At 36.4% G+C, this 144179-nt stretch overlaps 1 protein-coding gene across 1 annotated transcript; it reads left to right on the top strand.

The window, feature by feature from the left end:
* The first annotated feature begins 77392 nt into the window (after positions 1 to 77392).
* On the top strand, positions 77393 to 143873 carry Itga4 (integrin subunit alpha 4). Its single transcript, XM_048345142.1, has 28 exons — positions 77393 to 77686; positions 78003 to 78124; positions 96133 to 96239; positions 96354 to 96483; positions 99279 to 99346; positions 100498 to 100627; positions 101067 to 101152; positions 102694 to 102756; positions 102847 to 102984; positions 105844 to 105955; positions 106962 to 107056; positions 109338 to 109428; positions 110010 to 110055; positions 110994 to 111148; positions 113534 to 113688; positions 118285 to 118434; positions 119799 to 119875; positions 129210 to 129360; positions 130476 to 130571; positions 131214 to 131293; positions 131669 to 131755; positions 134247 to 134337; positions 136565 to 136672; positions 138240 to 138365; positions 139003 to 139122; positions 142394 to 142492; positions 142880 to 142999; positions 143369 to 143873. The coding sequence occupies exons 1-28, from the start codon at positions 77490 to 77492 to the stop codon at positions 143465 to 143467; spliced, it is 3099 nt and encodes a 1032-aa protein (XP_048201099.1). The 5' UTR covers positions 77393 to 77489; the 3' UTR covers positions 143468 to 143873.
* The last annotated feature ends 306 nt before the right edge of the window (positions 143874 to 144179 follow it).

Raw genomic sequence — 144179 nt, 5'->3', positions numbered from 1 at the left:
ACCCAGGGAAGAAGCCATATGCTTTCTCAAAGCCAGTGAAAAAACCCATCTTTAAGTATGGCTCACCAGGTTAAACAACATTATTGCATGAGAGGGGTCCTGAGTTAAAACTTCAAGACAAAGGGAAGAAAGAAAGGGAGGGAGGGAAGAATGGAGGAAAGAAAGAAGGAAAGAAAGAAAGAGAAAAAAAGAAAGAGAAGAAGGAAAGGAAGGGAGGGAGGAAGGAAGGGAGGAAGGAAGGGAGGAAGGGAGGTAGGGAGAAGGGGAGGCAGGGGTAGGGAGGAGGAAAGGCAGGGGAAGGAAGGAAGGAAAGAAGGGAAAGAAAAAAGGAACAAAAGAAGTAAAGAGAGAAATAAAAAAGAGAGAGGGAGGTGAAAACTTTAGGAAGTAAAGAAATAAGGGGGAGGGAAGGAGGAAGAAAGAAAGAAGAAGGAAGTGAGAAGGAAGGAAAAAGAGAAAGTGAGAAGAGAAAAGGAGGCAGAGGAAGAAGGGAGGGAAAGAGAAAAGAAGGGAGGGAAGAAAGAAGGGAGGGAACAGTCTAAAATATCAATGGTAATATACAACAAAAGCAATGACTTCTTATCTTGTATCCCTGAAAGCAGAAGATGAACGTCCTTTCAAAACTGGGAAAATGCTGAGTTTCTGAATTATTTATTCTTGCTCACCATACCAACTTAGTGCTACACACACCTTCAAGAGGCTTAGGAAACAAACCTACATATTGGGTCATTTAAAAGTAGGACTGGATAACTCAGAAAGACAGTGAAGAATCCTAATGTTTACAATAGATATACCCCATATTAGGTACAAGACCTTGAACATCAGGGCCACCATATCTTCCCAGAGCAACTTGCTGTTTAAAAATAGTTTCCAGCTGTCTCTAATGTGCACCAGATTTAAAAGTGTAGAAAGCACTGAAAATAATGTTTAAAATTGTTTCTATGTAGTTGCATTGGCTATGATGATTGCAATTATGTTTGTTTGTATTTGATCCTGACAGGAACTGTTTGACTCTATATATAATAGATTATGGAATGAAAACTTTCACCAAACTCCTGGATATTTTGAAGTATTTAGATATTAGGAAGTGTTATGAAATAGCATACAAAGCATTGTTGTTGAGACAAAAAGCAGTTAGATATTTTTGAGCAAAACATTGAGAGCAAAAGCTGTCCTTATACATTAAATTAAATTAAATTGTATGTGTGGAAGATGGAAGGAAACACCATACCATGCATATGTTTCTCCAATACCTTCGCTCAAGCTGTATTCCAGGCCTTGATGGTCTTCATTCTGTACATACATCTCCCAAATTCTCAAAAAGCATCTACCATCTTAGAAAAAGTTGACTAACAGACACTGCCCAGTTACTTTCATCAATATTTTTTTTATATCTAGCTGAACATATATACTACTGGGGAATATTTTAGAAATGCCAATGTTTCATCCCCTCATCAGGATAGAATCAGGACATTAGTACTTTTGTAAAGTCTCTCAGGTAACTCTGATGTGGAATTATGGTACACAAACACAGATTGGGTTACAAAGATATCAAATCACTGCTGAGAGCATAGAGTTCTCTATCTCATCTGACATTTTCAGTTCTAGTTACCTGTCAACAAGTTAAACATCTGCCTGAAAGTACCAACTTTCTGCCATTTCCCTTTGATCTCTCCTTGGCTTTACTCATCTTCAAAATGTGTTAATTATGTAGAAATCTGCATTTGTTATGGTATTTACAAGTTCTGGTGCAAATATGTGTATGTGCTTATGAATATATAGATATATATATATATATACATACATCTATCTTAAGTGATTTTGCAGCTTAATAAAAATAAATGAACACTTTTAGCTATTTAATCAAAAATATGCTTTTATAATAACAGAGAAGAGATAGCTTTAAATGAAAAAGAGAGAAATTTAATAACTATCATGTATAAGGATAAGAATCTAGGAATATTATTTTTTAGTTAAAATCACCGATTTCTTGCATGAAACAAGTCTCAAATATCCCAAAGTGGCCAATCACATCTCCAAATCTTAACAGTGATTCTGCCCTCTCCTCAGGTCACTGTAGTGAGAGGACAACTGGCACTGCCAGCAACTGAAGTCTCACCTAGTCTACTAGCACAGTTAGCAAAGAGTTCTCAGTCTTTACTTCTTCATATAACATGCTTACAACATAACAGTAGTTGGTTATGTGAAGCTGCCAGGACAATGTTTGCTTATCAACTGATTTCTATGTGCCTGGTTTTGTATTGGTGAACTAAATAAACTGCTTGCCTTCCAGAAACTTCCCTTTAAGAGAATAGTTTTTTTTTTAAGTTTAAGACTTATTTGTAGAGTTGTAAACATGTAAAAACTGGAAATTATAGAAATCATAAGATTGGAAAGATAAAGCAGGCCTTCCAAGAAATTATGCTCTCTCTTCTGAGGCAGGGGGTTATATGCAGTTATACTAGCTCTGTGAAGAAAAGGGCACAATGCTACCAGGAAGAGGAATTAATCTCACTCAAAAGTGAGAAAATTTGAATGCTTGGTCAGTTGGACAAACTAGAAATCCAACAGTATGGGTGTAGTAGCTGCATATTTGCCACACTCAGACAGATTACTATATTTGCTGTCAAAATATTCAAAGCCCTCCTTTTAGTGATGCCTGAGTGGAGGTACTTCCCACATTTTGGACTATATTTGTTTGGGCCATGTGTCCTGCTTTGCCTAAAGAAAAGTAAGCAGAATTGAAAGTGTGTCAGTGACTCACTATGATTTACTTCCTACTACTATGAGAACAGCTACGTGCCAGAAGAAGGATTTCTTAATCTGCTTTGTGCTACAGTGAATATGATAGGACCCAAACTGTTTGCTGACCATAATTAATAGAAAATAAGAATAAAAATATATAGCATTTAATGTTATAGACCTCTGAAAATTAGTACAGCTTTTCACATAATATCCTGACTGATACTTGGGATTCATCCAATTTAATAGTTCATGTTACATATAGATAAATATCTATATTCATGCATATAAATATATATACATATATGCATGTGTGTATATACATGTATATATGTATATACATAAACACATATCTATACATATATACACAAACACATACATGCATACATTTTTACTTCTATTTTTATTTTATTTATTTGCTAGTACCAGGGTTTGAATTCAGGGATTTATATTCAGTCTCTATTTCCTCATGGATGGTTTTTTTTTTGTTTTGTTTTGTTTTTTTTGGCCAGTCCTGGGCCTTGGACTCAGGGCCTGAGCACTGTCCCTGGCTTCTCTTTTTGCTCAAGGCTAGCACTCTGCCACTTGAGCCACAGCGCCGCTTCTGGCCGTTTTCTGTATATGTGGTGCTGGGGAATCGAACCTAGGGCCTCGTGTATCCGAGGCAGGCACTCTTGCCACTAGGCTATATCCCCAGCCCTCATGGATGGTTTTTTGCTCTTTCACTTAAGCCATGATTCTTATCAAACTTTTTGCTGGTTAATTAAAGATAGAGTCTTGTAGGATTTTTTTAAAGTTTTTATTATAAAACTGATGTACAGAGAGGTTACAGTTTCACACGTTAGGCATTGGATACATTTCTTGTACCGTTTGTTACCTTGTCCCTCATACCCCCCTCCCCGCTCCCCCGTCCCCCCCCCCAGGTGTTTGTTCAGTTCACTACTCTGGCTGGCTTTGTGTATATGATGATAATGGACTAAACTAACAACAGCAAAAATTATGGAGGAGAAGCTCTCAGCTTTCATGGGATTATAAATTATTCAATATTAATCAAAATAGTAAAAGTGGGCCCTTTGAAAAGATTTAATAGTTCAAGGATTTCAGAGACTTCCAGGGTTACTCTTTGTCAGTCTTCAATCTTATCATCTCACTTAAGTAGACTCTGAGTTAAAGTCTAAGAGACAAAGGCTACTTATTGGTTGATGTCCCATGGTGCTGTGACACTGAGTTTGTTGCTAGGTGTTGCTCATTTGGCTTGCATTCTTTCCTCACCTTGGACCCAATGAGCCATCTTTCTTGCTGGCCATTCGCTCTGTGATTCAATCTGTTCAGACAGGATGGGGATTCACTACATACACATTCTACTCAGGGAAAGATCTACCTTTTGTAATAAAAAGATGAAAAGAAACAATTCTAATGAGATAAAATGCTTATGAGATGAATACATCCTCCACTCAGAAGTAATTAGCCCTAAGATTTGGTTCATAATCTTTGACTGTAGTTTCATTCCCAGTTCTGCCACTTCAAAGTAGCCTTCTGTTTGTTGCTATATTCATGGAACCGATCTAATAAAGGTACATCTATTTATACATATACACATACAAAAGTGCACTATAAGGAATATAATTAAATAAAGAGAAACCTATTAAAGAATGTTGGACCCTGAATTCATTTTCACTAAAAAGACAATTTTCACTAAAAAGATCATTTTTATCATCGTGTCCTATCACGTGTCATTTAAGCTGACCAAATTCCAGTACTCATACAAAGAGAAGCATTAAGGATAAAGGGCAAAACAACTGAACAGCAATATTTGCATGACAATATGTTGGAAATTAACTGTACAACTTCGGTGGTGTGGGGTAGGGGAAGGAAGGTGGGAGAAAAATGAGGTAGCTGGTAACAAGTATGACAAGAAATGTACTCACTCCAATGCCTAACGTATGAAACTGTAACCTCTCTGTACATCAGTTTGATAATAAAAATTAAAAAATAAAAGAAATGTACTCACTATCACCACCTTACATATGTAATTGTAACCCTCTGTGCATCACCTTAACAACAAAGTTAAATTAAAAAAATTAATAAACTTCAGGAAAAAGGCATATTGCTCTTCCTGTATTAGCAAGACTGAAATAAAATTCCTCTTTCTACCACATTGGATCACATGCCTGTAATAGGCAACCTCTCATAGTAGAAATCTGGAGTTCTTAGACAGTCAGTGGGAATCCATACGGGGCTTTCCCTTTTTTGGTTCTTGTTCCTTCTTTAAGTTTACTTCAGCTGGCAACAAGAGCTCCCTTCATCATATCTGCTGCCCGAACACCATGAATAAAAATAACAAAAAAAATGAATACCTGCTAAATTAGTTGACCTTCAGTAGACTATAGAGATGTTGGCTGCATTTTGCCATACCTAACTCCAAAGGACAAACTAAACTGATGTTTTGAGGTTGTTTGCATTTTACCCCAAATAGAAATCTGTTCATGATGATGAAAGTGATAAATACTTTTAGTATTTATATACTTTAGTATTTAGACTTCTGTCGTCTCTGGCTCATCTTCATACCTGGTACTAATCCTGGTTCCAGAACTGTGCCTCTCCCTAGTCTATCGTGGTAGCCATTTTACTGGGTTAATTAATCCAAATATAAAAAGGTTGTAGAGGAATGCTCATAAAATAAAGGAAGAAGCTGAAGATTGCATGTTTTCTAAATCAATGACCCCTTTGTACCCTTTAGCTATTCTGTAATGAGGAATTGCTTTTTTCTTTTGCTGGGGCCATTTGGCCTTGTTGACCCTCAACAACTTATGAAGTAGCTCATTCATCTTTATGAAAAAAAATGGTATCCATTCTCATAGAATATATTCCATGTATTTTCATTTTAAATGAAATACTTTTCCAAAAGAATGTATGCACTAATATAGTATGTCTGTTTATTAAGTTTTATTGTTTATTAAGTTTCAAATTAAGTTTGAATATTAACTGATGTAGTATTTTACTTGGTATTTTTCCTAGATATTTATGAGGGCTTAAAGTTGAGCTCAGTTCTTCTCACTAAATGGACATATGCAAAATGTTTTTTTTATTTTGATTCAACAATATAATCTGAAAACAGAATCCATCTCTACTTTTCCTAGAGGATGTTTGGAATTTAGAATCAATATACACTTACATCCCTTTTAACTGATAATGACTTTTAGCTTTTTATTATTTTTTACTTGGCCTATGAAAAATCTGCAAACTACTGTTTGAGAAAGATTGGATTGATTTTGTTTAGATCTGTTATTTTGCATGCACATATGCACACAAAGAGGCAGTTCTTGGGGCTTGAAATCAAGGGCTGGTCATTGTCACTGAGTTTTTTGTTTCTTTGTGGGTTTTCTTGCTCAAGACTAGCACTCTAACCATTAAGTCATAGCTCCACTTCTGTGTAGTTTATTGGAGATTAGAGGGCTGGGAATATGGCTTAGTAGTAGAGTGCTTGCCTAGCATGCATGAATTCCTGGGTTTGGTTCCTCAGCACCACATACACAGAAAAAGCTGGAAGTGGGCACTGTGGCTCAAGTGGTAGAGTGCTAGCCTTGAGCAAAAAGAAGACAGGGACAGTGCTCAGGCCCTGAGTCCAAGCCCTAGGACTGGCAAAAGAGAGACTTAGAGAAGACTGCTGGTGGTGGCTCACACCTGTAATCCTAGCTACTGGGGAGGCTGAGATCTGAGGATCAAGCTTCAAAGCCAGCCTTGCAGGAAAGTCTGTGAGACTATTATCTCCAATTAACCACCAGAAAATCAGAAGTGGTGCTGTGGCTCAAGTGACAGTGCACTAGCTAGCCTTGAGCTAAAGAGCTCAGGGACAGTGCCAGGTCCAGAGATCAAGCTGCATGACCCACAGAAAAAAATGAAAAAGAGTCTTGGAGACTTTCCTGAATGAACTGGCTTGGAACTATGATCTTCAATCTCAGTTTTCTGAGAGCTGGGATTACAGGCATGCGTCACTGGTAACTAGCTAAATTTGTTATTTTTAATGATCTCTAATGAGAAAATTTAAGAACCACAAGTAAATCCATGAGATATGTTGTAAAGCATGTGTATAAGATGAATGATAATATTATTTCTTTTTTTTTATAAAAATGCAGTAACATACCATATTCATTTCATATCAGTCCAATTAGATAAGAATGCTATTTCCTCAATAAACACGGAAGAAACATTATGAGTAACTGCACCTAATGATCCAATGATAGCTAAACACAAAACAACATCCTGAAACTGGAATTTGGGTATACTTAACTCTTTTCCCTCTAAAAACTCCATAGAACCAATAAAATTCAATTGAAACAAAAATATTGGAGCTGATATTTTATATGAATTTAACTCAGGACCATTCTGATGTTGGCTGGGCTAAATTAAGGAAAGCTTTCCTAATGAGGGAAACCATATCCTTCATGTAACAAAGGCTGTTTTTCAAAAGCCAGAACACTAACACTGTTAAATAGACCATCTAGGACAGCTGTTCAAGTTCAACAGTGAAGTAATTAGACATTCCACACTGCTGCCATTTGATACGAGGTGCCCAGACAAGGCCTCCAAGGCAGGGAAATAAAGGTCGGTAACAGAAGACACAGGGCTGGAATGGGGGAGGGAGGGAGAAAAAAAATAGTATGAGTGGAATGAGTAATACGAAATGCAATTAAGATTCTGCACTTGCATCGCCCAAGATTTATATTCGTGAAAATCCCAAATCTAAATAAAGTAAGGCATAGAAAGTTGGAAGGCTTTTGAGATGGCAACATGTGTGTGGCTGCCAAATGGGTCATTGTTTCTAAAAATGACGTGTCCCAAGATGACAGCAAACTTTTTTTTTTCTTTCAGACAACTGAAAGTCATTTTTCTGTTCAGAGTGACTACACTAGCACTTCCTTCTTTCTTGTTTGGTACTGACAAGGCTGGAAAGCAACACATGTGCTGAAGATGGGGGATTTTGTGTGTGTATGATGAATATCATTTTCTTTTGATGCAAGTCAGTATAATATTTAGGGAAGGAAAAAGAAATTCAACAGACAGCATTTCATTCAGCAATCAGTTCAGCACTCCCGGAACACGAAGGCCATAAGACATAAGTAACACCCTCCTTTTGGTTTAAAGTTCACTTGAGTAATAAGTTATTTGTATATTCCAGCTATTTCCCCCCATGATTATTCCTTAAAAGGAAATCTTTCCCATTGCACTTGCCTTTGATAAGAATGGGTTAGATTTTGCTTTGCTTTTGATTTTGTTTGGGAGCATCTGATAGTTAACAGTTTGGTATAGTACTTATGACACCCTAAGGACTGACCTCAGGGAAACATGATGTTATTGACCCTTCCATCCTTTCAGTCCTTTCACTCCTGCTCTTCCATGTCAGCTACTTTACAGCATCCCTGTAAAGCTATAGGTCATCCCCTCATTTATCTATTTTACCCCCAAGGGCAATCAATCACTAAATCATGACAGTTCTGGCTTCAGGGATGTCTTTAAGTCAAGGGCTGCTTTTCCTTTCGCCTTATCTTTGGATGAGGTTATTGAAATAACTTCCTCACTGGCTGCCCTATCAAGATTCTGCCCTGCTGGAGGCCTCCTCCCTCACAAAAGGCCATCCATCCTCCTCAATAGCAGCAGTTATGGCTCAGCTTGAAGTCTTACATGTCGTTTTAGCTGCCTGAAGAATGAAGTCCGCCATCACTGCTATGGTTCAGTAGGACAACTCATCATATCTACACTCACCTTTCTAGCCCCACAGCCTCTCCCATCCTCTTCTGGCCCCTGCTTCTAGCCACTAACCAGTCACCTCACTGAGTTATACATCAGTGGAATATGAGAAAACCTGACACATGGGCAATGATTTTCAGGAACATTCTGTAATGTGAAACTAGACTAAAAATAGAGCTGTGCCCTGCTAACAACATTCATTTATTAATCCACACCTCCATTCACACACAAATAGTTATTTAAATATCCACTCAGTGTCAGGCTGTATGTTACATGTATTAGCCCTAACAACTGTGGGAAAGAAAGTAGGCATATCTGGAAACTCAGATAACCCTACTGGCAATATATTTTGGGGGAAGTGTGTGTGTGCATGTGTGGTATACTATGTACAAGAATGTTATTCAAAATGCTTTAACCACCAATGTTATCCAGGTACTTACTAATTAAGTTAAATTATTTATTTGACTTTGAAGCCCTTATCCCCAGGACTAGGGTGGAAAGGGTAGAAAAACAAAAGACAATATAATAATTTACCTGTAAGACTGGGTCTTAGTGTACAATTTTGAAGAGAGATTTTTAAGACTATCATTCTTTCTTTCCAATTCCATAAAAGAAAAACATCAGAAATGAATTTGAGACTGACATATCTTATTTTGTATTATTTGGATAGCCACGTGCCATTGGTACTCATTTTCAAAAGACTACCAATTTCCATACCCCAAAATGTGTCATTCCTTCAGACAGTGCCTTTTGTGGAGAGTAGTGGTCAATCAAGGGAGAGGGTAAGCCCAACCCTTCCAGGCAGGGCTGATAATGATCAGTCAGTTACTTGCTATTTCACAGCTGATACCTCATCCAACCAGCATCTATCCCCACCTCACAAAAAAAAAGGGGAAAAATATATTAATTGCAAAAGTTTCACAGATGTCTGCAGCAGTTGACCAGAGCTCCTGGGTTATTGCTTGTCAGACTATTAATGGGTTTGGCTAACCATGACAGTCATTACTTTTCCCCCTCCTGTGAGCTACTTTCTGTGTAATTTATGCATAGGTTTTGCCAAGATTTGACAACTTTCAGGATATTAACATAAAATTAGACTGCAAAGCTGAACAATGGGTGGCTTTAAATTAGCCATGGTGAAAACCAATCAAACAGAATTGGCTTTTCCTTTGCATTGCTTCTTCTGAGTTTGTTATTCTTGTTTTACTTTTCCACATGGAAGAATGTGTCCACAAATGTGCACACAGATTAGAGGGAGGAAAGAGGGTATGACGACCTTGGAGAGGGGCTCTTCCACTCAGGCAAGCTCCCATCAGGTAAATGCCCATAGATGGGGTAAAGGAACCTATGCACCAACCATTTTTGAAATTGATCAAAACACACCCACATTTTGGATTCCATCTGAGGGAAGTTTTCCTCTGCCATCTCTTAGTTCCACAGCTTGCTCAGTGAATGCCATTACAGAATGCGATGTGCGTGTTAATAAGCCAGGACATCTGGTAACCAGCTTTTTTCTGATTCATTAACTGACTGTGCTTCTGTGGCCAGCGGGGAAGAGAGGAGAAATTGGAAGGTTTTGCTGTTAGCAAACGGGTGCTTGATGTATGTCTCATTTCTTTCGTCTCGCCTCTACTTTTAAACTTTATTCCAAGCAGTGTCTTTTTTTGCATAGAAAACAAACAATATTTAAATCATTCGGTAGAATCTGAGAATGCAGGTAAAATGAAAGAGATCTTAGAAGTCTTATTGCATAACTCTTGATTTAAAGCAGAAGGAAGGAAGCTAATGGCTGACTTCAGATCACACCGGTAAAGCTAAGACAAAGCAAAGGCCACATTCCAGATTTCTTTACCTTCTATCCAGTTGGCTTCAACAAACATTTATGTTTCTTTTTCTTATTGTTTTCTTTAGGTAAGCAAGCTGTGGCTGCTTGATTTTCTTTTCTACTTCTTCTTCAATTGCATTTAGAACATTTGAGCAGACTATGGTGCTGAGTCAATCATCCTGCCTTCCCTAATAAGTGAGTAGAAGCCCATTGGAGCATTTATTAAGAAGGGGTACTTAGGGCTAGGAATATGGCCTAGTGGCAAGAGTGCTTGCCTCCTACACATGAAGATCTCTGTTCGATTCCCCAGCACCACATAAATGGAAAACGGCCAGAAGGGGCGCCGTGGCTCAGGTGGCAGAGTGCTAGCCTTGAGCGGGAAGAAGCCAGGGAGGGTGCTCAGGCCCTGAGTCCAAGGCCCAGGACTGGCCAAAAAAAAAAAAAAAAAAGAAGGGGTACTTAGGGAAGGTTACTATAAACTTCTGAAGAACAAACAATTTCAATCCAGGTTGTGAAAACCCCTAGGGAATACAATTAACTGTCTAGTGTATTATGAGAACTCTCAAAAGGAATATAGAGCAAGGTTGTGAAAACTTCCAGATGATCAATAAGTTTTTAATTTGATTTTTTGGGTGCAAGTACTGGGGCTTGAACTCAAGGGTTCAGTACTGAGAGCTGCCGGTTGGCTCTTTCACTCAGGCTTCTTCTGTTCTACTACTTGAGTCACACCTCCACTTTTGGATTTTTTGCTGGTTAACTGTAATCTCAAGGACTATCCTGTCATGACTAGCTATGAACCATGAGCCTCAAATCTCAGCCTTCTGAGTAGCTAGGTTTATAGGTATAATCCATGGGCTCCAGCAAAGAGTTCAAATTTTTTGAAAAGAAAAAAAAATTATCCCAATCACAAGGTTAAAACAAAACTCTATCACATGAAGTAAATCAAGTTCAAATGCTCCAGAGAGTGATTGAGTAAAAGAAGTCTGACTTGATGTTACATATTGAGGGATGAAATGGACAATGAAGTTTCCATATGTTGTTTTTATGCAGTAATTAGAAATTGTCACACACCGTTTCATTTTTTCATTTCCTTGGGCTTATTTACGTGTTGGAACTTCCTTTGGAGCAGGATGGAAAACATCGTCCTGGCATCAGGTTGAAAGGAGGAGCTGTGGCTTAGGGGCTGCTCCAGGCCCCCCAGGCAGGAAGCACGCCAGAGGCCAGGCCTGTCAAGGCGCAGTGTGCATCCAAGCGCGAGCACTGCAGCTGCCCTGGACTTGGTTCACATGGCGCCGCATCCTGCCCGGGTGCAAATGCTGACCGTGTCCTCCAATTGGTCATTATGGAGCACTTTGGCTGCTGAAGCTAGTCTCCCTTTAAAACACTTTCATTCCATCCCAATTATCTTCCCTTTACCATTTGTGAATCAGATTTGAATTTAGAACCATATTATCCCCATGACCAGGCACAAAAAGTAGCTCCCACTCCCTTGAGCCTTTTATGTCTGAACCTAATAAAAGATGTTCTTTTTCTAGAATCCTTCGTTGTTATTTAAAAGAAAAAAAAAAAGCATGAGAAGGGAAACCAGTTGCTATAGTGTAGGGATTGTGCCTAGGTGAAAAAATTTTGTGTTAATGTTTTGGCCTTAACTTTGGTCCGCTTTCTGTTGCTCAGGTTTGTTGTTGTTATTATTAGTTTATATTTTCATTCTAAGATGGCACTCTACCACTTTACCTATACCTCCACTTCTGGTGTTTGAGCAGGTTAATTTGAGACAAGTGTCTCACAGACCTTTCTGCCCTAATTGGCTTCAAACCATAATCCTCAGTTCTCAGCCTCCTGAGTTGATAAGATGACAAATATGAGCCTCAAGTGAAGAGCTAAGGTGAAAAGTTTTAAATTTCCATATTCTAAAGCCAGAGTTCTATCACCACATTTTTATTTCCTACTAATACTAGTTAACTGACAAATCCCGGTTGACAGGAAGTGGAAAAAAAAAAACCATTTCATCTATCCAGACAGATATCCAATTGAATATTTAAATGACCTTGGAAAAAAATGTAAGAACTGAATTACAAGGCATTAAATAGTTTGAATTGCACCACAGTAAAGATTTTCTAGTAATTATTTCTGATTGAAAGAAATTCCTTCAGAAGTTTAAAATGACATCTGTATTAAATTGTAGAAATAATTAAAAAATACAAACAAGCAAATGGATAACCTGTAGGATAAAATAATCACATGTTCAGAGGCAAACATTATTAATCTTTTGATATTTACTCTTTGCCTTTTTATATTAATATGGGCGTAAGGTTTATATTTGAAAACATTTCACAAAAATGACAATGAATCTAATATCATTTTCTAGAACAAAGGCATCATGTTTTCAGGACAAATTTTTGTACTTTCTATCATTTCAAATGTCTAGTATTCCAGAATGTAGATGTTCCAGATATTTTTAGAAATATTTTTTGTTAGATGACTTGCTTGCTAAATTTTTTTGCTGCTATAATGAGTGTGATAGCCATCATTAATTATCTACTTTGCATACAACAATATTACTTTGGAATATATTTTCAGAAGGGAAAGTGCTTATAAAGGCTATGCCATTTTCTAGGCCTTTGATAAATAATGCCAACTGTCTTCTAGAACAGTTGTGTTACTTTAGAATCCCACCCACAGAGCATGAGGCCTTGGATTCCTCCATCCCTTGCCAACATTCCGTATTGTGGTTCTTTCTAATCTTTGCTAATCTGAGGAGTAAAAATAGTGTCTCTCTGTTAAATAATTTATTCTCACAACCATCATGTTTGGTATCTACTTTCTTCTTTACATGATTGCAATTGGAAGTAACTACCCTTAAAATTCATTATCACCTGTGTTTTATAGTTCGGCTGTTATTTGACCATACATAAAACCAATCTCTTAAACCACAAGCCATTTTATCTTCTGGGAAAATGCTATAGTATAATAATAAAGTGCAGAGACTATCTTAGTTCTTGTATCTGGGAAAATACCTATAAAAGCAGATTTTGATTGGAGCTAGAGGAGTAGGTAGGAAGATGACTGAGAGAAAACTCCATTGGTCAGCAAGTGGAAGGCATGCATTGGCAAGAATACCAGTGCTGGAGGTGACTGTGTTGGTATCTGTAACATGTTGATGTGTGAAGTGAAAAAATGAATCCTGTTCCTCAGGAGAGTCTTGCATATGTCAAATATATTGTCTCATTAAGCCAATCCATTTATCAACCCACTGAATGCCAATTAAATTGCACAGGATGGTGCAGGTATATGGTGGGCTGTTGGTGCCAAACTTTATTACAGCTGAGCTTTTCTGGCGCAGTGTGTTCAATGCAGCAAAATGGCAGGCATATCAAAGCCAAATTAAATGTTCTTGAAATAATGCCTTTAAAGAGGATGAAATGCCACAGCCTGGCAGAAAAGAATGTAAAACGTAATGTCAGTTCTTAGTGTACTTTTAGTTCCAATGAAGATGTCAACGCTCCGATCCAGTCAGTGCCAAATGTCTTCACAGCGTGCAAATTAGATCAGTGTAATTTCATCAGGAGAATGATCAGACTCTGCTGTAGTTATGGCTGAATTCACTGCTTCTGCCCAGGGCTGGGCTGAGAACCTGGGGCCCAGCTGAGCTCATGCTGCCTTCCTCAGAATGAGAAAGGACTAGATTTAAAGTATTGCACCTCTGATGCTACTGCTAGAAGCCAACTCACCTCTCAGAGATATGTCTAGGTGAGCATCTAACAAACATTACGGTAAATTTGTTAGGAATTTGAAAGATCTGGTTAGTGGAAATTAAACCCTGAAAAAGTGAAAAACTAAGCCAGCTTCCAAATGGCATTCTAAACTCTATATATGCACATATGTTGGTATGAAATATTTAAATCATCCAATTTCAAGTATATTATGTAGCATATATTAGACATTGTAATGCATTAAAAGCCAATATGATACTCTTAAAAGGTAATAAATAGAAATAAATTTTAAATACCAAATAAATTATACTGAAAATCTCTAACTATAAAACAGAAGTCCAATAAGAATGCCATGACCACTTTTTAGCATTCGGTGGAGGAGAAAAGGGACACAGTGCAGCTCTTGGAAAATAAATTGTAAGTGATGTAACTTAAGGCTACTATGTAGGGTGAATTAATAAGCCTGTTTGGGAGTGAGAGAAGTCAGTGTCATCATGAACTTGCTGCTCATTTTTTAAATCATTTCTGTAATACTAGTAAAAATTATCCTAAGCAAGTATCTGAGTTTCAATGCAGACTTTCTAACATGGTTCATTTTTTTGTTACATTTGACAGTAGTATCAGGATTCCTCCTTGAATTTATCTCAGAATTAGTAAAAGCAAAGCAGCATCTCTAAGAGCTGGATGACAGTCCTAACAACAGCTAGAGAATTTTCACTGTTTCTGTTTCAAAAAAATTGTAGATGGTTTCAACCTTTTCAAAACATTTACATTCTGCTGATACTATTAAAAAGTGCTTTGTTTTCATTTATATTTGCATAGTATTTTATAATTTTTATTACATGATCCTTAGAAAATATATTTAAAATGCTAAGAAAGATAGAGAAAAATTAGGATTTTCCCAAATCCATCCACCAGATAATGCTTGTTAGTGTACTTATTTTTTCTAGTTCTGAGGGGTTAGCTGACTTTTACTTTTTCAAATTTTGCTCCTATTGTTTATAAAAGCTTATCAGTGCTTAAATAGTATGCACCTTTTCCATGCCATTACGTGATCTTCAAATTATTTTCATGCTACATAATTTTGTATGTATCGTCCCACTATTGGAACACTATGTCAACATTTGACCACTAAATACCCTTCACAATAACATTTGTTATTATCAACTTTGGTTGATAACTAGTTAATTTCTTTTGATAGAGTCTTACGATGTAGTATTATGGTGCTCAGAGTATGGATTTTCAAGGTTCTAGCTGCTGAACTGTTTTTCATATTTATAGTAGCATAAATCTGCAACTTGTAGCTCTAGGAAGAATGATTTGTTTATAAATTAAGTCCCTAAAATTTTTTATATTTATATTCCAACACTCCAATATGAATTTCACATTTTAAGTCTTAATTTCATAGAAAATGGGATAAGAGAGGTTCAAAAAAGTCTGCATCAGTGAAACTCGAGATCAGGCTGGCAGTTCCTTGCCCTCTGTGGTTAGTACTGTCTGTTACCCAGAAATAGCTCAGTTGATAATCTGTTTAGGATGTGCTTAAAATCAATGAAAATTATTATCTCAAGCCACACAACTACATTTGACATTAACTATGCATTTAACTGATATGGGTTGCTAATAATTTACCAAAAGTTGGTACTACTTTGAACTTGTTTTTCTCTTAATTCTTATCTATCTCTTCAGAATCATTTAGACCCTCTGCTGTGAACCTTGCTTGTAATTCCTATGTTAGCAATTGGCACAAGACCCAAAGCTATCTTCTGGGTTTGCCAAGACCCCAGATGCCAGACCTTGGAACCTTCTAGCTGCAACATCTGGCCTTTTGGTGAGCTCCACAGGCAGTTGTGCACTCAACTCAGAACTGCCTGTGGGGATGTCAAATCTTTACTGAAAGGTGAGCTGCCATCTTTCTGCTCACTTTGAATACAAAACAAATTAAATTAGATCTATTATTTGTAAAAATATAATTTTCTACGCAAATTAATTTTCTTAAAAATGTTACCTTGTTAACTGGAAGAGTTACACCACAACACTACAGATAACTTTATAAATGTATTTTGTAAACCAACCAAGAAAGAAACCATTCCAGATCAGGATAAATATTGTATACTATACCAAATTGATAAATGATGATAGTTTGCTTTGGAAACTGACTTAATTTTATTGGTAATAATCATGAGAAAAGGATTAGTACTTCCCAGACCCTTCCTCAGAAATAGCTGTTCTAATTTATTTTGCCAAGAATATTCCAAGAGCCTGTACATTCTCTGAACCAATATGATACTTGATTTTATGAGTTACTTGACTGCTTAATATCTGTTTTATGTCTTTTTTTTTTTGGCCAGTCCTGGGCCTCGGACTCAGGGCCTGAGCACTGTCCCTGGCTTCTTCCCGCTCAAGGCTAGCACTCTGCCACCTGAGCCACAGCGCCCCTTCTGGCCGTTTTCTGTATATGTGGTGCTGGGGAATCGAACCTAGGGCCTCATGTATCCGAGGCAGGCACTCTTGCCACTAGGCTATATCCCCAGCCCTGTTTTATGTCTTTTTAAATAACAGATTAAAATTATATTCAAATAGTGCTGGTAATTTCTTTAAAGTTATTATCAATGTAGCATAAAAATTAATCCCAAATGTTTCCTTTTTTGAGCATGCAAGATTAGTGAGACACAAGATAAAATGCAATCCAATGAACATATTGCCTCTAACAATTTTCTATTTTTCAAGGAAGAGGAAAAATCCATTATGAATATCTTTTATGGTATATAGAAAATAAGATCCAATAGTGAGTTCTAGTACATGGATTTCTAAGTGGATTTTTTTATTAAACTGTTATTAAACTGTTTATTAAACTGTTCTTTTTCATTGGTTATGAAGTATTAAAATTTTACACTTCCATAAATGTATATTTTGTTAAAATTTAAAATTACAAATTTATTTTGACTTATTTTGGTTTTTTGGCTTTTAAGTAATATTTTTAAGTAAATATTATTCTTATCATCTTCCACTAAATGAGACACATAGATTTAAATAGTATATCTATTATTGTCTAATTTCCACAATGAAATCAGAGGAATTTCTTACTAGGTATCAAATAAATGTTTACTTATCTTTGTTAAAACTCAGGAAAACACCCTACCACAAGAACTATTTAGTTCTTTCAATGAGTAAGTCTGAGAAGCAAAGGCTGGTTACAGTGACTCACATCTATATTCCCAAGGGACAGAAGTCTTGCAGGACGCAGAGGTAATAGGATCTTGGTCCAAGGCCAGCCCTAAGAATTGGATAAGGCCCTATATGAAAAATATAACTAAAAAAGAATGAGGGCATGGGTCAAGAGTAGAATGCCTGCTTAGCAAGTGGAGGGCTCTGAGTGCAAACCTGAGTAACACAAGAAAAATAAAATGAAGATCAGTCAGTTGGTTCCCAATCTGATACAGCAGAAATTAATGGACTGACAGATAAAATTGTAGGAAACAGTGAGTTGAAAATATTCAGGCTTGAGCATTTCTCCTTTTTTTTTTTTTTTTTTTTTTTTTGCCAGTCCTGGGCCTTGGACTCAGGGCCTGAGCACTGTCCCTGGCTTCTTTTTGCTCAAGGCTAGCACTCTACCCCTTGAGCCACAGTGCCACTTATGGCCGTTTTCTATATATGTGGTGCTGGGGAACTGAACCCCGGGCTTCATGTATACGAGGCAAGCACTCTTGCCACTAGGCCATATCCCCAGCCCCAACATTTCTCCTTTTTCAATAGGAAAGGAGAACATTTCTTTTTTAATTCAATATTTTGGAAACAAATAACAGTGTCAAAATGACATGAGAGATCTTACCCTGTCTTGAATATTACCAGCTGTGCAAAACTTTATTATATGAATCAGATAATATGAGGGAACGTTCTGATTTGTACTTGGCAATGATCAGATTCAACAATTAAACAAAAATCACTGAATCATCTATAACTTTGCACCATTTATAACTATCATAATGAACACTCTGGTTTCTATGTAGACTAAACAAACTGAGAACAATTTTTTGTCTCTATAAGAAAAATCAATATGCATGAGGAAAGATTTCTTCTAATTGACTGGACTGAGGTTGCAAACCATGGTTAACTGGCCTATTGCTATGAACCTGTGGTGAATCTGGACATCATGGCAGAGAACATGTGATAGAGCAAGGCTGATCATCTTATAGTTTTCAGAAAGAAGAGGAGGAAGGAAAGAGCCAGATTCTCAGTATCCTCATGAGGCCCTGTTCCTATTGACCTCACTTCTTTCCACTGGGCCCCTTCTCTTAAAGGTTGCACTGCCTCCTAATAATGCTACAAGCTGATGACCAAGCCTTTAGCACATAACCTTTAGGGCATATTACGTCGGAGCCATAACAATGTGGCGGAATACAATTGGAACGCCTTCAAAATTCCATTCGCAGAAAAATATCACTACTTAACCTGGCAGCTGAATTTTGAGTTATTTCTCATAAGATTTTTTGTAATCTTCGTCATAAACTCTCTCATTGAGAAAAATATATCCTCTTGCCTTTCACAGAAAATGGTAAATATTTTAGCTGCCTGGATCATAGTTCACAGTTGGAGCCAATAATCCGAGCAAACAATAAACAAAAAAGCTGGAAAATATTGATGAAATGTCTGTAAAGGCTTTGGCAATGCAACATATCCCTGATGTTTTTCAAAAGTTCTGCTCACACATTCTCAGGAGACAACAAAAGCTTTCAAAAGGTCATCATCAAGCTGATCTCAAGGCTCTCTGTACAAGCAGGAAGTAATGATGGAGTTGCAACTCTGTTTCCAGGCTCAGTGGTGGAAATGTTTTCCAGCATTCACACCTTGGCATAGATTAGGAGGCTCACAGATTCAAGTCCTTGGAAGAAATCTCTGTCCAATTATCAACTCATCAGGAGCCTAACTGAGCAGGTATTTTAGTGACCACACATTGAAAAGAATACAGAGTTACAGAACTGTAAGAAATGACAAAGTACTGAAGGAGGGAAGAGGCTTTGAATTTCAGAGTTCTCACATTATATATGTAAAATGTTAATTTTTAATAAAATTGAGACACTTAAAGAAATGAGAAATTTAGCATATCCACATAAAAAGTATAGATAATGCCCCTTAGAAAGCCCAGATATTTGAAATAACTACATACAAAGACTTTAAAACAACTATTTTAAATATTTTCTCTATAAAGATATAAAATGTTAAACCTGGTTTAAACATTGCACATTGTAAATGTCTCAAAATACCATATAATACTCAGTATATATGTATATATACATACATGCATATATATGATACTGTATATGTTAATTAAAATAAATTTTAATTCACAAAATATGTAAAGAACTGAAAGAAATCATGTTGAAAGAACTAAAAGGCAATATGAGAATGATGTCTCATCTTGCTGAATATATAATGCTTTATTGACTGTTTTCGTTTAGCAGTCTGAATATACAATTCTGTGCCTTCTGATTTCCATAATATCTGATGAGAAATTGGTAGCTGGGATAAGAGCCATATGCCTCTTTCCTCAGCTTCAGCTACTCATCTTGCAGAGGTTTCATTGAATCTCACCTCATTTACTGCTTTGAAAAATTCCTCTTCATCTTCAGCCTTTAGAAGTTAGATTATGAGGTGTTGAGGTATAGACCATTTTGAGTTTATCCTACTTGGAGTTTCTTGAGCTTCTTGGATGTGTATTTTACTGTTGTTCATTACATTTGGGTACGTTTGAATAATATTTTCTTTTTATTTTTTTCTGTATCTTTTTTCCTTATGCCTAGAAGCTCACTGGTGTCTTGTTAGTATGCTTGATATTCTTGAACAGGTCTCTGAGCTAATGTCAATATTTATTCATTCTTTTTTAAGTTCTGTCCTTCAGACAAGCTGGATGTTGTCAACTGACCACTCAGATTCACTGATTCTCCCTCTGCCTATTCTGATTTACTGTTGAGCTCTTGTGATAAATTTTTTACCTCAGTTATTACACTTTCAGATTATTTATTTGGTTCTTTAAAATAATCACTTTGGGGCTGGGAATATGGCCTAGTGGTAGACTGCTTGCCTTGCATACATGAAGCCCTGGGTTTGGTTCCTCAGTACCATTTATACAGAAAAAGCCAGAAGTGGAGCTGTGGCTCAAGTACTAGAATGCTAGACTTGAGCAAAAAGAAGCCAGGGACAGTGCTTAGGCCCTGAGTTCAAGTCTCAGGACTGGCAAAAAAAAATTGTTTTCATTTTACTTACTTTGTATATTTGGATTAAAAATGGTAGGAGAAGTGCACAGATCTATAGTACGCAAGAAAATTAAGTAATTTAAAATACCTCAAAGAAAAATCCAGTTCCAAATAGCTTTACTGGTGAAAACTACAAAGCCATTAAAAATTAACACTAATCTTTGCAAATTCTTCCAAAACATAGAAAGGAAATACTTCCAAACATACTGTCAGGCCCAGTTTTTACCTGATATCAAGACAAAGCTATCATGAAGAAAACAGTTACAAGCTAATATTCCTTCTAAATATTAAAAAAATTCAAAAAATACTATCAAATCAAATCTAGAACTATGAAACACCTATTATACATTGTGACCAAATAAGATTTATTATAGACTATATGATCTGTTTAATATCTGAAAATCAACTAGCATAATACATTATATTAATAGACACAGAGAAAACATTAGTAAGAAACCTAACATCCTTTTTGACCAAAACACTTAACAAGAAAAGTAAGTTTCTACAAGCTAATAAAGCCTATTTATTTTATGAACTCAAACTTATATCATACTTAAATGTGAAAAACTAAAAAAAAAAACCTTTTCATCCTAAGATGAGAAATAAGATAAGGATATTTATCCTTTCTTCTATTCAACATTGTAATGGAGTTTCATAACCAAAGCCATTGGGTAAGGATAAGAATTAAAATTTGTCTAGGTTGGAAAAAGAAGAGAAACAAATCTTTCTTTGATGTTGACATTATCTTATACATATATATATAACTCTAAACACTCCACTAAAAAACATTCAGGCTAATAAATAAGTTCAGAGACATGTTTGTACCATATGAGATCAATATTTGATCATCAAATATCACTCTACACTAGCAGCAAACAAGTTGAAAGTGAAATGCAAAACAACTTTCATTTATATTAATGTCAAGAGTCAAACACTTGGTGATGAATTTAAACATAAGATGTGTGCACAGGGTACTACCAAACATCATTAAGTGATATTAAACAAGACTTTAAAAAGAAAATTCCTATTTCTGTGGATTAGAAGACTTACATTGTTATAATGCTAATATGACACAAACTGATGTACAGGTTTAGTACAAGCCTTCTCTGCTTTTTTGTTTTTTCAAGAACTTGGCAAGCTGATGCTAAAACTCAGAGAAAAATCCAAGGCAACAATAACAAGCAAAACACTTAAAAAAGAAGGTCTTACAGGTCCCAATTTCAACATTTATTATACCACAACAGTCTTATTCCATGAGACTGCTATACAAGTATACACATATTTCAATAAAATAAAATAGACTAGCTAGCATGCATTTGTGTTTGAAGAAGTATCCAATAACTTAATTCAGATGAAGACTTTCCAACAATCTTCTAGGACAGCTGGATATTCAGGGTGAAAGATAAAATGTTGGAACTTTGTCTCATGTCATTAAAAATCTTAAATCATGAATGTGAATATAAATACTAAAATTGTAAGACTAGAGTCAATGCAAGTATGTATCTTCATAATAATAGATTAGCTAAAAATCCTACGCATGACAACATAAATATCAGTAAGCAAAGGATAAATAAGCTGGATTTTTATCAACACTGGACTTTTGTGTTTCAAAGGAAACTCTCAGGCAAAATTAATTTCTTTGTAGAAAATTAATTGATAGTTCCCAGAGGCTTGGATAGATAGAAAATAAACTTTAGACTTATAGATGACATGTTCACAGTCTTATACACATGAATGGAATACTACAATGATGAATTTTAGCACACATGAATTGTATCTTACATAAGGTATTATCTCACCAACTCAATTACTACTCTTTTGGTTGTAATCATACTTAATAGTGAGCAATACTTGTTTACATTTAGAGAAGGAACATTATTTTTCACCCAGATCAAGTGGTTAGGTATCCCATATGAAGAAGGAAAATCCTACCACACCTTGTCCCAGCCTCATCACCAACACTGAATCATGCTATCAACACCATGAATAATGTAGAAGAGAATGTATTTAGTGGCAATGAAATATAAAATATGTTGTATGTAAATAGAGCTAAGGATCTTCTAAGTGGCTAATGATGCCATTTCTGTTTGAAACCCTTGTGGACTCTCCCTTCTTCTGGGAAGAAGTCACATTCTCCAAATGAACCATGAGACCTCTGCAATTCCAGGCTTATTTCCCAAAGGCGTACTACATGTACTCTACTGGAATGTGATACTAGCATTGTACTGAGTAGATTAAAATTTCTTCTCACAATTCTGTACTTTACATTTACTTCTACCTCTAACTAGAACAGTATGTCTACCCCCAATTTGCATAAGAGCAGTGTTGTAGATTTCTGTAAAGCACACAAAATCACACACACACACACACACACACACAATCACACACACATTAGTGGTTCATGGATTTCCCTACTTAACCAATGAATTTTAAATTTCCTTTGACAAACATGATCATTACAGATTCTGCCAGATGTACAATGTCATCTTTCTACACATTAAATTTGTCTTAAGAAAAACATTTAGATCTAAAGCAAAAGGAATTCAACTCAAGATATTCTAGTTTGGCTTATGATCTTTGATAGAATAACTATAGAATTACTCTTGAGTTTGTATTTAAGTTTAAATACTGTGTCAGATGAATTGTCTAGATTTTCAACTTTACATTTTTTATTTATCTAAAACATGATATCCTATCCTTACATCTTTCAATAGTAAAGTTTGCTCATTTAAAGTATAAAGATCTGAATTAAATAAGTAGCCCCTAAAATGGGAATTTGAAGTTCTTTGTGCAGATGCTACTTTTATAAAAATAAAAATGAGTCAATGAACATTTCTAAGTTATTTTGCCTCCCTTTGATATCTTATTGAGAAATTGATCCTTACTTTCAGCTTTAATTCACATAAGAAGTAACAGATTATACCTATGTATATAATATTTTTCAATATGGTTAATTACTACAGTTGAAGCTTCTTGTGTTCCTTTAATGAATTCTTGGCCTATTGTGAAGAAATGACTCTCTCAAAGGCCAATAATTTATTATACCTTCCTGGTCCCAGCCTTCCTGGTCCCAACTATACCACATACTGTTTAATAATTTGCAATGATTTAGAAAGATTGTCACAATCACTCAATTACTTAAATACAGTCTCTGGATGTAATCTATATAGCATGAAGCATACCCTCAGCTCACAATTAGAACTGTCTTGGTAATTAAATGGAATCTAGAAACAACTGTGTTATGAGCAACTTATACACAGTAGACAGTGCTGGAAGACAGAAAGTAGTCACCTTTCTTTCACTCACCAGGTAGTTGTGTCATTTGCCATATATTGGAATGCAGCAGTGGAAAGAAGGACCCTTAACTTGAGAAATCTGATTCTTCATTCAGGTTCTCTTGCTTTTTAGCTTCTGATCTTTATATATTACCTGAGTTTTATGTTCTTCCTCCTGATGAAAAGGAAACTACTACTGATAATTTCCTAGGCTCCAATCAGTGGCAGATATTTATGTAACCTGTAGTAAAGGTAGAAAACATGTTTTCTGAAATATTGCCAGAATATTTATTTAAAATGTCAATGACTTATTTCCTTGAAGCCTCTTGAAGCAATATAATAACAAAATCGGTCAAATTACCTAAGAGAGGAAAACTCATTTAAAATTTAATTGTCAAAAACATTTAATTACTTCTGTGCTAGTGACACAGAATTGGGAGGTAATGTACTTTAACTACCATACTTATAGCCAAAATCAAATTATCTCTAGGGAAAAGAGACACTTGGCCATATGTCTTCATAACAGTATATGAAGGACAAATAATGTGAGTTCTAAAGACAGATTCTATTGACCTCACAGTTATATCTTGGACTAGACCTATATCACTAGGAAATGGAAAGTGTTCTTTATGAATAATATTTTAGAATATTGAAAGTAAGCAGAATATGTAGAACAATATAAATACTTTATAGACACATATATGACAAAATATTTAAAACAACCAGATTTAAATAAATATTAACTTTTAGATTTTTGCTTCATATCTTCAGTAATAATCTACTTGTGAAATTCAATGTGTTATATATTTACCAACTTCTATTTAATTAGATGAACACTAATTTACAGACATTATGAGATCTAGAACAATGTGACTGTTTGATATTTTACTAGTACCTAGTTTAGTACAACAGAAAATTTCTATGCTCTTTTCTACGTCCAGTTGACGTTCACATATTCTGAAGTTGGCAAGTCTAAATTTATTCTCAAATTATTTTTGACTGATATGGACAAATATTCAACGCTTCTGAGATGGGTTTTGAAATGTTTGAAAACTTGTATAGCTTAGCTACTTTTGCTTAAGCCTGGTGCTCTACCACTTGAGCCACACCTCTACTATCTGAATTAGGGAAGGGAAGGAGAACATCAAAATCGTGAGGAAAAGGATAAGAGGTGCAACAGTGACACTTAAAAGACAATATGTTGAAAATTAACTATACAACTTGGGGTGGGAGGGGTTGGAGATGAGGAAAAGTGGGAAAAAATGAGGGAGGAGGTAACAAGTTTGACAAGAAATGTATTTACTACCTTACTTATGTAACTGTAACCCCTCTGTACATAACCTTGGCAAATAAATTAAATTAATCCAAATACCCTTGATACTGTTTATACAGGTATTAGAACTAGGGAAAGGAAAGGGAATATCAAAAGTGAGAGATAAAGGACAAAAAGACAAACCATTCCAAAAGCAATGCTTACAAACCCATTTGGTGTAAATCAACTGCACAACTCTTGGGGGGAGAGGAGAAGGGGAGGGGGTGGGGGGAATGAGGGAGGAAGTAACAAGCTGAACAAGAAATGTACTCACTGCCTTACATATGAATCTGTAACCCCTCTGTACCACACTTTGACAATAAAGAAAAAGATTAAAAATAATATAAAAAATTAAATTAAAAAAAGAAACATGTATAACAATATGACCCAGGAACTTTTCAATGTGTAACAAGGTGAATCACTTACTTCATTGTGGTATCTGTGATAATTCAATCTAATGAATCAGTATTCCAATGTCTTTACGCATTCCTCACCAACTAGGAAGTAATTTTCCATTTGACCAGGAAAGGGAAAGGGGTAGAAAAAAAGGGCAGGGGGGGGGGGGGGAGAACACTGCTATGTAACTTTTCAAAATATGAAAAGCATGTATCCTCATTTCAAAAGCAAAACCACTACTTGAATAAAATAACATTGGTAATTTGGGCTATTTCTTTATAATTTACAAAATAGAAAAGCTTATTTTACTTGAGCATGACTGATATTCACTATTGCAGTTGGATGCATACTTTTCTAGTCTCTTCTGTGCCTAAAAAGAGAACATATTTCCACTAACAAAAGGAATTCTGCATGTAAAAAAATTACCATCTGGTGTTTTACCCAGTTAAACGAATCTAAGAACTCTTTGTGACAACTAAAAGTGCATTGCATATTTTAATGTTTAAATAGTACCAGATTATATACAGATATAATAGTAAAATTTTTATAATTCTCTTTATGAAAGTGGAAAAAATGAAAATAGTAATTGTGTCCCCTCTTCATAAATACTTTGCATCTGTCTGGTTGTTTCCTCAAGATAAATTTATCAAGGTACGTCCTTGTAATTAGGCTTTTGATATATGGTACCAAAAAGCCAGTATTTTACTTCCCTGTTGCTGCTCCTTTAAAAAATAACCCCAAACTTAGTGACTTGAAATAAGAGTAATCATTTCTTAACACTTACAGTTTCTCTAGGTGAGAGAACTACACACAGAGTGATTACTACTTTACCTTATCCTAACTGAATCTCATCTAGAAAAGTAGAAATCATGGTGGTGGAATCACCTTGGGATCGCAGGATGCTGTTAGCAGCCATCCACTAAGAGACAACCTTCTGTAGGCATTGACAACAATATCCAGCCCAGGCACCAGTGGCTCCATTCATAATTCCAGCTATTTAAGAGATTGAAATTGGGAGAATTGTAGTTTGAGGCCACTGTGGGCAAACACATTTGAGAGACCCTTTATTTAACCCATGGCTGGATGCAGTAATATGCACCTGTCCTCCTACACTACTAGTATAGGAGGCTGGGGTTAAGAGGAGGAATCATAGCACCAGGCCAGCCTTGTTAGAAAGGCCTAGAGACTACATTTGAAAGGAGAGCAGCATGGTGGTGTGTACCTATGATCCTAGGGATGATAAGAAGGCAGAAGTAAGGCATATCATGACTGAAGGATTCCGTCAGACAAGAAGCAACACTTTATCCTAAAAATAACCAGTGAAAAACCATCTTGGCAAGTATGAGGTACTCAATTCAAACACCAACATCAACATAAATAAATAAATGAATAAAATAATAAATAAATACCACACAATCTGTACCTTCTATCTAGTGGCAATTGCTATGGTCATATACCTAACTTCAACTTGAAGCCTTTTCTGAGCTTTTTCTTAGTGAATAAACCTGCCAAAGAGCAAAATGTCTACTCTAACATTTCTACATTTCTTACAGAAGAGAACATTTTTCTTGAAAATGTTTGGTGTATTTATTCCAAATAGTTTCATTATAATATAATGAGGCTTGTAAAGCTATTAGACCAAAATAGTCCTGTAGAAGATACTGTGTAAGTATAAATAAATAGACTTCACTAAGAAGTAAAGATGAATACTATCCAGAAAATAATATACTGTTTATCTGATTTATGTAACCGTAACACCCCTGTACATGACCTTTATAATAAAAATACTTTAAAAAATATTAACAATAATCATTCATAAAACAAAAGATCCTTTCCTCACTTTTTTTTGGCTAGTCTTGGGACTTGAACTTGGGGCCTGGGCACTGTCCTTGAACATCTTTGTGCTCAAGCACTTAAGCCAGAGTTCCACTTCCAGTCTTTTCTGAGTAGGTCATGGGTGATGCAAGTCTCACAGACATTCCTGTCTTGGATGGCTGTGAATGAGATCCTTAGATCTTAGCTTCCTGAATAGCTAGAATTAGAGGCATGAAACACTGGCACACAGTTCTTTTCTCACTATTGTTAAATTCAGTTTCACATATTTTTCTGACTTATTTATTAAATGGCTTCTCTTTTAACCTTCTGATTACATTACCCAAATACATATTTGGACTCAAGTAGAATTCTTTTGCATGAGATTAAACAAATGCTGAGTCATTTTTCCCTTCCTCCTCCCTCCCTCCCTCCCTCCCTCCCTCCCTCCCTTCCTCCCTCCCTCCCTCCCTTCTTTCTTACCTTTCCCTTCCTTTCCTTCTTTCTTCCATTCTTTCTTTCCTTCTTTTTTTCTTTATTGGTCCTAGGGCTTGAGCTCAGGGCCTGGGAGCTGTCCTAAATTTTTATGCTCTAGACTAATACTTGAGGTAAGAGGCTCACAGACTTTCCTGTATTCAATCTGCTATCCTTAGATCTCAGCCTACTGAGTAGGTAGAATGACAGGCATGAGTTATCAGAGCCTGTATGTTTACTAATGTTTGGAATTTATGGCCACAAATTTGACTTTTATAATTAGAAATTTTAAGTATTTTTTCAAAGCAAACACAGATATATATGTATATATATATATATATATGATTATAATGATGTCTTTAAAAAAAATACAGCAACAAGCTCAGTGCCTGTGGCTCATGATTATAATCTTAGCAACTAAGGAGGCTGAGATGTGAGGCGAGCAGTTTGAAGCCAGCCCAAGCAGAAAAGTCTGTGAGACTCTTATCTCCTCTTGATCATTAAATAGCCAGAAGTAGAGCTGTAGCTCAAGTGGTAGGGTGCTAGCCTTGAGAAAATATGTTGAAGGATAGCAATTAGGCCCTGAGTTCAAGTCCAAGGATTAGTACACAAAACACAGAGGGAAGGGGAGGGAGGGAGGGAGAGAAAAGGAGAAAGGGAGAGAGGAGAGGAGAGAGAAGAAAAGAGAAAAATGTAGCAACTAGGGAAGTAACTCAAGTGATAAAATATCAGGCAAATAAGCAAGCTTGAGGCCTTTAGTTTAAGCCTTAACACTGCAGAAAAGCTAAAATAAAAAATCAAAGTCATCTGGTTAAAAGTGTAACATCAGAACGAATATTATAAATGAAAGTTTAGCATTGGTTTTTCTCCATGTACTGTCACTAGGGATTTTAATTCCTTTTGTTTTTGTGTTGCATTCATTGGTAGCATTTCCTAGCCTCAGGTCCTCAGCTCCTCCCACTAGCCCCCAGATCCACCCATACCTAATGGGCCACTCCTACTCACTACCTAACTACTTCCCCTTTACCCCCAGAGAGAGAAGCTGCCGCCTGGATAAGGTGCAGATGCCATGTAGCTCCCTCTCCCGTAGGAGCTAAGGCCCACTAATAAACCTCCTTATGAACCTTTTTCTCCTGTCTGTGATTATCTCTGCATGGTCCCCTGGGATGGCCGGGACATATCCTTTCATTCATAATTTTGTATGATGAGTGGATCTTTAGAATTTTAATTTTATTTCATTTTTTATTTCATTTTATTTCATTTTTAAATGAAATATTTGTGGTAAATGAACTAGGTATGGGTCACAGAGATTTATAGTTGTCTTCTGTATTCTAAGTATCCTGCCTCTGTTTGCTCGTGACTTTCGTTTACATTGATTACAAGAAGCTTTAAAAGTGATATTCCTGAACTTCTGTTTGCAAGGCTTTCCAAGCAAAAAGTTTAGTAAAAATAAAAACATTAAGTCAAATGACTTAGAACTTCAGATCATCAAGTAGCAATCATTAAAAATAATCTCATGTTGACATATAATTTCATGAATAAGTACTTTGAACAAGAGTACAGAACAATAAAACATTGAAACAATTTTTCAGTGAGTCACACTTAGAAATTTTTATGCGTACATAAAATGAGTACAAATAATTGAGCCTTTCTCATTCTGCTTTCTATTTTTTTTTAAAGCAAATGGAGCACCTTTATTTTAAAGTGAAAAGAAAACTTCAAAGGAAAGTAGGAAGAATCTATCCAGAGAGGGGCCTCAAAGAAGAGCCCAATGGAGTCCTCCTGTAGGGAGATTTTGAAGTCCTGGGTTCCTCCATATCTCCTCCCTTGGGCTTGGCACTGATTACTTGATGGCCTGCACATGCACGACTCTGACTTTTCTCATTGGTAGAGTGGACACTAGGACATGTTGGGAAAAAGCATTTGAGCAGGATCCTGAGTCATTATGGGAACAAAAAGTGCCATGATGGGCCATGTGTTACAGCTTCCATGAGTATTTCCACACCACTCATCCCTATATATCTAACAGTTCTTTATTCTTTACTTCATGCTTCCTTTTCAGATGAAAAGTCTAACTGCCATCAGGTAACAGCAGCAGACTGCTCTGGGCTAGTTCCTGCCGAGATAGGGCAGATTCAGGAAGACAATCTAGGGTCCTCTAGGTAGGGCCTTTTATGTGGACAGGAAATGGTCTATGTACTGTGTTTGTAGAAGGCAGTATCTTCATAGGATGATTTATATGAGGCTCATTATTGATGGCCTTTTATAGCATGATGGACTCCAATTTAGAAGAAACAAACAACAAACAAGTTGAGAATGGAGGGATCCCAGAATCAATTCTTTTAATCTTACAAATTTTTATTCCCTCACATTAAGGCATGGAGAGACTTTTCAATCAATATGATGTAATATACTTTCAAAATATGACTTGAATACAGAAACCTAAGTTAATGACCAAAACAAAAAATATTTCATTCTTTTCTTTAAATTGAAAAATATAACTGGACTTTAATATATGAATATTAATCTATTAAATTTTTATTTGTATTTTTTTCTTTTAATATTTATTCTCAGAAACAGTACTTCCTTAAGAAATAAAAATAAGATTTATATACATGAACTATATATTGATGGATTTCAAATAAATAATGAGCTTCTACAATTTCAGATGGCATGGTCATTACAAATAGAGTCTTTAAATTTTTTTCTACTTTATGTCTGACCACAGAAAGGGATGTAAAGTTCAATTATAGCCAGAAGAATTCTCCAGCCCCAATTTACTAGCTACGTTTGTTTTTCCAGCCATACCACATGCCACACAGCTGTGAATTACTTAGAGGTTTACTGGACACTCTTGTTTAGGAAGATTTTCTTTCTTTCTGATTTTCTGCCTCACATCACATTAGGAAGAAGTTAATGTGGTTTTTCCGAGCCATTGCTATTTCTAAGTAGTTCAGATGTCTTTGAGGCATGCTTCCTTCAAAGTTGTTTTTTCTTGAGACTTTGGTTTGATTCACTTAATATAATACACATTTACATAAATACAAACGATCCAAATTATTACTTTATCCAACAAAGGCCTAGGTGAATATTGGGGCTAAAGCAAGGATTGAGGCACACATATGGCTGTTTTAATGGATTCTAGTACATTCTAGTGGATGACAACTAAAAATAATAAGTACTCAAATAATTGAGAGAATATTCCTGAAAGAAATGATGTGCAATAAGGAATCTCTGTGTGTCTTGTTATTTTAACAGACATTTTAGGTCTTTTTCCCAAGGATGGTAGAGGAGCATAATTCACATCAAGAAGTAGCAAATGTCTATCACCCAGATGAAGACTTTTGAAAGTAAAAAGAAAGGATAGAGAAAACAGAAGGAAAGAGAAGAAAATGAACAAAGCAGGACAAAGAAAAAGGCTTGACTGGGAATAAATAAAACAGCCATCCAGAAGTTCAGAACCAAAAGTATCTACAAGAATTGTGTTCACACGGTGGGTGTTCTAAACTGCCACCACCAGTGGGAAAGGCTTTGGGCATTGAGAATGGGAACTGATCTTGCCCATTCACTACAACTGTGTCCTTATAGATGGAATGATTGGCACTGAGGAGTCAGGAAATGTACCCAAGCTGTGTGGAAAGATTTAGGCTGGAACTAAAGGTTAGTTCCTGGTATATTTCATTTAAGACTTGCTTTCATTTGGGTTACCTTTGATGTGGGCACATCCATGAGTCCTGAGCATGAATCAAGAGATTATGTGATTAGCATTCACTAAATGTACAAGGCTGCAAATGTAAGTACCTAACTCAAATTAGCCTAACCTACTTTATTTTGTAAAGGACTCCATTCTGTTTGGCAAGAAAGCTATTTAAATTAGTTTTGCATAAAGTGTTCTTCAGAACTCAATCAGAACCCTACCTGTGTCTCTGTTTTGAGGACATATTGCTGGAAAGGGCTATACAAGCTGACAGTCACCTTAGCAAAAACACCCGGACCTAATAGCAAGAAGTAGGCAAGAGTTCAGAGCATCCTGGAAATTTGTAGAAAGACTGGTTCATGAGCCTCTTTTAATGGGGTTTGTGGAGCAACACTCACTTGGTTCTCATTTCCCAGGAACCAAAGCAGCCTGAAAATTTAAAAAGTAATGAAGTTTCTGCCCAAACTAGAGACAAAGAAAATTTAGAGCTAGGATGATTAGCTCCTTAGTTATTTGGAAACTATTCTAGAGAAGATTAAAAGCTACTGTGGTGTGGCCTGTAGTTAAGTCCTATGGTATATAATTTTAGCAATCATCTGGGAACAGCTAAGGAAGGAATAATTATGGGAATACTGACAGAGTAGAGGCCAAATTCTCAAAGTACATGTATAAAATCTAATAAGAAACTTCCGTTGGTAAAGAAAAGAGCTTGGAAATGAAAACGAAAAGGAGAGTAAGAACATGTAAGTAAATATAGAAAATGAACTGCACATCTTCTCACTCTTTCATTTTGCTCTCCCCACTAGATCTTTCCTTCCCAACCAGAGATCATTAGTAATGAAACCTTCCCAGTACTGCTTCTGAGTGAAGTCAATAAATTGTGCTGAAGTTATCAAGAAACTTTTGATTGTTGTTGGTTGTAGGGCTTGAACTCCAGGCCAAAGCACTGTCTCTAAGCCTCTTTATGCTCAGGGCTGGAGCTCTACCACTTGAGCCACAGCACCACTTTCAGGTTTTGAGTAGTTTATTGGAGATAAGAGTAGAAGTAACAAGTTGAACAAGAAATTCACTCACTGCCTTACATATGAAACTGTAACCCCTGTGTACTACACTTTGACAATAAAGAATTTTTTTTTTTAAAGAGTGTCAAAGGGACATTTCTGCCAGGGCTGGCTTCTAACCACAATCCTCAGATCTCAGCCTCCTGAGTAACTAGGACTATAGGTATGAGCCACTAAGCCTGGCTTCAAGAAACTTTTTGAAGCAAACTGCTTCGGCTGACAGGATAAAATTTAATTAAGGAAATAGTTACAGTGCATGATATTGCACATCTAGAATCTCAGCTACTTGGGAGGCAGAAGAAGAGGATTATGAGTCTAAGGACAGCCTGAGCAAAAGTGACAAGACCCTATTTCAAAAACACAATGAAAAAAATGTACATTTGGGGGTTATAATTCCACTGGTAGACCTTTCGCCTAGCATACCCAAGGCCACTGGTTCAACCCCCAGTACAGAAGGAAGGGAGGGAGGGAGGGAAGCCGGGAGGGAGGGAAGGAAGTTGGCTTAGCAAAAATAGGCTGGTCACATTTCAGCAAACGAAGAAACACTACAAAGGAAGCAACAGAGGAGAAACTTCAGAATGGGAGAAAATATTGCCAACTATACAGCTGACAAGGGTTTAATATTCCAGAACATGTGAAACAAATAATTCAATACCAAGGAGATGAGTATAGTGTCCACATGGGAAAAGACCTTAATTTAAAAAGACATACAAATGGCCAATTGAGATATAAATTACTTAGAATCACTAATCATCAAGGGTATACAAATCAATACTACAATGAATATCACCTTGCTCCAATTGGCTCTTTCCAAAATGACAAAGATTACATGGTAATGAGGAAATAAAGAAAAGGAAAAGTGTGTCACTCTCAGTGAGAACTTAATTTAGTATAATCATTTTGGAAAATGGTATTAAACTTCCTTAAAAATTAAAAATAGAAATAGCACAAGACTGAGTAAACCATCTCCTGGGCATGTAGTAAAATACGCCATTAATTATATATATGCGCTCTCATCTCTGTTTCAACTCTATTCTTAAGATCCAAGACATGGAAACAACCTAAATGTTTAAAAAGTACTCTGATAAACAAAATATAGTACATCTACACAATGAAATATTATTCTACCATAAAAAAGAATGAAATCCTCCCATTTGGTAGAACATGTACATACCTTGTGGCTATTATGTTAAGTCCAATGAGCCTGACACAGAAACACACTGACTACTGGACTTCATGCATATGTTAAAAATAAAAATAGTGACATTAGAGAAATACAGAGTCAAACAGTGGCTCCCGGAGGCTAAAAAAGAGGGGAGGTGCAGAAAGAATGATTACTTAAAGAATGTGAAGTTACAGCTTTAAGAAAAGGAGTAAGTTGTGATGTTATACTAAACAGAAGAGTGTCTAAAGATAATGGTAAGGTTTGTAGATTCCAAAATGGAAGATTTTAATATTCTCACCATAGAAGAGTGGACACACAGGTAATGGAGAAACTAATTTGCCTGATTTATTAGCATATATATGCATTAAAACATCAGATTGTATCCCATAAATATGTCCAGTTTAGAAGTGTCCAAAAAGCCAATCAATCACATATTTAAAGTAAGAAGAAAATGTTTACATTGTACTGAGGATGTTAAAAGAGAGATATTAACCCGGGTGCAGATGGCTCATGACCAGAATCCTAAACACTCAGCAGGCTGAAATCTAATGATCTCAGCTTAAAGCCAGCCTGTGCAAGATAGTCCATGAGACTCTTGGCTCAACTAACCGCAAAATTGCCAAAAAGTGGAGCTGGGACTCAAGGGGTAGAGCACTAGCCTACAGCAAAAAAGCTAGGGGACAGTGCCTAAGCCCCGAGTTCAAGCCCTAGTACTAGAGCAAACAACAAGAAAGAAGGTGGTGGGAGAGAGAGATATTAAGCGATAACAATAGTAACTACTGTATAATGACTCTGAAATTACTATTGACCCTAAATCAGCTACCATTTCTCAAATATACCTTTACAATAAACTACATAAACGTATAACTGAGAGGTGGTAGCTGTCTTGAGATCTTCTTAGAAATTGGAATGAAAGAAAGAAAAAGTAATTTTAACACTTGGAGCTCACAACTTAATATTACATGTGTAGGATCAACCTTCCTGGAGTATACAAGGTTTCTGGCTTCTCTTGGCCCCAGCATCCTTTCCTTCCTTGCATGTTGATATTCTTGCATTGGCAGAAGGCCTAAGGGATAACAAACACTGCCTGACATGAGGTTCAGGCTGCAGCCACTGCAAAAAGCATAGGCAAATGGTCCACTTTCTGCTAGAGATCCCTTCAGCCCTCTACAAATAAAGTTTCAAAAACAGAGGAGAAAAATGAAGACCCTTTATGGGCAAAAGTAAGTAGAACTTTTGACCACTGCTTCCCATTTGTGCTTATCGTTATAACCTATGTGTCATTTGTTATTTACCATGTAAAACAAAATTCCTCCACTTTAGCAACAGAAAGCATCAATAAGCAGTTTCTGTGGCCAGCCATTTGGGAGTGTTCAGCTGAGTGGTCCTGGCTCAGGCTTCCTTATATGGATGAAGTCATAACATCAGTGCATTGATGTGGCTGTAAGACAAGAGGACTCAGTTCCATGCTGGCTGTCAATAGGAGGCTCAGCTATATAGGCTCCCTAGCGAGCTGGATTTTGTGAGTTAGAGGTGAACTTCTTCCAGAATCAGGGGTTAAAGTTAGCCCTACCTCAGGAGTTAGAGTTATTTCTACTCTATCATGTAGGTTAGGGTTACATGTTGGCACATTGGGACTCCCCAGAAGCTGGGACACCAGGTAGGGGGGACACTGGAGCTAGTTTCCTTAGCACACAGAGAGATTGCTTTTCTTTTCTACCTACCTCTTCTGCCATTATAAATGATTTTCTTAATATGTGCTTAAAATGGTTAAGCAGTACTATTTATGAAATAATGTATTTCATGTGATTGCTATGTGTTTTACTATATTCATTTCCAAGTAGAAATTGAACTATTAAAGCAAAACGCAGGTTATATCCTCATAGCAACTTAGAGCATCACTGCTGAGTGATGGGTGTATACTCACCAGTAAGGAACCCCTCCTTTATAAGCCTGAGCTGCTCATGCTTGAAGGAGATCCTTAGCTCCTTGTAAGTCAGGAAGCATTTGTTTTATGTGACACTTACAGTAAATTCCCTGGAAGTTGAAGGTAATAGCGTAGGGTCAGGGGGGATACAAGCCTACAACAAAGCCCATTTGCTATGGTAGTTCTGTCACTTGCCAGCCATCCTGGGTAATTACTTCAAACTGAAACCATTTAAAGAATTGAACCATAAGGGGAAAACAGATTGTTCTCAGGGTATAAAACTAAACTCACCTGATTATGTATTGTTACACCGCTGTCCACTTTCATTATCTAAGGCCATAAAACAATTTCCTGGAATGACCCCAGCAAGAATTGCTTTTGCTTTGTCATTCTGGTAAACTGGATCTAATAGTCTCACTTTATAACTTCTGCAACTGGGCACCCAGGAATGCTTTCTGGTGTCTGAGTTCATGCAAATATTCCATTGGGTAATCTTAGTATTACTTTAAGCATGGTTGGGGAAATCATGTTATAATCATTGCATTTTATTAGCAACCAGCCCTTTTCCCTCATAAAATTCAATGTTCTGTAACCTATTGCCTGTTCTGTCCTATGTAGTGGCTTTTTCTCGTCTTTGGGTGGTACGTCCATAAACCCTCATTTTGCTTTCCTGAGGTTGCTGTGTTTACTGTTGTCCTTCATGGCCAAATGTGACAATATTGGTCATGCAGGAGAATGGTGGAAGGTTAAGAATCACTATGTCCATACACATAGTCTCACCCTTGTTCCAACCTGCAGCCTGTGGCAGGTCGCAGGCTCAGGAGCTGTGATTTTACCATAAGCCTGTCAACAATACAGTGTCAAATCATTGGAGAAGAGAACTGTGCCATTTAGTTCTTACTCTAAATTCATACCTGTATTAAATTAACATGACCATTGCACAGTTAAGTTGGTTTTCCTCACTATTATGTATTCAAGATGGTGGTATAGGAGCTACAGTACATGCATAGCACACACTTACCATAGTGATTCCCTAACTTTCCCACATCATTTCCTCCCCCTCTTATCAGGTCCCTTTTATAAGGAACTTGAACTTCCAAGGGATAAAGCTTTACAGTTTAACTCTGCATAAATCCAATGTCTGTGTCATGAACAATACGAGAAGAAATTGTAGCCTCTTTATCATTGTAATTATATTGGATTATAGTCCAATAATTGTAGATTACTCTGATGACAGATAATATCTGATCTGCTAATACTCCTGGTGGCTTAGACATATCTGAAGGTATTTATTCAGCTATTATATTTCTCTTTTTTTTATAACAAATGTACAAATATAGAGCACTTTCACAATTAAAAACTCATTAAAGCCAGGCACAGTGGTATACACCTGTAATAAAACACTTCAGAAGCAGAAATAGAAAGATTTTGAGTTCAAAGCCATTCTGGGCTCCACAGTGAGAATTTGTCTCAAAACAAATAAAACAGCAACAAATACTACCACCTCACTGAAGATAACTATCATGAAAAGAGATGTATTTTGAAAGTCCATGGAGAAACTCTGCAAGTCTCTATGAAAGTGAGTTCATGAGGAGTTGGAGCCAAATGGAAGTCTAGAAGTTAGATTAGGAGTCTTTTCAATTTCCCAACACCATGTGTTTTCTGTCCTCTTTGTTTCTATCTTTGCCTCTTCCCTGTACAAAGTTTCCTCTGAATGATCTTGGGCCCAAAGCTTATATAACTTGACAATTGTGCTGTCATCTAGCAAATGTCTCTGTCTCCATTCTAATTAAGAAAAAAGATTTACCCTGGGTATTGTATATATGTTTATCGGAAGTAGGGAAGGGAAGGGGAACATCAAAACAGAGAGACAGGGCTGGGAATATGGCCTAGTGGCAAGAGTGCTTGCCTCCTATACATGAGGCCCTGGGTTTGATTCCTCAGCACCACATATACAGAAAATGGCCAGAAGCGGCGCTGTGGCTCAAGTGGCATAGTGCTAGCCTTGAGCAAAAAAGAAGCCAGGGACAGTGCTGGACTATCTTGATAGCCAGATACATGATGAGTCACTGCGAAGGACACAGTTGTTTAACATTTATTTTTTGTCTTTAAAATTGTCTTTAAGATGTTGAAGAGAAGAATATAAAATAAGAGTAAAATCATATGATAAAATTGTCTTTTTATTTTTTTAACTTATTGTCAAGAGGGGTTACAGTTACATACATAAGTTAATGAGTCCATTTCTTTTCAAACATTGTTACAGCCTCCCTCATTTGTTTCTTCCACTCTCTCCCCCCAAGTCCTCCACCCACCCCAAGTTGTAAAGTTGATTTCCAAGATTCTGTCTTGTGAGTATCAGCTGTTGCATTGGTTCATGCTTTGTCCTTTGTCTCATCATTTTGTTGTTGCCCTTCCCTTCCCTAATTCACATAAATATATATACAATACTCAGGGTACCAAAATCAAATACAGAGGATAAACCAAAGGGAAAACATGAAATAAAAAAGAAATAACTTCACACAGTACATTAAAAACAACTAAAATGAAGAGCAATCTTTGTTTCCATATCTTGGAGTTCTTGTCGCTTAGCATCATCTTATATGGTCATATATACATAGCTATTGAGCTATTTTTCTAATAAAAATGTTTCCTTAAAAGTTCCTGGAGGGAAATTTTGCTTTGGTTATTGTTAAGAAAAAGAGGAACTGCTTTAAGATGAGAAAGGAATTTTGTAATGTAATGTTTTGTCTTAAACTGCTTTCTTCTCAAGATGGAATTACAACACATCCCAAACTGTTCAAGAAATAGCCCAGGGTATGAGTGTATTTTGAGATTTCATGTAATATTGTTGATCTTATTTCAAAATCACCTTATGTAAGTATTTTACCCTGTACATGTTAGCCAGTCACAGGCAGGTTGTGAACTAGAGCCCAATCTGAGCAGAGGGGAAGACCTGCTGCCTTAAGGATAAATATGGAAGTAGGCTACCTGCTCTGTATGCTTGCTTGCCAGGCTTTGGGCTGATGGCATTCCCTTTTTCACAGAAATAAATTTCTTCTTGCTGGAAAAAAATTCTCTTTCAGTAGTTGCACAAAGGAGTTTCAATTCAACATGTCAGCGTATGAGTACAATGCATCTTTATTAATCTTTGCCATCATTCTCCCCACCCCCCATCTCTCCCAATTTCCTCCATCCTTTCAAGTTTTCTAATGCCACTTTTATATATTTACATTGAGTATTATGACTATATTAGGTCATCATTCCTCTCACCATTTGTTTGCACCCTCCCATTTAGTACTTTTTTTTCTTTTTCTTCTTCTTTTTTTTTTTTTTCCGTCCTTTCCTCAGTTTCTGCTTGCTGGTATTCATTTTACTAAACTTCCCAGTTAACAAAGGAGTTACATCATTGGAATCCTACCCCTACATAGACTCTCTTTTAGTCAGTTTGATCATGTATACATACATCCATAAGGCACTGTATGTTTCCATTTATATCTGTGTTTTAGATCTAATTTTCACATATGAGACATTTCATTAACTTTGGTTATGTACATAATGCTCTTTTTGTCTCCCCATCCAATCTTCTGCAATGTGTCTTTTGGCTAACTTTTGCATATTCTAGACTTCCTTCTGTCGACAGTGTTAAGTCCAGATGAGAACAGGCTGAGAAACCAGGAGGCTCCACTGGGTGAGGAATTCATACCTGTGAGGCAAGAGGCCCCACCTTCGCACCCCAGCTGAGTTCTTTCATAACACAGAACACATCCCATTTTCTAGTTTTATTTTCAGTAAGTCACTTACCAAGCAAGTGTCTGGATAACATGAACTGCTCTCTCTGGTCCTCTTGTTTTATCATACTCTGATGTCTTCACTTATGACATTCCATCTCTTCATCAAACTCCATCCCAAGAATTTTGAAAGCTGCTATAAATGAGGAGCCAACCTAAACACTGCCAAAATTAATATCCCTTCAATTCTGCTTATGTTTGGTTTGGTACTCAAATAGCTCTCTTATACTGTGCCTCACTCTAAATTTAGTAATAATATACTGGCATCATGTACATATAAAATGTTATTGGTGTTTTACTCTTTTCAACTCCACACAGAGGCTAAGCTATGGGAGACACACTTAGTAAATGTTTGTTGAATTGAATTAAGACTGAGTTCAGTTTGCTACACAAGTGTGTTTTATTTCCAAGGCAGTACTATAAAATAATGCTTAAATAAATTCACTTAAATACATTTACATGGTACAAAATATTTGGGGCATCTTGTCTGTAAAACAATGACACAGGGTCTGTTCTAAAGAGAAATAAGAATTTGAGTATGCAAATGCTCTAGGGACTTTACTACATAAATCAAAGTGCATATTTATTGCTGTAGCTACTGTATAGAATCAATACTTACAACTCGGTGTCATTCTGTACTCTGGGGAAATCATGAGAATTTAGGTTAATCTGCACCCGACAAGCCAGAGCTACTCAAATTATGAACTGTGGCCATTCCAATCAGGGCTGTTCTTTAAATACAATGAAGTACATAGGAACACTGGAAGTAGCCATTAAAGACTCATATAGTAATTGGCCAGAATAACTATTAAGTTAAATGGGGAAACATGTAAGTACTAAATACATGCCTTTATTCCTTTGACTAATTAATTTGATTTTGCCCACACCATGGACAAGATCCTTCCCTGTGGCTCCTGGTGTAGCTGGGATCACAGACTTGCTCTGGCACACCCAGTCAGCTGACTTCCAGGGTTTTTAAAATGAGATCTGGAACATTTTTAAAGGCTGGTGAATCTGTAATAAAGAAAACCCATTTCCTGCTAACACAATCCCTCCCTATATTGCTTCAATATTCAAATATTTTAAGTGATGTGTATGTAAAATTATTTTTGTGGAAGTGCCTCTGAGTGTAAAGAAAGCTTTAATTACACACACACACACACACACACACACACACACAGAGCTTTAAAAGTATTGTTGACTAGTTGACTATTATTTCCTTCATTCAGCACCAATTTAAGTTAAAACTGTACATGTTCTAGAAAGGAAGAGATGGCTTCATTATTTTTTTTCCCTACCTTTACCTTCTTGTCTTAGTGTGAAGTGGGCTTTCTCCTCAAGCAGGTAAACTATTCAGGATACTCATCTAAAACTGCAGGGGGTGAGCTCAGCAGTTTAACTGGAGCTGCTCCAGAACACTGTCTTCCCCTCAGGCTGTTCCTGAGGACATTAATGGGCTCCCCAGTCCATTGGGCCCTGGCCACACAACCTTCCCTTTCCCTTTCCTGTCTTTCTCCTCAGTGCTAGATCTCTCCCTTGCAATCCTGAGGTTTTCCTTCTGCCTGCTGCTTTAGATGGGATGTTGGGATGGTCTTGTCTTCTTCCCTATTCTTGTGACTTTATTTCCTTGAATGCACAATAGTGAGTACATCTTTACCATCATTCTTTCACCCTTATTCCTTATCATTCTCCACTCATAAACTCAGTTGTAGACCCAAGTGCCTAGAGGAAAATCTAGAAAAACAGAATCTGATCTCTAGATTATGAAATGGAGGGTAATAGTTCAACAGTGGCCAACCTTTCTCTGGCTTCTTCTTGTAATTCTTTCTATACTTTGTTAAATTGTGATTCCTCCCTTACACAGGGAAACAGAAAAGAACATGAATTTCTCATAGTAGATAGTAGAACTGAGCTTACAGGGATCTGGGAAGAGGAGAGGGGAAGGAACGGAGGAAGGATAGCTAATGGGTTCAGAGGTAAAACTGGATGCAAGAAATGACCTTTTGTGTTTGGTAGTACAGTATGATGGTTAATAATAGTTGATTATATATTTCAAAAAGCTAATAGAGATGAATGTTGTAATGTTCCGAATACAAAGAAATGGTAAATGTTGAAGAAGGTGAGTTATGGCAATTACCCTGATTGTGACACATTATATACACATATAGAAATGTCACTCTGTACCTCATTAATATGTATGAGATGTAGTACATAAATATATGTATGTTCCATGTATGTCATATAAAATGTTCATGAAACGTGTTCAATTTGTCTTACTGCACTTATGTGTGTGGCCTTATCTAGAATATTTAGTAGAACTTAATTAGTCTCCATGCTATCGGGAGAGCAGGAAGAGAAAGTAAATGGCATGCCACCGTTGCTTGTGAGAAAGTTCTTGGGAGCATACACTCATCACCTATGCTTAGCTACTCCTGGTTCTTTGGAAACCTTCCATCTCACAAACTAAAACACTGTTTTCCACGGGGCTCACTATTGTCTCCTTTTGGCCTGCTGTCTGCATCTTGCACTACATCAGGCCTCCCCTCCCCTTGGCACTAGGTGTTTTTTCACGTGGCACTGACAGCAGATGCTTCCTATAGAAAAGCAGCTGTGAAAGCTGATCAGCCAGGGATTTTCACTTGACTCCATTTAAACTTGAGGGAACAAAGATGTGGCAGACGAAACTAGATGTGTTTTCTAGCCATTTCTTTCTAATTTACTTTCTTAGCCTTATGCTTGAGGCAGCATGCCTGGTCTATGCCTCTGGTACTAGGAAGAACCCAGAAATCTCCTGTCACAAAAACGCCTTCTCTTAACCCTTCACATCAAGTATAAATTTTTGACAGTATAGTCAATGTGCTTCTTCATAATCTGGATCCTTTCTCAGTGGCTGGATACCATGACAAATGTCATCTTTCTGAAGTGGGCAGTCTCTCAGTTTTCTCTTTCCTCCTGTATTTACATCTGTAACCAACCTACGAGCAATTCACAAAACAATTAGAATGTCTCTCCTGCTGTGCTGTCTCCACTTGTTTATAGCTCTCTCTACTCTACTCCATACTTACCAATCTATTTGATACTATCACTGTCTTAATTTCTGGTCCTCAATTATTTGAAGGATCTCATGCTCTCTCTTCTAACTCACTTCGCCAATTGTCCTTTCTTTCTTAGAGTTGTGTCCTCCTATTCTTCTTTCACCAGGCTACCCTAGGCTATCTTACTTTGCTATTCTCTCCCATTTTCTGCCACTTCTGAACTAGTAGGGGAACACCATCCTATTTGATTCTTCAATTTAATGTCATGTCATTATCTCTGAGTCGCTGTGTAGGGCACATCTGTCAAAAACTCAAACCACGATTCTCATGCCAACAGGTATATTCCTGTATTTCTCTATTTGAACTGCAGAATGATTCCACCAACCATGCTTACAATGAGCTTGCACAATGCAAGCCATCTTCTAGTGGCCTATAATATATACACATTTACTTCTCAATAAAGGGAAGGAGTTTGGGGGCAATAGTAGCTTCATTCACAGGAAAGAAGCTGAGACAAAGGGGGTTATGGTTACACAAGGAGCCTGATTATCATGAAAATCATCATTGACAAAGCCAGTTTGACCTAAGAAGTTTGGCTTCAGAGCTCATCTTGCATGGACCACCATGGGCTATAACAGTATTTCTCTATCTACTGCTTTTACTTCCTCACTCTTCTCCATGCCTCACAAATTTCTACTCTCTTGCTCTTTGTTTGATCATACTTTAAATGAAACAAAGAAAGTACATTCCTTCTGGTAATTATGAAATTATGAAATCTCATGACTTCTCTTTATTTACCATACTTTTGTTTCTCTGGGCAAATTAAACTCAAATTTCTTTATCTTGATGACTTGCCTCCAGAGTCTTGCCTATCCTATGAATAATTTTGCTAAATATAGACAGACATTTACAATTCTCTTACTGGCATTTCCTGTGTCAAGAGGAACAGATTTAGAGAGAATGTGGTTTCTCTAAGTATGTATGCAGTCTTCATGATGCATAAGACTTTATAATAAAAGCTGTATTTCTCTATTTGTATCATTTGATGACCATGATACACTTTAAGTAATTTTTTATTGTTAATTTTTTCTGAAGAAAGAAAGAAGGAGGGAGGGAATGTGGGAAAGAAGGAAGAGGGGAGGAGGGAGAGAAGAAAGGGAGTAGTAGGAAAGAAAGGAAGAAGGGGTAAACAGACGGCAGAGGGTATGGGAGGCAGGAGGGAGGAAGGGAGGACAGAATGAGGGAGGAGAGGGGAGGATGGAGGGAAGGGAGAAAAAGGTAATTATATAATGATGTATAAACTTATGGGCTTGATCCAGAAATAATTTTTCAACTCATACATGTTATTAGACCACATTACATACTTTAAAGCTATACAGTTTGTATCAGTTACCTCTCAATATAGCTGAGGGAGGGGTGAAAGAACAAAAGTTTTATTGTTCCACTGGAGGGAAGGGCATCCTGGATTTAGTCAGCTCTATTATTATTGCTCAGTTAGAAAGAAAATCTGGGGCTGGGAATATGGCCTAGTGGCAAGGGTGCTTGCCTCCTACACATGAAGCTCTCCGTTCGATTCCCCAGCACCACATACATGGAAAACGGCCAGAGGGGTGCTGTGCCTCAGGTGGCAGAGTGCTAGCCTTGAGCAGGAAGAAGCCAGGGAAGGTGCTCAGGCCCTGAGTCCAAGGCCCAGGACTGGCTGGAAAAAAAAAAAAAAAAAAAAGGAAAAGAAAATCTGAGCTGGGTGCTGGTGGCTCATGCCTCTGATCCTAGCTACTCAGGAGGCTGAGATCTGAGGATCACAGCTTGAAGCCAGCCCAGGCAGAAAAGAGTGTATGACTCTTCTCTCCAATAAACCACCCAAAAATGGAAGTGGAGCTAATGGCTCAAAATGGTAGAGCGCTAGCCTTGAGCAAAAGAGCTCAGAGACAGCACCCAGAACCTGAGTTCAAGCCTTACAACTGACAGGAAAAAAAAGTACATTCTGGTTTTGTTTTGGTTTCTGATTGGTCATGGGGATTGAACTCTGGGCCTGGGCACTGTCCCTGAGCTCTTCACATCAAGATTAGTGCTCTATCACTTGAGCTACAGCACCACTTCTGGTTTTCTGGTGGTTAATTGGAGATAAGAGTCTCACAGAAACTTCCTGCCTGTGCTGTCTTTGAACCATGATCCTCAGATGTCAGCTTCCTGAGTAGCTAGGATGACAGGGCATGAGCTACCAGTGCTCTGCTATCTCTTTAAGTCATTTTTAAAAGACAGAGAATTGTTTATAATGCCTTGCATTCCTTTTGAGAGCTAGAAACCAAGCCTAAAATAAAATAAACTTAATGAACACATCTATATGGTGGTGAAGGAAGCAACACAGGAAATAACCTGAGCTTAAACATACTGAACAACTGAATAACATGTTCAGTTTTCAAAAAGATGATATTTGATATTAATAAGTCAGTAGTCATATAAAAAAATTCAGTCAGCTGAGTTCCAAACTCTCTTCTTACCCTAGTATAAACTTCGTGATGTCTCCCTGTGAAAGAGATAGACACCTCTTTCCCGATGGTCCTTTGCTTTTATGTCTAGCAAGGACTCAAGCAGTGCTTGAAGAGTTATCCTTCATTCTTCTTTGCTTCCTGTATTTTTCTTATCTATCAGCCTTAAAAAGGTATTTCTCTGTTTCCCCAAACCCTCTAGACTTACTCCCTAACTTCCATTCTCCTTCCAATCTAAACACTCCTCCTACACTGGCCTGCTTTCTATGTTGTGATCTTTCTCAATTCACTTTTCCACTTAGGACCTCTGCACTAGTTTGCCTCTTTTTTTAATTTTTATTTTTATGAATTCATGTACATTGTAGCATAAGATTATGTCTCTATGACATTTCCCATTCTATGGTTTTAGACATGCAGAAAATTTTAAGTTTGATCACATCCCATTTGGCCTTTCTTGTTCTTATTTTCTGAGTAGTTGGAATTCTTTCAGGATATTTTTGCCTATGGCCTTGCCTTCCAGTTTTGCTTATGTTTGCCTATAGTACCTTCCCTGCTTTTGGCTTTGCATTAAGATCTTTAATCTGTTTAAATTTAATTTTGGTGCAAAGTAAGAGTAGTTAGAGATAAAGGTCTAGTTTCTGCATGTAGATAGCTGGCTCCCCCAGCATCCTTGTTTTAACAGGCTACTTTTTCCTCATTATATGCCTTTGTTTACATTGCCTAAGATCAGATGGCTGTAGCTGTGCACTTTGATTTCTAGTCTTTTTATTTGGTTTCATTTGTATCCATGTTTGTTTGTTTTTTAACTGTTAGCACCATGGTGTTTTTGTTACTATGGCTGTGTAGTATAATTTGAAGTCCATTATTGTGTTACTTACAAATATTGCTCATTTGGCACATGATTTTGCTCTTTGAGGTTGTTATGTTTCCATATAAAATTTAGGGTTGATTTTTTTTTTCAAAGAATTATATTAGACTTTGGATGAGAATTGCATTGAATCTGTAGTTTGCGTTAAGGACTATAGTCACTTGCAATATATTAATTCTGCCAATCCAGGAACATGAAAGGCCATTCCATTTTCTGGTAACTTCTCTAAATCTTTCTTTAAAGATTTATACTTCTCATTGTAAAGGCTTTTCACTTCCTAGGTTAAGATTATACCTAGACATTTCTCTTTTGAGTCTATTGTAAATTAACTTGTTTTCCTCAATTCCATCCTAGCCTATTAATTACTGGTTAAAAAAAAAGGTGACTGGCTTTTACATGTTTATTTTATATTCTCCTAGGCCCCACAAATGTTTATCAGATCTATGATGGAATCTTTAAGGTACTTTAAGTGCAAATCATATCATCTCTAAAAAAAATATCTTTATTTCTTCTGTATTGGATCCCTTTGGTTCTTTCTTCTCCCTTTGTGCTTTGGCTAAGAATACCAGTATTATACTGAATAGAGATAGAGAGAATGTGTGTCCTTATCTTGGTCTGACTTTAGAGAAAATTATTTGTTTTCAGCATTTAGTATGATATCGGAGGTAAATTTGCCATATATAAGCTTTATTTTGTTGAAGTTTATTATTTTTATTTATAGTTTTTATAGAGTTTGTTCTAAATGATTTTGATTTTTTCAGACTTTTCTGCACCAGTTAGAGATTGTGTGATTCTTTTTTTGTTCTGTTCATGTTTAAATTATTTTTTAATTTATTGTTTTAAATATGTCAAGCCAATTTTGCATCCCTGCAATGAAAATAACTTGGTTATGATATATAGTAATTTCAATGTGTTGTTAAAATCTGTTTTCAAGTATCTTATTTTATTAAGGATTTTTTGTGTTTATGTTCATTCAAGAAGTTGATCTCATTCACCTTTTTTAGCTGTGTCCATTTATGGTTTGGCAGTAAGTCATAATGTTAGCCTCATAGATTAATTTAGTAGCACTCTTTCTCCTATTAATACAAAAATCTGATGAGTTATTTGTGTAAATAAAGTTAGAATTTAGCAGTGACTCCATCATGCTCTGAGTTTTTCTTTGTTCTGAAAGGAACAAAGCTTCAATATCATTATAGCTTCAATATCATTACTTGTTACAGATTTATACAAGATGTTTGTATCTTCTGGATTTCATCTTCGTAGGTTAAATGAATCTTGAAATTTATTTATTCTAGACCAGTGGTCTTCAGTGAGTAACACTGGCTATAGTGGGGAATTCGTGGAAATTCGACCCTTTGTTGGTCTAGCACTGAATGTGGGAGCTTTTAATCGGCCAGTTTACCTGAAAGTTTTCTCTGGGGGCAGGTATTTGCATACAAGTGATAGACTGCCCTGTGTAACAGCATTCGGTACTGAAACCAGTTTGCCCCATTAAGTGGGTTTTCATGTTCTTCATCATTTCCTGTCCATATAATGCTTTGGGATTGGTCCAATGAAATGGATCTGTCTAGTGGGTATTATTTGGTTTATTTTAATTACTGTGCTGTTTTTAAACCTTCAGTTGGAAATCATTATCTAAGTTTGAGTTCACAAAACAGGAAGTAAAAAAATAATCAAGGCCTGTGCTAGATTTTTAAAAAGAAATAGACAACTGGTGTTTCAGGTCTTAGTTAACCAACAATCTACAGTATAGAAAGCAGTTAGAAGGGCCAGGAGAGGAATTGAAGATTAGAAATTATTTTTCCAGAAGAAATTGATGGTATGTGGTTAGCCCCTTCCTCCAGATACACACAGTAGAGAGGAAAGGACATGTGGGGAATGCATTTTCCTCCTCTATTCTGACCACTAGAGAGACTTTAATCATACTCGGTGATCTTGACTTAAGTTTCTTGAAATTGTGGGACACAGAATGCTACCTAGAAGTGCATAAAGAGAAAAGGAAAGTGCTCTGATGGAGAAGAAATAATAGGCTGAGTTGAGAATGCTTTAGACTCCCAGAATGTATTAGAAGAAAGGACATATGAGTGCTGTTGAGAGTCCTTTCATATTTTTTCAAAGAGTGCCTTTTGTGGGAAAAGATGATCTTAAGGGGAATTGAGCTGATAGATTCCCAGCAGCTGAGAGAGGAAATAGATGTGGTCACTTAGAAGAATATATATCACTCATGGTATGAACACAGCAACAGAATTCATTCTTTTGTTTAGTATAGTAGTTATATCATTGATTTTAGTATTTCCTTTATTTATTTACTTTTATATTAGTGTCATCTATGATTAGAAAATAAGCTTGACAATAAATCTCTGTGAAGGCTGGTTCTACTATATTTAATCACTAAATATAGCTCATGACCAGATTTAAAGTAGTATCATTAATAAATATTTTATGTGAATGAAAAAATACTAAATCAATAGTATTTAAAATTAGTGTGGTTATATTTATAACCCTGCAAATATTTATTTTATAATTGTATGTACATAAGAAATAAGATTATTAAAAATATTTGATCCATTTTTATATAATTCAAATATTCTTTAAATAAATAAAATTTTAAGTTATTGCTTTAATCAATTTTATTTCTATGTGACAATTATACTCTGGGTCTTCTACTTACCTACATATGGTCATTTTAGAAAACCTACCATCATAGAAGATTATTGACAAGCAGATCAGTGTGAAAGTTGTAAGACATAGAAAGCAAACCATCATGTTTAGGTGATTTTAGTTGCTTATTACTAAATCACTCAATATCTTCTGTGATCTGTGAGAGCTGAATATAAAAGTGTGAATTGAGACAAAAATTCCATATTTGGAACCTCAGTATTATCTTCTAAATCCCCTAGTATTAACTTAAGGGCATAGACACATAAGGTTTTACATTTATATTGTAATATTTATTTGTGATTATAAGTATACATTTTTTCTTGCAATCAAAAGAAATGCTATGAAATGAAATGACAACCTTTAAAATGTTGAAGAAAACATAAATAACCACATGTACATTGAAATATCCTCTGGCTTATGAAAAGACCAACATATAAAAATGTTTTTCATAAGTAGGAATATTGGATACTCATCAGTGTAAATTGTAACTAAAATTTTAGGAACTTGAAACTTCCTGCAAATAGCATAGATGAGTCATAAAAATATTTTCAACATAGATACTCATCATCTCAACGGGTAATATACTAGTGTATATTAAATGTAACTAGATTAGTTAGAAGCCCAATCCATGCTAGGCAAAATTGAAATCTTAAGCATTTGATCTGCGGTGACTTTGTCAGAAGACTTTGTTTTTGTTTTTAAATTTTTATTATCAAACTAATGTACAGAGAGGTTACAGTTTCATACGTTAGGCATTGGATACATTTCTTGTACTGTTTGTTACCTCCTCCCTCATTCCCCCTTCCTCCTCCCCCTTTCCCTTTCCCCCCATGAGGTGTTCAGTTCACTTACACCAAACAGTTTTGCAAGTATTGCTTTTGTAGTTGTTTGTCTTTTTTTACCCTGTGCCTCTCAATTTTGGTATTCCCTTTCAATTTCCTAGTTCTAATACCAGTATAGACAGTTTCCAATATACTCAGATAAGATTACAGAGATAGTGTAGGTACAACCACAGGAAGGTGATACAAGAACATCATCAATAATAGAAGCTACCGATACACATGGGACGTTGAAAGTAGTTACAACTGTGATATAACAATTGTCTCCATAACATGGAGTTCATTTCACTTAGCATCATCTTATGTCATCATAAGGGTATAGCTATTGGGCTCTTGTGATCCTCTTCTGTGACTTGCCTAAACCTGTGCTAATTATTCCCAATAAGGGAGACCATAGAGTCCATGTTTCTTTGGGTCTGGCTCACTTCCACTTAGTATAATTTTTTCCAAGTCCTTCCATTTCCTTACAAATGGGACAATGTCATTCTTTCTGATAGAGGAATAAAATTCCATTGTGTATATGTACCACATTTTCCTGATCCATTCGTCTACTGAGGGGCATCTGGGTTGGTTCCAGATTCTAGCTATGACAAATTGCACTGCAATGAATATTGTTGTGCTGGTGGCTTTACTGTGATTTTGTTTGTGGTTTTTTGGATAGATACCCAAAAGTGGACTTTGTTTTTCTTAAATACTGACTGTATAGGATGAGGGTTTTCATTATGACATTTCCATATATGAGTAGAATATACCCCCTCTGTTGCTCTTTTTTATCTCCCCCTACCAATAACCTATTCCCCTTTTAAATCTTCCTTGTAATTTTTAAAAATAAGTTCATTATAAATGTTTTGTGTGTACTGGGCTTTGAACTCAAGGACAAGGCTCTGTATTTTAACATTTTTACTCAAAGCTAGTACTCTACCTACCACTTTAGCCACAGCTCCATTTCTAGGTAGTTAAGTGAAGTGATGAGGCTCACAGAATGCCCTGCCTAGGTTGGCTTTGAACCTACAGGCATGAGCCACTAGCACCAAACTATTAGAGACTTTCAATAAATGTTCTAAGAATAACTAAATGATTGGGTATGGTACATCACACCCATAATCTCAGCTACTCAATAGAATTCTGAGTTGAAGGCAAGCCTTGGGAAAGTTAGCATAAGCTTAACAAAAATCAAATAAACTGAATGCTTGTTCTGGTTCAACGTATACCATGAAGTTAATGAGATCAAGTACATCTTCATTCATTTGAATGTATTTGTTACCTTGTTACCAAAATGCACAGCATCTTTATTTCTAGCCAAAAACACACTTTACTCTGTGCTATTTCTACCACCCAAGTTATTCAGTGGTCACAGGAGAAATTGGACAAGAGAAAGATTCAGTTTAATATAGTCTACCACAATTTTTTTTCTTTATTGTCAAAGTGGGATAGAGAGGGCAATGAGTACATTTTTTGTTCTACTTGTTATCTCCTCCCTTATTTCCTCCTCCCCCTCCCTCTTCCCCTCTCCCCCCAAGAGTTGTGCTTTAGGTTCACACCAAATGGTTTCTAAGTGTTGCTTTTTGAATGGTTTGCTTTTTGTTCTTTGTCTCTCAATTTTGGTATTCCCTCTCCCTTCCCAAGTTCTATTACCCTTATAGACAATATCCAGGATACTCAGATGTAGTACAGTGGTAGCAAGGGTACAGCCACAGGAAGGGACTACAAGGGAAACAAAACTAGATAAACCACTCAGTCAAACAAACAGACAAGGAAAAAGAGAAAAAAGCAGTATGAGTTCACATGGCATGTTGAGAATAATTATAACAGTGGTATAACTCTTGTTTCCATAACATGGAGTTCATTTCACTTGGCATCTTCTTATGTGGTCATATGGGTGCAGCTATATGGGTACTTTGGCCTTCTACCATGACTAGCCTATTCCTGTACTAACTATTCCCTATGAGGGACACCATAGGGTTTATGTTTCTTTGGGTCTGGGTCACTTCACTTAGTATGATTTTTTTTCCAAGTGCTTCCATTTTCTTACAAATGGGGCAGTGTCATTCTTTCTGATGGAGGCATAGAATTTGAAGCTGTTTACATAATCACATTTATTCTACTTTTTATCAAAGCTTAGGTGCTTCCAAAGGAGTATAATAATTTGTACTTTTTCTATTTTTCCATCTACATTTTTATTTTTAAGTCATTCATTGTTCTAGCTAAATATTATGAGTGGATATCAATTCCTAAAGGAGCCATGCAATGATGGTAGGTGTGATTGTGTTGTACTCAAAATAAACTCACAGTTAAAGCAAATATTTAACAACTGTCAAATACTCGATTGCACACAGTGAAAACTAATCCTGTAGAGCTGGGTAAGTTAAAATTTCAATCCAAACCTTCCTTCTGTGCTTTAAAATTAGAAAACCAAATGAGGAACTTTTCTGGGCATATTGTCTAGTTTAAGAAACCCACCTGTTTTCTATTTTTGAAAATATATTTTTCCAGTTCACATTTATAAATGAAGGTTTTAGATGACTCAAGATACTGGAATTCAATTGTAAATTAGTGGGTGAGGGTACTTCTACAATATTCATTCATATTATACATGAAAACAGTTCAATGAAACCCACCAAAACTGTTAAAAAGAAAAAGGAACAGGACTGTGATTAAGAAGAAGTAATATAGAAGGGATAAATTTGATCAAAGTATATCATATTCACATTGTAAACATCACAATAAAACTCCTTTGTACAATTAATTTAGGCTACTAAAACTTTGAAAAGGAATAACCTCTCACCTTTAAACATAACTTTGTACTTGAAACATGCCACAATTTGCTAAGTAATAAAGTTGTGAGTCATTAGTTAAAAGAAATATGCACTGCAAAGAAATTGGCTCAGGTTATATAGAGATATCCCCAGAAGACTGGCATGCATCTCTGTAGTCACCAGTCAAGCCTTTAGTCCAAGCATTCTTTATGTTTTCTTCCCTTCAGTCATCCTTCCCCATGGCTACACTGTTAATCTTGTGAATATTCAGGCCTAAACTGAAATATGAAACTCTAGTATTCAACTTTCCATCCCACTCCATTATCCCCACCACATCTGTCTTGAGCCTTTTAGGGACATTTAGTCCCTTTAGGTTCATCTACTACCCTATCACTACTTTTAGTGAAAATGCACACACTGCTCTGTACCCTGAGAGATATTTCATGTTAATTTCAAATTGTAAGCCACCTAAGTGCATGGTGTTTAAGCTCAACTAGTCTCAGAGTCTTAGAAATCCTGAGGATTTTGACCCTAAAATTCTTTAAAAGCTTCTCTTTTAGTGCTAAAACTAACTCCATCACTCATTTTCACGTTCATAAGGGGTCTTTGCTACCAGCTTCACAAAGAGGAAGAATCAAAGAAGAATAACCTCTTTTTCAATTCAGATTGCATACTCTCTCCCCATGAGTAAGGAACAGGGGCTCTTCTGTCTAAAACTAGCTTCTCTCTTTGATATCTTTTTTCTCTTCTCTTCTTTGAGAACCATGGAACAGTTGCTGGCCTGTACACCTAGTATAGTGGTAGTGAAGATTTTCTCCTATTCTGTAGGCTTTCTATTTACCTTTCTAGCTATGTGCTCTGCTAAGATATAGCTCTTCAATTTGATACAATCCCATTTATAACACTGTTGGTTGGAATGTAAACTTGTTCAACCACTGTAGAAAGCAGTATAAACATTCTTTAAAAGACTAAACATAGAGGTTCTCTATAACCCACCAATTCTACTCCTGATATTTTATCCAATGGACCACAAACCAGGCCACACTAAAGCACCAGAACAACCATGTTTATCATACCCATGATATGGAATCAACCGAAATGTCCCTCAGTGAATGAATGGATCAAGAAAATATGATGAAATAGATAGAGAGACAATAGAGATATAAATATATAATGAAATCTGATTCATCTAATTGAAAGACTGATACTGTAACATTTGTAAGGAAATGTAAAACTTGGAAAAGTTCATATTAAGAGAAGTAAGCCAGAGCCAAGGAAATACAGGTTACAAGGTTTCCCTTATTTGTATAAACTGGAATGTGGCTATAAATATACAAGCAAACACACCAAATTACTAAAATAAATAAATAATACTAGGTCATGTTAAATTATATAGGACCCTAATAATTAACATACAGTGGCCAAAGGAGCATATGCATAGGAGTGGTGGACAAAGGGTCAATAGCTATGGAAAGATGATCATATAAAATAATATTCTATGAAATGAACTCCACAAAAAGGAAACAAGAAACATTCTTTAGTTGCCACTCTTGCTATTTTTGTTTTCTTTTCCTTTTGTCTTGTTTGTTTACTTTATTTGGGAGGGTAAAAGAGAGCACATAAAAGGTGCAACAAGAATGTACAACAATGACAGTGATGCTTACTAGACATTATGTGGAAATGAACTCAACATTTTGTGGGCGGATATGAGAGGGAAAGACTGGAAAAGAGTGATGGAAGGGAAGACATGGTACAAAAAGAACTGTACTGATTTATACCTCTTTCATGTAACTGTAACCACTCTGCATATCAACTATACAAATATAATTTTTTAAAAAGAAAAGAATCTTACAAAAAAGAGATAAAAATTCAGTGCTTAACTAACAAATCAATTAAGTATAGTATGAGATAGAATCTAAGCTCTGGCTATCCAACATCTAGTACTTCCACGGAAAAATTTACCTTTGAAGGTCTACAAAACCAGTACCCCCCTAAACCTCACAATATTCTTGTCTCATTTTTCAAAGCAGACAGATGTGGCTGCTAGGGCAGGAAGAAATAGTTTATAGAGCATTTAGTGACATAATCATCTTTTGTACTAAATCCATGGCTTGGTTTCTTCTGTTTATGAATAATAGGATTTGTCATTTAAAAGTCTAATATAAATTAACAATGAAAAAGAATCAGTACAGTTTTCTACCTCAATATTAGAAACTCCAACATTCAGTTTAAAACTCATTTTTACATTTTTATATTAAGTAGAAGAGAATTACTTTCTATAACTATAATTATAGTTTTTATTTTGCAGTGGCATTTATAACTTGTTTGAAATTGAGTATCTTTTGGATTAACAGCTTTTGTATTTGACATAAGAAATCTTAAAGATGCTTCCTCTGTACAAATTTTGGTAAAGATAATGTCTTTAAAGGTGTTCAAATGATTAATCTCCTATTCGAAATAGATAGGAGTAAAATCACTTATTTTTACTGGAGGGCTGTTATCTCTGGAATTTCTTTCATCCATGGGACCCTGGTTTATCCACAGTCATCTTTGTCATGATAAAATTACAATATACCACAGCATTCTTTACTTAGATTATCATTGCCAGAGTGATATAAGCACCATCACCAATGCTAAATCTTGAATTATTTCTATGATCTTTCCTCTAAGGGGAATAGATTTTTTTTCTCAAGTAGCTGTATTGAATTATAGTATGTATGCCACAAAACCCACTCATTTTAAGTATACAATAAGATGAAATAAATGTACAGATATGTGGCATCATTGTAATCTCAGATGAGTGAAGAGATAAAGAGAAGAATGCATTTGCATATCCAATGTATATTCTACAAAATTAACCAGAATGAAGGGAGGAGTAACTAGGGGAGAAATATCAGAATGTTGAAGGGGGTAACATTGATCAAGATGTATTGTATGGATAAACTGCTTTGTTGATTGAAAACTCCTTTGTACAAGTACTTTAGATAATAATGAAAACAAACAAGCACATTTCTAATATTCTGTAAAGACTTGATAATTGAATTTGTGAATTAATTCATAAATAAATAATTCCCATTAAAATCTAATATACATATGTTATTGTAAATGTTGATATGTGAAAATGTTTGTTTTTTTTTTACTTGTGGATTTTTTAAGTCAAAATAATACTCAGATATCTTGGTAATTGCTGAGTTGCCAAACTTTGGAGGAAAAATTTGGTTGTTCTGAATTTAATTTCAGAGCATGGAAGTAGTTGCAGTTTATATTTTATTTTTAAAGTTTCTATTGTAAAGGTAATGAACAGAGGGGTTATAGTTACATTAGTCAGGTATTGAGTACATTTCTTTTGAACACTGTGACCCTTTCCCTCATTTTCCCCCAGTTTTGTTTACTACCCTAATCCCCTCTAACCAATGTCATATAGTTCATTTCTAACACAGTGTCCAGTGAGTATCACTGCTGAATTAGTTCACTGAATTATTTTCATGTTGCATCAGAATTTGATCAAGGTGAACAAGAGTTTTCCTATACTAAAATAACACATTTTAAACAATAAATATTTTGAGCTAAGCTTTAGTCTGAAGAATTGTGTTGTTTCTTTATATGACCACTGAAGAGCAATTCAGTCTTATTTGGACTGATACTCAATTTGAAAGGACCAGATTAGTTGCTGAACTGAGAGAACTGTTCCAATGCTAGTCTACATATCAGCACCCATAGTGGAGATGCTACTCTTCAAGAAAAAATCATCAGCTCAAATAATTCTTAAATCAATTTCTTACTTTACTAATTTCTGCATTTGCAATTGATTTTTTTCTCTGTGTGTGAGCTTCTTAGGCTGCCTTAATAGAATACTCCAAATAGGATGTCATAAAACAACTGAAATGTATCCTTTCACAGTAGAAGCTAGAACTCAGTAAACAAGGTGGCAGCAGGGCCATGCTACTCTTTTGTCTCTGGATAAAATCCATCTTCTTCCTTGCTTCTGGTAGCAGCTGTCCTTCCTTGGTGTTTCTTGTCTTGCAGCTGTGCCACTTCATAGTTTCTGCCTCTGTCATCACATGGCATCCTTGTTGTGTATCTATGGCCTTGTTTTAACTTGACTGCATCTGAAAAGACCTCCACTTGAAATAAGCTCACATTCATAGAGAATGACAGACAAGACTTCAACATATATTGTGGAAAAATACAGTTCAACCCACTACAATGGGACTTTCTGGAAGAATTAACTCTATGCAAAATCCAAAAACTTTCCAAAAAGTAATGAATTCCTCTGAGGTTCTGGGTTTAAGATGAATTCAGGTCTGTTCTCAGGTTTTTTCTGTCTTGTATGTAAAGAAACATTCCCACTAACAAAAAGGAACCAAGAGTGAAAGTGAAATCTTTTTGATTTTCAATATCTGGACATTTTGTGAAACATATGTAGTATTTATTTTAGTGGGAATAATAAATATTTCTCATTTGTTATCTAGCTTGTTACAAAAACACACTTATAAATATCCTGAAATGCAATCACATAGCCTATATTTCATTCCCTTTCAATTATGATTCATAGGAGAACAGTCTCAATCCCTCTTTTAAGTTCAATACAGATTTGAAAGTACAGTCTCTATGGAAACAAGAATTGCAGATCTTCTTAAAGGAGGCACTCATGTCCCCCACACTTACCCTTGCTTTTATCTTTTGGTCGGTTTCCTTCCCTAACCTTTAGCTATTACTGATCCCAATTTGTCTAACAGTATTATATTAATTTTATGAGCTTGGTAGTTGCCTAAAGCATGTTTCCACATTGCTGTAACAAGTTGTGAAATAGGGCTCTTCTTGTTTGGTTTGCAGCGGAACTAGAGGTGACAAGTAGCCCCTTCCTCCAAAACAAAGTGTCAGACTTCAACTAGACTGATGCAGGCAGGAGCTACTGTTAGATTCATGGATTTGTCTTATAAAGAAATTCAAGAGCAGGAAAAAAAAACAACATTTGTAGGAGGATTTCCTAGAATAAACAGTCATTGGGTGGTGATTCAGGTGAGAGGAGGACTGAAATGTGGATTTTTATTACCTCAAAACAAGTAGGAGGAGCTGCAAGGAAGCCATGCTGAGTTTCCTATGTACCACATGACCTTAAGACCTGGTGGGCTGTTGTCAAGGGTCTCATGCTATAGATAACTGAAATGAACCACAGTGACAGTAGAGAGTGCTTCTCTTGAAAGCAACTGTGTGGCTTGAAGAGGACTGGGGTCGACACATGAGAGCTGGTAGGATTTCCTTGCATGGTGTCGAAGGTCTTGAGTGCTAAAGAAGAAGGTTGGTGGATGATTAAGGAGGCAGAATGTCTGGAGACAACTTGTTTAATATGGTGGGACTGAAAGACAAATGATAGATACCCACATGGAAAAGTTGACAAGTACCAGGAGACATATCTAGCGAGAATGGGTCTTGAAAGAGTCTAAAAATGTACCCACGAGAGAAAAGAGTCCCTTCAAATACCAAAAGTGGCATTAATGGATCATAGAGTAGTTGGGTGTATGTTTACTTTTTTGAAGAATCTCCAACCTGCTTTCAAGAATGGCCAAACAAGTTTACATTCCCACCAACAATGCACTAGGGTTCCTTTCCCCCCCACGTCTGTATCAGTGGTTCTTGTGTTTTCTGTATATTAGGCCATAACATATTCTAACTATTAGACCTCTGTCTGATGTATACCTGGCAGAGATCATCTGCCATCCTGCAGGCTGTCTTTTTAGCTTTTTAATCACTTTTTTTGTTGTATAGAAACGTCTCAGAAAGAATGATATTACATCATTTGCAAAGAAATAGTTGAACCTGTAAAAAATAATGTTAATGGAATTGTCTGGCCCACAGAGACAAAGGATACATAAATCTTCTCATATGTTGCAGCTAGATCTAATTTATAGATATGCAAGTAAACAAATACAGGATATACAAGTGTGCACAAATATATTGACCAAAATATAATATTTGCAAGGGACACAGGATCTACAAAAGTTCTCCCTTAAAAATTATTGGAGACATTTAAGTTATGGAGCATTTCTACTTTGTAGTCTCTAATTCTTTGTAATAATTTCTCATTCAAATAAGTTCTTCTTTCTCACTTCCCTGTTCTGATAAATGAGTTGTTTCCTTAGTTACTAAGGATCAAAATTGTAGTTATTTTCTTTACTTCTCCTTTTTCTATGTATCCAGGGCATGTTCTTTTTCTTTATTTGCTACCTATATTTTACTTTAAAGGAGGAGATATTTATTTTGGCTGAAAGTTTCAGAGGGTTTGGTCTCAGGTTGCTTCTTTCCATGTGCTTGGACCAAGCATCAAGGAGAGTGGGTTAAGAGATTCTTGGCAGAAAGCAGACAAGGGACTCATATCTAAAATATGATTAGAACTCAAAAAATTAACCCCCCCCCCCACAAATAAACCCACAAAAACTCAACAACCCACTCAATAAATGGACTAAAGACTTAAAGAGAGAGTTCTCAGAGGAAGAAAAAAGAATGGCCAATAGACACATGAAGAAGTGTTCAACATGTTTGGCCATAAAAGAAAGGTAAATCAAAACAGCATTGAGATACCACCTCACTCCACTTAGAATGGCCATTATCAGGAAAACTAATGATACCAAATGCTGGTGGGTATGTGACCAAAAATGGGGTTTTATTTCTCAGCTGTTTCCCTACTATATTTCCTTACTGTGTTTCACAAAAAAAAATTCATGTTTTTTGGAATAAAGCAAGAACACTTCCACAATAAACTATTTATATGAAGGCAAACAAATTCTTAATGCATCCAGGCTACTGTGGGTGTTAAGAGGTAACTTCCCCAGGCTGCGTCATCTAGATCCTTGTCCAAGGGCCTCTGCTTAACATTAAGAAGCTGCAGGTAGAGGGATGAGGGACAATGCTGAAAGCGGTGCATTGTATTCATAAACTGTTTTGTTGGGTGGCAATCTTTTGGTTCAACTACTTAAAATAAGAAAAATATAGATAAAAAAGGAGCATCAAGTGATTGGAAAGTCCAAGAAAAGAAATTGGGCATTTTGTTTCATTCCTTACTAGGATGCTGGCCTCATGGCCCAATGGTAGTGGGGCTGACTCCCTGGGGTATCAGAGGCTGTCAGTAGCCTGGCTACTCAGCAGGAATGGCTCCTGGGAAGTAGTTCTCTACTACCTGCAGTTACAGACTCGCCCAGTGACAGAATAACTGCTTTCTCACCTGGTCTTCAGTTTAGAAGTGAGGCCACAGCTTCTCCACCTTTTTATAGCTCCTCCCAACTCTGGGTTTTAAAAGTCCATTCATTCATTGATCTTCATTTACCCTTTTGAGCGTGCCATCCTTTTCCTGACAAGGCCTTTATTAATACACTCAGGCTAGTGTTTTTCCTAGAAAATTGCTATGTAGTAAAAGCTTTTTGGGGTTGATTATTGGTTTTTGAGCTTAAGTATACTTGAGATTTAATTCAATGTCAAAATATTGTAGATAATATTTTCAAGAAGAAAAATTGACTGTATGTCTATTTAGGAAAATGTAAGATAATTTTTACAAAATTGTCTTGTGCTTATTGCTCTTGAATATACCACTCTTCACATCTTTCAAACAAGAAAGTGTGAATCCAAAAATAGCATTCCAAATTCAAAGGCAACCTGAAGGAACTGTTTTTCTGGTTATTTGTTTTTCTAAGGAGGAAAAATCCTCATTTTTGAGGTCCCCTCTATGTCCCAATCACCTTAATGATCTACCTTGTTTGGGGGCCAATGCACTGAAACTTCTTGCTGCCTTGTAAAGAAAGCACAAAGCAAGTAGTAAAAGCCACCTGTATTACAAATTTATTAGGAAGAAAGCCTCTAAAACAAGTAGAAGTGTTTATTTTACCAGCAACCAAGGAGTTGTTGTCTAGAGATTGTACTTTACTAAAAGAAGTGATATGTGGTTACCGTATCAAAGAGAAAAGCTAAACTGGGCTGGGGAGGCTTTGTGTAACAATTACAGGGTTTGCATAGTTCTCAGTGTCTGAAAACATCCTCTTGCAACACTAAGGCCGACCATTCATTCACTTAACAAGCTGCTTTTCCCTCTCTCTTCCTTTCCTCCCTAGAAAAGATAATGTGAAAAGATAAACTACCTCCCAGGTCCAATTTGAATAATCATAAAAAATTTTATATTAGGGAAGCCTGAAACATATACTGTACTTTTTTGCCCTTTCTATTGTTTAGCATGTTTTAAAATAGTTTCTCTGATCACAGATACACAGTATCTAGTATTGTAACACAGGATTACTTTATAATGAAGCATTAATGCATATGTGAAGACCATAGATTATTTAAATACTATTTTCCAATTATATTACACAGGGAGTAAGTAGTTTCATAAACCCCTCATAAATACAATAAGGAGCTCTCAATTCAAGTATTAAAGCAGTACCTTAGAATACAGAAAATTGTAAGTCTCAACTTTTAAAATCTGAATTTGGATGTTCTTTTTTCCTTCTTTTTGGAAGTTTGTACTTTTGAGTACGTTCATGTATTCACACATTATTTTGAAGGATGAAAACAGTAATATTTTACAGTTGAAGAGCTAAAGCAATTTTCACAACAATATAAATTTTCATCTGCTCATTGTTTGATCATGTCTCTGTTCACATTTTCACTGCATTGTAGACTAGACAATAGTGCAGGTTATTAATTCATCTTCTGAATACAATCATTCATAAGATAAACTCGTGTGCCAGGATTTCTCACTAAAGCCATCAGTCAGCAGTGCCTCTGTCCCTTGATTTATGTTTCTTAGTGTATTCATGAATGTTTTATGCATTTAATATGTATAACAATTCAATAAGTGTAGCTAGCTTAAAATAGTTTCATCAGGAATATAAACAATGCTATCAATGTTTTCCAAAATCGAAATGAAGATTGCAAATTGCTTCATATGTTTGAGTCTTACCAAATAAAATTTCCTTTTCTCATTCAGAATAAAAAAAATATATCCTAACCTTGTCTCTCTCCCCATCAAATCTGTGTGTGTATGTATGTAATCTATGGCAGAATATATAAACAGATTTGAGCATTGAGCTGAACAAGTCATTGTATTGTAGGAAAAAAATCCCCTCTGAACTATTAAATTGATGCTTTCCTGGAAAAGATCTGTAAAATACTCTGGGAATTAATACCATGGGGTTGTCTGTGATTAAGAAAACAAAATTAGAGGGCCATTTGTTTAATCTATATGTAAAATCCAGTCAGTGACTGCAGACAAATTTACATTACATTACTTTCCATGACATCTTTCTTATGTAATATGTAGCAGTGTTGGGATTGGGGAATCTATTTTACAGACTCAGAGATAAATCAATAATTTTGTAAGAGGATATTATGATGTTCATAGTTCTGACTCCCTGATTTTGAAACACACACACACACACACAGACACACAGACACACAGACACACACACACACACACACACACACACACACACACACACACACGGTGTTATTTCATGCCACTGCAACTTTTAAAGATTGAAAGACTTGGTGATATGAAGAAATAGTCAGATGAAGGATTTGTTTTCTCAAAAAGAGATGATGAATGCAGATTTATTTTCAAACTTTCAACAGAAAGATATTTAACATCATAACCAACTACATATTCTCTTTTTCTCTCATATACACATACACATTTCTATGGAACTGTAAGATTTTACAATTCTCTCACAGTGAGTCTTAACAATAGAGTGGTTCAGAAAGAACTTATGTTTTCCACATACATCAGTCCCGAACAAATAGGTAGGCTGCATGGTCCACGGAGACATTCAGAGATCTATCCCTTCTGTCTTCTTTCCATTATCAACTAGGGTGTTGGTGTTATAGCCACAGGGAATTAATTGAGAATATTTTCTGTAAGTAGAATACATGAAAGCATACATGCCTAATGTCTTAAGTCCCAGGAACTATGAGACATACATGACTTCTTGTCACAATCAGAGTAAGTCCCAGGAATAGGACGACATAAGGAACTGGAAGATAGATTTTACTACAAAGCAAAAGTGCATTCAAGAAAGAGGTTTGGGTATTGTCATAGAAAGTTCATCTCCTGGGTTTGGAGACACACTTTTCATGAGTAATCTTAAAGGAGGAGAGATTTATTCATGTGCTAAAGTGGAAAAAAGGCTGAGAATTCTCAGAGTAAGTTCTACTCTTTTCTGTCCTTGTATGATGTTTATGATATGTCATGGCATCAAATACATAACAGGAATAGCCAATTCTACAAGACAAATGATATGGAGATTGCATGATAATAATCAAAGGACAGTTACCAGGTTACAGTGTACCAATCAGTTTAGGCAAGGTCTCATTTGTTGTTCAAGCAGATATATAGCATCCTGCCTGTAATGGAGCTCTGCTATGACATGGGATTTTACTGCTGTAGGTAGCCTCCTCTTTCCCTGTTCCATCAAGCCTGCTTCAAAAGGAATGGATTTTATGAATCAAACAATCTTCTTCAAACCATAGTATGTTAGTGATGTACCACAGCAGGCTGCAAACATCTAAAGACGGAAGTGATAATGACTTCAATAATGAAATAAAGTTCACTGATATGGAAAATCTACCAAGGTTGATGTTTGATGTTACTCATTATCCAAAATTAGAATACTTTTAACAATCAATATTCCAGCACAGACATAGCTAGAAATCACTTTTTGGATTTTCCCCCTTTCTTGTTAATTAAATTTATAATCTTTAGTTCTATGGAGGCTTCTGTCCTCTTCCTCCTCCTTCACCTTGTACAAAAGAAGAAAGAAGATAGGCTAGAAACAAGGAAAAGGGTAAAACTTGTCTTCACAAACAGTTTAGTTGCTGGTATTAAAAACACATTTCGTTGAATTTAAGAATCTGAAACTACACTAAATATTTTGCCATGACAATATGCAGAGACAAGATTTCTAACTACAATTCATTGATTCTGATAGTAAAAGAGCACATCATGCACTTTTATTTAATCATAAGCATAGATTGACATGGTTTATAAATAAATGCCAAAATTGAGAGGCTTTCATTACACAATTTAATTTTAATTTTAATTTTAATTTCTTGTTAACCACAAGGTGCTAGCAGAGAAGAATGAGTTATATTTAGATACTCAGTCTAGAATTGGGGGCGGTGGTTGCGGTGGAGGGTGGTTGGCATTTCTAACAAAAGGCTTTATACTGTAAACTAGTCATTATGCACTGAAACTCAACTAATAGTATTATCTTAAAACTGTTCAAAGTGCAGTCCTGGGTTATAACATCACTGGGGAAATGTAGAATCTCAGGTCCTTATCTTAGATTTATTAAATCAAAATTTAATGAGCTTTCCAAATGATTACTACACAGTTCAAATTCAAGAGGCACTTCCTTAGAAGATAATCTCCAGGTACTTTGCTATTATTAAGAATTGTTCAGGCCCTACTTGGAGGAAATCAGTGTGCTTTCCTAAGAACATATTCCTATGCACATATTTCTTCAGTGCACACTGACCTAGAATTTATGACCATTAACTAAGTGAAAAATGACTGCTTAGAGTGTAAAACAATGGGCATAGTTTGTATAGACCATTATCCAAATGTTGAATAAGTAATTAATTTATTTCACAATTTATCTGTCTTGTCTCACTTTAAAAGGACATTGGTTTGCAAAGCATGTATAGGCATATGTGCATTTCAGTCAGTGTCATTTCTAGATGATATCAAAGCTGCATGGGTTTTAAATTCACCAACTTCCAAAAACTCCAAACAGCCAAGTAACTAATGAGTCCCAAAAACACAATCCTCACTTTATTAGAAGTATCTGTCCTTCTGAAATGCGTCCAAATTCAATTCAGAAACAAGATACCCTAAAATGCCTAGGTACAGAAGCCTGCCCTATTTGTAGTTATCATATACAATTTTGGCCAAGCCTAGTAAAAAAATCAATCAAAAGAAATATCAAAAGCAATTTAAAAAATTCCCACACCTACATTGTACAGCTTAGTTGAAGGAGAGAAGCTCTTGTTCAGTTACAGGTTATCAGCAGCTGTATATAAATCACTGTGATCTGCTGATTGTTTTCCTACCATTAATTTTGTGAACATATCATTTCCTAAAAGCAGACTGTGCCCAGAAAGCAGAATTAAAGCAAATGTGCTGAATTTAAGTCATAATATGAAAATTTTAGATTTGTTGAAAGACAGCAGATATGATGGGGAAAATGAATCCTGCACACCTGTACACCTAGAAGATTCTCAGTTTCTTCTCAAGGGAATCCTGGAAACCAGTAACCCACAGTTACCAAGTATCTACTGTAAACTCACACACATCACTAGATTACCTGAGTAGAATGAGATCACTTACAATTTCAAGACCTACTGATCTTCTCACAGGCTGGCCTTCTCAATCCTCTTATCTAAAATGTACCAACACCATTTCATGCTGATTGTTCAGCCCAGCACCACCATGTCCTTGCCTGCCCTCATCTTTCTCTGTGACACCTAATATCTAGCAGAAGACCTAGCCTTTCTGTGACTTACAGACCATGCTGCTTCCCCCTCCTTTCCCATGCTCTTTATTATAGTTATGCTCTCCACTGTGTTCATGGAGAATCCATACATTAAGATTCACATTCTTACTAAAGAATCAGCGGCTCCTAAATTCAAAAGGTCTAAAGTAGAAAAAACATGGGGCATCCATGGTCAGTTACCATCTAAGGATGAGGAGAGAAGGAACAAAGTTAGGACTGAAACTAGAAGAAGGGAGATTTAAAAACCCAGCTTGACATCTACTCGTATTAGAAAGGAGATATGTGTGATGTAGGCTGATATTTTCTGCAAGCAGGAGGAGGTTAAGTAAGGAAATGAGTTATCTGGCCATGTGGAAAAACCAACGTTCTAGGAGAGGACAGTTCCTTTCCCATGACTCCCTTTTTGGTTCTGATATTAATAAGCATGCGATGGCTTCACAAGGTCCTCACTCAGTTCTCCCTTTTAGATTAAATAGACTCAATCTTCCTTATACCTAAAATCTTGCAAATCACAAGAGCCCTGCAAAGATCACATGTTACAAGATGTCCATTGTGCTTATGTCTTGCTGTCATTTCACAAGTGTACCACTTTTTCATACTATTCTACTCTTGGTTGCCTGAGACATTTTCTTGGTTGTTTTCCCTCTCGTGATTCTTTCTTATATTAATTGTGGGTTTCTTCCCTCTAGTTGATCAGAAACTTTGGTATACTCCAATATACTTTCCATACTTTGGTCTATTTTCTTTCCATACTCTATCATCCAACCCTGCTAATGATTATACCAAAATAATATCTTTAACACAGATAACTCTCCTGAGTTCACATTCATGTTCTCAAAAATTCATTCTCAACATGAACAACCCTATTCTAATTACCTTCACACTAACATCTGTTCCTCTATATTTTACCATGATGAATGATATTATCCAGTCACACAAGGTCCGTGGATGCCAAGTTCAATTATTCCCTAATCTCACCTTTCAGTTGACTTGTAGGCTTTTAATACTCATTTAACTTTCACTCTTGGCATCATCTTTATTCCTTATAATATACAAGTTATTTAACTGGACTACCTGCTTCCCATCTTACATCCCTTTAGTCTACCGAGATATCTTAGTCTACCATGTAATGTCAATAAAAATCCATTCATCTTAGCATAGCACAGCTGCTCTTCATGATCCAAATTCTGTTTACCTCTCACATGCCCATTCCTATCTCCATGTGATCTATATTACATGCATAGTTTCTTAAAAGTACCATGTGATTCCATTTCTTCTTAGAACTTCTCAATAACTACCTGGTAAATATCTATATATATTGAAAAGTTCAATTTAAATTTCTCCCCTTGGGTCAAGCAAAGCTTTTCCTGACTTTCATACGTGCCCACTCCCTTCTTTGTCCCTATGAACAATTTGTTAATTATAGCATTTATTTGTTTCAATGTGAATATTCCATAATTTTCTTGAGTGTGGGATCCTGTCTTAATATTGAGTTTGTTGCATCAGAAATATGGCTGGAACAGGGCAAGTATCACTATTTATTGAGAAAGAATGCTTATATAAGCATAGAATAAATATAGTGAAAATAAAGCTTCTCTGTAGTTTACTTGCCAATGCCCCAAACTACTTATCAGGACAAAGCCAGTCTAGAGATATATTTCTTTATTAGATAGGAAAGCATTCACAGTCAGGGTAAAAGGATGACCTCAGAGTCATTCTTGTTTTGATAGGGGAGCTGAAAAAGGGAGATCAGAGTCCTGAAGATACAGGCACTGACAAGTGGTCTGAGAGGTTTCAAAAAAACAGAGGGCAATTTTATCATTAAAAGACATCTGAGTTACAAATACAGAAGGACATAAAAGAACCAGGCTTACCTTCTAACAAATGCTTCTCTCCAGTTTAATTCCCATACAGGAGACTTTTTGATGTTGTTTACAAGTCTGATTATCATCTCATTTCAAATAATACCTTCAGCCTGCATGTGCCTCTTCTCTTAACTGATCTGACTTGTAAAACATAAGGAATTCCTCTACTTTGCAGTCAAATCCCATTTGGAATTTCTGTCTGTGAAAGATAAACCAATGAGGTTATAAAATCTAAGAGGGTTTTCATTTTTTGTTGTTTTATGCTACAGATGGTTCTCTTGGCTTAAAAATAGTCCGGTGTGACTAATACTTAGATTCAGAAAGACTGTTACCAGGACAGTGGGAGAAGTTTGGTGTGTCTCTGTCCATTTTCAGCTCTGTGGTTTACTTTAGAATAACAGGACTCAAATTTGCAAAAATGCCCATTGGCAATATCTACCATCAACACCGGTAGGGACCTAGAAACAGGATTTATTTCAGTCAAACCACTAAAATTACATTTGATTAAATAAATTATTTTCAATGGAGTTATAAAAGCAATTTTTGTTCATTCCTTAAACTATTATTGGTTGGAAATTGAATTGACTTTTACGAAGATTTATGGATGTTTCTATCACTAATAGCTGAAAACCCTGTAGTGATGCTTTTTCCCTGTGAATAAAATGTGAGACTTACAGAAGTGACTATTATAATAGAGAGATGATATTAAGATTCAGATCATTCTCACCCAGACCTTATTTTGTCTACTAAGGGCTGTGGCTCTACGATGAACCATGGCTGCTGGCTCTAAAACAAAACAAAACAAAATGGTTAATTGGGTCTGGTGGCTCATAAGCCTAGCTACTGAGGAGGAAGAAGCAGGCTCCTGGTTCAAGTGCAGCCTGGGTAAACAGTCTTTGAGACCCCCCAAGTCAAACAATAAAAATTTGGTTGTGGTGGCATGCACTTGTCATCCCAGTTGCTTTGGAAATATAAATAGAAAGATCTCTGTCCAGGCTAGTCTGGGCATATGTTTGTGACCTTATCTGAAGAATAACTAAAGCAAAAAATAATAAAGAAATGACTCCCTAACAAGCAAAAGCCCTGAGTTCAAACCCTAGTGCTACTTAAATTAAATACATAAATAAAATTATTGAATGCTACTGAAGCCTTAAAATATACTAATTATAGTATTAAGTTAGTAATAATCCATTAAATTTTAATATAACTTCCCCATAATTATGGTTACAAATTTAGAAAGTATAATTTCATCTTAACTAGTCGTAACCCAAAAATCCATCTAGACAGTGTTGAAATAGATCAGGTGGCCCAGGAATTATTTATAATAAACTCTCTCATTATTAAAGTTAGACTACCTTGGATCTAGAAAGCCATTCTAGCTAATTTCATTCCTCAACCCAATTTCCAAGATGTTGCACTTAGTAAGAAGCACTAAGGAGAGGAAATGGGCTTCTGAAACTGCCCAAGGGAGAAAATGGTTAAGTTTACATTTCTAAGGCTTCCTTGATATATAAGGAAAACAAGGAATAAGTTGTCAAACTGCAGTCGACTGAGCTAGAAACTAAACAAGTTCATTTTGTCTATTTTTATTTTTCGGTCTTGGAGCTTGAACTCAGAAAATGAGTGCTGTCCCCGAGCTTCTTTTGCCAAAGTCTAGTGCTCTACCACTTTAACCACACCACTACTTCTAGTTTTTCTGAGTTGTTTATTATAGATAAGATTCTCATGTATTCTTCAAAGCCTGAGTTGGCTTGGAACCACAATCCTCAGATCTCAGCCTACTGAGTAGCTAGAATTACAGTCCTGAGCCAACAGTGCCTGACTATTTTGTTAATACTTAAGGCAAGGCTTTTAGAAATTTCCATAATTTAAGATGCCAAAGTCAGTGAAGGAAAACTATGGATACTTCAGTTTTGTTTACAGTAACTATCTAGAAATATTCAAGCCTGCTTCTTGTTCATTTGGCTTCCAAGTTTCCAGAATATTTCCCCAGTTTTGCTTTTGGTTAAGTGGACTGATCTTGATTAATTTAAACTTTAAGATGGTCTTGGGATTTTCCTGTTTTAGCCTCATTTCTGTTCCCAGAGATCTAAAGCTTGGCACTCTTGATGATAATGGAGCCTCTAGATAGGCTATTCTGGTACTCTTGTGAGATATTGTGAGGATCAGGAGTCCAGCCACTTGCATTGGCCAACTTCATTTTGGAAGGTAAAGAAATATATAATCCTGTTTAACTCAGTATATTATTCTAAGTTTCAATGAAGTCAGTATATAAAATGTAGATACATTAGAAAGAAGGCTTGGTAAAACAGCATTAGCTGCTATGTAACCAGTCTGAATCCTGAATGACCGAGTATGGAGGTAATCCTCCTATTAGTGTTTTCCTTTGTTGCTAGAATGACAGATTTAAGCCACAGTGCCTAACCACTGCACTTCCCCCATGGTTCGGGATACCTTCATGCCACCATGTCCAATCAGGACATGGATAGGATCAGGATAGTATCTCACAAACATTTTGCCAGAGAAAGCTTAGGATCCTGAACTGCTGTTCATCACCTCCCAAGGAGCATGGAGTCTCATTGGCTTGAGCCAATGAGAACAGCTTGAATTTTTTAAAACCTCAAAGAAGTCTTGGCCAGCAGAGTGCATACATGCCTCTTGAATCACAACTTATTTTTTTAAAACACCTTCATCTCTATATAAGTGTAGCTAGGTGCAACATTTAGTTGCAATTGTGTAGATTTATGTAATTGAAATTGATTTTTTTGTCATTTACCAAAGGCCTCATAGATACAAGTCCAAAAAGTAGTAAGTCTTTGGAAAGACAAATGTGACACACAAGAAGTATGTTACCCACCAACCTGGAAAGGTGTGTTAAACTTTTCCATTCTGCCAGACCAAGGGATGGACAGATAGATTTTACATACATGCACATGTGCACATGCATACACAAACACACACACACACCACATAACACACTGTGATATATATGTGTGTATATACATATATATGTATATATATCACCTTTATTTTCTACTTTATAAATTTTTTTGCCCCTTAAAAGGCTTGAATTTAGGGCCTCACACTCTTGCTTATCTTTTCCCACTCATGATTGCTGCTCTAACACGTAAGTAACACTACCACTTCTGAATGTTTTGCTGATTGATTGCAAATAAGTCTCTTGAATTTTTCTGCCCAGACTGGTTGAGAAAAGGGAAAATCATATCTCAGCCTCCTGAGTAGCTGGGATTACAGGTATGAGCCAAAAACTCCTGGCTTTTACCTTTTTTAGTAATGTTATTAACTGAGTCATATGACTTAGACATCTGTTCATCCGCTTTTATATGGTTTCTTGACTCTCTTGCTGTCTATATGAATTAAAAGTTGTAATATTTGAAAATGGATATTATTTTACTAACACTCTAGTTAAACCTTCTAATTTCAGTAACAAGGAGGGTGTGCAAATTCATTATAATGAATTTCACATCTTCCAAATTCCTCCTTAATCTGTAAACTGGTTTTAAAGCAGGCCTGGATATTTTTATGCAAGCAGTGGAAAAAGCAATGATTACTAACAATCTATGAGGTCCATATTTATATCATTTATTATTATTATTATATAGAATTAGTGTGCTAACCTTTTGTTCAGTGTTAAGATAGGTACAAAATTAATTGTTCCCACTTGTATCTATAATTCTAACAAGTTCCTTATGCGTATCACATACTTTTAAAATTAACATAGTTTTTTCCAGCTTCTGTAAACAGAGGAAATTTATTTTCTAAGGTCAATATATGCAAACTGTGCAACTGTCATAAACAAACCCTGATGTTCTGTATACACAAAAATAGAATGCCTGAGCTATCTGCTGTTCTTCCACTGCCAACATAAAACAAAACTGATATATTATTTTTGACTTTGTAAAACAAATATATAAATAATATATTTTACTAATAAAATCACAGTTATTTCCAAAATGCCTCTGCTCCATTCTAAATAGCTGACAGAATGGTGGTACATTAAATTATTTTTCTTATTTCCCACTATTGTCCTTACGAAGTAGCGTACATACCCTTGTTCCACTATTTACATCCATCTGATTTGCTAATGGTATTTGCCTCTGTCGTGTTCTCTTATCTCTATTTAATCTGGTCAACAAAGAATGGTACCTGTTTTTCTCCAGGTTATTCTGGAGAAAGATAGAAACACAGACCAACATGAAAGAAAGAACAAAAGGAAGGAAGGAAGGAAGGAAGGAAGGAAGGAAGGAAGGAAGGAAGGAAGGCAGACAGACTGGTTTAGGATTAAACCATATTTATTTCCTGAAAATAGCACTATTATATCTTGTGATATATTCACAACACACATTCTTAGAAGCTTAACATTATTTTCTGGTGTCAAATTTTTCTTGTAGAATATCAATTATTCAAGAATAAAAATATTATCTTCAATTACTTTTTTGTCCTCAAAGATCTTGGGATATATGTGATTATTGTGTTACATTACATTATACAAAATTAACCAACTCCATACTCTGCATCATATCTTTTTGCACATTGCCTAGGGACTACATTTGTTTTCTGATGGAGTCATGTGTACAGGAGACTTGAGGTAAGACAATATTACATTGTAGGTTTACAAGGATTCTGACCTCTGATAATGTCAGAAGGATGCTATAAAGTCTGTGTCCTCTGACTTTGAGATACTACATGAACCAGTTGTTGCATCATTCTAAAGCACAAATCCAATCTTCTAGGTCAGATTACTTCTGTGATAAAATGTTGTCACATAATAGCTATGAGCTCGGAGACAAGCCTGGCTTTCAACAAGGTCCTTTATATATTGTAACAAGACCAGCAATTGTTTCTGCTACTGAACTGAAGCATGAAATAGAGATTGGTTTAAGATGTTATAATGTACCAGTAGTTTTAGGATTTAAAAAAAAAACAGCAAAATGTAAAATGTATGGAAATTACTTCTACCATAGGAAAAAAAATCATGCAGAACTAGACAAGAAAAGCTTGCCATCTGGTGAATTTCTTTTATTTACTATGTTATAGGCATTTGACACTTTTTTATATAAAGATAGAAGTTATTTCTTGATGTGATAATTACTAAACTAAAAGGAACTTTAAGAGAAGCAAAGAAAAATGTACAATAGGTTGGTGTGTACAAAGAGTTACTTTGACTGCAGTCATGGAGGCATTCAGCCTCAGGCAAGAAACCTTGACTTGTTTTGGAGAAGAAGCCATTAATAATCTGAGCAGGGAAACAATAGATGCATAGTAGTGCTGCAGGAAACATCATCTGCTTATTTGTCAATACTGAAAAGGGATAGAAGTAAAAAGAGGAAATATTTCTAGTTTATTTCTGGGTTACCTTCTTGGAATTCACATCTAAAGAAGAGAAGGATTTCAAATCTATTTATCAGCTTATGCAGAACATTTCTCAATCATGCTTAACAGATGTTCAAAAAAGTTATTAAGTAAGTTAATAAATGAATATAAGCAAATAGATTCAGGAATAGCATTCTAATAGCACTGCCAGGATTAAGGAACAGGAGCCTGTTTTCCTAGAGAACCTCATTGTTTTGTGTGGAATCTTCTGTTGTCCTAAGTTTGAATCCTCAAGAGCTCAACTTGAGAGATTTAGATTCAGGCAGAAGATGGTGAGAGGAATGTCTTTGAAGATTGGATAAGAGAAAATCAGAGAAAGATCGCAAACAGCTCCTTTATGTATGTGTCTCTAATTGTTTTAAATAGTAATATTTGATTATGAAACACTACTTGTCTGATATATCTACCTAGATATTCTAGCAATATTGAAACTTACCCCTAGAACAACTCAACTAACATGATGCAGATACTCTCCAGTTCCAGTCCACCCATTCTGTACTTGTTTTCTTTGATATATTTTTCTTTTTAAAATACCACCATTATCCCAGCCATCTGGCCTGGAAGTGATGGTCCTATTTGACTTGTTCATGTCACCTACCTTGACCTGGCACCATGGCAGATTTTCCTTCAATGTATTGTATCAACTCTTCCATTTTCACTGCTTCATTTTGCCCAAGTTTAGGTCTCAAAACTGTCTTTTATCGCTACACCATTTGCTAGCAATTCTCTCTCTGCCCAGGTACATTGCATTCATACTTGGTCACATTATAGCATTACAGAAGACATAGCTTCCTTTGAAATTGTGGGACTGTTTCAGTTTTTGAGCAACTTTTTTTATAACCTTGCCTCTGTCTACACTTATTTTACGTTATCTTACATGCAACAGTGCACAAATAGAAACTTTTAATGTTTTAGATAAAGTTCTGTTATTTTACTTTTTCAGTAAACATACATTTGTAATATAAAGGGATTGAATTATATTTCCATGCATGCCCATGGCATACCTTGAACAAATTTACTCCCTCTACCATACTCCTATTTATTCACTTCTGACTGCTTTCTTTTACAAGTAGAGATTAGTGTGGTTTATTATGGTGTGTGTGTGTGTGCACGCACACACGCGTACACATGTGTGAGTGCAAAAATGCGTGCTTCTTTTACATCCATGTCCTATTATCATTGATGTCATTACCATCCTGCTCCTCCTCCTCCTCATCATCTTAGATGTATACTCCATATAATCAATCATCATCTTAGATGTATATTCTTCACATATGTGAGACCATGTAATGGTTGGCTTTTTGAGTTAGGCTCATCATGATGGTTCTCAACATAATGATTGGCTCCATTTATGACATTAGTGATGTCACATAGGAGATATTAAAGTTTAAACACTGATCCTCTTCCTTCTAGCAGCATATTACATGGTATTGGTACAACAATTACCGAAGACATGGGTTTTATCCTCTTATTCTATGGGGAACATTTTTTAAATAAACATATTTTTAAAGTATATATGAATATATAGTACATATGTGTAAATGTATGATTTCTGTGAAGAATGAACAGGATTCCCAGAGAAAAGATAAAATCATGATTATTTTCAAATCAGATGGTATGGCTCTAACTTTAGAGTGCTTTCTAGCAATGGGGGGGGGGCGGAAGGAGGGATGAGTTTGCACCTCAGAATTGCCAAAAATGACAAAAATAAATTGAATGGGCAGAAAATCCTCTGTAGGGAAGGACCTTTAAACTGAATTGGAAGAAAGGAAAACAGGAATCATGTGCAAAATCCGAGGCTATCTGTCCAGGCAGAGAACAAGCTGGGCAAAGATCATAAGAAGCTTGAGGCACGTGAAGGAAATTTAAAAGGGCATTTATAACAAAGCCAGGAGCTTTAGAGAGAAATGCTAGTGGCAAGGTTCAGACAGAAGTGAGGTCAGATCAAAGGGATCCTATGGTTTGTACTTGGTATTATAAGAGCAAAAGGCAACTATTTGAAGGATTTGATGCATAAATGATGTAAAAGTTTGAAAGTTCCCCTTAGCTTCTATGTAGAAAATTGCTGATGTGGGAAGGATGAAGGAAGACAAGGAATCAGGTTATCAAGTAACCCAAGTCATATTAGGGAATCTTGGGAAAGGGTAGGAATGGTACAGAAAATAAAAGAAGATCAGGAACTGTTGCAAAAAGAAAAACCAGGAAATATGAAGAAGATAGCTTTGAATATATATTACTGGTCAAATTGACTGACTTAGGGATAGAGAGCCAAATCCAGGATTTACTTTCCAAAGTGCTGCCTTGAATGACTGGAAATATAAAATATTATTTGTCTGTAAAGAGAGAGGTTGAGTGGAAGAATAGTTCCCATGCAATGAGGCACTAAAATTTCCATTTCATGTGTTCCATGTATCTTGACCCATGAGAGCCAAGTATAGGTACAGGTACAAAATATACAGATCTGGGGCTGACAGGAAAGGTTAAGCCTGGAGAATTGAACTCCCAAGGTTTAAATACCACTTAACAACTTAGGGTATAGTTTAGATCTCCTAAAAATGGAGAAATCAAATGCAGCAGTGGGGAGTGAGGAGGGGAGGGCCAGAACTTAACCTTGGGACTTTTCGGCACCTTGAATGGAACTCAGAGTGGGTTATTAGAAAGAGTGAGTGAGACTTTTAAAAGGTGGTCTTAACTGGGTACCTATAATCCTAGCTTCTCAAGAGGAAGAGATCTGAGGATCTTAACTAGAAGACTCTATCTACAATAACCAGTAAAAAGCCAGAAACAGAAATATACCTCAAGTGGTGGAGCACCAGCCTTGACTGGAAAAGCTAAGCAAGAGATGCCCTGAATTTAAGCACAAAAAAGATGCTGTTAAGAGAACCAAGTTTTTCAGGAAGGAAAAAATGTTCATTTCTTGATAACAACTGAAAATTTAAGCATCTCTATTAGAATTCTCTGTTCTGAGATAAATGCTTATAAACATTAGACAATTTGTTCTTTGTCTACTACTTTTGAGTCTTTAATGCAGCTTCTGGAAGGCAGTAAGCACGAAATATACATTAATCACATGCCATATGTTAATTGGATAAATGAATATTTAAATCCAAGAAGAATCTCTCCTTTTTCACCTGATTTTCCTACTTTTCTATAAAGGCTCCGATTAGAGAAAGAGCAGTATCTTCAGGCATTTTAAAAGCAATATTAAAATCTCTAATTAGTGTGGGAAGTGAGCTGATTCTAAACCCTGCAAGGATGGGGGAGGGGAGAACCCAGGCAATGATAGCATGGCTGGCTATTCCTGGAAGGGCAATAAATGAAAACTATAAGCAAAGAAATAAGATACTGCCCTGTCACCACACCACATATAACTGCTCTGGCCAACCATCCTCTCTAGCTGATCCCAATAATGCCTCTCTCACATCTACTCAACTGGGATTTGAACAACCATTGTATAGAAAGGTGTCATCACAGAAGTTTCTGGTAGATGGTGAAGAAGACAGAGATAGGGGATCACTGGCTTTGTGTCTAAAAGATTGGGATGACTTTGATATTCTGCAAATTCCAAGAATTACTTCAGAGCAACAGTAATGTGACCTAAATGCAGAGTGGGTTAAAAATCAGAATGTAGGTCTACTCTGAAAACAAAAACAAAACAACAACAACAAAAATCCCACCTCTGTGCCACTGCAGAAAGAAAAAGAACAGGATTACTCACCCCAGACCTTGCCAGTATTAATCTATCCTGTGTTGTAGACAGAAAGAAAAAGTTAATGTTCCTCTCTTTTGTTTGTTGTCAGAGTTAAAGTAATTGATTTGGCTCTAGCTATAGTTCTTTAAAAATTCACCATCATAAAAACTACTTCTCAATGTACCCAAGACCTCAGAGTTTAATATCTTCATGACTTACCCCATGACTTATCCATGTTAACTTTGCATCCATACTCATCAATGCTGTTAACAAATTCTGTCCAGTTCTCTCTACCCTTGTCTGTCTCTTCCTCTCACCATCTCTCCCTCTCACCCTCTCTCCCCTCTTAAATCTATTTTCACTCTGTCCCTACTACTTCAGTTTGAGCCATCTGTCTGCCTGTGTTATTACTCAAGAAGCCTCCAAACAAAATTTTCTGTCCTGATCAAGACAAACTCTCCAATAGCTGCATATCAACAGCAGAGTGGACTGTAAAGTTCCTAACCTGCCTATGAAGCTCAGCGGCATACCACATCCACCTGAGGTGTGGCAGCTACATGGCCATGATGTCTCTCTCAGCTCCTTCACTTGGCCCTAATGGTCTCCTCTAAAATCGCTGAGCCTGCTCACTCCAACACGTGCTCAAATATCTTTTTAAGTGTCCCCAGTGAACCTGAATTTTGTCTACTAATAAGAGTTTGCCTATGTATCATTTGGTTGAAAATTCTTCTGAGGGCTTATCAGTCCCACCCCATTTGGGTGACATCCTGAGGGCCTGGATGTGCCTGTCGAGTGAAATGTGCCGAGTTAGAAAGTAAGTGGTTTAATTGCGCGTCTACAATTTTCATTTGAAGATGTGCTGTTTCAAGGTGGGTTTACTCACACAACCACACACCTCGATGAAGCATTTTCTCTCTTCTTTTTTTTTTTTCCTTGTAACCGAAATTAATGGGGGGGGGGGGGGGGCTTTGCTTCTCCTGCAAATCGCCGAATAATCATGCTAGGCTGCTTCTGGTTGCTCAAGGGGAAGACTCCATGTATATATGAGAAGCATTAGAGAAACTCACCAGCCTGTGTAAGTGTGTTGCATTTGTGGGCCCCACGCGCATGTCCAGGAGCCTATTCTGTTGAGCCTTAACCTCACCCTGGATGGCTGGTGGGCATGGGCCCTGGCAATCGAGCAGGTGAGTGGACCGGGATCCATGTTCCAGAACCTGGCAGAGCAACCTTCTAAATGAGGAAAGCCACAGTGTTTCCTTAATACCCCCTCCGCTGGTTGGGGTATGCACTAAATTAACCACTGTCTTGCAGTCCCAGGCGGCTCACGCATACCGATGAGGAAGTGCTGAGAGGAAGGAAGTGAAGGGTGCAGGCTGTGAGTTTGAAGAGAATAACCATAACGTCTTTGTCACTCAACATGTTCCCCACAGGCTGAACTTCAGAGAGTTCTTTAATTTGTTGTCGTTGTCGTTTTGTGGCCAACTGTATGATTTCTCTAGAGATTTCTTACGAAAAGTCCCATATAGCACTTAGGCAGCAAAGGAAGATGTGACAATCCCTGGCTGAGGTCCCCATCCAGAAGTTTGTGATGGGCCTTAGGGCCACTGAGGCTGGAGGCAGAGGCTAGGGCGGACTCCAGGTGGCAGACCACGCCTCTGAGCCCCAACCTGCATTACAAGAGGGAGACGTTCCTGTGCCCCTCCAGATCACTTCTTGCTAAGCCCCTGGGAAACCCCCAGCCATCTCACACGCTGTGGGCTGTAGACCCGGGCCAGGACAAGCGCCCTGCGCAGGCGAGGTCCCCCAGCGCCCCCTGCAGCTGCGCGCTAGGGGAGACGCAGGCAGACCCCACGCCTCCGCACCACGCCCAGGACCCCACCCAGCTGCGCCCCGAGACCGCGCGAGCACCAGCACTCACAGGCCGTAGAAACAGGACGTGTATCCGGTGGTCGTGCGGCATCCCCCGCTGCCCTTGATCACCCGCCTGCGGCTGACCGACTTCCCCTCCGTCGCCCCCGAGCCACCCCCATCCCCGCCCCCCTTGGGTCGCCGGCGCCGGGCACGCTGCTCTCCAGTTCCCGAAGCGCTCGCTCGGCGAAACGTCGCATCCCGTGCACCTCTGGGGGCAATGACCGTTTGCTATTGAATGTTCCCCGCCGAGAGTGTATGGCTGCGGAAGCGAGGCGCGGACCCGGCCCCCGAGGGGCCGCCGTCCGGGAAGCAATGATGCTGTTGCTCTGCCTGGGAGTCCCAACCGGGCACCCCTACAACGTGGACACCGAGAGCGCGCTGCTGTACCAGGGTCCGACCGACACGTTGTTCGGCTACTCCGTGGTGCTGCACAGCCACGGGGCGAACCGATGGTGAGTGGGGTCTCGCCGCCCCTCGCGCTCCGGGGGGTGAGAAAGATGTCTCGGGGTTCCCTGCCCCTTTCAAAGTTTCATCCGTCTGGAGGAGGCAGGAGGGGCGCTCCACTCCAGCCTGCTAGCTGGAGATGGGCCAGGGAAGCTAACTTCTCTGGGGTGGCCGCCTATGCAGGGCGTCCTGGTTCTGCCATGCCTCGGAGTCCCAGGGCGGCGGGTGGGGGAAGCCACCACTGCGGCCGCCCAGCTGTGGGGACCCCGAGTTCAGAGGCAGCACAGCTGGCGTCTGAGCGCACGTGCACGTTTCCCGCTTTAGGCTGGTGGTGGGGGCGCCCACTGCCAACTGGCTGGCCAATGCTTCAGTGGTCAAACCCGGGGCCATCTACAGATGCCGGATCGGCGAGAACCCAGGCCGGACTTGCGAACAGCTGCAGCTGGGTGAGTTGGGTTTGGGACTAGGGACTAAGAATTAGTGACCTTCCTGGCTTCCTGGTGATACAGGCTGTAAGACAAATCCTAAGAAAAGCTGAGAAGTTCGTGTGTGTGTGTGTGTGTGTGTGTGTGTGTGTGTGTGTGTGTGTGTGTCCAATTTAAATCCCATGGTTTTCTGTTTTAACTTCACTCATCTTCCTTTCGTGATTCTTTTTGCAATACTTTCTCTCTTTGGCTTGCAACAATAATTGCACTACTCTAGCAGTGTCGGGAAAAGTTTCTTACCCTACCTTCCCTCCACCTTTCACTCTTCCACCATATGTAAAGTTTCTGAACATATTTTTAAAAACTTTTTTTTATTATCTTCAAATAGTTGTATAAAGGAGCTTCCATTTAACAAAGCAGTTTAGGGGTACAATGTATCTTTATCAATGTCAATGTTTCTTAACATCTTATGGACAGGGTGCAGTTAAGCCAAGAATTTTATTTCCATATTAGTCTGTCAATTGTTGAACAGTCTTTTGTTGAACAGCAGATGAAGGAGAAGATCATGAGTAATAGCTGCGCTTTATTTACTGTAAGGGTGGACTCTCTCCGACTCTCTCTCTCCATCTCCCTCTCTTTCCTCTCCTTGTTTCTTTCTTTTCTTCTGAAAATGGTATGGGTTTTATCTAGACTGTAAAAGAGCTGGGAACAAATCGACATCTCAATGGTTAATGTATTTCATATGAGGTTTTAACATAATTGTTAATTTCCCCAAAAAACATTCATGCTAAACAGATCTGTCTTTCTGCAGTCATTTCTTAATGTCTTTTCTTAGATTTGGGACAAATTGAAAAATGTGCACTAGTGGGGGAAGGGAGAAGTTTCATATTTCAAAGCTAAAAGCAAACTTGCTGCACACAGACACATGGAGGCAGAAAGAGGAACTAATATTAACTGAGTCCTGTCTTGTTCAGATACTTTTAGGCATTGTTGAATTTATTGTCTAATTCCCTTCAAAGCCATCCTGGGTTAGAGTAGTATTATTTCTACTTTGTGTATGAGAACTCTGACTGAAAGATTTGCTAGCACGTTTAATGAAGTTACTAACCCGGAAGCCAAAGTTGAATCATCTGTTTTAGTATAAAGTGTAGGCCTGTTCATGCGTGTATTCTCAGTGCAGATGGAATTAAACTTGGATCCAGTATGTTGTGTTTCCAGCTAATGTATCCCTTGTCAATAGTGAGTAGAAGGTCATAGCTGGTACTTTTTTCATACTTACCTTTTTGTCAATGGACTTTGGAAGAACGATTGCCTCTTCAACTAAAAGTTAGCTTCTTTGACTGCTTTTTTTTTGTCTTATGGTCATCTGTTTTTGTCTCAAATTATGAAGCCACTTTCTTTCATGTGGATGATCTCAAATAGGTATGAACACAATGGCAATTTCACTTCTAATTCTGGAGGTACCCAGGAAAGTCCAGGAGTTTACACCAGGTAAAATAGGCCCAGCATCTAGTTAGAAAACTTCCATCCAAAAGACAGGTGAAGGATGTGTAAAGCATTTATACATTTTGGAATAGTTTTAAAAGCATGATTTTATTTCATGAGAGAGTCTGGGTATAGCGAATTAGAGAGTGAAGCAGACAACCTTTATCTGCCTGAGGATCTAGATTTAATCTCAGGGGGGAACAATTTATTTCCCCTTGTCCTGGTCATTGTTTCTGATCTATAATCTTGTTACTGGTGTTTAGAACCTACTTCCTGTCTCTAAGGCATTGAATCTGTTTCTGGATGTCTGTGTTTAATTGGAAAGATCACATAGTAATATTTTAAATAATACTGGCTGTCTTTTGAAGAAAAACCTAAATCATTGGGCATGTGGAATTTAAGAGTTGACTACAGAGGTAACCTCAGAGAGGTGTGAATATCATAGATGTGAATCAAACACAAAATAAAAGGTTTATTGGATCATGAATAAAAATAAAGAGAAAGTTTGATTGTCATCAGCTTGGTTGGTGAATAAAAGAATTGGTTAGAATGATAAGGCAATGTGTTTTCTCCACTTTACAAAATGTGGTCTGTAAAGCAATTATTTAATGAAATGAAAGGCAAAAAGAAATGCATAGTTCCTATTCAGTTGAATAAAGCCATTAACAGCTATTCTCACAACTTGAAAAAGGGTAGACTGAAATTATTTCCCATGTAATATTCTCATTTCGGTAAAGAAACTATATATTCAGGACCAACTCACAGAAATAACTTTATGCTGTTAGGTAAATAGAAAACAAAACCCGAGGCTAATGTCAAGAAAGAAAGCTGAAATGTACAAAAGAAAACCATAATATTTTAGGATTATAAGATTGTAGAATATGTGCTATTTTGGAAAGAGAGAGAGACAGAGGAAAGGATATAGAGAGGTATAGAACAAGAGGGATAGAAAGAGGAAGAAAGAGGGAGGGAAGAGGAGATTAAAAATGGTAGGAGGTAAGAGAACACAATGAACACATGCAGAAACTTCTACTTAAAAGATGTCTTAAATGAAAATGAATATAACGTTTGGCAAATACTCAGCTTAATACCTTACATGTAACATACATTATAATACGATTTTATTTATTCTTATCTCCATTTTCTGCTTAACTTTATGCCTGTAAAATATATATTATAAAATATTATCAAAGTAAATAGCCCATTTAATAAACTAGAAAAGTAAGAAATAAATGTAGAACTATAAGCTAACAACTGAAATGAAACATAAGAAAATACTTTTCTTGACTCATCAAACTGTCATAGGAAGTTAGGTAAATTGATGATTATGCCGTAAGATGTTCACTTTCATTTGGAATAATTTTACTTGACTATCAAGAATCCAAAAGTGTGAATTCTGTTAACAGTGTGTCCATCTTCTATATAATCAAAATGACCATATGACTCTAGGCCTCTGTACAATGTCAGATCCATGACTGACACTTGAATAGATGTGTTTCCTCAAAAGAAAAGGTTATGAGCTCACACAACCTATTCTGCCTCTGTGGATCAAGTCACACATAATGTTATATTTACTGTAGCCATAAGCAGAATCAGTCACCAATGATCCATTCGTCTAGAGTGCTCAGGAAGAGAGGTGTTGGCAGATCCCTCTTGGCAATGTGAATTGACTGAGGAGAGTTGCTCAGATCATGTCACAGGCTGGTTTTCTTCCTATGTATTCAGTCTTCTACTTTGCAGATGCCCCAAGTGTGTCTTTTCTCCCATTTTTTCAGTACTTTCCTCTATGAACCAAGAGAAAGTGGTCTCTGCTTCAGGCTGCACGGTGACATGCTACTGGAGATTCTATGCCTGTGGGAGCGGGGGTGATTTCCACAGGTCCATTTCCTTTTCATTCATCTGCTCTGAACCTGCTTGGACTTGTTAAAGTAAACTGATCACACATAGCTCCTAAGAAAATAATGTGAATGATTATTATATCATACCAAAAAGTTGCTCTTTATTTGACACTACAGATGTTTTAAATTACTTTGGGTTTACTACTGATAGACACACACACACACACACACATACACACACACACACACACACACACCACTTATCTAGATAACCAAGTTACAGAGTTCAGAAAGTCCATGAGACTCTGATCTCCACTTAACTACCAAAAAGCTAAACGTGGAGCTATGACTCAAGTGGTAGAGCTCTAATCTTGAGCACAAATGCTCAGGAACAGAACCTAGGCCCTGAGTTCAAGCCGCAAGCCTGGCACAAACATACAAAAATAACCACTAATCACATGTTTTCACTGAACACATGAAATGTCCTGTAAGGTGCTATAAGGTATACACTATGTTTCAAAGATTTAGTAAATAGAAGGGAAATTAAGTTTCCTGATATAAATTACATATTGAAATAAATGAACAATGATTGCACAATTAATATTTGAGATTTATTAGGTTAAACAAAAACATTAAGTTTCTTTCACTTGGTTTAATTTTACCTTTTAAGGTGACTACAATGAAAAATGTCATAGAACACACATCTAAATGCACTGTACACATAAATAGATGTGTTAAATTGAGTCCCTTTGTAAAACTATTTGAAGATAATAGTAGAAAAGAAAAGCAAAGGCTTTCTGATATTTCAATTTAAAAAGGTAATATAAGCTTATACTATTCTGTCAGCCAACACTGCTTTAGAGAAACAGAAGTTCCCTGGGTAAAATATTGCCTTTTCCCAGTACTTGTGCATATGTGAATAGGACTTCATTTCCTATTACAAATCGCTTATTGAGTTGTTGAACTCTTTAACATTTGAAAACATACTTTTAAAGTCCTTATGGCTTCAGGACAAACATTTGTGAATTTACTGTCCTTTTTTTAAGAATAGCATAGTAGTATAAATTTAATATAGATTTTGATTACTAGTTTAAGTCAATAAATTCCTTGGTAAAAATGACTTATTTTTAATGAATCACCATGCCTATTATCTCAGGAGGCTGAGATCTGAGGATTACAGTCTGAAGACATCCTAGGCAGGAAAGTTCTTGAGAATCTCATCACCAGTTAACCAGCAAAAAGCTGGAAAGGGTGCTGTGGCTCAAGTGGTAGAGTGTCAGCCTTGGGAGCACTTGAGTGCACTTCTCTTTTTCTTACAGAAAAGACCAGTGGCCTATCACAAGTGAGGTGTCACTGTGCTCTGAATTTGCAATTGCAAACTTCCTGTTCATACCGTGTTTGGAAGAATTAATAAATATTGCTTAATTAAGCCAAACATTACTTTACCCTCACTCCTCCCTGATTTGAAGGAATTATTTGCAGGAGTAAAAAGCAAACACCTCATCCTTGATACTTCTTATGTGTCCCTCTTAGTGACTGGTTTGTATTTGCAATGTACTTTAAAATCCTAGCTTACGGTCACTTTATTTGAAAACTCACCCCTGATTGTAGGTTACTATGGTAGATAAGAATACAGAGAGCTTCATAAATACTCTCTCAGATTAATTTACAGATAGTTCTCAATTTCTTAAACTCCATTCCCCAAAGGGCAAGGTTTCTTCTTAACTTGAGAGACAAAACTCTAAATGAATTTAATTTTTTGCCATAAGTATACTGGTTACTAACTCAATAAGGAAGTAACCTTTTCCATTCTCAACTGTGCTGGGGCCAATTATGGTGATTCATTTTGCACATATGGGTTGTTTACTCACTAAGTCATTTACTGAGGGCTTCCCCAAGGGCCCAAACCTGGACACACAGAAGATAACTACATTTTGTTCTAAGTAGTTTACAGTCTCTGTGTTTGGTTATTATATTAAAGTGTTGTGAGAAAATCTAACCAGAAGAATAAGGCAATGTCTACTTTGAGAATTCAGGGTCAATTGGTAGAAAGAGCAACATTTGGGAGTTAGAAAGAGAATAGAGACAATTATATGGCTCCGAGAGAATTCTGAGTGTATTTATGTGCGTGCGCACATGAGAATGCATGTGTGTGTAGCCCACAAGGTCTTTAAGAGTATGAGACCTTTAAAGAACAGGAACAAAAATGTGTACAATTGAGTTAGAGTGTGAGATGAACAATATTGTCTAAAAAAGTAAGCAGTAATTATTTCTGTCACAACTTTGAAAGTATGAATTTATCCTTTGATGTTAAGGTAGAGAGTGCTGTTATCAATTGTGTGTTTGATTGATTCTTCTACTTGTAAATTAGTAGTAGATGGTTTGGAATAAATACATCAATATCAAAGGTAGTAAGACAATTGTAGAAAGGTTCTGTTGTAATTTTGGCTACAGAAGGAAGGTGCCATACTATACTAAGACAGGGTCAGTAAAGAGGGAGAAAAACAGAGCCTTCTGTATATTTAGAAGATAAATCCAAATTTACTTGATAATTATTGAATGAAAATGATGAAGGAGTAGGTGACTTCAAATTTGTTAACTAACGTTGTGGTGAGTGATTGAAAGGATAATGGTGTATTGAAAAAAAGGAAAAGTAGATCAATGGTTTTTTGGTAAAAATTATGCATTTCTTTGGCTTATGGTTCCCACGAAAAAGAGAAGTAAATGTGATGAGTTGGATGTCTGGATCTGGGGGCAAAAGATAAGTCCAAACTGACAACTCAGAGAATGATTGATATTGAAATGATGCTCAAAGCCACAGTGGTGTATTGGCTTAGCTTGAATCTTTTTACTTAGGGGAGTAGAGATCTGAGGACCAAGATACACTTATTATTGCTGCAATTTGACAAGTAACTGCAATAATTTTTCTCCACTCTGTCTGCAACTTAGATTCTTCTGCAGAGCATTAAAGACAATCATTTCTGGTGTTTCTATTTCTTTAATAGATCTAGGGAGACTATCTGTAGTTTTCAGTGGTCTCTAGATGATTGCCGCATCCATCCAAGGTTGAGAATCATTGGAGAAGAAATGAGAAACCTGAAAAAAAATACTGAGGAATAGCAAGGAAGCAATAATGAAATTAGGTCCCTGTGGCATTATGAAAGTCAAAGAATAATTTTATTTGGGGAAAGAGGTGAGTGATTAGCAGAAGTTGCAAGGCATCCAACAGGATAGATAGAAAGTTGATTTCATTGGATTCAGAGAGAAGCAATTTCTAAGTAGCCTTGGTAAGATCAGATTTAAATTTGATAACTCTCTTAACACTAACTCACTTCTTTAAATAATTCAGTATATTTTTGGTGGTACCAATGTTATAACTCAGGGGGTATGTGCTCCCTAAGTTCTAACACTTGAACCATTTTTGTGTTGGCTGTTGCTGAGATCAGATCTCAGGTTATGCCTGGATCCTTCTGGACTGTGAGCTTCCTATTTCTGCTTTCCTTTGTTGTTTAGATGACAGGTGCATACCACTATACATAGTTATTAGTTGATAATGGAGTTTTTTTAAATTTCATATAGTACATTAAAAATAAGATAATGGGGGCTGGGGATATGGCCTAGTGGCAAGAGTGCTTGCCTCATATACTTGAGGCCCTGGGTTCTATTCCCCAGCACCACATATACAGAAAATGGCCAGAAGTGGCGCTGTGGCTCAAGTGGCAGAGTGCTAGCCTTGAGCAAGAAGAAGCCAGGGACAGTGCTCAGGCCCTGAGTCCAAGCCCCAAGACTGGCCAAAAATAAATAAATAAATAAATAAATAAGATAATGGAGTTTTGTGAACTTGTATACCAGAACTGGCTTAGAAACCTCAGTTTTCACGTCTCTGCCTCCCAAATAACTAAGATTGCAGCTTAGAGCTACCACTTCAAACTCAATACATTTTATCTATTACTTATATTGTGTACTGGAAATATCAATTTGCACAAGACATGATTGAAGGTCTCAATGTTTTCTCAGTCTATATGACAGGAGAGGCAAGTAAACAGATCATGAATTATAAAGTACTACTATTATGATGCTATAGGTACACACAAGAAGAAGAAGAAACTGGATGGTGAGAGGTGGCTTCTTAAAGGGGTGAAACCTGAGTAGTAGAGCCAGTTCTGACTAGTTTTGATGAGCATTTAGTTGAAAACTCAATAGATAGCCAGGCACTCATGCCTGTAATCCTAGCTACTCAGGAGGCTGAGATATTAGGATTGTGGTTCTTAGCAAGCCTGGGCAGGAAACTACATAAGACTCATCTCTAATTAACCACCAGAAAACCAGAAGTGACACCCACCATGGCTTAAGTGGTAGAGCACTAGCCTTGAGCTGAAAAGCTCAGGGGCAGCACACAGACCCAGAAATTAAGCCTCACAACCGACAAAAAACAAAAAATAAACCCCAAAGCTCAAGAGATGAAATGTATTTTTGCAAGTTGGGTGAACCTTCTGGAATTTTCTGTCTATTTCATCAGCATTCCAAGAGAAATAGATCAGCCTCGATTCTAAGGACTTAATCAGATGCCACTAGAAAATCCAAACACTAGTGCCCACTATTGAGAGATTAGGAACTTAAAATGACCGTATTTAGACTCAGAAACAATTTTTTTCTTTCTTAATTTCCTTTTTATATTTTATTGTTATTTATAAGTAGTTGTACACAGGAGTTGCCATTTCACAAGGAATTTATGGATACAAGATATCTTTATCAATGTCCTGCTTTTTTTTACTTCTGATTTTTTTAAAAAAATTTCTTATTTATTGTCAAAGTGATTTACAGAGAGGTTACAGTTTCATATGTTAGGCATTCGATACATTTCTTGTACTGTTTATTACCTCCTCCCTTATTCCCCCCTCCCCCTCTCTCTTTCCCTCTCCCCCCATGAGTTGTTCAGTTGGTTTACACCAAACAGTTTTGCAAGTATTGCTTTTGTAGTTGTTTGTCTTTTTATCCCATGTCTCTCAATTTTGGTATTCACTTTCACTTTCCTAGTTCTAATACCAGTATACACAGTTTCCAATGTGCTCAGATAAGATACAGTGATAGTGCAGGTACAATCACAGGAGAGGGATACAGGAGGATCATCAACAATAGAAGGTACGGTTTCACATGGCATGTTGAAAGTAATTACAGCAGTGATATATCACTTGTTTCCATAACATGGAGTTCATTTCACTTAGCATTATCTTTTGCATTCATAGGGGCATAGCTATTAGGCTCTTGTGATCCTCTGGTGTGACTAGCTTAAACCTGTGTTAATTATTCCCTATGAGGGAGTCATGCTTTTTAATATTCTCACCTATCCTTCCTTACCCACCCTACCCCTCACTCCTATTAATTTTGTAGGATGAACATTGACTCTTTTTTTTTTTTGTGAGTTGTGGGGCTTGAACTGACTCTGGGCCTGGATCCTGTCTCTGGGCTCTTCAGCTCAAGGCTAGTGAGCCACGACACCACTTCCAAACATTGACTCTTGACTGCACTTTTCTTCTTCATTTGTCTGCCACAACCTACCTCTTTCAAGTACCTACTTTCTGGTGTTTTATTTTGCTGAAATTTGATTTTGCTTTTCTAAGGAATTACTGTATTTGAGACTCTCTTGAGTTTATTCCAGTTAATACATTCATGTACACTTGCATGCCATCCAACATATTACTTATAAGTTTATAAGCTAAATGTAGCTTCTACATATGAGGGAAAATATGCAACCTTTGTCTCTCTGGGACTAGCTTACTTCACTTAACATAAACTTTTCAAGTCTTTTCATTTCTTTACAAATGGTATACTATCACATTTTCTTGACCCATTCATCCTTTGAAGGGCATCTGGGCTGATTCCCTTCCTTGGCTAACGTTCAAAACAGCCTCAAATTAGAACATAGAAGTGGACCTATTAGTGATAGGCCTGGGCTCAGCAATGCTCAGTCTTGAGTTTGTCTGTTCTGGTGTCCTCAGTTTACCTCCACAAAATTTTTACATTATGGAATATCTTTTTCTAATAAAGTATATGAAATGTTATGGTTCACTATGAATATGTTCAGAAAGAGTAAGATTGTGGATTTATCGTAAAACATTTTCTAGGGAATCCTGTGTGAAGTAAATTTGGTATAGAAAATCTGACTGTCTTTCTGTCTGTCTCTGTGTCTCTCTATCTCTCTCTCGATCTCTTTCTATCTAGTCTATTTGTGAAAACATTTTATGTCAGCTTTATCTCATTAGTAGTCTTTATTTTCTTATGAAAACACACTGATGGCTGCTGGTGGCTCATGCCTAGAATCCAAGCTACTTAGGAAGCTGAGATCAGAGGATCAAAGTTTGAAGCCAGCTAGGGCAGGAAAGTCCATGAGACTCTTTTTTTTTTTGGCCAGTCCTGGAGCTTGGACTCAGGGCCTGAGCTCTGTCCCTGGCTTCTTTTTTGCTCAAGGCTAGCACTCTGCCACTTGAGCCACAGCGCCACTTCTGGCCATTTTCTGTATATGTAGTGCTGGAGAATCGAACCCAGGGCCTCATGCATATGAGGCAGGCACTCTTGCCACTAGGCTATATCTCCAGCCCCGCCATGAGACTCTTAGATCAAATTAATTAGCATAAAACTGGAATGCAGATTTGGTTTAAATGGTCAAGGTCCTGGGCTGGGGTGAAAAATCTGAGGCACAGTTTGAAGCCCAGAGTTCAAAGCCCAGTACAGGCACACTCATTCAAAAAGAAAACTGTCTTCCAAGTAATGTCTCTACAATGTCTTAGTCTTCTTTTTGAACTCTCTACAGGCCACTCAATATATGTAACTACTCATCTTAGTCTAAGTATTCATTGGCCAGGATAATATAAAAGATCTCTCATTGAGTTTTATTCTTTTCACTTTTTTTTGTGGCACTGCAGTTTGAACTCAAAGACTCAGACTGACTAGGTTGGTGCTCTATTGCTTGAGCCAGGCTTGCATCTCTTTTAGCCATTCTAACTATAGAATTAATAGTAACTTCATAGTTGATTTTAAAAAGTTAAAGGAAATGGCCATTCAAATTAAATTGCTCAAAACTACTATTGAAATTACACAGCACTGTGGGCACTCTTTGCCACCTGAGTCCAAACAAACAGAATGTAGGTACTGAGGGCAACAGAAACATTGGACTTATTGAGGACCTGGTAATTTCTAGGTGGTGCAGGAATCAGCTTCTGCAATCCTCATATATCAGTAATTGTAAGGTCTTTATATTACATGTGCATTAATTTTTTCAGTTTTTTCATCTACTAATATTCAAAATTTATATAGTTAAAGGAACTGAAAAATTATTTTTAGTCCATCATTGTTACTTCTTTTTAAAAAGCTATCTTAAACAAAAGACAGTAGAGTATAGAATTGAGCTAGAGTAGCTTATTTTTCAGGATTACTTTAAGGAAATAAGGACTTTTGATACTTCTGAAATGTGCAAGCGTGTCATGAGCCTTGAAAGATCAGATGAGTTTGCACATTGTCTTAGACGTTATAAGACCACAAGAAGTGGGAGTCTCAGTTGAGCATCAGATGGAGAAGTTACAGAGCCAGTGATGCAGGCAGAAAAACCAGACATAAATTTAACAAAAAGTCCCAGGTTCTCCTACCCACAAAGGATTTTACCCCAGATATCAGCAAATTATAGAAAGAACTTTGACACTGACCTTTTCCTTTTGACTTTGTTTCCTCAGTGGAAACATCCCGATACTGAAAGGAGAAATGGAATGGGTCATGATAGTGATGGCACATTCTTCTTGACTAAGAGAAGTTGACCTACAGTCTTGACTAATAGAAACTGACCTACAGGCAGTGGGCAGATTGCTATTGTTCACATGCTTTCAAATGAAACAAACAAACAAACAACAGAATTTAGGCAATGAGAATGAGTTCAGTTAATGCCCCTGAAATATTTGTAGAGCTGTAGTTTATATATTTAGAACAGGGAGAAAGAACTTGTAAATCAAAGACTTTCTTTACTGCAGTTTTTTCTATTTACCACCTTCATAAATTTGGGTATACTATTTGACTTGTTTAAGACTCATTTTTTTTCAGTTGTATAAAAAATTACTAATCTAATCCTCTGATCCTACTGTAAGAATAAAAATGATTTACTTTTATGATAGGGATTTCCCAATGGGAATATGCTGTGGACATTTTATGGGGGAGGATTATGATGTTACTATGAGCAGATGAATAATATGTAGTTTCTTAAATTAATAGTTTTGATATAATATCAACACCAACTAATAATTGCATGCTTTCTCTGCCCAATTCTCATCCAAGCCTTCAAGGATAGTTGGGTTTCCTGGGAGCCAGTTGATTCTCAGTCTGAAAACCTCTTCCTCACAAGTTATGTATCGTAAAGACCTTCAAACTCACCAACACTGTTTCCCTCAGACCATATGTAACTAGCTTAAAACTTAAGGGAAGAATACTGTAACCATAGGAAAGAATAGACCAAGGCAGAAATCCCTCCCTCAGCAAATCCCTATTGAGTGGCTGGCTATTATGTGTAACTCACAGTTCTCTGTTGTGGGAATATTACTTTCAAAAACCCATTCTGTCCTCATGGAGGTGAGTGACTTACAAGATTCAGCATCTAACCTTCCTTAGTTCTGGGCACTTTTTTTTGGCAATTGGAATGATGAAAATAGAAGTAGTGATGTGAATAAAAGCAAAAGGTTGGGGAGTAGTGAAAATTGCATGGAGCTGGCTTTGTAATTGAAGTTTTGTTCACTGATCAAAATTGCTATTTCCATTACATATATATTTGTACATATTGTATTTAAATCAGTAGTTGGAAAAAATCTGAAGGAATAGGCATGCTTTGTTTTTTATTTTCTTTCCCAAACATATAAACAAGAAGAAGGATTGCCTTAATTTTTAGAAGCAACATAATTTTTGTATAGCGTTGCTTTTTTAGTATATGTATATGAGAATGGATTCAACTATACTAAGAATTAGTCATTCTAGTTGCATGAAAGGGTGGGAAATATCACAGGTTAATTTCTACTGACCTCTTTTATGTTAAATCATGTAAGGAACTTTTTTCTCAATTATGATGCTGATTTGATTTACTGAGAATATAGATTAGCAATGTATGAGCTGAATTGAAAACCAGATTACAAATCATTGCAGCATGACATTTGGGTAAAACTTAATGATAATCTGAATTTATTTATGGATTTCTGTCAGGGAAATTCACAAGAATTAGCTCTTTCATGACACTTCTAATCATTGTCATCTCTGACCAAATTAGAAATACTGTTTTTCTACAAGAAGCAAATTTGCTTGACATTTGGTATTTTACTTCAATATCTAGCTGAAATCTAGGGGACAAAAAAGATAGTGGTATTGTCTGAAAAGCAGTGTAGTATTGTTCCCAATATGATACAATACAGGAAGATAATCATAAGCATATTGTTGAGCATAAGCATATTGTTGAGCATTCTCTTCTAAGTCTAACTGGGAGCAACTATAACCACGTGGGAGTGTGTAAGTTCTCTCCTGCATAGGTATCCAGCAGGACATTTCACATGTGAGCATACAGGAGTGGGACTAGGTGTTGCCATTGGCTTAAACCCCCTCTAGGTGATGCTAAGTCCAGTCAAGGAAGAATGAACTCATGAGCATGAAAGGTTAAAGAACTCCCAAAGAAAAGACAGAAATGTGCCCAGATTGCATGACCATCTGTGGGGATTTACAAAATATTCTTGGACATGATGATCTTGTAAGTAGGGTTGAGAGTCTCACAGCATTAGGGGTGCTATGGAGGGCAATGCAAGTGAAGAGTTAAGTGAAAAGGAGAAACATATCTAAATTTGAGTTTATAGCTTTAGACCATTTATTAAAAATACATTTTCATGTGTCTCTTGACCATCCTTATTTCCTCTCCAAAGAAGTCTCTTTTTAGGTCTTTAGCCTATTTATTAAGGAGACAATTGGTCCTTGGAGGATTTGTTTCGGAGGAATTTAATTTTCTTAGTTCTATGTATATTTTAGATATGAGGCCTTTGTTGTATGGCCAGTGAAGATCTCCTCCGAATCTGTGGACCTTCTATTTATCTTACAACCTATGTCCTTTGCTGAGAAGAAGTAGTACTCAACATCACTTGACATAAAAGAAATGCAAATCAAAACATTGAGATTCCACCTCACCCCAATAAGAATGTCCATTATCAAGGAAACTAATAACCACAGATGCTGGCAGAAATGTGCCCAAAAGGGAAACCTACTACAGGGTTGGTGGGAATGTAAATTTATTGAACCACTCTGGAAAGCAGTATGAAGATTCCTCAAAAGGCTAAATATAGAACTCCTCTATAATCCAGCAGCCCCTCTTTTGGGCATTTACCCAAAAGATTACAAGCAAGACCACACTAAATCCACCAGCACAACCGTGTTTATCAAAACACAATTTTCATTGCTAAAATATGGAACCAACCCATATACCCCTCAGTAAATGAATGTATCAAGAAAATGTGGTACATATACACAATGGAATTTTATGCCTTTATCAGAAAGAATGACATTGCCCCATCCGTAAGGACATGGAAGGACTTGGGAAAAAAATCATACTAAGTGAAGTGAGCCAGACCCAAAGAAACATAGACTCTATGGTTTCCCTCATTGGTAATAATTAGTACACATCTAGGATAGTCCAACAGAAGATCACAATAGCTCAATAGCTATGTACATATGCTAAGTAAAATGAACTCCAAGCAATGGAAATAAGTGGTTTATCGTTGTTGTTACTTTCAACATACCATGTGAAATTATGCCTTTTTCTTCTGTCTTTCTTCCCCATGGTCTTACCCCACATATCACGGTTACTGGTTTTGGTACCCTGGGTAGTGTATAAACATTCATTGGAACTAAGGAAGGAAAGGGCAACATCGAAATGGAGAAACAAAGACTAAAAGGTAAACCAATGCAACAGCGATGCTTATGAAACTATATGCTGTAAACTAACTGTACAACTAACTAATGAGGGGGGCGTGATTTGGGAGGGAGGAAGGTGGGAGAAAAATGAGGGAGGAGGAGGTAACTAACAAATTGGGTAAAAATTGTACTCACTGCCTTACATAAGAAACTGTAACCCTTTTGTACATCACTTTGACAATAAATAAATCAATAAAAAAGAATACTGACATATACAATAAAATACATTTTCTTTTTTTTTCTTATTTATTGTCAAAGTGATGTACAGAGAGGTTACAGTTTCATACGTTAGGCATTGGATACATTTCTTGTACTGTTTGTTACCTCCTCCCTCATTTTCATTTCTTCTTAAAAAATAATTCTTTCACAAAATATTTTATATTATTTTTGTTTTTGCTGTTGTACCAGTACTTTTTAACACTTGTTGAGTTTTGGTGGTGTTGGAGTTTGAACTCAGGCACTTAGGCTAGCTAGCTACCACTGAGCTATGTCTACAGCACTTTTCTATGTTGTTCTTATCTTTTTGTTTGTTTGATTGATTATTTTTCTACAGAGTTTGGATTTAGGGGCTTCACATTCAGCTTACTTGTTCAGCGAACACAGCACTATTTAAGCCATACATCCAACATGACTTTTTTCTGGTTATTTCTAGATGGAGTCATGTATTTTATGCCTTGGCTATATTTGAGCTGTGATTCTTTTAAGTGTCAATCACCTAAGTAAGCCTACAGGTATGAGCCATAGGGAGGCTTTATGGTAGTTATTTTCAAGACAGAGTCTCACCTTTTGCCCTTGAACCATGATTCTCTGATTTCCTTTTTAGTACACATGTTGGGCTATTTGTGGGAAGTGTTCTGAATGACCAGCAAGAAAGAATCCTGGTCAAGAAGAATGAGGTCACAATTTACTCAACCTTGGAAATTGGCCAGAACTGTTAAAAACAAACAAATGTAACTAATCTTGGGGGTGAGGGGGTGGGGGTGGGGAGGAAATCTTTGTTCTTACACAGTATTATTGTCACAATAATTTCCTCTAAATAATCATATCCTGTGTGTCTAAGAACCCTCGATGTCTGAGGTTGAGTCATTTCTGTCATTGAAGAGTAGATAAACACTATATAAGTAATAGAAGGAAATAATAATCATAATCAGAAATCTTATGCATCTTATTGATAAACACCACTTGATAACAAACACATCCAAGATAATGACTACTGGCATTTAGCCCCACCACCACCACTCCCCATGTTCCTTATATAGACTTCCCCTCCATGCTCTCACATATATACCCACCATGTGTTCTGTTTGAAGTCTTTTCTACCTGAGGGTGAATGGGCCTCAGAGCCAGAATCTTGGGAAGGCTTTCACAATGCTTATTCTTAGGTAAACATAGCTGTCTCTCTGTTTCTCTCTCTGTGTCTCTCTGTCTCTGTCTCTCTCTGTCTTTGTCTCTCTCTGTCTCTGTTTCTCTCTCTCTCTCTCTCTCTCTCTGTGTGTGTGTATGTGTGTGTGTGTGTGTGTGTGGCTTCTGGAAGGCTCTTTATTCTTCTATAAGTGAGGGACTGAGCAGGGATGACATGAGGATGACACTTTACAGAGCTTAAACTGACTGAAGAGGCCACCAAGTCTAAACACAAAATGGGTTAATATGAGGTGTCTCTACCATCCATTTAAAATGAAATAATATGAACTATTCAGCCATTTTCATCAGGACTTTTACATGGTATTTTGTGGTTCCAAGCTACTGTCTATTGTCTTTAAACATTTTTATGACTCTTTCTAGGAGTGTAAATCTGTTTCTAACAAAGGTCAAGTGTTATTTGTGACCTCTCTCCTCTCTTGGCTTTAACTAAGATGGTGAGGTAAAGGAAAATGAACCAAGCATTGACTGTAATTTTAGAAAGGGTTCAGTATTTTCACTGAAGTTATTTAATTTATGGATTTATTGTAATAAATAACAAGTGCTTCAACCTCAGGTAGATTGAATCTATCATTGATTATTTTTGAAATTATTTTTAAAGGCAGTAAGTTGGTAATTTTGTTGAAAAGGCAAATTAATCATGTCACGATAATGAAAATGGAGGGGGTCCTCAGTTTGCCATAATAACTCTTTATGTTAGCTCTTATCCACTCAGCACACATGAAACAATTGTCCTTTACATCTGCTTTCCTGTCTTGCCTCCTCTTTTGCATCTTGTCTTCCTATCTTTATTTTCTAATGGAAATCTTCTGATCCCCCTGGACCATCGCTTGCCAAGGTTGGGGATATAGCAAGAATCTCAGACTGACATTGAAACTGTATGAAAAGATAATCATTCGTGGCCAGCATTAGGAGTGGAAGAAATCCAAGTTCCATATTCCTATTTCTTTGATCAAATTGATGTTAATAAGCATACGTGCACTTAGAACTGAGCACAGATAGAACTGCCAAATGTCAGCTAAAAAGGAGGAAAATAAAGCCAAAAAAGTATCATTTGATTTGGTATCTTATTTCATTCTATGTCACTGATTTAGAATCACTTTTATAGGATTCTAGCTATAAAGCAAGGAATATGTACTAGCAAATAAAGGACAATTCAGTATGAAGATCACTGTTTATTGTTCAGTTTAGAAGTGCATGCTGTATGTGAGCATTTCAGTTATGTTTAATTCTGGTTACTTATTTTCCAAAGTACCAAATGAAATTTTTTATTTACTACTGAAATAATCTGGCCTTCCAAGTCTTTATAATATGAATCACATTCCATGAAATCTAAAATATAAGGTCCTTTGTTTTCAATGCTAGGCATTATCAGTATGCTAATTATATGTTACACTTTCTGTATGTTCAGTTGTCACTTTCTTATAAAGTGTACTTTAATTATTGAGAACATGTAATAAATGCTTTTAAAAAAAAAAGTCCTCTGGTGATTTTACTTACATTACTAGTTAACTGGTTAAAAAAAGTGCAAAATCTTTCCAAGCAGCAGACTTTGTAGATATATTTGAATAACCAATTTTAATGAGTCTTTCTCCTTCCTTCCTTCCTTCCTTCCTTCCTTCCTTCCTTCCTTCCTTCCTTCCTTCCTTCTTTTCCTTCCTTCCCTCCCTCCCTTCCTCCCTCCCTCCCTCCCTCCCTCCCTCCCTCCCTCCCTCCCTCCCTCCCTTCCTTTCCCTCCTTCCTTCCTCCTTTCCTCTCTCCCTCCCTCCCTTCCTTTTCTGAGCCAGTACTGAGGCTCAGCCTCAAAACTTGTACTCTCACTTGGCATTTTTGCTCAAAGCTGGTGCTCTGCCACTTAAACCCACAGCTTCACTCCTGGCTTTTTGGTAGTTTATTGGAGATAAGAGCCTGACAAACTTTCCTGCCTGGAATGATGTTGGACCAAGGTCTTCAGATCTGAGCTTCCTGACTTACTAGGATTACGTTACAGGTGGTGCCTGGCTCTGAGTCTTTCCTTTCTTATTCATGTTGGTTAGCTCTTTGTTGTAATATTGAGGCCATTTCATCATGGTCTTTCCATCAACTGGAAGTCATTTCTACTGAGAACAATTACATTTTTGAGAGAAAACAACTGTAATTGTTTATAACACACAGAATATTCATGTTTACTCTAGATTTTGCAGTATAGCTAAATTCATAGAGAAGTAGCTGAAGAAAAAATATTGGGAATAAGAGCCCATGCTTATTTTTTCTACTCTTGTACTATGCTTTGAAGAAAACTGACAATAAATGTATTTTCAAATACTATAGGTAGCCCTAATGGAGAGCCTTGTGGAAGGACTTGTTTAGAAGAGAGAGACAATCAATGGTTGGGGGTCACCCTATCCCGACAGCCGGGAGAAAATGGATCTGTTGTGGTAAATATCAAAATTGACCTGCTAATCAATTGAATTACTGATCAATTGTGTAATTAGATATCCTGGATGCAGCTGATCCATGCTTTTTTTGTTGTTGTTGTTTCCTTTGTTCAGACTTGTGGGCATAGATGGAAAAATATATTTTACATAAGAAATGAAAATAAACTTCCCAGTGGTGTTTGCTATGGAATGCCTTCTGACCTGCGAACAGAATTGAGTAAAAGAATGGCTCCCTGTTACCAAGGTGAGGCATGACTTTGAGGTTAACTAGATCAAATGAATGCTTTTTCATTTTCTTTACTAACTTTCAGTTTGGAATATTTAGAGAGGAAGAAGGAAATCCTTGAAGTGGCTATTTGTCTAACTACTCTAATTGTTCCTTCCCTTTCCTTTATCTAATTGTGAGTAACATTTGTTTTCATAAATGTCCTTTGAGCTTTTGAAATAGAAAATCTACAGTTTCATTTGGATAGTGTGAAAGCTAATTCATAATTATTTGCTTCTGTATTAAAATTATTTTCAATTCAGCGTGAGAATAATTTCTAGCCAATATAAGAAAATTAAAACCTCAAGGTTACACTAAAATGTCCTGTTTGAAGAAAGAAAAAGACAAGGTTTCTTGCTTTACCTGTAGCTTGAAAAGATTTCAAAGTAAAAGTTTAAATAAGTCTTTCTTAGTATATCTCTTTTTTACACAATTCATGTTTATTTCTTGGAACAGCAAGAAATTAGTGACCTATGACTAAAAGTCTTTTCCTTGGAAAGGAATGTCTGATGCATATACCACATACAGAGCTCATACTCAGCACAATGAAAGTGAGCAGTTAGAAGTGAATGTCAACAGGACATTTACAATCACATCTGTAACAAAACCAAAACACTAAACGTGAATCTTCAGAAACCTAAAATATATATATATATAAACTTCAGCTAAAAAAACTTTATTAATTATAAAATGTTTATTCAACTACTTAAGTTAAATTCTGATAATATTGAGATCTTTTTATCTGGTATTTGATATCATAAAAGTTTATATCATAAGGTTTTCTTTTTTATCTGTAGATCCAAGAAGAACATGCAATAAAACTCAGTCTGCTTCCAGGTGTTTATTACCTTTTTTTGCCTAAGAGACTTTTGGCTTATATTTTTAAATATCTTCACAGCAGGGTTTCACTTTTTTCTCTGATATTGGTAGCCACCAATGGAATATTTTTTTTCTTTTTTAATATCTAAGCCCAAAGGAAGAAGTGGTCCAGATTCTTCCATTCATGGAATTTTGTTTATGTCTGTCCTTCGGAAGTAGCAACACTGTATCCTGCTAGGAAGCTCTGAAATAAGCTCTGAAATACATCAGGAAGTCTTTGAAATAAGAGACCTTTCAGCCCCATGTGGATTTTGACTAGTTGTTATTTTCAGCTGGGAAAAAATATCTAGGAAAGGATAATCTTTCATAAACTATGTTGCAGAAGTTGGCTATCCACCTGCCAACTAATGAGATTGGGTCCTTATCTTACATCATAAGCATGAATCAATTCAAAGTAGAATAAAGATTTAAATATAAGTTATGGAGCTATAAAACTCCTTCCCCCATAGGGGGAAGTTCCTTGATAGGCAGTGACTGTTTTAGGTATGACACCCACAGCTCAGGTAACTAAAGCAAAATAAAGAAGTGGAAATATATCACATTGGAAAGCTTTTGCCCAGTAAAAGAAAAAATCAACAGAGTGAAGCAATAGAAGAAAAATTAAAAAAAAACAAACCCTGAATAGTTTTCTTTCCAGATAAATCTTGAGTGAACAGTAAGAATATGAAGGTGCATTCAATATCACTAACTCTCTGAGAATGAAAATCATTCTATAATAACCTCTCACACCTTTTAGCATGGCTGCTCATTGGAAAGACAAGAGATAGCATGTGCTGTGGAAAAATCAGGATCTTTGCATATTGTTAGTGTAAACTCAGCCATTATAGAATTTATGAGGTGTATACTCAAAAGGAATGGAATGAGTACCACATAGAGATACGTACTCTCCCATGATAATTGTATCACTATCCACTATTGTCAAAATGTAGAAGCTACCTAAGTGTCTATCATCAAATGTATCAATAGGAATCATCAAACACATATATAGATACATACAGACATATATATATAAACACATATATACACACATAAACACATATATACATACATACAAACAATGAAATATTACTCATCCTATCATATTCCTGAAAAAGATTATGATGAATGAAATAAGCTATAAATAGAAAGATAAATGACACATGTCCTAGCTAAAATGAAATGTATAGAAACAAACTAAGAAGTGTCATGATGGGGAGGTGAGGTGAGAGAACAGAGAGTTAAGGCTATGGAGTAGGAATCAGTCTAGAGAAAGAATGTGTTGCATAAGGACTACCTTTAATAGTATTGTGTGTTGTGGAAATTTACCAAGTGAGTAAAATTCCATCGCTTTGAACGTAGAAGAAAGGCCACTGTGAAAAGAGTGATGTGTTAATGTAAGGAATAATCACTTCACCATGAGAATGTATACCAGAATGTCATGTTGCACACTTTAATTATATCTAATAAAATGAGATGTGAAACCAAAACCACAAATTCTATACCTATCTTAGATAACTACTTGGAGTATTTCTTTTCAGTATATGCTGCCTGTTGTTCCGCAGAAAACAAATAAATATCTTCAAATAAGATTTTAAAGGTTAAAATGAAAGCACTATCTGATTCATTATATTGTTACCAATTACTACTGTTTTTAAAAGAGATAGTACAAAATGCAGTCTTTAAAAGACATACTTGGATTTCCAAAAAAAAGTGAAGTTATGTCTTTATTCTAAATATTTTCATGTCATTATTTTAAAATATAATCTTGTGCACTGATGGTGCTGAGGCTGGAGAATCATGACTGTGAGGCCAGCTTGGGCTGTATATATAGCTTAGGCTGCATATATGTGTATATATATATATATTTGTGTATAAAATCCTATTTGTATATTTTAACATTATAAATTATATTTTAGATTATGTGAGAAAATTTGGAGAACATTTTGCATCATGTCAAGCTGGAATATCTAGTTTTTACACAGAGGTAATAATAGTTCAATTTTGACTATTATGAATGTGTTCGCATGTAGATCTTTAATCCCTCTGAAAGTTTAGAGGCTTTGAAGTACAAATAGTGTAATATCTGAATGTCTCTAAAGTTTGTATTACCACTAGATTTTTACTACTTGCTATCCCACATAAACACATTTGAGGCAATTAAATATTGAAATGGCTAATAGTACCCAAACCAGTGAAAATCTGTACTAGAGCTTCTGCTTTGAAGAAGAATTTAGTAGAAATTGGAAAGAACTATGCTGACTTTTTAAAATAATCAATTGTTGAAAATACTTGCCAAGTAGAGTATGTTTATATATTAGTTGAGGAGTAAGGAAATGTGTGGGTCCACACTTTCATTAAAATTATGATAAATATGAGATTTAAGAATTCAGTTATGTCCTGTTAAATCAGATATATTTATAAACTTTCTTTTTATCCTGTACTCTCTATGTACTATAAAAGATCACAGTTATACTCAGTTCATTAGATTCTTCTCTTCAAATCAGTGGTGGAATTCATGAAATGTTTTAATTCAATGGAGACTGGGCTGCATGAAATTTGAGGTTAAAATTTATGTAAATATTAAGCATTGTATTTTAAATGAAAATAATTAGGTAAGATATTTTTCAAAATTTCTATTTATGATAAATTATGCCCTAAATTTTAGTGTTCATTTTTTCTAAGTTCACGTTGTTTTCTATGCTCACTGAAACTAGTCAGTGATTTTTGCAAATTAAAATAAATTTAGTCTACTTTTACTCACTGGTAACACATGATTATCTTTATAATGAGCACTAATGAATTACTCACATGTGATTTTCTTTAGCAGAACCCACGTTGCCTTTCTCCCAAAAGCTTATTTAAGTGTTTAATGATTCTGTCTTTGGTTTCAAAGCCCACTGATAAATGTGAGAGTTTCAGAATTTCTTGTCTGAGACACTCCTTTTAGATATAAATCCATTAGCCAGCTGCTCTGGTTTTATACCTGGTATGTTTTAATAATTAATATGATGCACATATTTTAGAAATTTATTGTGAAACTGTATTTGCTTCACTACTACAAGGTTATTTATTGGAGGAGGTTGTGGGTGGTGAACTTTCACTTTCAAATAATGCTTTATGGTTTTCTCTCTACAGGATTTAATTGTGATGGGAGCCCCAGGATCATCATATTGGACTGGCTCTCTTTTTGTCTACAATATAACTACAAATATATACAAGGCTTTCGTGGACAGACAGAATCAAGTAAAATTTGGAAGTTATTTAGGTACTGTAAAATTGATTAACTCAAATCTGTGCCTTATAGCTACTAAGTAATTTTATATTTGATTGTATTATTTTAACGAATCAGTGGACAATAGGAATTAAGTGTTTTAGAAGCTAATGATTTAAGAAAAAATGGAAATTAGGAAGTCATCATTTAATCCTGACAACATTAGTATAGTATCAATTTCAGTTTTAATCATAAGAGCTGTTTCCTCATTCTATACAGCGACTAAGAATCTAAAAATAACATTTTCGAATTCTAGGGACAAATCACATATGTATCAAAGTTGCTTAAAATGGAATGAATGGAGATTTTCAGTGCACCTATGCTAAGTGATGTAGTACTCTTGACTCCAGTCTCACTTGATTATCTAAGGAGAGTTTGCACATATTTTGCCCATAGTGGGCTCTGAATAATGCTTTTCTCCCCTTTCTTGAAGGGTATTCAGTTGGAGCTGGTCATTTCCGGAGTCAGGAGTCTACTGAAGTAGTTGGAGGAGCCCCTCAACACGAGCAGATTGGTAAAGTAAGAATCACCTCATCTTCATTTTTTTTTCACTTTAAAAGTTCACATGCATTGAATGAGAGAGTAAGAGGAACCAAAGAATTGTAAGTAAGGAAGAAATGGCTAGAAATGATGAACAGTATATCACAGTAAGAGAGTGTGTGAAAGATTTATGGATTTACAAAAAAAAAATTAGCAGAAAAGCTTTAAGGAAAGTTACGTTAGTTACATGAAGCTTCTCTTTCCTATAAATACATAGTTTATAAATTAAAATTGCATTAACCCCTGATGTTACCATAACTGATTTTGGTACCCTGGATATTGCATATTTGTGTATTGGAACTAGGGAAGAGGAAGGGAATTCCAAAATCGAGAAACAAAGGATAAAAAGACAAAGGCAATAGCAGTGCTTACAAAATCATATGGTGTAAACCAACTGCACAATTAAAGCAGGGGAGGGAAATGGAGAGGGAGGAAGGTAGGGGAAAATGAAGGAGGGAGGTAACAAGTTGGATAAGAAATCTATGTACTGCCCTATGTATGAAACTGTAACCCCTCTGTACATCAATCACATAAGGAAATGAAACAAAAATTTCAGAACAATGTCCAGGGGACATATTTACTTGTTGATAGTGATACAAAATCAAGATAGCTGTATTTTAAAGCTTTTCTGTTTGTTTCTGTTGGTTGTGGGGCTTGGACTCTGGGCCTAGGTGCCGTTCCTGAGCTCTTCAGCTCAAGGCTTACACTCTACCACTTGGCCACAGTGCCAGTTCCTGTTTTCTGGTGCTTAATTGGCGATAAGAGTCTCATAGACTTCCCTGCCTGGTCTGGCTTTGAACCTCAATCCTCAGTTCTCAGCCACCTGAGTAGCTGGGATTACAGGTGTGAGCCACCACCACCCAGCAGCTATATTTTTTATGCTAATACTAGTGAGAAGAAAATGTTTTTTCTGGTTCTGTTTTTGCTACAGTGCAATATGAACATTGTTCACCCAATTTTTTTCACTTACCTTTTGAAAAATAGGGCAAAAGACACTTTCTGTATGGTATAGAAAGGATACTTTTCTATGCCTTCTATATGGAATCAGTGGGATAATTCCTGAATGAAAGCTGCTTTATAAGTCAGGTATATTAACATGAAAGTTTATCCCTCAACCACTTTGTATCACTGTTCAAGTGTTTTTGTATTTAATATTTTGTTCAAAATTTAGGTGAGTGGTTGCATAATATAAAAAAATGATATTCCAATCAGTAAGGGCAAGTTTTTGTTGCTGTTGTATGGCTTGAACTCTGGGCTTGGGTGCTGTCCTTGAGCTCTTCATCTCAAGGCTAGCGCTTTACCACATGAGCCACAGTGCCACTTCTTGTTTTCTAGTGCTTAATTGGAGATAAGAATCTCACAGACTTTCCTGCCTTTACTGGCTTTGAATCACTATCCTCAGATCTCAGCCTCCTAAGTAGCTAGGGTTGCAGGCGTGAGCCACTGGTCCTTGGCAGCAAGTTGTTTTTTAAAAAGAAAACTTGAGACAAACTTTAACTGTTCTGATCCTGTCATTGCAGGCATATATATTCAGCATTGATGCAAAAGAGCTAAATATCTTACATGAAATGAAAGGTAAAAAGGTAATATATCTCTGCCTTTGATATAGCTGAGAGCTTTTGTGAGTAGCCCTGGTTTTTCTCAATGGCTGGATGTGGTTTGCTTTGGGACAGCTTGGTTCATATTTTGGAGCTTCTGTCTGTGCTGTGGACCTCAATGCAGATGGCTTCTCAGACCTCCTCGTGGGAGCGCCCATGCAGAGCACCATTCGGGAGGAAGGAAGAGTGTTTGTGTATATCAACTCTGGCATGGTAGGTCTGACTGCCCACTAACTGGACGCCATTGGTGAATTCTGATTGAAATTAAAACTGTTGTTCTTCCAGAGTTTGAGGCTACAACTCTCAGGCTTATTTTATGGACAGAAGTAAACATTTGAATGTTATATTGATGCTCTAGGAATGAAATGGAGCATGACGATACATGGGCAACTATTTCATTTGGATCTACCAGAAATAAGAAATAAACTATGACATTTGTCTACTCACAGCTTGTATGTGTTTAGTAAATTTTCTTTCAGTTTTAATTTGACACAAATCTAATTTGAAAGGTTACTCCAAAGGGTAGATCTTTAAATATTTCTATGGTTAAGATGCTCATGCAATTTAATAAATTACAAGATATTACTGGAAGTGGGAGAGAATTTCAACTTCTTGATAGGAAAACAATTATAAATAAGATGCTTTGATAAAATACAATTCATGTTGATTTTATTTCTGGTAACATTATGAAATATATATAAACATACATATGCATATAGTTTAAGTAGGTGCTGAACAATTGTTTCAACTTTGAATCATGCGCAATATTTTTTAGTATAAATTGATAGCTTGGTGATTAATTTCAAGTACTCTTCTGGTCTTATCTTACCAGCCTTGCTTCTTGGCATTAAATCAAAATAGAGAGTTGATGGAGCCCTCTTGGGTTCTTCTAGACTGCTGTTTTGATTTCAAAACAAGAACGGGCTTGTGAGAACACAGCAGCTCAGTCAGGATTAAATGAATTAATATCAGTTTAAAGAAGATCCTTGTAACCTTGTTTAGTCAAAGTTTTCAGATCATTTAATACATGCCTATTATAGTCATCAGACTAAACTGCTCAACTTAAGAGGGGAAAAACATTCTAGTCTTACAAAATTGGTCAAGTTTTAAAGTTACTAAAGTTGAGTTGGCAAATTATTCATGCATTCAAATTTCCATTAACTTAAATTTAATAGCAAAGGCAAATTACCTATACAGTGATCATTGATAGTGGTAAATCCCACTTACTTTCTTCCATAGACATTTCTTATTTCTCTCTTTGTAAATTGTTTTCATATACTTACTACAAATGCTGTAAATGTCTCTTATTTCTCTTCTTAGATTTACTTTTTGGAACAGTTTAAACACTAACATATACATCATGAAATACACACATTGAACCATTAAACCATCTCAGAATGAAAAATAAATAAAAGTACCAGTCCTTGATTAAAGAGCAAAGAACGAGCTCTATTCACTAGGCTACCCTCTTTCCCTTCCACTTCACACTTACCCAGAAGCCCTTTGCAAGGTTGAGTAATTAATTTTAACTAAAAGCGGCAATTGTGTAGATTTCTCTTCCTCTTCTTCTCATCTAACATTTTAATCCATAGCTCTCTGACATGGCACTAATCACTGTCATAACATTTATTTACCTAGTTTGCTACTGTCTGTTCTGCAGGACTGTAGATGCCACATGGAGAGGAAATACCTGCCTTGTTTATTGTTGTTTCCTAGGGGCTTGCAAGAAGTGCTCCGAAATGATTTTAGCTTGAAGTCAAGAAATAACAATACTTGAATTACTGACTTTCACCTAAGTCAACTAAAATAGCTCTCGGAGATCCCCAACAAAATGCCAGTCTCTGCTCTCTGTGCCTGGAGAATATTTGAGAATGAATGATCACCACTTTTCTTGAAACTCTTTCCAAGAAAGGCATTGTTTTAAGTCGCATCTCATCTGATCTTTCTGGAGCCCCTTTCCTCCTTTTTAAAAAATATTTCTTGATACATCAAGCTGTTTTAACCCTCTGCTATGATGATTTAATCACTATCTGCTATGGGGGCAATGATTGTACATATGAAATTGAGTCTATCATCTTAGTAAAATTCGAATAAACCGAGTGACATTTAGTGAATACCCAGATAGTAAAAAAGATTAACAAAGGATGGAGAATAATCTTATTCTCAAGCCCCAAGATCTCAGGATGTGGTGAGGACATGAGTAAATAAGGGACTCCAGCATGGTAAATGGAACATGAAAAGGTACACAAAGAGTCAAGAAGGGCTCACAACAGACCAATACTAGAATGGGAATTTCCCAGTTAGAAAATAAAAGCAGAACCCTTCACAGGAACAAGGTCACATGTGTGCTAAAGGGATGCTGAATGAATTTATTTGAGAAGAAAGACTTCCAAGTGGCCCATTTTTTTCACACCAGGGACTGACCTAAACAGTTTGTGAAGAGGTCTGACTGCTGTAATTCTAACAGCTACTTATTGCAGCAGCATTGAATATATTCATAACTCATTTTCCAACTTCTGTGGTACCAGTTTTGTTGATGCCAAAATACTCAGATCTCCCAACTGTGCCTAGCTCCAACTTTCTTCTTCATGACACTCTTTCCTGGTTTCAATAAGATTTTTCCAATACTGCTTATTATTTCTGCAAGACAGTTTGTACTTCTCAGTCATTCTCATGTTTGAGCTAAGTCCTTGGTAGTACTGGATTTCTGGAGGCAAAGACATGTATTTTATAACCACACTGTCCCTTGACCTGTTTACTATGAAGAGTGCATTGTCTTTAGTGAGAGATCAATAAATACTAGTTAAATTGAATTATCAAAATGATTTACTGGATTTGCACAGCTATTGGGACCATGAGTTTGACAATTTTGTTTGTCCTCTGAGCTCTAAGCATAGTATATATGTGTTGACATATTCAATAAATATTTATTGAATTGAACTGAGATGTGTGTACTAAAGCTTAGTCTGTAGTTTGTCCAACTTGTTTGATCCATTAGAAAAATCCATACTCACTTTTAGCAGTAAATCATGTGTGAAGTTGTCGTGACACCTTTTTTCCCTTCCTATCCAGGGTGCAGTAATGAATGAAATGGAAACAGTGCTCATTGGAAGTGACAGATATGCTGCAAGATTTGGAGAATCTATAGTTAATCTTGGAGACATTGACAATGACGGCTTTGCAGGTAATTAAGAGTATCCAATTTGGTACTTGATTTCTACTTTTTAAATTTGTCATGGAAGAAAAAAATAAGAATTTTGTGTGTTGCTTGACTATCTGTTGAAATTAAAACTAGAATTCTTATGATATTTAGTATTTTTTCTTTTTAGTGTTATCTCTGACTTCTCAACTATTATTGAACTTCACCATTGCTAATGCCTTCTTTTATTGACTCCAAGACACTACTGATTACAAGCTGCTTTATTACTTTGGATGTCTCTAAAATATGTTGCCTGTTAAACTGTAACAATTACCTACTTTAAAAAGGATTCCAATTTCAGAAATTAAATGGGACAGAGGAATGTAATCTTAATGACATTGGACAAGGGTGTATCCCAGCCTCTACATCCCTGAGCAAACTCCATGGAGCCTGGCTAGAGAGCTGAACCAGCTCTGGAAGGCCTCTGTGTTAGGGGCTCCCTATGCAGCTGAGCTTTGTGGGAGGATTTGAGGGCTCCAGGAGAGTGGGAGCACTGGTGAAGACCAAATGGATCCTCTGGCACAACGGCTATTTACCAACTGATTCTGACTTGTACATTTATAATATTCATAGATTAGAACAGTCTATGTGCCATTAGCTGTGCTAATGACATTTTTATTCTGTTTAGAAATGACTATTACCATAATTTCACTCTTTGAATGAAGAAACCAAGCACAGAACTTAAGAAATGAGTGTACTGTAGCATAGCTGCTATCCTTCTCAGTGCCTGACTGGGAAGCCCATTCCCTTAACATTACACCAGAGTGCCCCTCCAATCCAGCATTCTGCTTTCTTATATGTACACAATCTATTGTGCACAATCCTGTGCATGAAGATGATTTTATTATTCATTTTCTTAGAAGAATTTTAGTTTGTCATTGTAAGAGAGATTTTTTACTGTATCTTATGAATTAGGGGTTATAAAAGTTTTCAAAGTTTGTTCTTTGTATCAAGAATTTCGTCTTTTGCCATAATTTGAATACTCCAATAGATGTTGCTGTTGGAGCGCCACAAGAAGATGATTTGCGAGGTGCAATTTACATTTACAATGGCCGAGAAGATGGGATCTCTTCCACCTTTTCACAGGTAAGGTTTTAGTCTCTGTTCAAGGAAAAAATTTCAGTGGTGAAAGTGCCCATCTTTCCTCTAGTGTTTTATGAACTTAGTTTTTTTTCTGTTTATTTTATTTTTATTTTTTTCAAATTTTTATTATCAAACTGATGTACAGAGAGGTTACAGTTTCATACGTTAGGCATTGGATACATTTCTTATACTGTTTGTTACCTTATCCCTCATACTCCCTTCCCTCCTCTCCCTTTCCCCTTTCCCCCCTGAGGTGTTCAGTTCACTTACACCAAACAGTTTTGCAAGTATTGCTTTTGTAGTTGTTTGTCTTTTTTTACCCTGTGTCTCTCAATTTTGGTATTCCCTTTCAATTTCCTAGTTCTAATACCAGTATACACAGTTTCCAATATACTCAGATAAGATTACAGAGATAGTGTAGGTACAAACACAGGAAAGTGATACAAGAACATCATCAATAATAGAAGCTACAGATACAGATGGGACGTTGAAAGTAGTTACAACTGTGATATAACAATCGTTTCCATAACATGGAGTTCATTTCACTTAGCATCATCTTTTGTGTTCATAAGGGTATAGCTATTGGGCTCTTGTGATGCTCTGCTATGACTTGCCTAAACCTGTACTAATTATTCCCAATGAACTTAGTTTTTTACTTTCCTGATTTGGATATTTGACATTTTTCAGTATTTTCATACAATAATATTAGTCTTATTTTAAAGCATAGTAAATTCTTAAAAAACAATTCTTAAATACAAGCTTTAGTTCATTTCCATTTTAGCTTGTCTTTCCCCTATTAAAGTTGTCTCTGTTTTTTTTTTTTTTATCACATTTGAGTTCTGGAGGTAATAACCATCTGATTCAAAGTGTGCCCATTTGGATTTGATTAAGTATGACTTTATTTACGTTGTAAATAAAGCCATGTTTCATAAAGATTGCACAGGGAAATCAATCATGTATACTATACTATATTGGTCAATGTAGGTCAGTAAGATTATTGTAATAGGTATTCATGATCAAACTCTGAGTTCACCTTTATATCTTGAAAACTCAGGACACATCAGTGCATAGAAAAAAAATCTCTGTTCACATTGCAGGAGAGCGATCCAATGATATTTTAATGGAAAAATTAGCCAGTACCATTATTTTTTACTATTTTTATTTTCTTAAAGTAGTTGTACAAAGGAGTAGCCATGCAATAGAGCAGTTTACGAATATAATGCTTCCTGATCAGTGTCACCCTTTATGACATTCTCATTCACCCCCTCCCACCACCTTTCCCCTTATTTTTCTTAATTTTTAGGTTATGTATTGATTTTTTTGCCATTTAATAAAGCAATGTATGTATACAATGCATCTTGATCTGTGTCATACCTTTAACATCTTCACACATGCCCCTCTGATGATCCCCTTTCCTTACTTTTCTCAATTCTGTGGTAGACACAGTGTATTCTTGCCTGCCTTCGACTCCCTTTCCCCATTCATTCTCTCTCCCTTTGTCCCATCTCTTGCAAGTTACAATTTCCTGGTACAAATCTTTGAAAAAGAATTATGCTTTTTTATGTTCTCCAAAGAGTCTATTACACATTAGTATTGCTATTTTTGATAAGGCAAAATGTTGCCAAGTATTTCTCTACATTTATTAATATGAACGTTATATTCTTACTTAGTAAATGATACTGATTTTCTTACTATGGCTAACAGCCTAATGTTTATAAGTCAGTATCTGGCCATGAAATTAGATTCACAGAATAGAGAGGGTGGATGATAAGTTGGTTTTTCCTCTTAAATGCTAAGTATTGATCTGGCTAAACAAAAGGGCTTTTATCATAAGTAGGCCTTACTACGTGATTATGTACATCCTGTTTTCCAAGTAACTTCTTTCATTATTTATGTTGGTAAAGGAAGTAAATACAGAGACTGAAAAGAGACTTGAAGAAGAGTAAGAATTGCTCTTTTGGGGGGAAAAATTCTATGCTGCATAATTTTCTCTTTGTTCACAATATAAAAAATTATAGTCACAAAATAAATGCCTATTTCAAGCTGGAAAATGTTGTGTTTCTTAGAAGTATCTCATAAACAGCTTCATTAAATATAGAAACTCCTTTGTACAACTACTTAAAGACAATTTTTAAAAATAGATAAGGGAAAAACGTGTGACTTAATAACAAATGAATTTTGTTAGTAAATGTGCTTTGGAAGGGAGGGAATGTTCACTATTTAACCAAATCATTGCTTTTTTTTAATACCCTATTCAAAAACTGCTTCCCATTTCCATTTTCAGAGAATTGAAGGACTTCAAATCAGTGAATCCCTAAGGATGTTTGGACAGTCTATATCAGGGCAAATTGATGCGGATAATAATGGGTACATTGGTGAGTAAAAGTTTTCCATATCTCAAAAATTGCAGTCAACCCTATTGTGGATGTTGCTTTTTGTGTGTATGGCTTGAATTTACTAATACTATTTTCCTATATTTTTAAAGCTTTCTTCCGAGAAATGCTAGATTTGATCAAACAATTTCTCCACTTTTTACTCTTAATTACTTAGTGTTCTATTTCTTTCTCATGAAAAAAAATAAAGCATCCACGAAAGTCAAACATACGATGAAGCAAAGAAAGAAGGAACTTTTAATTTGAATTTAAAAGGAATTTTCTAGGTGAATGTTTGAGTCTTAATAATTGAATTTGGTTTTGGTATAGGTTTCATGTCATAGATTTCTTATAAAATTTGTTTAAGTTGTGTTATGAAGGCATGAATGTTATCATCATTATATAGTTTCAGACCAATGTGAGATGAATCTTAAGATGCTATTCTGTCTTTTCTAATTAATTTTCTCTAAGTAGACTTTTGATGTAGACAAAAGGTTATATGCAGTTAAGTATTTATGGATGAGAAGTAATTCTCTTTGACTAATGATGATCATTAATCTGAGTTGTTGATTTTTATCCTCCAGATGTGGCAGTTGGTGCTTTTCGATCTGATACGGCTGTGTTGCTAAGGTAGGGTTGATATATTTCACTGCTTAATGACAATAGGTCTTAATTATAAATGATGAGAGGCAGCTTCTAACAGCCATTGTAGCCTCATGTAGTAGCCTGATAGTAGCCTGATGACATTCCTTTTGATGTCCTCCATTGTAATGGTTGAACTCCAGGGTATTTTCCCCACCTTGTATAATGTAAAAATAAGCAAGTCATCAGATGAAGCAAATGTTGTAAATATTTTTTTATTTTTATTTTATTGTCAAATTTATGTACAGAGAGGTTACAGTTTCATACATTTGGCCTTGGGTACATTTCTTTTACTGTTTGTTACCTCCTCCCTCATTCCCCCCACCCCCTCCTCCTTTCCTTCTCTCCCCCATGAGTTGTTCAGTTGGTTTATACCAAATAGTTTTTCAAGTATTGCTTTTGTAGTTGTTTGTATTTTTATCCTTTGTCTCTCGATTTTGGTATTCCCTTTCACTTTCCTAGTTCTAATACCAGTATATAGAGTTTCCAATGTACTCAGATAAGATACAGTGATAGTGCAGGTACAACCACTGGATGGGATACAAGAGCATCATCAACAAAAGAAGCTATGGTTTCACATGGCATGTTGAAAGTAATTACAACAGTGATATAACACTTGTTTCCATAACATGGAATTCATTTCACTTAGCATCATCTTATGCATTCATAGGGGCATAGCTATTAGGCTCTTCAGATCCTCTGCTATGACTAGCCTAAACCTGTGCTAATTATTCCCTATGAGGGGAATATTTAAATGAAAATTTTTTCTTGATCTGTCCTCAGAGATGTAATTGGTTACATGGGCCAATACTTTTATGAAGGCAGATTAAAGGAACTTGTTTGTCAGTGGAAACTAACAAAAAAGAGTGATTATCAGAGGAAACATCATTCTATAATTAATGTTGCTAATTTGATTTCCTTCTTAGGACAAGGCCTGTGGTGATTGTTGAAGCATCTTTAAGCCACCCAGAGTCAGTGAATAGAACAACATTTGATTGCATTGAAAATGGACAGCCCACTGTGTGCATGGACTTAACACTCTGTTTCTCCTATAAGGGCAAAGAAGTCCCAGGTTATATAGGTAAGTGTTTCCTATAGAACCAGTGCCAGGGCCTGATTTGAGCCTGCATTCCCTTCTTAATATCACAGACATCCTCTGGGTCCTTTTTCTCTGTCCCAATGAAGGTCTTCTTAGAACAGAATAGAGCAGCCATTGCATTTCATCTGTCTTCTCTCTTGCTGGAATCTTGAGTTGTTCTAACCCAGGACTAGGGCACCAGGAAAGCTGCAGTAATTTAGAGGTATGAGTATCGCCACTATTGAAATGAGCCCTCAGTAAAAGTAAAGCATACTGGGCTTATCATTTGCTTATGAATACTTCTCAAAAGCCATGATTCTCCCTCAAGACCTGTGTTGACTGTGCTCCAGACTGGCAGCCTGCTGTCATCCAAACATCATGGAAGGTGCTAAATACTGAACTGAACAAAAAGCATGGGATAGATGCTGCGATTGGAATTAGCTTGTAATGAGATAGAATGATCCTGATGTGCCTGCTTTATGAGTCTCACTTTTAGTAATGCTCTAGAAAACTTCTGACAGAGAGTTTTTTTGTCATATAGGTTTGCAAAGCCTTCATTCATTTATTTATTGGAGAACTAGCACTTTGGGAACATGATCCCAGAGTGAATTACAAATTAAGATAGACAAGGTGATGGATTATCTGAAGTACATGCATTGAATGGATAGGACTATTTCCATCATATAAAACTAGGATTTCTTGTACTGCCAAAATGTTGTTCTAGATATTTTAAAAACATGGTTGGAAACAAATAGATAAAATTCATAAATAATCACAGTGTTGTTAAACATGATTTATAGTTGATGTAAAATGATTCCCCGGTAAGACAATTCACATGGTAAGACTATCTCATGTAAGAATGGTTTCCCTCCTGCTGGGATTGGTTTGTTTTCACCGTTTTTCCACTTACTGGTCTGAATTCAGGGTAATGCATTTGGAAATGGTTATTTCAATTGCAAGTTCTCTTGGATTCCACTTATTGTGATTTTTAAGTTAATTGATTTAAACATTATTGTTAATTTTCTAAATAAAATGATGGTTGAAGATTTGTTTGAAATAGGTGAGAGTAATATAGGTTTCATGCTTACATATCCTTGAAAAAAAGAAATTAAATATTTCCAGACATGCCCATTGCTCTGAAAATATAAATAAGCATTCCAGGAATTATGTAAGCTCTTTATAATACCACTTATGAATCATTGCTCCCATAGAATGAGTGGCAACTAGGCAGACTGTCAGACTTAGTTTCCTCTTCAAAGAACCCATAGATTTAGAAAAGGTTCATATTTTCTTGGTAATATCTGATTTGCTTTTCATTTTAGTTTGTTTTTTATATTTTTTTCTAATGGGAATATCTTATTTTCCAGATAAATATATAGTATGAATAATTTGAAATAAATATTATCAGACTACTACACTATTTGAGAAAAGGTGTGTTTGTGTGTGTCCAGAATGAATGAACACTTAAAGTTCAAACTACAAACTAACAGGAACATAAAGGACATATAATCAATGAATAAAATTGGAAGACAGTTATGAATAAACTATTACTAATAGATTTGACTGATGATCCGTGTGTGTGTGTATGTATGTGTGTATGTATGTATGTATGTATATATATATATATGAAAAATAGGTCAAAGACAAAGAGCTAAGTCCTCAAATCAGAAGCACACAAGAACTAATGATCCTAAATATGTTCAAAATTAGTCATGTAATTATACAAGATAGATTCATTACAATAGACTTTTGAGCACATAGCTCTGGGTGTGCTTCCTTAATTAGATGTTACATGAATGAAAAGGACTTCTGATAATATGGTTTAAAAGCTTTTATATTAAGCAGATTACTAAAGGTATTCATAATAATGGAAACTTAGAAGGATGTAGCATTGTGTTACAGTTTTGTTTAGGCAGTACTGAGGGTTGAACTCAGGGCCTGAAGCTTGCTAGTCAGGCACTCTAAGACTTTAGCCACCCCTCCCATTCTCTTTCTCATTAGATATTTTTGAGTTAGGGTCTTGCTTTATGCTCAGGCCAATCTAGGCTGTGATCTTCCTTCTTGTGCTTTTCCATATTGGCAGGTGTGTGCCATAACACCCATCCATTAGTTGAGATCATCTTGTGTACTTTTCTGCCTGGGTTTCTTCAAACCTCAGTTCTCCTTTCTTTGTCTCCCAAGCTTGCACCAAGTAAAGCTCCTCTACTTATTAAAGTAACTTTCAAATTTGTATTTTTGGTTTTTCTTTCATATTTGATATTAGTTTTTTTAAGCTGCCTAATGTAGAGAAAGGTCTTTCTAGCATGCTCTATAACTATTATCTCAAAACATAATAAATACATTGAGATAATTATTTGCATTAATTCAGATCTCTTCACCTTTTTGCAGTTTTGTTTTATAATGTGAGTTTGGATGTGAACAGAAAGGCAGAATCTCCATCAAGGTTTTACTTTTCTATCAATGGCACATCTGATGTGATGAACGGAATCATTCAAGTATCTAGCAGAGGTGCCACCTGTAGGACAAATCAAGCCTTTATGAGGGTAAGGTAAACCATCCTTTATACATGGTATATTTTCATTAAATGTAGGTTAAAGCAATTGTTAACCCTTTCTGAACTGTGACCTGTTACCCAGATGAAATTTTACACAGTCCCATCCTGGGTGATTCACAGGAAGCTTTCTGAAGCATTTTTAAATTACATTTACCACATTTGACTGCATCATTGTTTTGAAATTTGTCTTCCTCTTTCCTGTCATTGCTATTTTTCTAGCACCCTGTATCCACTTGGGAAATGTGTATACTGACCAGCATTGCTGAGAGTCAAACCTTTTCCATGACTTGATTCTTTTTAGTGGGGGAAGGGAGTGATTTGAGGGAAAATGGGAAGTTGGTTTATTTTTTAGGGGACCCCAATGAAGCAGACTCCAATATGGCTGCGTTTGGATTCTGTCTTTGTCTCTGCGCCAGCTTCTTCAGTGTGGCAGTGGGAATTTGCACAGTTGTGACACAGATAGGGATCATCTGCAGGCCAGGATGACAGCGCTCAGGATGCTTTGGGGCATGTCCTGCCAAAGCACAATTTCATGTTTCTTTTATTAAAACACTCATTCCCAAAATGATCATCACACTCCTCACATTGGTCAAATTTTTGCATATGAAGCAGTGCCAGGCCTTTTTGATTAGAGGATAATGTACTTCATCAGAGAACCTATTCTCAGAAAAAAAGCCAAACTCCTCTCCAGAGCCCTTTCTGGGATTTTAAATGGTACTCTCAGCTTAGAACTTAATTTTCCCTGAGATAACTTATTCCAAGCAAATGCAAAGAAAGCATCAAAACCCCAGTATACACTATAATGCTAAGAAAGTCATCTCTATGTTATTTCTTCATTTCCCTTAATGGGTTTTTATTGTTATATTAGAACTCAGCTATTAGAGTGTCCACAGCCAAAAGTATTGATGTAATCATTGTGTGCATTGTAGGAGTGCTAGAGGTTCTTTATTTTTCATCCTCTACTGATGTAAATTATCTCATATGAAGTCAGTTTTCGAGATAACTTATTTATACTGTGTTATAAGCTGTCATTAGACATTAGCAAAAAGCACATTGTGCTGAAATTAAAAGAATGGCAGCAATTTGATCTGGTTTATTTAGTCTTATGTTTTGGGGGCATTGTTCCTGTGGAAAAGACACTAAATTATAAGCCTACTTCAGAATAAACTCATGGTAGGAATTAGAATGTAGTAGAGGTTTCTGTGTTCTGTTGCATACATATGTCTATAGGGTTACTGTGTTTCTGAAGGCATAAGGATGCAAAAATGACTTTGGGCCATATTATGAGTGTTTATCCATAGTATCTTGTACCAGAATTGTTATTAAATTGAGAGAGTTCAGAAAAGGAATCATTCCCTAGAGTGTCCTTTTTCCATTTGCAAGTTATTTGCTTGTGTTGTGAGCTACCATTTAATATAGCAAGGGGAAAGCCCTCATTTGTAGTAAACTCACAGTGGGTGTGGTGAGTACAGAAGCAGCTGCCTAGCTTTGAGTTCTGTCCAAAAGTTGTTCCCTGGGAGATGTCAGACTTGCGCACCCACCCACACCCAGGCCATTAGGAAACATTAACCCTGCCATGCATCTACACTTGAAAGCACAGAATGGCAACCTAATTTCTTCCATCTTTCTAACAATAGCCAAAGGAAAACAGGAAGTGGTCATGTTGCCTGGATGATTGTGTCTGCCACAATGCATTTCCAGTGTCAGAGGTGTCAGTTTTAGGCATGTGCCAATTTGTATGATTGTGGGCGCACTATTTTATGTGATTATGCATAAAAATATGACAGGAACTATTATTTTAACATATGAATTTACATTTTGAATTTTATGCACATGAATTTTATTTCAGTATTCCTTACAATGAAATGTCACACTTGTCATTCACATATTCAGACCTACAATTCTCAACTGTTAGAAGACTCCCTGGCTGCTGAATGGTCATGCTTTAGTTGTGTAATTGTCCCTATTGGCACTACCAAATAAATTCAGCTTACTCCTTCTCTCAGTTCTACAGTTATTTAGTGAGTACCTACATTGTGTCAGATTCTGTTGCAGACATATATGTATTATTAGGGAATGAAACATAAAAAGATTACCACCTTCCTGGATCTCACAGTGTAGTGAGTGAGACAAAAAATAACATGGTGGACAATTAAATTTTATAGCATTTTAGGTTGTATGGTTTATGACAAATAGGAAAGAAGAGAGCACATAAATGGTAGAGTGGTAGAGAGTGAAAGACTCAGTACAAAAGTGGTGGTTCACAGGCCACATGTAGAAGGTATGATTCAAAGGCAAATATCACATTTCTTTTTGTGTGGAATAGTTATTTTTTAAGTATGAAGACAGGAAATTATTTGGAAATAAAGAACAGATTAATAGAAGAGGACAGAGAGGATTATGAGGGGAATATTATTCAAATACATTATATGTATGTAAAAGCCCATTAAAACATTGGCAAAACGTTCAATACATAACATAAAATTAAGATAAATAAGGGAAAGAGTAAATTGGGAGGGGTGGGTGAGAATTTATCAAGATGCAGGATATTCATAAACTGCTTTGGTGAATGGAAACTCCTTTGTACAATTACATAAAGGTAATAAAGATACTTTTAAAAGAAAAAATAAAGCATATAAAAAGACTTAAAATATAAATAAAACACAAATTCCTCAGATCTCATTATAAAATCTCTATGTGAGAAAATTGGAGAGTGTTCTATTGGTTAGGGCATTTGTCTTAGGAAATGTCCTTTTTCAGGAAGATGTAGCCCCTGATGTTTGATAGTTCTCTGCCACCTGCACCATGCTTACTAATAAATGGGTTAGAGTTTCACATGGTTGTCCTGGTACAGTTCCTGCCTACGCCTTGGTCTTACCATCTCCCTCATTAATCTTACATCAGCATCAGAAAGGGATCTAAAAAGCACAGACATTATAGGTCTCCCTCAAAACTATTTTCTGGAAGAGTCTGCCAGCTCTTTAAATATGGTATAAATTAGATGGCTCTTCACTGCCTCTACTTGTATGTGCACAGATTGATTAGAGGTCATGACAATAGTAGTGACATCCCATTTTGTACCCCCACTCTTCACTGCAATCCCTGATGTGTTTATGCCTTGACATACCTTTTAATTTAGTATTCTGTGACCATTTTGCCCCCAAGTCAACTTTGTCAATGCATATGTACAAAAGGAGGACATGAGCCTACAGGACAACTGTAGTTGGTTTGAAGTACAGATTTCCATGAAATTCAGCCAAAAAAAAAAAGGCAGAATGGGTATAATTTTAGGAATGAGCTCATTTGTATGCTATGGGTGCCCTAGTTTATGTGATTATCCATAAAATATGGCATGGAACTATTATTTTTAGCCTCAGAGCACATGCCCATTCAAATGAAAATTGTAAAGCAAATCGTCATCTTCCCTCTCAAATTCTCAATTTGTCACTTTAAGATTTTTTTTGATGTTACATCTTTTGTCTTTAGGTGGAGTTGTTAAAGTTAAGTAAGTGTGAATGTCTGTCAAATACAGTTCTTGCAAGAGAGCACGTTCATTTTATATATTGAGAAAAGAGCATAATTAATAGCTAATTAGGATAATGAAAGTAATATACACCAGATGTAGAGAAGACCTTGTGGAAATTTAGTATGAATTAAGAAACATGTGATTTGGTCAAAGCAAGCTTGTTGAGAAGAATTAAAACAGTGGACATGTGGAGGTGCAATCAGTGGCTGTCTAGCTCCTACAACTAGGGAATAATTTAATCAGGTTTGCTTTTGTAATACTCAAAGCTTCAAGCTGTTCCATTTTCACAAGTCAATAACTTGGGATTTGGCCTTGATTTGTAGCATTCCTATATAGTCAAGAATTCATGCTGAGAAGTTCACTTATCAACTAATATAATAAAAGTATCTCTATGTAGAAGAAGGGAAAAAGTAATCAGACCATTTGACTATTCGAATTTATTCTCCAAGTCTTCCAGATACTATTTGATTAATGGAACTCTAATATTTGTTACATCACTCACTTTCTGTTTAATATTTGCAAACTGATAGTAATCCAGTTTTTTTATTTCATCTGAATGAATGTTCCCTGCATTTATTTTAAGAAACAGACTTATTTCAATTCTTGTTTGCGATGCATTTGAGGAATTATATGTAACAATTATTATGTCCAAAAATTCACATACTTTCTGTCGCTTTACATCATCATAATGAATTATTGCATATGCAGTGCTGCTATTTTCATACAAAGGAGCTGAACTTGTGGATAGATAGCATTGCCTAGGTGACAAATAGGTGATAATGGACTCATGATTTGAGGACCAGCACTCTACTTCCAGATCACTTGCTCTGACCACTAGACATTACCACAATGATGATGTTGTCAATGAGAAGAAAACATTTTATCTCTTGTGTTTCTATTTATATAAGGATATAAAGTAATTGCAGTTTTTCATATGTTCTGTGACATCGTTACTAATATACTTCATTGAAGTTTATCTAGTTACTTAAGCAATTATGAGTCTTAATTTAAACCCTGGTACCAAAAAATAAAAAACAAAATGGCTTTTAATTCCCTTAGAAAGATGTGCGGGACATCCTCAGCCCAATTCACATAGAAGCTGCTTACCATCTTGGACAGCATGTCATTAGCAAGCGAAGTGCAAGGGAATTCCCTCCACTTCAGCCAATTTTGCAGCAGAAGAAAGAAAAGGACATAATTAAGAAAATGGTAGGCTTGTTTTCCTCTATTCAAACATTATGTGATATACTAAAGAATTCTTTTAAATATAATATAATTCTAAAGAAATGAAGGGAAATACCTAAATTTTTTGTAACAGTTTTATGGATTTTAAAAAATAATAGACCTGTGGCATACTTTATTTCCATGTTTATTTTTTTCTAATGCCCTGTAGAATGTTGAGCTGAATATTTTAAAGTTTGTATTTAACTACAACAGTTATTCTTTATTTATATATTAAATGTTCATTTTATGTAATTTTCATCTCTCTAGTGAAGAAAAATGTATTTCTAGAGAGAAAGCACAATGGAAGGACATTGTATCACCAGTTAGTAATTCCACGTCATCACATGACTCAGTTTATCTTCCTCTTTCTCATTTTTCTCTGTTTCTCTTATATCTCACTGTCTCCTATGGATCCTCTTTCTCACTCCAGTTTCCTGCCCATGTTCTCTAATAAACCCAAATCTTCACATTGCAAAAGAATTTCTCCCTCTCCCTCTTCCCCCCCCTCCTCTCTCTCTTCTCTCCCCTCTCTCTCCTCTCTGTCCTGGGACTTGAATTCTGGGCCTGGGAATTATCCCTGAGCATCTTTTGCTCTACCACTTGAGCCGCAGTGCCACTTCCAGCTTTTTCTGTGATTAATTGACAATAAGTGTCTCAAGGACTTTCCTGCACAGTCCTCAAATCTCAGCATCCTGAGTAACCAGGATTACAGGCATCAGCTACTGGTGACTGTATTTCTCTTTTTAAAGTTTCATTGTTTGGGTTTTTAAGCCAAATAGCAGGAACAGTTGCATCTAAGACAGACCCTGCATGGTAATTAATTGTGCTAATTTTCTAAATTTTGTCCTAAAAGGTTTGGTTTTTACTAACAATGCATTAGAAATGCTTGATTGTCATTTGTTAGAAGTCCTGTTGTTCATATCTCTACTACCCAATGACACAAGGATGTAATTGTTTGGGCACACATTTAAACTTCATGAAACGGGCAAATTATAGCACCAAAGGAGGGAAAGGAAGTTGATGAAGAGTATCTTGGCAACTAATATTCTCCAAATAAATGTCCTTTTATTGAATCTTAAATTTGAATCTCTTAAATTTGGGCTTTAAAACTAACTTAGCATTAGGACTAGGATTTTGATTTTTTTTTTAATTTTAGCTCTGCAACTACGTTAAAAGTAACACAAGTAACCTTCTGACTAAGTCTCTGAAATCAGGGAGCAATAATATATTATTGATTGATCTATCAATTTCATTTCTTTATGTATCACAGAGAGATTATTCTTCAAAAAACAGAGTAATATATCTAATGAATGAAATAATATATAAATATTATCCTATTTTATTTCCAGATCAACTTTGCAAGGTTTTGTGCCCATGAAAATTGTTCAGCTGATTTACAGGTGTCTGCAAAAATTGGATTTATGAAGTAAGTGTAATCAAGTGTGTTTCCTCAAAATGACATTATGAATGGATGTGTATGGGCACCAAAGCAAGATCAGCTAACAACTTGGGAGTTAACATCATTTAAAGAACTGTAAGACAATGCTCTTTTGAGAGAAATTAAATGATCTGTATGTCAATCATGATCATTCAAGGATGGCAATTTTCAAAGAACGAGAATGTGTGAGCACTAACATTTTATGAATCATGTTTCAACTTAGAAGATACTTCAGGATTTAATTGTGCCTTGGGATATCATTATCATAGTAATAGTTATGTTTTAACATTTGGAAGTGGATATTAATAGAGTTTGGGTGGCAAAATGAGTTTTCACTACATAATGGTTAGGCTTTTTTTAATCACTGTAAAAGACATATATAAATATATATGTAATATATATGTATTATATATGTATATGTATATATATGTATTATATGTAATATATAAAACAATACATAAGGACAAAGTACAAAATGGAGAATCTAATTTACTCCTCTAATGCATATAAAGGAAACAGTAAAAATAAGATATATGTAATGTGCTTAGAATATCATCAAACACAGAAGTAGATAAATATTTGGTGGCTAGTATTATTTTATGATGGAAGATAATTGTGTAATTTTGTAGTTTGTCAGCTCCCCTATGTTCAAATTGTTTTGTTCATCAGAGAATCAGAGAGTAAACATGTTCTACAAGTCAATGATCCCTTGTACCAGCATTATAGGAGAGGAGAAAAGTACCGAAAAGTGTCCAGACAGAAAAACTGCAAGCTATTTTTAGGAGATTACTCTATTTAAAAACCCAGTTCGCTTTTGGATGTGTATGTAACTCTCCATTTGACAATCTATATATCAAGGTTATACTTGGAATTTCCTCTACATATTAATGACTGGTGAAATTGCCTAAGGAGCAGAAATGTGAATTTTATACAGGAAAGAACTACAAACTAAATCTTATGGACTGAGGGAGAACAAGTTGATTTAAAGTGTTTAGAAAAAAACAAACTCTTGTAGAAGTCAGAAAGAGGATTTTAAAACAACTACCAAATTCCTGATGAAATAACCCAATGGCGAGTGGTACACAGTAGACTTAAAAATGAATGTTTTATGGAGAGATCAGATGGCATAATGAAGAAGAAAGAGTTGCCAAAGATGATCTCTAGAATGTGGAATAAAAACGCTGCCCTGGGAAATTTTAGGAAAAAATTCCCAGTGCAATGGAAATCAGTGTTCATGTTGATGAACTAGGAAAGAAGATAATGCTGAGAACAAATAGGTTCTATTGAAGAATTTTATGTACTTATAAAATGTTATCAATTTATTTATGGAGAGGTATAAGTGTGAGGGATAGAACAGGAGAGGTATAAGTTGGGGAGGGTAACCTTCTATTTAAACTCCACAGGGCACTTTTGAGTCTGTGCTTGGACATTTCTCCACTTCCCTTTCTGAACCTCTTGTCCTTCAATATCTATAACTTTTCTGTGTCTCCCCCTGCTCTACACTATCCTTCTCAACTCTTTTTGAAGGATCTTTCACATCTCTAAATAGTGTCACTCATCTCTTTCCCTCATTATCCTCTTTTCTCTGGATTATCTTGTCCACAAATGTGACCTCCGATAGCTATCTTACACTGTTTAATGCCTGTTAGACAGGTCCTGTTGGGTAGCACATAGATTCATTTGGTATACTCATTATCCAGGGATGATGTCACCATTAGTTAAATACCAAGCCAGGAACTTAGGGCTCAAGCTGCATTCTTCTGTTTATTGTTGACATCTAATCAGTGAATGCATTTTATACTCCTCTATTGCTTAGTTATTCATAATAAAAACAACCTGGTACTGCCTCCAGCTTGCTTCTTATTCCTACATCCTGCTGTTCCGCACTCAGAAATGGATGCAGTGCCTCCACAGTGTCCTGGGAGCTGCTGCAAAGCAGGTTCCACATTTTTCATCACTATGTTTACCGTGCTTAACAGAGTGCCCGGAGTGCTTTAGGTGATTAAAGAGGATTGCTGAGAATGGAAAATATATCGCAAAAGAGATACCATATAATGAGGTCAGACCCACAAGTGGTGAAGTTACCCTTAGGAAGAAGATAAGATTCTCCTTATGTTGAGCTAGAAAGCTATGAATAGATGCTTGACATTAAGAAATTACACAATGAGGGGCAGGGAATGTGACCTAGTGGCAAGAGTGCTTGCCTCCCATACATGAAGCCCTAGGTTCGATTCTTCAGTACCACATATATAGAAAAGGCCAGAAGTGGCACTGTGGCTCAAGTTGGCAGAGTGCTAGCCCAGAGCAAAAAGAAGCTAGGGATAGTGCTCAGGCCCTGAGTTCAGCCCCAGCACTGGCCAAAATTAAATTAAATTAAATTAAATTTAAAAAAAAAGAAATTACACAACAGAAGAAAAGAAGAAAGGCAGGCAGGTAGGCAGGCAGACAAGGAAGGAAGGAAGGAATGAAGAGAGGGAGGAAGGGAAGAAAGGAAAAACGGGAGGAAGATTGAGAGGATTCGTGAATGACTGAATGTAAACAAATTATTTTATCTGTAGTAATTGAGGGCTGAGTATGGTTTGGGGAAGTACAGAACATCATAAGATACAAAGAGCTTCATTATAAATGAGTCATGGGACTAACTAGGAATGAGTACAAAGGTTTACCCACAATGTTGAACACCTTGCTAAATAGAATCACAGACACCAGAGAATAAATGGATTTTCTTCACTTGGGCAATGTCAGTGGAATCTTGAGCATTCACAATCAAGAGGCAAGAAGCTATTACTTATTTGATAGATAATTGGACTTTATATTTAAAGTATACAGACTAACAACTCAAGTAACTCCAAAACAGTGACAATTATATTCTCTATCATCAAATAGTGTTACATCTTTGTTGATGTATAAGTTATTTATATGTTTTCCACTTACACATTTTCTTTCTAAAATGTATAGTTTCTTTGTTGTAATTGTCACCATAGGCATTTGATATGAAGAGTTGTGTGAGGACACCTTTCCAAGCTATAAATGAGCAGTGATTTCATTTGTCTGCATCAGGTATACCTGCTGTCCTCCTCACAATCTTTCATTGTAAACTCTCTTGGCCTGGGAGAAATTAAGACATCGAGAATTATATGACTATATTACTAAGAATGCATACATCTTTAGCAAGAGATGGAATTTATTAATTTAATTGAGGTCTGGGGTGATGTTTTTCCACCATATATTTTCTCAAAAAACTCTATCTTGTCCTTTAAATTTGCAGTGACAATATTTCTCATGGTTTGTTATATATACAGGATTGAGATGAAATGTATTTGAGTTTAAGTCTTTAAGATTTGATTCCTTATTTATTGTTAATCATTTTCTAAGTCCAATTTACAAATTGAACTCTATCATCTGCATGTATATACAGAGATGGGTTAACATAGTGTGTGTAGGCAGCTCAGACATCCAAGAGAGTGTTGAAACGTACCTACTGTGGGACATTAGGGGAAATAATGCAAAATACGGTTGGGACACTTACAATCATAAAGCTATGAGTTTTGCCAAAACCAAAATTAATACCTTTTGAGCACTGTCTATCCTTTGTGTGTGGTTTTTACCCTGAGATTTCTGCCAGCATAACTAGGTGAGCAATTAATCATAGAAAGTTTGAAGTAGCACCTGCACCAACCCTGTGCCCCAAGATTTTTTTTTGTATCAATTAGGAAAGTTAAAAAGTTCTTTCTCTTAGGTAAATGATAGTTTAGTGATAGCTTGTTTTAGGAACTTTTGAATAAGAAGTCTTCTAATTAAGTTTTTAAACCTGCAGTGTAAGATTTTGACAGATTGCTTTGCATTTTGACAAATTATGCCTCCTGCATGCAGGCATTTCTCCCTTCTCAGTAACAGGAGACAACCTGACCCCTTACGGTGCCCACATTTCCCCAGCTATTACTTCAGTGCCATTCAGGGTATACATGTGCCCTGAGTCTATGAATCTGGTTCAGGTAAATATATCTACACAATAAAGAACCAGAGTCTCTGCCTCCTGCAATATTAACATTGAGTGGTGTTGTGCCTGACTCTGCCTAATCCTGTCATCAACTTGGGGCTTCCTCCTGCATGTCTAAACACTCAGGACAGTGAAACATATTCATGGTTTTCCACTGCTAAGTAAATATGGGCAAGTATGTCTTTATTAAGAAGATTGTATATAGAGTAACTGTTCTCAGCCATCACACAGGTAACTTAAAAGCAAATCTTTCATTTGGACATAAATGATACTTTCTTCTGTGCCTCTTTCCTGCTTTTCGGATACCTCATGCCAGCTTTCCTGAAAGACTGCTTTCCTAATAGTGAAGTGATGCTTCAGACTGCAACTAATAGTATTTGGCTAGGAGTGACTTAAATGACAAAGTAATTGATTTAGGATAATAAGCAATCTAGAGGGGAGATGGTAGTTGTAAGTTGATGAGAAGATACCAGAGAATGAACAGTGGTCCTTGTCTTCCATCTAGGTCTTTTGATGTTTTCCTAGTGATTACAAAATGGCTGCAGCCAATAGTTGAAATATAAAAAGATAACATTTTACTTTGTCTCACAGGCCACTTGCTGAAGGCCTTGCTTTTGTCAAATAAATACATTTCATAACTTAGCACAGTGAAAAATAATATCAGTTTATATTATATTTTTGGTCTAGCATCCGAATTACAAACCAGTTAGTTCTGAAACCCTGATTCCTCTTACAAGGCTATTTATGTCACTGAGACTTAATGTCTTACAAAATAAAACTATATTATTCACTCAGGAAAGTACAGAGCCTGGTGCTGTAGTACACCCATTTTCAATTTTATATTTCTTACTCATTAAACAATGACTCCATGTAGACACAAGGCCTTGATGTGGATCCTAGGCTTCTCTGTAAATTTCAGATCTTCATTATGCATATTTTAATGAAGAATGAAAGTCATGTCCCAGGGAAAGCTCTTGTTCACTTTGTCGCACATCCAGATGTGCATCTGGTCCTTTGCTGTGTGCCACGTAGAACACTGGTGCATCTTTCAGATGCATCTGTTAATAAATCAAGAGCCAATAAGATGTACATTTCAAAGGACAGGATTGCAATCATGGCAATGGAGCAAAAGAGCTTTAAAAATGGAAAACAAACCAGAGTCTGGCTGCTGCAATGTGAGTGATGGCTCTCTCTAATTTGCTGCTGTCTTGGAACCTGGCTGTTTCAGCAGTGCTTCCTCCTTCTGTTGCTTGAATAAGTGCCAGCTTCTCTCCCAAAGGTGTTCAGTTACTAATGCTTTGGTTACCAGCCAGAATATTTCATATGTGTCTATTTCTAGGCAGCCCTTGTACAAGTCTTAATTAAACTTTAATGTCAGGCTGAAGTTTATATTGAGGACCTCATAAGTCCCTTTCACTGTAAAGTGGTTACAGTGTGGGAGGGGTGTGTGGGGATCAACTATATTCTTCACTTCCCTTTAACACGGTCACCAAGCAGATGTCTACTGACCTAACCCACTACTACATCACAGCAGTCCCTTAAATGTGAGGATAGCATGTAACCGCTCACCTAATTCCTACACCTAAAGTGACAGACAGCGTTAAGGATGACTGCTTTGTTAGTTATTACAAGTTCTTCCACCACTGTTCAAGTTTTCAGACCCAAGAATCAGAAGTTAGAGATAGTACACATGGAAGCGTTCTTTATTTCTTTCTCTTTCACATTTGGAGTGCTACAAAGCTGTTTAAAAAAAAAAACAAAAAACAAACACTGGAGGAAACCAGGCACCAATGACTCATACCTGTAACCCTAGCTATTCAAGAGGGTGAGATCTAAGGATCAACATTTGAAGCCAGCCCAAGAAGGACAGTATGTAAGACTCTTATCACCATTTAATTATACCTCCCCACGCCCCCCCCCAAAAGCCAGAAGTAGATATGTGACTCCAGTAGTAAAGTGCCAGCCTAGAACAGAAAAACCAAAAGAGAATAGAGGAGGCCAAATGTTGTCATTCTTGCTCTAAGTCCCATTTATTCAGAAAGTGAAGACTGCAGGATCATAGTTTGAGGTCAGATTTGGCACAAAGTGAGATTCCATCTGAATCACCATTACAAGAAGGGTGTGTATATTGGTATTCCAAGCTACATGGCAAGCAATAGGTATAATAATGATCCAGATTTGCTCTGGCAAAAATGTAAGATGCTACTTAAAGAATAATTAAAAAGAAGGGCCGAGACATGGCTCAAGTGGTAGTGCATTGCCTAGCAAGTATGAGGGCCTAAAGACAAACCTAGTACTGCCAAAAACAATATTGGAGTGGGAGGCTACTTTCTATAATGCTGTGTGACTTTTGAGGTAAATGCTGCCAGCTAATCACATTTAAAGTATTGAAGCTTCTTAACTGTAACCCCTCTGTACATCTCCTTGACAATAAAATTAAATAAGAAAACAAGGAACTTGGAATGATGCTACCTTACCATAATCTCAGTTCCTGAGGTTGAAGTATCATGAATCCATGAGACCAGCCTTGACCACCACCACATATGGTGGTTCTAGATAATGACTTGATCTAAGCAAATATCAGAAGTCTCTATACCCTCACAGATGAGATAAATATGGCTCTCCATTCACAATTCTATAGAATTTGACAATTCCATAAACTTTTAAATCAATAACTTCTCCTAATTTTTTGGCTTTTTATATGTTTTGAGAATAATCCAGCTCTTTTTATGTTCAATACAGGCGTGCAGCTATATACATGTCAGCATGTATACACTTATGCATACACATATTGTTTGTATATTATCTGTGCTGTTTGGCTCTGAGAAAACCATGATAATGGCGATCCACCATTTTTCTTCCAACTAAACTTGTTTGACATTATGAAAATACTGCATTAGAGAGTCACCAGTGTTGTATTGAGAAAGAGAGAGAGAGAGAGAAAGAGAGAGAGTGACCCTGGCTTATTGTGATAGAAGTTGTCTTACTGTGGTGGGGAAGAAAGCAATATGGGGTGCAGGTGATTAGTAATGAGTACAGGTTGGAAAATGTTTTAAGTGTTACTGGCAATAAAGCAACATTTTCAAGAGCATTAACATATTAGGCAGGTGCATTAAGAGGAAAGGTATTAAAGGCAGAAGGAAAACATAACACCAACTTTTTGGACACCTGTTTATGGGTAAATATGGATAAAGCAAAGACATGGTTGTATGGTAGCGAGTGAGGCATGGGCTAGCCCTTGAAGGCCTCAGTTAAGTTACTAAAAAGAAAGGACTCTATCTGCAAGGCCCTGGGTGATATGGCTCAAGGGTGTGACTTTGGTCTGTTTTGTTGAGCCTCTAGCAGTATGACGATCAGATTGGAGATGCAAACATGTATTTAAAGCAGTAAGTTACAGGTGTAATATAGGTTAACTTAGGCTCTGTCAGGAAATTTTCAGACTTGAAAAAAATAACAGAAAGATTTTCTTTGGTGTAGTTAAACTAAATAATCAGAAGAATAGAAACAGAACAATATGCCTTTATCACTTCCAGGCAAAAGTGTTTCCCTTTCCCTGGTCACCCAGAGCTCTCTATTCATAACTCCTTCTATGGATTTACACTGTGTGTTTACATTTATCTGTGATCCTGTCCTTGACCTTTTCTATGAGAGAGTAAAAGGTATTTTAACTATGTTGATGTGTGGGAGTGCATAGCACCTGATTTATTGTACAGAAAATTTCAATTATAGTCATCCATTGTCACCTCTTCAAGTAGTGCTTCAAAGGAAATCTTCTGAAACATGTTCTTAAACCACCCATCGATATCCTTTGTCTTTAGTCAATTCCCAGGAAATTATTACATGCCTCTTCTGCATTTAGTTCAGTATTTCCATGGGTAGATTATTTATACCCTTATCTTCTAGACAAACGTGGGCAGACTGGTTCAATTTAAAGAAAAGAAACCTTCAAAATGCCGGGGCAATGTTTGCCTGTTTTGTTGTTATAACTTTCTTCACTTTGCTATTTATGTTCTTCTCTAGTTTGAACTGATTTTTCCAATTTTTAAATTATTAGGTAGTAATGCCTTGTTTTGGTTGGAGAACATTTATAAAAATCATAGCATTCTGTAATTTAAAGTTTTCCTTAGCATTGAGTTATTCTAATCCTGAGAGAGAAATTGTGTAGAAAAAAAAATGCAATTGCTTTGAGGTTTTAGAAAAATCTAGCTGTGGCATTTAAGCAATTTCCTTCAACCTTAAAGTTCTTCACATTTAAAACATGCTGAGGACTCCATACTGTGAATTTATAAAGTTCATCAAACATTAAACTTACCACTAATATATGTGATAGTCAAAGCTTAGCAATGCTGAGACCCAAAGAACTGCTTGTAGCTCCAGGATCTGAACTGACACATCTGGATCTGTAACAATCTTTTCTTTGCAATTTCTCAATTGAGGTCCTTTTGTAATTCTGTTTTATAATTTAGTCTAATTTTGATAGATGTAGTGAGCCACCCTGCTTCAGAAATTAACTCTAGTCTTATAGATTCTTGTGCCTCTTACTTGCTAGTACATCCTAGCCTATCCAAATTTTCGTCATTTTAAGCAAAATATTCCCTTGCTTTCTCATCCACTTTTCTCAAAGTTCCCCTCTCTTTAAGTCATTTGGTTGGGCAGACTACTAGTTTAGTGCCTATTTAAGACTTTAAAGAAAAGGAGAAATTGATTTGTCTCTAGGAAACATTGCAAAAATAGCCACAAGGTTAAAATTGCAGAGTTAACATACAGTGTAATTCCTTAGAAAGGCTAACTCACAATCCAGCAAAATAACACTAGGAAACTGGTACTTGAAATGGGGTGGGGATTTCAAGAGGAGAGGAGTAAATGAATGAAGAGAGGTCTTAAAATCCAGTGCATTGCCTACCAAATAAAAAAAAAAATGAGGGAAGAGGTGAGGTTGGGAAGGATGGGGGAGAATGGTGAAAGGGGTGACATTGACCAATATGTACTCATAAACTGCATTGTTGAATGGCCACTCCTTTATAGAACTACTTGAAGATAATTTTTAAAATTACAGTTAAGCAGAAAATAGAAAGTAAAACAGTAAGTAAAATGGAAAGACTACTTCATTTTAACTACTTCGAAAAAAGCTTTTCTTTGGCAATACCTGACTGAATTTGTCTGAAATACTGAACTCTTTTCATATGAATTCAAATCTATTTGCATAGAGTCATATGCATGGGTATTTTGTCTAGATAGTTTATGATCAGTGTAAATACCATATATATGGAGATGGAATTCAATTTCCTAAATATGACCTACGTAATATTACTTCTTTTCTAGGCCATATGAAAATAAAACCTACCTTGCTCTTGGGAGCATGAAGACGCTGATGTTGAACGTGTCTCTGTTTAATGGAGGAGATGATGCCTATGAGACGACTCTTCATGTCAAACTACCTGCAGGGCTTTACTTCATTAAGATTTTAGACCTGGTAGGTACTGTACACAATAAAATCACGAGCTTCTAAGATTTTATTTAATTTTTAAGAACTGCAAATAGGAGAATTCATGTCATTTTAAGTTAGGCCTCTCAGTCTTCTTCCCCCAAATGCTCAGTACATTAGAACTAGACATCATCCATTGCAAGTCAAGTGTTAGTCAAGCTTTTCTTTGAACACAGAGCCTGGAGAACTTGGAAATTTTTTCTTAACACCATATCTATCTTTCTTGCAGACATTTAAATCCATCAATAAATATTAGTAAGTTTGAGTTGCAGTGAGAAAGCTTCCATCCATTTCTCCTCTGAGATATTTCCATCTTTTAGCCAATTTATCTACCTTTTTAATTACCTTTTTTACACCAAGGGTATTTGAGAAAGGCCTTTGACCTCTTACAAATACCTATTAACCCTTTTATCTGAACCATTGGGAGTCTGTTCCCAAAGAAAGAGGAGAAGCTCCAGATGTTCAGAGAATATATATTTAAAGTACATCTATTGTAAATTCAGTTATTTTTATTAAATACCTTGCAACATCCTTTCAAATACTGGGCAGAAGAATGAAATGTGGCTCCAATATTCCTTACATACTGATTTTTTTAAATAGCTTTTAGCTTAAGTAAGAAATACAAAAAGTGAAAGAAAGCTATAAGACTTTTTTATGGAAGATTTGCATGAATGTTAGTATACACATGTACACATATATTTAAATTATTTTGTATTTCTGCTTTCATATTCCCAGACTAAATAGAAAATGGTTTCCTAGGAAAGTAAATACTTCTGGGGCTGGGAATATGGCCTAGTGGCAAGAGAGCCTGCCTCATATACATGAAGCCCTGGGTTCAATTCCCCAGTACCACATATATGGAAAACAGCCAGAAGTGGCGCTGTGGCTCAAGTTGGCAGAATGCTAGCCTTGAGCAAAAGGAAGCCAGGGACAGTGCTCAGGCCCTGAGTCCAAGGCCCAGGACTGGCAAAAAAAAAAAAGAAAAAAAAAAAAAAAGAAAGTAAATACTTCGGGACTGACTTCCTTCTTAAGAACCATAAACATATGTTATAAAATTCTTCTTCTCTTTCTACTCAACCTGGTTGTTCTATCTTTCCTTTTAGGAAGAAAAACAAATAAACTGTGAAGTAACAGAAAAGTCTGGAACAGTAAAACTTGACTGCAGTGTTGGTTATATATATGTAGATCATCTCTCAAAGGTAAGTATTTAGCATTTATGTTTTTCATTTACCATTTTTCCTACCTCTATACTGAAAATAAAAAGTGTACTTAGAGTGTGTAGCTAAATGATACAGTAAAAGCAAACCCAACTTGTCCTGAAATCTTTGAGGTTTACGGTTATATTTTTGGCATTGTTCACTGCCTTCAGGGGAAGGAGGATGTGTTTCTGTTGAGACAGACAAGTGAATGTGTCAATCGGAATTCTGCTTGTTTGCTCAGCCTTCCCCAACACTCCCCCCACCCCACCCCAGGTGGCCCTGTCTGCCAGGCATGTTACCTCTGCTATACATAAAAGGTGTTTTTGGCAAGAGTCCTTAGTCAAGTTGTTAAAGCATCTCTAATTTTGTCCGTCTGGACCTGCCTGTCTTCACATTGCCAAGAAAGCTTTGTCTCTGAACGCTACTTGTGGAAATGCCTGCATGTTAAAATGGCCACAAACCCAAAAGCTTCCCGGTGTCTCACTGTCAAGTAATAGGTAGCTTATATCAACACGATAGCTTTGATCCTCTGTTCCATAGGAGGGAAAGAAAGAAACTATAGAGAAAAATGAAAAGTCAGGTTACAAAAAGAATACATTTTAAACTGTGATTAAAAATGAACCTTTTGTTTGTGTTTTACAGATGGACATTAGCTTTCTCCTGGATGTGAGCTCCCTCCACAAAGCAAAAGAGGACCTCACCATCACAGTGCATGCCTCCTGGTACCGTTCATTGTGCAAAAAAAAAAAATAATGTACTTGAAGGAACACACCTGTGTATTTTGAGAGATGGGGGAGGGGACTTGAAGCTATATTTCATAGATTTTTCTGTAGAAAAATGTTTCTCTTATATAATCATTTCTTTTAAAAAGCAACAGTCTTCCAATATTCGACACACATAGCAACTTAAATTATGAGAGTAAATCTCTACCAATTGTATTCATTAAATACTTCTTACTATCACATCTGTTTTTATCACTGCCTGGCAGAGCATTAATCAACTCTATTAGGCATGCATAACATGTTTTTAGTTATTTCTGGTGATGGTTTTTTGTGCTCAGAGTATTCTAACAGGCTCTTCTCTCTCTGGTTCTGTAGTGAGAATGAAGAATTGGATGACCTGAAGGATAATACAGTGACTTTAACAATACCTTTAAGATACGAAATTAGGCTAACTGTTCATGGGTAAGTAGAGGCAAGAGATTCTATGAAGTTTAGAGCTGACTGAATTGCTTCTTGCATTAATGTAAGAAACATACTTAATTTTTTTTCAATGAAAAGGATTCTCTGTCCCCTAATCATTACCTCAGTGCATAGTTCCTTGCTTGGTTGCCCATTTGGGGCTTTTATTCATGTGGGTCTTGGGGCTTGACCTCGGGGTCTGGGTGCTCTCACAGAGTTTTTGTGCTCAAGGCTAGTGCTCTACCACTTGAGCCACAGCTCCATTTGTTTTATTTTTTATTTTTGGTAGTTTATTGGAGATAACAGTCTCACACACTTTTCTGACTAGTATGGCTTTGAACTGTAAGCCTCAGATCTTGGTCTCCTAAACTGCTAGGATTAGAGTGGAGAGCCACCAGCACCCAGTTAGCTGCTCATTATTTTAATCTACCCAGTAATCATCACTGATACCTTATCACAGTCATGCCAAGGTAGTGGAGAGTTCATGCTAGAAGAGCCCAATAAGTTTCTAAAAAGACATAACCTTTTGGTTGTTCACTACGCAATCCATAGGCTCTAGAGTTACACAATGTACTGTGTACATAATCATATTAAGTGACCTGAGAAAAGTCCAAAGAAGTGTAAGGGCAGTCAAATCCATACACACACTCTTCAGAATACATATCTCCCTATTTGGAAAATGCATTGAGACATGACAGAGCTCACTTACAGGTTTCCCTGTCTGCTCTTGAAACTCATAAACTTGTCAAATTCTGCTATCGTTACATCAGGTTTTCAGTAACCACTTAATGGATCTGATTCAAAAAGATTGATGCAGGAAGAATGAAAAGGGGATTAAGAAAATGCCCATAATACAAGCTTATTAGTCTTGTTTTACAGCTACATTTTTAAGCCTTAGAAGATCAGAGATGCAGAACAAAAATGAAAAAGCATATTTTTTTCATTGTTCTGAATGTAAAGACCCATCACTTTAGCTACCCATAAAGTTGTTTTAAAACTACATAAATTTAGGGCTGAGGCATGTCCTAAATAGTGGAGCGTATGCCTCCAAAGTTCAAGGCCCTGAGTTCAAAAAACAGTTTCACAAAGCAGATAAGCAATTATTTAAACTGTCAGAAGCTGAAACTGATGGATTGCTTATCAATGAGCTAAAATGGGACCAAAAAAGTTAAGACCTCAAAAATCAGTACATAAACAAATGAAATGCTAGTTGCATGTTTCCTGGCCTAAAATATTTTTCTCTTCTCCCCTCCCTGATGAGAAATCCATTTCTCCATTCACATCTCATTATGTGGGGCACAAAATGTCTGTAACTATATACATATACATATATGCAGCATATGCATATTGTATAAATACATACACCATTTGATTATTTCTACTTTCGTTCCTATTTATTATGGATGCTAACCTAATGTTAGCTGCCTAATATAAACTGCAGAGTAGAATTTCCTCAGAAAGCATTCCTCAATATTCATCGCTAGCGACCTATCTCATTTCCCTTTTTCTTTTCTTTACTTTTGTTGTTGTTGTTCATGGGACTTGACCTCAAGACCTGGGCACTGTCCCTGAGCTTCTTTACTCAAAGTTAGCACTCTACCAACTTGAGCCACAACACTACTTCCACTTTTCTGGTGGTTCTTTATAAGAGTCTCATTGCCTTTCCTGCTCCAGCTGGCTTTGAACTGGGATCCTCAGATTTCATCCTCCAGAGTAGCTAGGATTCCAAGTGTGAGCCACTAGTGCTTGGCTAATTTTTGTTGTTGTTTATTTTTTTTAATTATCATACCTATTGGAGTTTGGCTTGTTCCCCAGACTTTGAATTCCTTAATATGAGCAAGAACTGAGAACGAAAATAACTGAAAAACATGTTAGCTCAAAGTATAAGGCCCTTAGGGGAAACCTAAGGATTTTTGCCACAATTGCCAACTTTGTGTGAGTTCATTGAGGGCTCAAAGGGCAAGAACTGTCAGAGAAGAATGAACTGGGCATATCGGGGAAGGTTTCAGTAAAAGAAGAAAGTATTGGTGAGAAGGAACACTATCACTCAAGTCAGAGCTTGTGGCCTTGTAATTCCCTTACTTTTGCAGTTCTTACATAACCAAGTAACTCAAGGTATTTTAAGGAGTTTCTTAAAAATGCTGTAAAGACCATGTACCTTGTCTAAAAAGATACTTAAGGCCAGTTGCCTATGGCTCATGCCTGTAAATCCTAGCAACTCAGAAGGCTAGGATCTGAAGATCTTAGTTTCAAGCCAGCTGGGGCAGGAAAGTCCATGAGACTCATATCTATTTAAACATTAAACAAACAAATGGAGCATTGGGTCAAGTGGTAGAGCATTAGCCTTGAACACAAAAGCCCAAGAATATCACCCAAGTCCTGAATTTAAGCCCTAGGACTGGCATGAGTGAATGAATGAACAAATGAATGAATGAATGAATGAATAAATAAGAAAAAAGAGAAAAACTCAATTAATTTATTTTGTTCCTATCAGCTTTGTGAATCCAACTTCATTTGTATATGGATCAAATGAAGACAATGAGCCAGAAACATGTATGGCAGAGAAACTGAACTTCACTTTCCATGTAAGAAAAGTATTGATATTGGTAAAAAAACTGGCAAGTTTATTCTGATGCATTGCTACCATCCTTGCCATGACCATCACAGATCATGATTTTTTGCCAGCCATGATTTATTGGGGGTTTCTGTGCCAGGGATCAGGCTCTTTCCTCTCTGCCTCCTGTTGCTTTCCTCCACTTCTCTTGCCCCTGGCCTGCAAGCCCACACCTCCTCACAGGATATGCAGGGTCCTGCAAAGGTAGTGTCAGGAACCAGGAAGATCTAAATCTGCTGACAATCTGCAGATAGGCTGAGGAAAGACAATGTTGGCAAAAATCTGAGAAAGTTCCAGTAGTTTACAGCTCCATAGTAGTCCAAACATTCCAGGAACATTACATTAAAGGAAGATTTTACTTTCCTTCTCTCCATTTAAGGTTGACTTATCCAGACTTTCAAGGTATAGGTTTTCTGACTTATGACAAATGAACAATGTTTTTAAGAAGTAAAGAACACCATAATGACCCAGGAGTATTAATATACTAAGATAAAGTTTCTTTCAAAAATTCTACTGGTTGTCTTTCAAATGTTAAGAAATAAAGCCTACAAAAATATTTTTTTAATCAAAAGAACTGTACATCCTTAGAGTTGTTTAACGGCCTATAGAGGATGTAAATCTTGGATTAAATGTGCCACTTTGGAAAACAATGGTTTTCAAAGGTATATTAGAATCAGTGTGGTACTTAATCAAACTTCGAATGCTTGGACTCTGCCCTAGATCTGTGAAAAAAATAACCTTTAAATCCTATTGATTTCATATCCACTGTAGTTTTTATTAGGTTAGTATGTATAGAATGTTGAAAAAAATTAGTTTTCCACTTTAGAAACCCAAGAACTTCTTAGAAAACACTGGGGAGTTGTGCTTGGATAAACTGAAATGAAAACCAAGCTGTGGGAGTTTAAGAGACCTATTAATTACTTTATAATTAATAGTCAAATGTATTCTAATTAATGTAAAATAGGGCCACTAAAGTGGACCAACTTGCAGTTTCTGTTCTAGCTAATCAATGTCTTTGGAAATCTGGAGGTTACCGAGTGATCAGGAATGAAGTATAATTATAATTTAGACTGTGTGGAGCTCTAATGGAACTCCCACTTCACTGCTGACATTTCTTTTTGTAGCTTCTCAGTGCCTCGGTGGCCTACCAATTACCTCCCACCCTAAATCTAGGCACTCTCACTTTTTACCTATGGCATACTCAGATTACAGCAACTCTGTGAGTCATCCTTTTCTAATTTAGGTTTTGTTACAAATATTCTGCTTTTGTATGACTCTGCATTGGCTTTATAGTTACAAAAGGGCATTTTCAGGAGGTAATATCTGCCCCAATCTCTCCTTTTAGAGATCTGTAACTCCCCAAGCTTATCAACAATAACAAAACAAACTTTTCAGTGATTTTTCAAACTATTATTTAGAATGTTCTGTTTTTGTTTGAAGACCCAGTAATATACTCTTTTCTCTTTTTCTGAATGCATAAGTCTTATAATTCAACTGAATGAAATTAAAGTTACTCTTCTACTGTTCATGAGTATCCTGTCAAAGCAAAGTGATTTGGGGAAAATATCATAGAACATAGAAATAGAACAGCAAAAATTCAGGTCTTGTCATTCTCAGCTTTCATATTAGAAATAATATAAACACCTGTTAGCATTTTCTTTATTTGATGAATGTTAAAATGCTGATTCACTTCATAGGATAGATATGAGGACTAAGTGATTGAGTTTTAAAATGTGTAATATGGGATGTGAGTATATGTTAATGAGTTCTTTCTTAAAACTTTGCAATAATTCATTGCAGACTTTTAAATTTTTTAATTATTACTCTGAAAAAGATGTACAAAAGGGTTATGATTATATAAGTCAGGTACAACCTTCATTTCTTTGTGGACAATGTCACCATTCCTTTGCGCTCTCCCAGTTTTTCTCTCCTCTCCCCACCTATGTGTTGTACAGCTCTCTTTTCTTTCAGACTTTTTAACTGAAAAAAAGCACACAAAAATGCTAAGAAGAAGTCCTAGAGTTTTAGACTGTAGCAAACTGTAAAAATTCTGACTATACTCTTTCCCTTTGCTTTGTGGATTCTGATCACAAATCACCATCACCATAACTTTAGAGTGGTCACCTCAAAGTTTATCAATTTCAGTACTTATAACTGTGGGAAAATTTTTAAATTGTTTTCTTTTTTCTTTTTATCAGATTATCAACACTGGCATTAGCATGGCTCCAAATGTTACTGTGGAAATAATGGTACCAAATTCTTTTGTCCCTCAGACTGATAAACTATTCAACATTCTAGATGTCCAGGTAAAAATATGTTCCTTCTAGCTGATTTTCACCCAGTGAGTCTTAAATACCAAAATAAATTCAAACCAATCCTTTATTCTAGGTAATATTGATTACTAAGATAGACTGTACACTTGTTTCCATTACACTAAAGACTATGAATCTGTTGAGTGTACTTTTATACATTATTTTAGTCTGTAGAATAACAATGAAAATTCATTTGACTTACACAATAGTAAAACTTTTTATTAAATCTGTATTGAGCCAGTTTTTAAGATCCATCTTCTTGAGATATTATTTTGCATCATAGAACAGCAGGTGTTCTTTGTGTCATTATTTTAGGATATATCTTCTTTCCACTAATGTGGAAATAATTTCATTGGTAGTCTATTTCATAAGGTTGGAGCCCACTATTAAAAGATTGGGAATAGAGCTTTTCTTGAGGAAAGCAATATTTTTTTTTTTTGGCCAGTCCTGGGCCTTGGACTCAGGGCCTGAGCACTGTCCCTGGCTTCTTCCCGCTCAAGGCTAGCACTCTGCCACTTGAGCCACAGCGCCGCTTCTGGCCGTTTTCTGTATATGTGGTGCTGGGGAATTGAACCTAGGGCCTCGTGTATCCGAGGCAGGCACTCTTGCCACTAGGCTATATCCCCAGCCCGGAAAGCAATATATATATATATATTTTTTTTTTTTTGGCCAGTCCTGGGCCTTGGACTCAGGGCCTGAGCACTGTCCCTGGCTTCTTCCCGCTCAAGGCTAGCACTCTGCCACTTGAGCCACAGCGCCGCTTCTGGCCGTTTTCTGTATATGTGGTGCTGGGGAATCGAACCTAAGGCCTCGTGTATCCGAGGCAGGCACTCTTGCCACTAGGCTATATCCCCAGCCCGGAAAGCAATATTTTAATAATTATTTATAAATCAATTTTTGTGCTTGTCCATCAGAACTCTTTTTGCCTCATAGTTTGAAGAAAAATCATTCACAAAATTAATTTACCTAAGTTTTTCTGTGATTTTTTTTAAACTTCTAACTTGAATTTCAGATTGAGATAATCATTTCTGTAGAAAACAATGTATCACTTTGTTTTTCCTATTAAGCCAAAGAAATGTTTAACTTCAGGCTAATGTCCAAATGTCTTTTTTCTTATTTCTTGTAAGTTTGTAAAGCTAAGACCATCTTATTTGCTTATGACCAATATCTAACTCTCTAAAGTTTTAATGGGATTTTGTTCCTATTTTGTCCCTTCCAAATATTTGTCAACTATATATATTTTTTTAAATTTATTTTTTATTTTTGCCAGAGAACTGTTCCTGGCTTCATTTTGCTCAAGGCTAGCACTCTGCCACTTGAGCCACAGCACCACTCCTGGCCGTTTTCTATATATGTGGTGCTGAGGAGTCTAACCCATGCTTCTTGTATAGGAGGCAAGTACTCTTGCCAGTAGGCTATATTCCCAGCCCCAACAATATTTTTACAGGTTAGCTATTTGGCAAGTTTTATGAGAAAACAAGAAAATAGAACTTTTAAAACTATGTTGCTTTGGTTCTTCCATGTGTCACAAAATAATAGTTTTGTTGTTTTCTTTCTTTAGACAACTACTGGACAATGTCACTTTAACAATTACCAAAGAGAGTGTGCATCAAAGCAGGAAAAGGGGACAATGGAGACTTTGAGAGACATTTTCAAATTTATGTCAAAGACTGATAAAAGGCTATTGGTATGTTTCAGTTCTTCAGTGTTTTCTTTCCTTTCCAACAGAGAAGTGTAACACTTAAAACCAATGGGTTTGAGCTGTCAGGTGACTGGTTAGAGAGAACAGGAGACTAGGTAACATTCCTGCACATAAGGCACAAGATAATTGGACAAGTGGAGAGGCCGTGTTAAATATATATCTTGATCTTATTATCTAATAATTCAAGAGTCCTCAGGACACAAAGCCACCCGGGAAGCCTTTATGACTTATCAGTTTAATTCTTTTCATCTTAGTAAGTTCATTTTTTAAATGTGAAGCAACAGTGTCAAACTATCAAAATTTCAAATTATTGTTATGTACAGCAAATACGTGTAATTTAAGATGACTAGTCTTCGACTTCTTGCTTTTCATCCTCCCAGAATGTTAAATTAGTAAAAATGGTGAGGATACATGCCCCAATTGTACACTTTATTTCTGTTAATATTTACAAATTTAAAAAAATATTTGGGATTTATTTAAAATAGGATAGTTTTGAAATGCCACTAAAGGAAAACAGATGTTTAATTCTCTGCGTAAATGTCAGATTTTCAGGTGTGTTATGTTTTTTTAAAATTTTGTTTGGATGTTGAACATTTTAATATATTTTTACCTTCTTTTCCAGTACTGCATGAACACAGATCTGTACTGTTTAAATTTCCTATGCAATTTGGGGAGAATGGAGAGTGGGAAGGAAGCTAGTGTTCACATTCAGCTGGAAGGCCGGTCTTCCATTTTGGAAATGGTGAGTCCAAAATATCTTAGCAACTTTGGGATGTGGGTGAGTTCATATGCAATTTATAAATCCAGTTCTCTTTTACAGTCAAGATGACATGAAGACATTCCACAAATTGGAAAAACAAAAATAAGTTTGTAATAGAACATAAATTATATTTCCATATATCACTTCAGCTTGACTAAAATACAGAATAATTAAGTGATTTAGTTGAGAAAGTCAAACTGATTATGAACATTAATGAAATCAAAGAAATTGACTAGCTTAACATTTATAGAACCTAAAATTCATTTTGTTTTTGATTTTTTTTACATTTTTACAATTTTATTTAATGGTGATGTACAGAGGGGTTACAGTTATTTAAGTCAGGTAACAAGTTTATCCTTGTGATAAGTGTCACTCTCTCCCTCATTTTCTCACAGTTTTCCCCTCCCAACATCCGACCCCACACCCCCAAGTTACATAGTTCATTTCCAACATAGTGTCTAGGGGGGGTTACTGCTGAATTGGTTCACCCTTGATCCTTAAAATTGTTTCCACACTGCTTTAAATTCTAAAAGATCTAGTATTTGAAAAATAAGAAGTAGCTCTGGCTCAAATGGTAGAGCATTAGTTTTGAGTACAAAGAGGCTCTGAGACAGCAGCCATCCCCTGAGTTCAAGCTCTAGGACTGGCAAAATAACAACAATTAACAATAAATAAATAAATATATTTAAGTGAAAAAAAATGACATCTGGCAAACAAAAAAATAAAGCTATGAAGTAAAGTGAAACATTTCACAAAATTGAAAAGCCATCAAAATTCATGAACAATATTAAAACAATAGTAAAAACAATATTAAAAAAGACTTAATGAAAAAAAATTCAGTAGAAGGGCCCATTGGCTGCAATGGACATTGATGAACTGGAACTAAAGAACTCAAGGGTGGTGGGGGAGGGAAGAAATGAGAGAAAAAGAGGAATAGATAATACTAAGCCAAAAAAAATGAAATGTACATATCACCTGACTTGTAATAAATTGTTTTATTGTTAATGTTCATAGAGTTCATAAGCTTTTTAGGTTAGAATGCTGATGTTCATCATTGGGAATGTAAACTGTGCACTGTGAAATTTATATAGTTACTTAATCGCAGTAGAGGGAAAAAAAAACCACTTCATGAACTTCGAAAAATTAAATTAAAAAAAAATTTTTTTTTTTTTTTGGCCAGTCCTGGGCCTTGGACTCAGGGCCTGAGCACTGTCCCTGGCTTCCTTTTTGCTCAAGGCTAGCACTCTGCCACTTGAGCCACAGCGCCACTTCTGGCCGTTTTCTGTATACGTGGTGCTGGGGAATTGAACCCAGGGCCTCATGTATACGAGGCAAGCTCTCTTGCCACTAGGCCATATTCCCAGTCCCACTAAAATTTTATTTAATATAAAAGGAGCATGTATTTTTAGGAAGAGCACTTTGAGGTGAAACTAGTTTTACCTCAAGTTGTTTTTTAGTTTCCCCATACTCAGTATGGATAAGATCTCAATTGCTGTCTCTGTGATGTTGCATATTAAATGGGATGAATTTTATTCACACTTAGTTTGTGGTATGTCCTAAAATAAAAGAAACTGCAGCTGAGAAATCAAGGAGAAGATAGGCCCAATAGGCAGAAAAAGAGAGCTGTTCATGCTAATTGGAAATTTTGGGAAAAGTCAGGAACTACAAGAAATTCATGGGACTTTTAGAAGTTTTCCATCTCTATACCCCGTTCCCCCACTTCAGGTTTGCAACATGAGCAAACTGTGGACAGTTTTAGACCGGATCACACCTTGTTGCCAGTGGCTGCCATGTGGATTTGCAGGGCATTTAACAGCACACTCAGCAGCCACATTAGATGCTACTACTACCACCCTCCATATCACAACAAACATATCTCCAGACACTACAGGCCATTCCTTAAAAGAAGAAATAGCCTCTCTACTGCAAACACTACGGCTCTTGTCATCCAGTTGCAGCTCTAAAATGTCTAATAACCTTTGAAGATTGTTTTTTAAATATTTTATTGTCTTTAAGTAGTGATACAAGGGAGTTGCCTTTCAATAAAATGGCCTATGAATACAGTGCATCTTGATCAATGTTACCTCTTTCAACATTCTCTGCAGCCCCTCCCAATGCACACCATTCTTCACTTTTCTTAATTTTAGGTTATATATTGAATGCTTTTTCTTTTGCCATTTTACAAAGCAGTTTATGTGTACAATGTATCTTGATCTGTGTCATCCCTTCAACATCTTAATCTTTCTTCAACCTACCCTTCCCTAATTTTTCTCATTTCTGTGGTATATACAATAAATTCTTGCCTGCATTCTACCTGCTTCTTTCTCTTACCTGTCCTCCCTTTCCTCCCCACCCTGCAAGAACCCATTTCTGGTACTTATTTTATAATTTTCAACTTTTGATGATTGTAAAGTGCTCTTCTCCTCATCCCTCTGTCTTTGTCACGTTTGTCACTGTCACTTTTGACAGTGTTGGAAGTCTTGGATTTGAACTAACTCAGCTTGCTTTCTCACTTGTGCTAATCCTCCAGCCCTGCTTTTTGCACATTATTTTGTAGAGGATATCTTCTGACTGGCTTGAATTCAAAACACAATCTTTTGGATCTCAGACTCCTAAGTAGCTAGGATTTCAGGCATGAAGCACCTATGCTGCCCAGCTCACAGACCTCTTTGAGCACCTAAGTGTGGAATATATTGTCACACTCCTAATAAATGTATTTATGGAAATATCTCTGAAACATTACTTGAATCTATGAAACTCATCTACAGATCTGAGTTCTGAGTTCTAGATGTCTCACTTTAGATGGTAAATCTCAGACCTCTTTCACAGATAGAATTTTGTATTAGAATTTGATGACAAATTATCAAGTAAACCCTATGTACTTAATTTAGAAAGAAACAAAATGAAGCTGGGGATGTGTGGGAATATTTTTATGAGACCAAGTCTTGTTTGGGAAGAAAATTTTAATATCCCTGAAAAATATTATATTAGTAATGTTGTGGTCTGAAAAATAACATTTAAGTCAAGTTATGCACAATACAGCAATGCTTAACAAAAAGATTTCAGTGAAATGATGTACAGGTAATGTTGCAACCTAAGGAAACTTTGTAAAGCATTTAACTACAAATGAATTTGATTAAGGAAACATCTAGATAATAGATAAAGTTAATGATAAATTATTTCTATTCACATGTCATCATGAATTAAAAAATATGACTTGGGCTACAGTGATGTTTCTCTTTTTGACAAACAGGATGATACTTCAGCACTCAAGTTTGAAATAAGAGCAACAGCTTTTCATGAGCCACATCCAAAAGTCATTGAACTAAACAAGGATGAGAACATTGCATATGTAAGATTCTTTAAGTGGCACACTCATTCTGCATGAGAAACACCTTGAATGTTTATAATTACTGCCTTTCGTGTACTAGAGTCATAAAGGTCACTAACTCCTACACTGGGGCATGGCAGTTTCAATAACAGGAGTGAGGGAACACTAGCCTTTTAGAGAGTTGAATGTGGTTGTAATGAGAATGCAACAGGTTGGATTAAAGAGCCATGGTTAAGGCCTATTATACTCACTATGTGTGCTAAATGAATTCCAGTGTTTCCTATGACCTTGAACTGGTAAGCAAATGGAATTTTAATTAGGTATAATTGTTATAGTGTGGGTGGGGGTTCCAAGAAAATATAACCAAGCTTCTAAATGTTGTTTCCTTGGTTTCCTTCATGTACACAGGTGGTACTGGAAGGATTGCATCATCAGAGGCCCAAGCGTCATTTCACTATTGTAGTCATTACAAGTAGTTTGCTACTTGGACTCTTGGTGCTTTTACTGATTTCATGTGTTATGTGGAAGGTAAGCCTTTTATATTTACCAGCATTAAACTACTAAAAATGCCATTTGTTAAGAACTTCAATATTTTAATGTGAATTTTATGTACGTGTGTGTGTGTGTGTGTGTGTGTGTGTATGTGTGTGTGTGTGTGTGTCAGTACTGGGAATTGATATCAGGGCCTCCTGCTTGGCTTTTCTGCTCAAGGCTAGTGCGCTACCTCTTGAACCATACTTATGCTTCTGGATTTTTGTTTATTAAATGGGATATAACAGCTTACTGGACTTCTCTGCTTAGGATGGCATTGACCAAGGATCCTCAACTCTCAGTTTCCTAAGTAGTGAAGATTGTATTTTATAGCTGTATACTCATTTCATATCATTTTATTTTCAGGCTGGCTTCTTTAAAAGACAATACAAATCTATCTTACAAGAAGAGCATAGAAGAGACAGCTGGAGTTATGTCAACAGTAAAAACAATGAGGATGATTAAAGACTTCTTTCAAATTGAGAGAACTGAAAATAGACTCAGGTTAGACAAAAACACTGTTTACAGGGAAAAATGAATTTTTCTTATACTTTTCTAATGTAGTTCTTCCAGTTACAGCTTTGTGATATTATGTTTTCATACAAGGAAAAAGCAGTGATTGTGCTTTGAAAGAAAGTAACTGCACAAAGGTAATCCTTAATATATCGAAAAATGGACTTTCAGCTGTTTGATGAGTTTGACAAACACTAACGCCATTGATTTAAGAAAAACAAACTCTTGAAGATATTTTTGAAGACCCTTTATTTTCAAGAAGCATTATTTATATATGTATTTACCTTGGCGATGTAAATCCCACTGAATACTCTTCTTAAGACTGTGTGTGTGTGTGTGTTTGTGTGTGTGTGTGTGTATGTGTGTGTGAGTGCACGCACGCATGTGCGCATGCTTGTACTGGGGTTTGAAACTCAGGGCCTGGGTGTTGTCCATGATCTTTTTTTTGCTCAAGGTTAGCACTCTACCATTTGAACCATAGCTTTTACTTCTGGCTTTTTGGTGGTTAACTGAAGATAAGAGTTTCAGGAATTTTCCTGACTGGGCTAGCGTCAACCCTAAACCTCATATCTCAGCCTCCTTAGTAGCTAGGATTACAGGTATGAGCCAGTGGTGCCCAGCCTCTAAGATATTTTTATAAAAGGGAAGTTCCCCAACAATTTCT

This window comes from Perognathus longimembris, chromosome 4 (genome assembly GCF_023159225.1).
Source record: "Perognathus longimembris pacificus isolate PPM17 chromosome 4, ASM2315922v1, whole genome shotgun sequence".
NCBI classification, from domain to species: domain Eukaryota; kingdom Metazoa; phylum Chordata; class Mammalia; order Rodentia; family Heteromyidae; genus Perognathus; species Perognathus longimembris.
The sequence above is the reverse complement of the archived record's forward strand: the minus strand, read 5'-3'. Positions and strand labels throughout refer to the sequence as shown.

Excerpts from the sequence above, each read along its gene's own strand:
- Itga4 (XM_048345142.1), top strand. The coding sequence starts at position 77,490 with ATGGCTGCGGAAGCGAGGCGCGGACCCGGCCCCCGAGGGGCCGCCGTC. Across the intron at positions 101,153-102,693 it reads AACACGAGCAGATTGGTAAA|GCATATATATTCAGCATTGA; the intron begins GTAAGAATCACC and ends CTGTCATTGCAG. Across the intron at positions 130,572-131,213 it reads ATGTAGATCATCTCTCAAAG|ATGGACATTAGCTTTCTCCT; the intron begins GTAAGTATTTAG and ends TGTGTTTTACAG.